General features: G+C 41.1%; 2 protein-coding genes across 3 annotated transcripts; both read right to left on the bottom strand.

Moving 5' to 3' along the window:
* Positions 1–43,110: 43,110 nt before the first annotated feature.
* Positions 43,111–93,502, bottom strand: RAP74 (transcription initiation factor IIF subunit alpha RAP74). Its single transcript, XM_087686538.1, has 9 exons — positions 93,277–93,502; positions 69,235–69,393; positions 54,689–54,834; positions 46,385–46,758; positions 46,164–46,279; positions 45,432–45,572; positions 44,718–44,951; positions 43,901–44,125; positions 43,111–43,818 (listed from the first exon to the last, which is right to left on the bottom strand). Exons 1-9 carry the CDS (start codon positions 93,460–93,462, stop codon positions 43,729–43,731), a joined length of 1,671 nt encoding a protein of 556 aa, XP_087542664.1. The 5' UTR covers positions 93,463–93,502; the 3' UTR covers positions 43,111–43,728.
* A 12,219-nt stretch (positions 93,503–105,721) lies between these two features.
* On the bottom strand, positions 105,722–114,534 carry LOC148030248 (NAD(P)-linked oxidoreductase superfamily protein). 2 transcript variants are annotated; one of them, XM_087686536.1, is made up of 3 exons: positions 113,680–114,534; positions 105,951–106,054; positions 105,722–105,864 (listed from the first exon to the last, which is right to left on the bottom strand). In XM_087686536.1, exons 1-3 carry the CDS (start codon positions 114,383–114,385, stop codon positions 105,802–105,804), a joined length of 873 nt encoding a protein of 290 aa, XP_087542662.1. In that variant the 5' UTR covers positions 114,386–114,534; the 3' UTR covers positions 105,722–105,801. The 2 variants fall into 2 exon arrangements, with proteins under 2 accessions (XP_087542662.1, XP_087542663.1); XM_087686537.1 differs by lacking the exons at positions 105,722–105,864; positions 105,951–106,054 and adding an exon at positions 113,252–113,535 and having other exon boundaries at positions 113,680–114,530.
* Between the last annotated feature and the right edge of the window lie 29,645 nt (positions 114,535–144,179).

Raw genomic sequence — 144,179 nt, 5'->3', positions numbered from 1 at the left:
ATTGGTAATGTAAAAGATGAATTTCATTTCTTTGTTCAAGATTCTTGCAGTTATCCTATCATTCTTGGACAACCATTTATTTCCGAGTCTCGTTTAGAGACAAAGGCTCTTGATGATGGTTCATCATATGCTCGGATAAGAAACAAGGATAATGATAAAGCTATTTAATTCCTAACTGTCTGTGTTAATCACCATCGGAATAGGGATCGATTGAGAGATCATCCTGTTCCTCCTAATTCCTAAGTGGAGGCTATGGCAATGCATCATGCCACAATAAATTGCCTCCACATATGAAGGAGGCAAGGTCTAAAGCTGATTTGCAGGTTTTTTCAGCCAATGGTGTGGGCTGTTATAAACAGTTTTCAGCCATGAACAGGGCTGAAAGAAAGTATTTAAGTCATATGGAGCAAGAGCTGAAGCAAATTGATGTTTTACCTAAAGATGAAGAAATTTCAAGACTATTTTATGGGCTGAATTATAATGATACAATGGTTGAAATTTATACAGCCGTTCATGCAGAAAATCAAGCTGAAAATCAGTCCATACAGGTATGTACATTGGATATGTATGACATAATTCAAGAATTTGCAAATTATGAAGCTTTTGGATAGCCAGACAAGGATGAAGCAAGAGTAGAAACAAAGTATAAAACAGTTGATAAGAAGGTCAAGCCGGTAGCTACTCCTCTTCCACTTGAAAGCGAAGGACTGCCAGAAAGGGTATCCAAACAACCAAGCCTTCGTGATCCTAAAGATATTGATCACCAATTTACAGCAGAAAGTCTACAAAAGCTGAAAATTAGTGAAGACTCTTTTCTCTTGCTGGCTGAAAAGAAAATCTTCATGCAGATGTTAAAGAACCATGGTAAAGCTTTTTCATTTCAGCCACATGAACTGTGTGGATCCAAGCATTGTGGCACCTATGGTAATTTTTACGGTCCCACATGTGCCTTGGAATCTTAAACCAATTTCGGTTCCAAGGGCTCATTTTCCTAAGTTAATGGAACTTTTAAATGAAAAGATTAAAATGCGAATATTAGAGCCATCCTCAGCTCCATATTCCAACCGTTGGTTTACCGTACCTAAGAAGAATGGATCTTTACGATTCATTCAAGATTTACAACCCATCAATAAAGTCACTATTAGAAATGTTGGATCAGGACCAATTGTGGATGAGTTTACTGAAGCTTTTGCAGGTAAGGCAATCTATTCCATGGGAGACTTATATTCAGGCTACGATCAATTTCAGCTTGCTTTGGAAAGCCGTGACATTACCACAATGAAGATGCCTCTTGGCCTAGTCCGCATGTGTACTCTACCTCAAGGGGCTACAAATTCAGTAGCTCACATGATGAATGCTATGCATAAAGTATTGAGGGATTATATTCCTCAATTGACTCTTCCTTTTCTTGATGATGTTCCAATCAAGGATGTGAAGTTCATGAGAAAAATGAAGAACTCAATGAGCTTGGATGTCGAAAGTTTGTCTCTAATCATATTAATGATTGTGCTCAAATCTTGTCTAAATTGGAAGAAGTCCATCTTACTCTTTCAGGAGCTAAATCTGTTTTTGGAGTCGAAGAAGTCCTTGTGGTCGGACATATGTGTGGTCCATATGGCCGAAAGCCTTCTCCATCCAAAATAGATGCTATCGGCAAAATGCAAGAAGAATGTACAAATGTTTCAGAGATGAGAAGATTTCTTGGTGCATGTGTCTTCTACTTTATTTGGATTCCACATTTTGCCCATGTTGCTGAAAGTCTTTATCAGTTTCTAAGAAAGGGCCAAAGGTTTCTATGGACAAAAGAACACACTCAGGCTATTCGAAAACTCAAGAAAATGCTGATTTCAGCCCCCACTTTAAAGGGGGCTAACTACTCTAATGGACAACCCATTATACTCACAGTGGACACAAGTCCTATTGGAATAGGATGGGCAGTTGGACAAGACGACCTTGAAGGCAACAGATATGTAATCCGCTTTGGAGCGAAGGTTCTTAATGAACAACAAAGAAGGTATGCTCAAATTAAAAGAGAGCTTTGGGGAATAGTAACTGCATTAAAATGTGACAGGGAGTACTTCATGGGCGCACATGTTATAGTTGAGACAGATTGCCTTCCACTCTTGGGAATGATCGCCAACTGTTCCACTCCTGACATAGCCATGCTAAGATGGATAGCCTATATTAAATCCTTAAATCCTGATTTGAAACATATTGCAGGTAGAGATAATCCAGTTGTTGCTGACATGCTTTCACGTGCCAGATATATGGATAAAGAAGAAATGATGGATGAAGAAGAATCAGAGTTTATAAATGATGCTGTTAATGCAGGTACAAATATGAAAATAGCAAGTATAGCTGAATCTAATATTGATTCAGCAGTCAAAAAGGCTGGTACAACAAAAATTACACCAAATACAACAAGTTCAGCAGCAGCAAGGAAGGATGAATCAACCAAAGAAGGACAATGGACAGCTAGTAAACAACATATTCAATGTTTTGTTATGGTTTGTTCACACTTTAAAGAAGAATATTATGTAGATGATTGGCTAAAAATTTGCCAATTTTTGAGCACTATGGCAAAGAAGGAAGAATGGACTAATGAAGAGTTCAAGAGAATTAAGAGAAAAGCCTATGGTTTTTTTCTTAAAGATGGTTACCTTTGGAGGCATGCGAAAAAGAAAGGAAGGGCACCTATTCGTGTCTTAGGAGATAAAAAGACACAAAGACAAGTCATGCAAGAATTCCATGAAAGCCTATTGGCTGGTCATAGAGGCATATGGGGCACTTTTGCTAAAATAAAAGAGAAATTTTGGTGGCAAAACATGTATAAAGACATTAGGCATTTTGTTGAGTCTTGTCATGCTTGTCAAATGTATTCTATGGTAAAGCATAGAGATGGGCTTCAGCCTACCTATCCTTTATCCATTCACTATAGATGGGTTATTGATTTAGTAACCATGCCTACAGGAATTTGGAACATGAGATATCTAGTACTTGCTAGAGAAGATCTCACAAATCAAGTGGAAGGAAAGGCCTTGACAACAAAGTCCACTCATGCTGTTTGTAGATTTCTACTTGAAGAAGTATTTTGCAGGTATGGATGTGTTGCTAAAGTAACTGCTGATAGAGGGGAATTGGATGCCGATGAGGCTCGACATTTCTTTGCTCAATTGGGAATTAAGCTATCTCTTACCTCAGCCTATAATCCTGAAGGCAATGGTAAGAGTGAAAGAGGCCATCAACCAATTCTTAAAGCTTTAGCGAAATCATGCAAAGGAAAGTTGAGGGAATGGCCTAAAATGCTACCATTCGCATTATGGGCTGATAGAACTACCCATAGTGTAGTAACAGGATATATGCCAGCTGAACTCATGTATGGACAGCCACCCGTTATGCCTATTGAGGAATCCATTGTCACATGGAGTATCTTGCCTTGGGATGAAGTCATGAATAGAGAAGAATTGCTGACTTTACGCATAAGGCTACTTGAAAGAAGGCCAGAAGATGTCAAAACAGCCATTGAAAGGCTAAAAACAACAAGACTAAAGAATAAGAAGAGGTTTGACAAGCATCATCCACTTCGTCCAAGAGCTATTCAAGAGAATGATTGGGTTCTTGTCTATGATAGCAGCCTGGACAATCAATATAGTGCTCATAGGAAGTTAGCCAAGTGATGGTTTGGACCATATGTTATAAAAGTAGTACATAATAATGCTACTTACTCTTTGGCTGAAATGGATGGGACCATGATAAAGATTCCAATAGCTGGGAAACGAATCAAATTCTTCAAACGAAGAGAATCTTCAACTTATGAACTTGATGACTTAAATATAAGCCCTCTACTTGAAGACATGCAGGAAGAAAAAGACTTAGAGAATGAAGATGAAGAAGAAGACCCTCCTTGACCTGTAATCTTATGAAATGGCACATGCCGGAGGATGTGCAGGTTAGGAGAGGGTGAATGTCAAAGAGTTTGCTATTCATAATATAAATCATGGGATTCTTATGAACACAGAAGAGCTTCACTGGAAGTTATATGAGAAATTTGCATACAAAATTCAGACATTGTTATCCAATAACCACCTTAGTTATACAAGTTCTTTTGTGTTTAGCATATAATTTTCAGTTATACCATGTATATTTATGAAAAATAAGTCTATGGGAACCTACAACTTGGTCATCTGGAAGGAATTGACAGTCTGCAGGATAAATCACATTAATTCAGGTACAAAAATATGGTCAGAACCCAAGAAAGATGCCAAAAACTGCCAAAAGTCCACTAGGTCCACATGGGACCACGAGTAACAGACTTAAGTGACCAGCAAGTGACCTAGGCTGGTCAAAAAGTGACCAGGGATTGAGCAGGGAGCAGCCCGCATTTTTCGACGCAAAATGCGGGCTGCACTGTCTGGGGCAAACTGGAGAGAGCTGTAGCTATGGTGCATGAAATGGAGCATGCAAACCGAAGATCAACAGGCCCAACTACTGAAGATGTAAACATGGTGAGAGCTCCACTTCTCTGCCTCTTTGGTCTAATGAAAATGCATGCTGAAACAGTCTATAAAAGAGGGAAATCTGAGAGAAGAGTATTTAGCCTGCTCTTATGCACGACTTCTCTCATTTTGTTTACCTTATTCTTGGTCCAATGAAGCCCGACTTGTACCCAAGTACTTGAGTGACTTTGGGGCAAGCAAAGGGTGAGGATATTGAAGACTTATGGGCTGTTATGGGCTGAAATAACCAGTCATAAACAGGACAGCCCACTGTTATGGTCCATTTTTATGAGCAAAAATGGGATTTTTATGGTTGTAATGGAAGGAAATGACCTCTTTTCTTCCGGACATTGTTCATGAATGATTAGAAGTGCTTCTTCTTGAGTTTATGCACTCATTTTGAACTTGATTATGGGCTGGAATTTTCTGTTTTAAAACAGGGCTCAAGCTAAAATTATACTTTTTCAATTCATTTCATGTATCTTAGGCCCAAAACTTGGATGCATTTGAATCTATCAACAATATATTTCATCCAAAGGGTTGAAATCCATCTATGTACATGAAATAAATGTCATTAGAACTTGCATTTGACATACATAAATGAATTGAGAATCTAAAAATATCCTTTATGATATGATGTATGTATCCAGAGGCATTTGATGTAATCCAGATAGACTTATTCCTTCTGTTCATGTATGACTAAATACATAATGAAAAGGCTTGAACTCTTCCTCCGTACCTTAATCATTTCTAAATCCCGGATCTTATTAAACCCCAATCTATTTTCCCTTCCCGAATCTTGAATCCTAAACTTTTCTTCTGCACTAAAAGCCCTGGTGGTAGACCTTCAACTCTTAATGTGACGACAACGTGCGCAAGGCTACTACGAGGGAAACACCTGGCTGTGGATCCCTAAGGCCCACACGGCCAAGGGCACCATTCATACACCGCCCTCAAGCTTGATTAAACCGCGTTCCATCAACCCTCAAAACCACAAGCCACAGTGCTCTCCTGAACCACAACCATCCGCCTCATCCACGCCTAGGCCCAAGAGAGTCCCACAAGCCTACCGGCCCAAACCGCAGGCTCCATCACAACATTCATCACCTACCGAAGTCAATCCGCCTCCCCAACTCCAACCTGAATGCAGCAGCCCGTCCGTCGTGGTTGCTCCTAATCCATTCAACATCCAAGCGGCCCAACCACAAACTCACGAACCCTCCCAACCGCCCATCTTTGTTGTCAAAAGCTCTTGTTCTATCAAACCTCAACCACCTGTCGGCCTTGCGCCCTCCTATGAACGAAAATCCTTTTTAGCGCTAGCTGCCGCTGACCTTGCTGAGGACACCGGGGATGACGTGTGGATTGTATTAAAAGACTAGATGACACTTTCGTGTCACTCTTGCTAAGCTATGACCGCTTGGACTTGGGTCTATTAGAAGAACCCTTTGCAACTGAAGTGCAATATATGCCTTGCTCTTGGGAAACCTTTGAATTCGCGTTCGCAAAAGCTTCTCGCTCTGCCTGCTGCTGAGTTGATTAACAACGAAATCTCCAAGGAGCAAGCCATCAAACAGTGCCTTATCATGTCATATGATCACGAACCACTTCTGCTATCACTGACCAAGAAATCGCGGAGTTATCACAACTCGTTGATACTGGATCACCCTTCTTGAGGCAGTGGTACGCTCTTAGGTTGCAATGGGAAGTTGACGGATGTCGCATAATGACCAACGCTGAGCAACGTCGTGCCATCAAAACAGCAGAGTATGATCCCACTTACATCGTGCCCACCTTGTATCGAGTGTTAGCCACTCTTCGGGGCCGACCCATGGAAGAACACCTCAAAAGACACCCCTACCTCGATCGCTTGTTGACCGAGGAAGAGCTACACATTGCTAGCTGTGTCGACTCTGGTGACTTCCTCACAGATGTTCTCACATACATCACGCACGTGGAAATTCGACCCTTTGATTTGGACCGCGTAGCTCAATTGAAATACAATCCAAATTTCTATACTTGGCTCCTTCACAAGTAACTCCTACCCCAACATGCCGAAAGCCCTTGACCTTTTGACCCTCAATCCTAGGAAGGATTCTTCTCAAGATGGAAGAGGAGGGGGTAAGGTGAAATGAATCAGATAAGAAATGAATCAAAGGGGGTAAATCAAAGCAAAATCAGTGAAAAACATAAACACATATTATGAAAAAATGGATGGGGTAGGAAAATGGGCATGAAAACTTTGAAGTAAAGGGCAAAAAATCCAAGTCTAAAAAGGAAAATCTACATTGCTTCTTAATGAATTCTTTCAAAAAGCATAGAGTTTTTCTTTTTCAGCGAATTAATATGTGGAAAGCACTAATGAAAGTTACGATTTATGGCAGGAACATAAAATGTCGCAACAAGACCGCACCCACCGACTCCCGTTCACAGATGAGGAAAGGGAGCAATACCGCATCCACCTAGAGAACCACGCCTTCAGTCAGCTTAAATTTCGAACCATCCACAACATAGAAGTTGTGGTGGCCAAGGAGAAAGCAGCTAGGAGGGTGGTTGAACAATGCAACCTCACAAAGTATCTTGAAAAGTTCTCACAGGAGCCGGACCACCTGCAGTGCATGGAGTTCCTCAGAACATACAACCCAGATCAAGAATGTGGCACTGTGACGATGGGCAGAGGAGAAAATGCAAAGCAGGTATAGGTCCGCTTAGACCCAGCCTTGGTGAAGAAGGCTTTGGGGTTGGTGCCAAAGATGGAGAGGAAACAGAAAAGGGATGTTTATGCCATGCTTAAAATGAAGAAGGAAGATGTGCTCACAAATGATGGCATAAGCATCCAGGATATCCCTGACGCAGAAGCCAGGATGCAAGCCAAGATGATACATGTGCTCTTCTCCAACCAGTGCTACAATTCATTGATGCATCAAATTAGCGTACTTGTGCTGGAGAATACCCTAGATGAAGTGGACTGAAATGGATATGTGCGAAAAATGATCGACCAGGCAACCAAAGCCTTGGCCCTAGGAAGTGTACCAACAGGAGGAGAATCTCCAGCTTCTAAAGCTACAGAAAGAAAAAAGGCCTCCTCCAAAGCCTCCTTCATCGAGTATGGAGGTGTCTTGACTGCGCTCATCCAGGAGGCAGTGAAGGAAGCACAGGATGCAGAAGAAGGAGAAGGAGAAACGCCAGAAAGGTCCCCTCCTCACCAGGACAAGGATAGGTCCACCGATACAACTGAGACAGAGGAAGAAGGGGAAGGACAGACAAGCAAAAAGACAACCAAGAAGCCCAAGAAGAAGACAATGCAAAGAAAGAAGAAGGATGATGAAGGCAGAAATAAGGAGAGAGAATACTTGGAAAGGGCAAAGAAAGAGTCCCTAAAAGAGGCAAAAGAGAGAGAGGAAGAAGAGACAGGAGGAAGAGAAGGAAAAAGAAGAATTACAGAAAGCAAAGAAGGCATCGAAACAGGAAGCAGAGGAGAAGAAAAGAAAGGAAAAATAAGAAAAAGAGAAAAAGAAGGAAGAGCAGAGAAGAGCGGAGGAGGAAAGGAGAAGAAAGGCGGATGAGGAAGAGGAAGAACTAAGAAGGAAGGAGGAAGAGGACCTGACTGAAGCCACACGCTGGTCCATCGAGCAACAAAGCCGAGCTGATGAATTGGGGAACTGGAGCCCACATAGAGAAGAAAGGCCAGGGTCTAGCACTCAGGTGCCAAAGATCGTGCCACCTGCAGTTTCACTGAGGGCAAGGGCAAGGCCCCAATTCATCCAATTCCTACCCTCCTGGTGCCTTCCATTGAACCCACCACCATCACCCCTAGCATCCTGCCCAGTACCGACGTGTCAAATTTCGTGGCATGGATGTAATACTTCATCAACAGAGAGATGGCCCAAGGACAAAGCACAAGAACCACGGCCACAGGACAAAAGAGGCCAGCTACTGATGCAGAATCCAGGCAAGATCCTAAAAGACAGAAGGTAGAAGCCTCAACCTCACCTATCCACACAACGATGACGCCATCGACTAACTACGATGAGTACATCGTCGAGCTACTCTCCCAATTGGAGAAAGCTAAGGAGGAATGCAAGATAGCCACGGCTCAGTTGGCAGCTGAGAAGGAATTAGTAGCCGCCTTCCAGCTAGATAAAACAAGGATGATAGCCATGCAGCAAAGGGAGATTGCATATCTCAAGCAAGAAATGAAGGCTATGGATGACAGGGAGGAGCATTGGAGACAGCAACTTGAAAACGAAACACAGGAGCTAGTGAAGATGCAAAGAGAGCACAAGCTCCTGATAGTGCAATACCAGGAGCTCGTTACGAAATCTGCTCAGAATGATGCGCTTGTGGCCGAGCTGAATGCCAGAGATGAGGAGAGAAAAGAAGACATAGAGGAGCAGCAAGAGGAGATTGAGCATCTGACAGATCAACTAAACTCTGAAAAAGAAGAGCAAGAGAGGCTGGTCAGGGAGTTGGAGGACCAAGAGTAGAAACTCATGATACTAACCCTAAAGCAAGGAGAGAGCTTGAAAGAAATGAAAAAAAGAGCAGAGGAGTGGGCTGTGCATAATGAAAAGAGAGTGAAGACACTAGCACGGCGCCTTGCTCTAGTAGAGAAGGAGAAAATCATTGCAGAGAGCAAAGCAGAAGCCATCCAAGTGGCCTTCGATTCCCAACAAAAAGCCTTCCTCGACACCAACTTGGACACCACCCACTCAGCGCAAGGAGAGGCATTGGAGGTGACGCAACGAAAGCTCAGTATCGCACGCAGAACCTTACATGCTGGATTGCAGAGGCTGAGCCTGGATGAGCAACGAAAATACCTATTGCTGCCTGACCTAACCCCCCAGGAAATCGATGCCCTCGAATTCGAAGAGGAAGCACCACAGGGAGAACGGCAGGGGGAGGAAGCAGAACTTGAAATTGACATGAACCGATTCAGGGAGGATGTAGTCCAACAACCCCCCTCGCCGCAGTCTCAAGAGCCACCATAAGAGGACCCATCTGCGGAAAGACAAGCCGCATCTAGGGAAAGACACAGAAAGCCAGTAGAGGAAGCCAAGAAACAGCTGAGAGCCAAACCATTCGTGTTGCCGTCCGCACCCCTCCCACCTTGCCCTGATGATATCCCCGCGGGATTCCACGCAGAACTGGTGCTGTGGGAGATACAAGAACTGTTGAGATATCGAGCTCCACTCGTGATATGCCAGGGTGACCGTTATGCATTTATGTCACCGACGTGTTAGTTGCAGATGCAGTTGGTACACCGCCCATGAATAATAGCTACATGATAGCTATCCTTATCTACTCTAGTTCGTGGCTCAGTTAGTATGCCACCTTAGTTAGTTGAGTTTGGTTTGAGACCCATATATAGGGTTCTTCTATTTCTTTGTATAAGAGTTCTTTTTGGCTTACACAACTAAGAAGAGAAAAACTGTTTTCAGCCTCCATCTTTGTGTGTATTCCCCCATTGTGCAAGCAAGAAAGCTACAAGTGAGACTCCTTCCTTCTCTCCCACAATCTTGACATGGTATCAGAGCCTTGTTCGTGGTAAGGAGCTCAAGAAAGCAAGCCAAGCTCGCGGTGTTCTGGTAAGAGGAGCAGTGTTGCTTTCATTTTCTGTTTTGGGAGCAGATCTCTGCAGGTAGCACAGTCGGAAATTGCAAGAGTGCATTGTCTCAGGTTGAGACGCCCTTCGCGGTGAAGCAAGAGGGCAGTATATGCTGCGGGAAAGGGCTTTGGCCCTTAGCGACCCTGTTTTTTTTATTTGAGGCCATTTCGGGGCTTGTTTTGGAGGTGGAAGTTTTCTGCATGCACTCAGGAAAAGGCCCAGTTTTATGCTGTGCGACCACTGTTCTACAGGTCGGTGAAAAGTTACTGTAGAAATTGCATCGTATGCTTGTGTGCAGAGACATTGGGAGTTACAGATTCATCCTTGTTGCCTGTTGATGCAAAATCGTCACTAAGAAGTGACTGTGTGGTCAAATACCACCTTCGCTAGTTTTGCAGATTTGCCCTTGTGAGGGTGAAGCTGTGTTTTTTGCAGTGACAGAATTTTTTTACAGTATTCTGTAATGGCATCTGATTCTCTCTCACAGATTGTCACTGAAAAGCTTGACAAGAACAACTTCCAAGCATGGAAGTTTAGAATGACGAATTTCCTTATGGGAAAAGGATATTGGGAATTTGTTGCAGGAAATGAAGAAGAACTAGTTCTTCCTGATGTTCCAAATCAATAGCAAATGCAGGCATTTAAAGCATGGCATGAGAGAGCCAGGAAAGTTATGTACTAGCTGTCTATCAGTATTTCAGACTCTATGATTGTGCATATTCAGGATGCAAGTACGCCAAAGGAGGCATGGGATACTTTGTCAAAAATGTATAGCACAAATACTCAAGCTAGGAAAATACAACTCAAGCAAGAGTTGCATAATGTGCAAAGAGAAAATATGAGCATCAATGACTACCACATGAAGGTGAAGAAGATTGCAGATGCACTTGCTTCCATTAGGTCGCCAATGGAAGATGATGATTTAGTTTCTGTGACCTTGAATGGTCTAGGAAAGGATTATGCACAGTTTCGGACATCCATCTCAATTCGTGAAAGATTTCTTGATTTTGAGGAGTTGATTGCTCTTCTAATTTCTGAGGAGCAGAGAAATGGTGGTGCATCTTCTTCAGGAGGAACTTCAAAAGAAGCTGTCTTCTACTCAAATGCTGGAAGAGGTAGAGGCAGAGGTAGAGGAGGCCACTTTGGAGGCCGTGGCAGAAATCAGAATATGTAGCAAACTCAAGAAAACCAGTCCTATGGAGGAGGACGTGGTAACTCTAGAGGCAGGGGGAGCCAAAGAGGTCGTGGTGGATGGCAAAGAGGTCAAAATGCAAACAATAATGTTGAATGCTACTACTGTGGTAAAATGGGTCATATGGCTAAAGACTGCTATAAAAAGCAGAATGACATCATGAATGGAAAACTGCAACAAGGGAATTATGCATCTTCTAGTAGACAGGGTGATGACAGAAATGAGCATTTGTTCATGGTGCAGCACATGAACAATTCTGTGACAAGTGCAGAAGAAAGCAATGATGTATGGTATGTTGACTCAGGTGCATCAAACCACATGACAGGTCATGCAGAATGGATGGAGGATGCAAGGAAAATGGAAAAACCAGGATTTGTGGAGACTGGTGATGATACTGCACATCCTATTGTGCAGATTGGAAAAATTCCCTTGTCTATGCAGGATGGGAAAAAGAAATACCTGTCCGATGTATTTCATGTCCCGAATATCACCAAGAATCTGGTTTCTGTTGGTCAAATGGTTGAGCAGGGCTTGCAGGTCAGATTTAATCCTCATGGATGCTTTGTTGAGGATATGAAAAATAAAGGTCGCTTGATAGCAAAAGGAAAGAAGAAGGGCAGAATGTTTACGTTGGATGCAGACATGTCTGAATTGAGTGCAACAATGTTTGCACATGGGACCGGTGTAGTTGCAGATATTGATATCTGGCATAAAAGCATTGGTCATGTTAATGTACAGCGACTTAAATCAATGCAGGCCCAAAATATTGTTGCAGGATTGCCAAAATTCAAGGTTGCAGAAATGCATAAGGTATGTGAAGCCTGTCAGTTTGGAAAATAGGCAAGGAAACCATTTCCTAGACATGTTCAAGAGAGTAAGAAGCCATTGGAATTAATCCACTCTGATGTGTGGACTACTAAAGCTGCATCTCTTGGAGGCTGTCATTATTTTGTCACTTTTATTTATGACTATAGCAGAAAAGTTTGGGTGTATTTTATGAAAAAGAAAAGTGAAGTTTTTGGGCATTTCAAAACTCTTAAAGCTATGGTTGAAAAAGAAATAGGCTTGCAAATAAAATGCCTAAGGTCAGATGGAGGGGGAGAGTACCTCTCAAATGAGTTTGCAAGGTTCTTACAGGAGCATGGCATAAAGCAGCAATATTCATGCAGTCTTACCCCACAGCAAAATGGAATTGCAGAAAGAAAAAATAGGCATATTGGAGAGGTATCTCATGCCATGCTCAATGAAAAAGACTTGCCAGATTTTTATTGGGCTGAAGCAGTTGCTACAGCAGTCTATATAATGAACAGGACTCCCACTGCAGCAATACATGGGATGACTCCAGAGGAGAGGTATACTGGTAGGAAACCAGATATTTCTCATTTGAAATTTTTTGGTTGCATTGCCTATGTACATGTGCCAGATGAGTTGAGATCCAAGTTAGATCCAAAAGCTGAGAAGTGCATCTTTATTGGTTACTCTCTGCAGCAAAAAGGGTATAGATGTTATAACCCTTCTACTCGTAAGTTTACAGTGAGCAGAGATGTTGTTTTTGATGAGATGAGTAGCTGGTATAAACCAATAAATGTGATTGATAATGTAGATGCACAAAATGGTAATGTTGCACAGAATTCTCAGCAGCAGTCACAAGATATTAGTGGACCTGGAGCGTCCTCTAGCAATGGTTCACATTCTTCGCCATGGACAAGCAGATTGAGATCAAGACAATCTTCTGAAGGCAGCGCAAATAGTGGTATGCAGGTATCACGAAAAGGAAAAGAGAAGGTAGATCAGCCCATGTTTGATGTGAATGCAGTGAAGAAGCAAGAAAGTACACACAGAGTGAGGGAAGCAAGGGTGAGCTCAAGTTACGTGACGGGAAAAAAGTATATCATCAAAAAGATACACCTCAATCATAAGCACACAACCCTAGATTAGGGATTTGTGCATAATAGGCACTAGTGCTAAGCACTGTGCTTGCTAAGCATAAAAAGCCTAGAACTAGCCTAATAATACTGCCCCTAGCCTCCTGATGAGGTCACATGGGCTATTATTAGCCTGGGGGAAAAAACCTCCCTTAGGGCGAGTAAAAAGCGCCCCGAGCCACCTACAACCACCAATACTCCTATAGGGATACACATATATAGTGGAGAGTGCACTAACAAACCCCCCTGGAGTGATGTGTGGTGTATGTACACATGTTACAGGGTATGTAGCTTAATCACCAGGTAATGGGATTAAGTTTAAGAGCTGTCGAAAAGCCTCAAACTTATCACGTGGTAGTGCCTTGGTGAAAATATCAGCTACATTATCGTGTGTAGACACGTGAGACAAGCATATCTCTCCTGCTGCGAGTCTCTCTCTGACATAATGGTAATGTACCTCTATGTGCTTCGTGCGAGCATGAAACACAGGGTTCTTGGCTACAGCCAAAGCACTCATACTGTTAGTGAGAATGGATGTAGAAGCATGCTGCTCCAATCCAAAATCTGCATAAAGCCTCCTGAGCCAAACACACTCAACTGTGGCTGTGAAAGCAGCCCTGTACTCTGCCTCACAACTGCTAGTGGCCACCGTAGGTTGCTTCTTACTGAGCCATGAAATGCATGCATCACCCAAAAAGAAACAATAACCGAAAGTGGACACCCTTGTGTCATAATCTCCTGCCCAGTCTGAATCACTGTAGCCCTGCAAGCATGAAGCATCCCCCCTGGGGTAAAACAATCCAAGATGCATAGTACCCTGGAGATATCTAAATATTCTCTTCACAGCCTGCCAATGTTTTGTGCTTGGACAGTGCATAAATCTGCTCAATACGGATACCCCATACTGTATGTCTGGCCGAGTGTTGCATAAATACAGTAATGATCCAACAGCCTGCTTATATACAGTGGCATCAAAAAGTTCTCCTGCATCCTCAAGACTCAACTTTACACCTGATTCCACGGGAGTGGCAACCGGTTTGCAATCCTGAAAGGAAAACTTCTGTAGCAATTTCTGAATATACATAGATTGCTACAAATATATGCCCCCTGATGTCTGCATAAACTGTATACCCAAATAGTAATACAACGGACCAAGATCTGACATTTCAAAGCGGTGCTGTAATTCAGCTTTAAAAGCTGCAATATGCACTTTCTGTGGCCCCGTGAGCAGCATGTCATCAACATATAGAACTAAAATCAGAAACATATCCTCTGCACTCTTGACATATAGAGTGCTCTCAGTTGAACTCTTCAGAAAGCCTTGGGAAGCCAAGTAAGAATCAATCTTCTCATACCATGCTCTAGGGGACTGTTTCAACCCATATAGAGCCTTCTGCAATCTGCAAACTTTGGCTTCCTGCCCCCTAACTCTAAAGCCAGTGGGCTGTTGTACATAAACTTCCTCATGGATATCACCATTCAGGAAAGCTGTAGTAATGTCCAACTGATGGATAGTCCATCCAAACTGACCAGCCAAGGCAATCATGCATCTGACTGTGGTCATGTGAGACGTGGGTGCAAATGTCTCATCATAATCTATGCCCTTCTCCTGAGCATACCCTTTTGCAACCAAACGGGCTTTGTAGCGTGACACTGTGCCATCTGCATTCCGTTTGATTTTATACACCCACTTAACCCCTATGGCCTTCTTACCTAGAGGCAAGTCTGTCAGATACCATGTCTCATTCTTCATGATGCTATCATATTCTGATTGCATGGCCTGCATCCAATTTGGGTCTTCTGCTGCCTCCTCAAAAGAGACAGGCTCATCCACCTGAGTGGGTTCATCCTCACTGTATGTGCCCTCACATGCATGATAATCAATACTCATCCCATGAGCACGGCGGGATCTTGTCCTGGTAGGCAAAGGAACATCAATGTGGCTGTCCCACAATGTATCTAGCAACCACCTAGGCACCCGTCTGGACACTTCAGGGACTGCCATGTGCTCGGATGATGGCTGTGGCAAATCAGCCTGTGACTGTACTAAATCATGAGCTGCACCAGTAGGATCAATAACATTTGTTGCTGGCTGTATACCAGCTGTACCGAGCTGATTTTGGGGCTGAATTGCATCTGCTACAGGCCCCACAATGTCAACAACCCGTGGTAAATTTGTGGCTGCACTTCTTCCCTCCTGGGGCAGGAGCAATTCGAAGACATCATGACTGTAAATTTCTGGTTGCCTACGGAGTGTAGACCAATCAAAATTCTGCTCCTCTGCAAATGTAACATCTCTGCTGGTTAGAATCTTCTGTGTACCAGGATGGTACAGCCGATAGCCCTTGCTTTCACTGCTATAACCAACAAAAATGCATCTTACAGCCTTGTCATCCAACTTACCCCTCTGATGCTGTGGCACTAAGGCATAACTCAAGCATCCAAAAACCTTGAAGCCTTTGACAGAAGGCTTCCTGCCGGTCCACATCTCAAATGGAGTCCTCTCATACTTCTGCAAAGCTTTCTTTGGGCACCTATTCAGCACATAATTGCTGCACTGCAGTGCTTCCATCCAAAATTTGTTAGGGAGGCCCTTCCCCTTAAGCATGCATCTGGCCATTTCCATCACAGTACGGTTGAACCTTTCAGCTTTACCATTCTGCTGGGGTGTGTATGGCACAGTGCACTGATGGGCAATACCCTTGCTTGCCAAGAAAGCATGAAAAGTATTAGACATGTATTCCCCCCCTCGATCGGTACGAAGGGTGGCAACCTTTTCCTGTGTTTGATTCTCCTGCAACAAAATAAAGTCTTTGAACCGTGCTTCCACCTCCGATTTATGCCTCAGTCCATAAACCCAAGAGTAGCATGTAAAATCATCAATGAATGTAACGAAGTATGCACAGCCACCTATGGACTTGGTCCTCATAGGACCGCAAACATCTGAATGAACGAGCTGCAATTTCCCGGCAGCCCCATATGTGGACAACTTAGGCACTGGGGTCCTGTGCATTTTGCCCAATATGCATCCCTCGCACACATGACGAGAGGGTAACTGTATGGGTGGCATGTCCTCCACCATAGAATGTGCCTGCAATCTCTGTAAACCCCTAAAGTGTAGGTGGCCCATCCTGGCATGCCACAGCTCAGCAATGGCCAACTGATCACTAGTAATCACAGCACAAGCATCATGTACTCCAGCCCTGTAGTGATCCAATCTATACAACCCACGACATAAAGTACCTGTTGCAACAATGCAACCCTCATCAGAAAGGTCATGCACTGTGCATTTCCTTCCAGAAAATGTCACCTCAAGTCCTCCCATGGCAATAGCAGGGACGGAAAGGAGATTCTTCTGGATTCCTGGAACATAAAGTACATCTGTGAGTGTAAAAGATCCACCTTGTGTGGCTGTAAGTACAATCTTGCCAACTCCTTGTATAGCATAAGAGGAGTTATTGGCACATGTAACTGTACCTCTCTCGGAGGTAGCATCAAAAACTGAAAATAAATTCCTCTGTGAGGTAATGTGCTTACTAGCACCTGAGTCAAAATACCAATCCTCCTGAGAGGTCACAGAGAGGCATGATTCATCTGTAGTGTGCATAGAAGGGTTGTACGAGCATGATACTGTACAAGCCCACTCATCATCAAAGTCCTCGTCTCCATGCGAGACAATGGACAGATTGGCTGTCTCCTTCTTCTCTGCACTAGATGCATCTGCCTGTGCTACATTTGCTTCCTTCTTTGTGCCCTTTTCCTTCTCTTTTGCAATTCTTTTCCGGCATTCACCAATATAGTGACCCGGTTTCCTGCAATAATGACATTTCCCCTTTTTCTTGGGCTGATTTTCATCTTTTTCCCCACTGACAGTTGGCTGCTGTTTTTGGTTTATATGCAGCCCCAGACACAGCTTTACCCTTGCCCTTTTGACTTGCCATGAAGGCCTGATCACCCTGTTGAAGTATGCTCCTATTTTCTCTTGACTGTTCCTCCTGCAATAGTATCTGCACTAGGTTGTCAAAGCGAAAGGAATCAGGATTCCCTTGCACGATTAACCTCAATGTAGAAGCAAGAGCCTGATAAGACTCAAGAATACCATTCAACATTATAGTGACCATAGACCCATCTGTCATGTCTTCCCCTAAGGAAATCAACTGCTCACGCAAGTCCTTAAGCTTGGTAATGAAGCTATCCATAGTCTCTCCTTCATGCATCACTAAATGATCAAGCTGCCTTTTAAGATAGGCTACCCTGGCTTCATTGCGTACCTAATAAAGGTTAGCCAGGGTGTCCCATGCCTCCTTAGCGGACTTACAAGACCGTATGTGAGGTATAAGCGCAACTTTGACCGACAATGCTATCATAGCATGTTCTTTAGCATCCCTCTCATCCCACTTCTGCTGTGCATCTGTGGTGGGAGCTGGGGGTGGAGCTGGAATACCTCTTCTGCCAGTGGTACTAGTGGAGTCCTCATCCATGTCTGAGGTCACACGAGAGCCAGGACGAGGTTCTGAACCCTCCACAATCTTGCTAAACCCGTGTGCCACTAGTATGTGGTTCATCATATATGACCACAGTGGGTAGTTGGAGCTCCCATCAAGCTTGTTCTCAACAGAGAGCAAATCCAACACACCATCCTTGCCCATTGCGTAGGGTGTATTGCACAAGAATCACCTGAAAGAAAAATAAAAGGAAAATCCCAAAACAAAATATCTCGTCCGAGATTTAGACACAATCACTTGCTTTACTCTGTCCCACTGCATAAGGGCAATGTCAATGCATACAAATCTGTCCCAAAACTGTAATCCCTTCTCAGTGTTCAAATTGAGAGCATAGCATCCACACACACTGTCACACAGTGTTCCTGTTCTGCTGCACCACAATAAAGCATAAAATCCCCCAATTTCTCACTCAATTCCTGAGTGGATAGGCACAATCTTGTTGTACCAAGTGTAAACAAGGCATACACACAAGAAATGTCGAAAAGCCCCTTGATTGGAAGGGTAAATCTGATCACAATTGTTGCGTACACGCTGCCCAATGCATAAAATCAGCTACAGCAACACCCTGGTGGCAAAAGCCCCAATTTTTCACACTTGTATCGGTCCTCGGGAGAACCCACAAGTCACGGGAGAGCTGGTAACAGCAAATACAGTCGTTTTCACAAACCCACAGGTTGTTAATCACTGTTGCGCTGCAAATACAAGCTCGAACAGATCAAAATTGAACTGTTTATTGCTTCTGGAAGCTGTTTTCAGCAGTGCGCTCAATCGAAAGTGATACTGGGTTGATTTAATGACTGAATCAAGTGTCGACACAGCATGTACAGGTCTGTACAGCCCTGTTAATGAGGTGCGATGTGGCGAAACAGCTCCTGGAGCTATTTTCCCTGTCGATTTGACCTGAACAGGCTGAGAATGACCTCGAAACTGTTCTAAAACTGTGCGCGCCTGAGCTTATCAGCTTGTAGGCTGTCTTGAGCATGTGTATGAGGCTGTAGAAGCTTTCAAAGACCCTCGACAGGCGGCGACTGCAGGTCTAGAACTGAGCGCGACCACACGTGTGAGAGTCTGGTGCTGATTCCCGCGACCAAATCGAAGGTACAACCTCCCATATGCTGAAAAGAGTGGCGGCGGCCTGTTTTGCAGCAGTTCCTGTCAATTCCAGAATGTCTTGAGTCAATATGAAGCTCACGATCTGAGGGTACGCGATGGGATGCTCATGGGAGTGATGGGATGGCTCTGATACCAAATGAAGAAGCAAGAAAGTACACACAGAGTGAGGGAAGCAAGGGTGAGCTCAAGTTACGTGACGGGAAAAAAGTATATCATCAAAAAGATACACCTCAATCATAAGCACACAACCCTAGATTAGGGATTTGTGCATAATAGGCACTAGTGCTAAGCACTGTGCTTGCTAAGCATAAAAAGCCTAGAACTAGCCTAATAATACTGCCCCTAGCCTCCTGATGAGGTCACATGGGCTATTATTAGCCTGGGGGAAAAAACCTCCCTTAGGGGGAGTAAAAAGTGCCCCGAGCCACCTACAACCACCAATACTCCTATAGGGATACACATATATAGTGGAGAGTGCACTAACATGCAGGTCACTCTTATGTGGATGGTGAATCCAGTGGCTCAAAACATAGCATTGATGATGAGTTGGGTATTCCTTCTATTGTTACACCTGGAGTAAGGAAGACCAGGGATGTTTTGAGAGCACCTGGGAGTGAACCTACTTTGCGCAGGTCTACGAGAGCTAGGTATCCTGTGGATAGGCTGAAATATGATGGATTTACAGCCATTCACTATGCATATATGGTCAAAGTGATACAATAACCAGAACCCACTTCTTTTGAGCAAGCCATGGGAAAAGAAAAATGGGAGAAAGCCATGGATGAAGAAATGGATGCCTTGGAAGTAAATGCTACATGGGAATTGATACCTTTGCCTAAAGGTAAGAATGCAATTGGCTGTAAGTGGGTTTATAAGGTGAAGCACAATGCAGATGGTTCTGTGAACAGATACAAGGCAAGATTAGTAGTCAAGGGGTATGCACAAACATATGGCATTGACTATGAAGAAACATTCAGTCCGGTTGCAAGGATGGCAACCGTAAGAGCAGTCATTGCTATGGCTGCATCAAAGGAATGGTATTTACATCAGATGGATGTAAAAAATGCATTCTTGCATGGTGACTTGCAAGAAGAGGTCTATATGGAGCAGCCACCAGGTTATGTGCATGATGTTCATCCTGAGTTTGTTTGCAGGTTGAAGAAACCCTTGTATGGCTTGAAGCAAGCACCTAGAGTATGGTCTGACAAGATAGGACAGTATCTTGTCACTATTGGCTTTCAGATTTCCAAGGCAGATTTCTCACTTTATGTGAGAAAAATAGAGAAAGGTATTATGCTACTTGTCATTTATGTTGATGATTTGATTATGACAGGTGACTGTGATGAAGATATCCTTCATGTGAAAATGCTATTGAAGCAGAAGTTTGAGATGAAGGATTTGGGAGAGCTGCGTTATTTCTTGGACATTGAGGTGATTAGATCACCAAGTGGGATATAGCTCTTGCAGAGGCAGTATGGATTGGACATGCTGTCCAAATATAGGATGACAGGCTGTAAGCCTATTTCAGTTCCTTTGGAGCAGAATGTGAAGCTGAGCGCAGATGCAGGTGAGCTTTTGGAAGACCCTACTATGTACAGACGCATAGTAGGAAGCTTGATTTATATAACTATTACCAGGCCAGATTTGAGCTATGTTGTTGGATTGGTAAGTCAGTTTATGCAGGCTCAAAGGAAACCACATTTGGATACGGCTAGACGCATACTCAGGTATGTGAAGTCCACATTGCAATATGGACTATTTTATGAGACTGGGGTTCAGATACAGTTATATGGATACACTGATGCTGATTGGGCTGGTAGCATTTCTGATAGACGTTCTACCAGTGGATATGTGTTCTCTTTTGGGAGTGCTGCAGTCACTTGGAGCAGCAAGAAACAGCCTACAGTTGCCTTGTCGAGCACAGAGGCTGAGTACAGGGGTGCAGCAATGGCTACATGTGAGGTAGCTTGGTTGCATAAGCTACTTAATGATATGCATCAGCCTACAGATGGGCCAGTTGTCATTTATTGTGACAACATGAGTAGTATATACTTGGCAAATAACCCAGTCTATCATGCTAGAACAAAGCACATTGAGGTGCATTATCACTATGTGCGGGAGAGGGTTTTACTAGGTCTTATTGATCTAGTTTATGTCAGCACAGAGGATCAGGTAGCTGACATATTTACGAAGGCATTGGGCGCAGAGAAGCTGCGCAAGTTCAGAGACCTGCTTGGTGTGCAGGAATTGGGATTGAGCTCGAAGGGGAGTGTTGAGATATCGAGCTCCACTCGTGATATGCCAGGGTGACCGTTGTGCATTTATGTCACCGACGTGTTAGTTGCAGATGTGGTTGGTACACCGCCCATGAATAATAGCTACATGATAGCTATCCTTATCTACTCTAGTTCGTGGCTCAGTTAGTATGCCACCTTAGTTAGTTGAGTTTGGTTTGAGACCCATATATAGGGTTCTTCTATTTCTTTGTATAAGAGTTCTTTTTGGCTTACACAACTAAGAAGAGAAAAACAATTTTCAGCCTCCACCTTTGTGTGTATTCCCCCATTGTGCAAGCAAGAAAGCTACAAGTGAGACTCCTTCCTTCTCTCCCACAATCTTGACAAGAACAAGGAAAGGATCCATTCACCTTTAGTTTTCTCCTACCCAACAGTCTGCGGAGGGTCTTGCCGCTCAAGGTGATGGATGAGGTGATCGCTATCGTGCCGATTGGGGCAAAGATGGCTAGAAGAGCGAGAAAAAACCCCGACCTCTTGGGGCACAGAAGTGGCTGATTACTAGCAGAACAAAGTTTTTGAAGGCCTGCATACTGTACAGGGCTACAAAAGCCAACCCCTGTGGAGGAGGCGAGTATATGACATCAGTATGCTCGCCTAGATGGCGTTTTGTAACACCGTGCCATTCAAGCGGAACAACCCTACCTACATGGCATACCTCGAAGGGTAGGGGTGGATTTTGATGCCACTCTCCACAGGCGGTACGACTTTCCTATTATTTATAACTCTAATGTAGTATCCTTCGAGCATGCCCTTCTCTTTACCTTCGAAAACCTAGATGATTGATTCTATGGCACGCTTTCTTGCGGATTTCTCCTCATGCCCTGAGCCCGCCTTTGTAACAACCTGTAATTATCTTAGGTTACTTAAGCTACTCCTTAGGCAGGACCCACTCCACAAGAGTGCGGCCTACCTATCCTCTTCTTTGACCCTAACGCTATTGACAGCTGCGCCATGGCTCGTCTTATGATGAGGGCTAGTCTCCTCCCCTCTTTTTGCCTGGCCCTCCTAGAATATATGAATGATAGCCAATTCACTAGGTGCAATCACCCTTTCCTCTCCACCACTTCTCTTCATGTCCGCATGAATCTGAAAGATTATATGCAAACTCACCAGTTTTTTAGCAAATCCATGGTACTCCCTTCCCCTCCTCATTCAGATGAAGACAATTAGGCATGGCTGTCACTCCACAACTGCAAAAAAAAAAATGGAGTCAAAGCAAAGAAAAGAATAACATGAAAGGAAAATCACACAAGCACTCACTTGCAGAAGCACTTAAACACCAGATAGAGCACTATCACTGCACCTAGGGGTTCTCAAGTTAGGCGTGCCCGGTGGTTTCGATCGGCCGGCTCCGCTCCTAATCCCCTAGCCCTTTTTGCTTCCCCACTTCATGCTTAGGGCATATCAAGGGCAAGACATACTTAGGGAGCTAACACTCACCTAGGGTTAGTCCTGTCACCCTAAGCCACTTGCACCACACCTCCCTTAACACAAATGGGGTCCTCAACAAGTGTGGGACATCACCCAGGCTTGCCTACGGTTAGACCCACCTCCCCATTCCACTAGCACGAGCACACTGCACTAACACAGTAAGGTAGACACTCCCCTTAGAAAGAGCACCGCACCTTCTCCTTTCAGGCTCACACAAGAGGCAAACCACCAACTTCGGAGGCCCCCGTCAACCACTCGCTATCCATCTGGCTTCCCCGACAAACATCAGCTTCCACATGCACCTGAATCTACATGTGGCCCTTCCCTTTACACCATCATTGCCCAAGTGCCTACCACCCTACAACAACACAAAAGTGCCATGGGACTGGCACCCGTCTCAGAGGGGGGTAATGTAAACCCCAAGTCGAAATGGCAGAAAATGGCAAAAAATGAAGGAAAATGTGAAAAAAGCATGGAAGAAGAGCAAAGATACACAGGCGACCTCTAAAAGCTAAGCCAAGACCAAAGGTGCAATTTTAAATGAAAGGCGCCTCAAAAACTTGGAAAACTTTTGTAAAAGAGCGCCAGGCTCCCTCCTATGCCAATTGTAAAATATTAGACGGGCATAGGCTAGAGGCGTAAGGCTAGGGGAGGGAAATGGAAAAAAGACCTTGTCACAATGGCCGGTCATGTAAAAAAGGGGATGGGTACCCATGGGATTTTAGGGTTTGTATATAAAGTTCAAAAAGTAAATGGAAGCTCATTCTTGGGTGTGTGGCTAACAAGAGCTCTCTTCTTCTTCTCTTCTTCTCTTCTTCTTGCTTGTGTGTGCTCTTGAGAGAGGGAGAGTGAGAGTGTGAGGGAGTAAGTGGGTAGGAGTGAGGGATCAAGAGGGTGAAGCTCTTCACTATCTCCTCTTCTCTTCTTCTCTTCTCTTCTCTTCTCTTTTCTTGCATGCGCGGCTATGGAGGATGGAGCTTGGAGATGGAGGAGGCTTGAGGATGCTTGAGCTAGCATCAAGAATCGTGGAGCTACCGAGGTGTGCGAGGGAGAAGGCTACTCACATCGGCATCAAGGTAAGCTCACTACACTCGTAGGATCGACGGTGCGTCGGCTAGGTGAGAGATAGCCATTAGAGCTCTCTTGAAACGCTTGAAGCAATAAGCGGTCCGTGGGTCTTGGCAGTTGAGCGTGAGCTCCCACTACAAAATGGGTTAAATGTTCATTCTTCTTCTCATTTTCACATCTTGCTTTCTTTGCTTTCTCCATTCTCACACCCCCAACCTCTATCTCTTCTCCATATTTCCCTCCTCGAGCTTGAATGGCATGCACCAAACAAGTATGTCACCATTTCAACCAACAAGAAGGCCTCATGCCAAGGCCCACCATCTAGAGCACAAGGTGGAGCCTCCTCTAGTACAGGAGCAGGTGCTCCCCATAGAGCACAACGACCACCACAAAAGAAGAGGAGATGGAAACCGAGCAATGTCGCCCTTCGGAAGATATGGAGAATCCAGTGCAGATACGAGCTTCTCATCTCAAAAAGATATTTTCATAAGGTTGTTCAAGAAGTTATGCAAGACTTGAAGCTGAAAGGGATGAAAATATTTTGGGCACGAGTGCGAGATGGCCCACCAGCAGGGAGGTGGACTACTACAGCTATGGAGGCCCTACAAAAACGGTTGCAGAGGTGGAGGCCCTACAAAAACGCTTGGAGAGGGGTTTCTCATCGACTTACTCGATGATACACAACTAGCGGCCATCCATACAAAGCGCGTCACAATCATAGAAGATAAAGACATGAACTTTATCATTCGTCGGCTTCGACACAGCAAGGGGACTCCTCCATAGGTTATGAGATTAATGATGCAAGGTTTTGTAATGCATGCTATAGCACCATAGCATCTTGGAAAGCTAAAAAAAATTGTTTACTCTACCACATTGGAATATATATATATAATATATCATGCGATGTGTACTAAATTCAAATAATTGAGTAAAGTTATTTTATTTTGTTTCTTGAAATGCACAACTCTTACTTTTGTTTAACGTATGTACACATCAAAAGTAGTAATACGTACAAATACAAGTTACGTTATTGCCTATACACAATCGCAAGTGCAATACTATGCATTGACATAATTAAATTGGATTGTGTTAATGTATACGAATGTGACATTCACGTACCACACATTATCGTCACACTAACATGAACCACACAATTATTCAATAAATATTTATTTATAGAGACAAAGTAAAATATCTTATATTCATCAAGAAAAATACATACGATGGTTGATAGTAATGGCATATATAAAAAGTTGATAGCCAATAAGAACTCTCATTCATTCCTTGGCTTTTTCATTGGTGGAGAGGAGGGGCCAGCTTTCGATGAAAATAGAAGTTCCTTCTTTGCTTCAAAAATGACATGCTTCCCTTTTAGCTTTCTCTAGAAGAAGCGGATCTGACACATTAGTAAGGTCACCTAATGTAGCAAGCACACACATTGCTCCACCACGTGTTTGGTCAAACAAGTAAAGAAGCTTTGATCGCTTAACTAGCACCACCTTCTCTAAGTTAGATGTCATAGGTATGGCTCGAAAAGGTCCAAAATTTGTCAAAGCTCAAATTTTCATGATTGTTTTCTGCTCTCGTAGTGAGCACTTCTTATGGAAGACCACCAAGTTTACAACAAGGTTGCCAATGTACTCCTTCAAAGCTGAAGCCTTCCATCGATCCACATGCCAAGCTCCTCCTTGCCTTGATGCAAACTCATCTATATACAGTATATCTTGAATGACAAAGCCCTAGACAACAAACTTCAGACGCAGACTTTGGACAGCAGGCCAGCTATGCAGGCATCATTTTTTGCCAAGATTTCACCAGTGGACTCTTGGGGACCCGATACACCCTACCATCAAGTTTAGTCGTATAAAAATATATGGTAGTTAGAAATCTCGCCTTCTCCAGATCATCTTGTATCTTCATTTTCTCGTGTATTAGTGAGGCACCTCTTTGGGCAGAGGGATCTACAAACTCCTTAGTAGGAAGCTGGGGCCTTGGTCTACCGAATAGATCATGATAAAGTGCTTTAAATTCAGCATCTAGCACAAGGTAATCTTCTTCAACCGAGGTAATCTGCTCATGTGTTACTATGATGGCACTCACTGTATCTAAGCTTGTGCCATCATATCTTCCAATCTCTACCATTGTTGGATGCACATCCATGTAATCATAAAATCGATTAGGTCTTCCATCGAATCCTTGACTAGGATGGAAAACAACTCTTCTTCCTTCATTTCCAAGTATTGCAGCACATTAGACATAAGCAAGTATTGTACACCATCTACTTCAATGGACATTAAGGAGCCAAAGTTGGGTTTGTCGACTTATGGGGCTATTCTGAAGAAGATGGCACCATGAGAGCCAACCCTTGCTTTGCCACCACCCAATGTTCCCCTTCAATCGGCTCTTCTCCCATGTACGTGTGATAGCAACAACCTATGGAGTTGTATCTTCATTGCTCTCCTCCTCTAGGGGTGTATCCAATGCAAGGAGGTAAATTGCCAATGCACAATCATACTCCATGAGATCCAAAGGTGTTGTACATGGTGCACTGCCCATGGGAACAATGCATACTCTGTGTGAAGGATCCATGTAGGCCAAACACCTATTCACCACTTTTCGGCGATTCTTCTCTACCTGAAATACCATGAGATATTTCAAAGGCACCCAAGTCATGTCGGATCCCTTGACGGAGTATGTGCAAGTAGCAATGGTGCTCACAAAGTCATCCAAAACTTGAAGGGGGGATCCAATGATGAGAGCACGCTTTCAAGGTTGAAGTTCTTAGAGAAAACCTGAAATATCTCGTCACCCTGGCTCAAAAAGATAGTTTCATGGATTCACTTGACAAAGTGTGCGCAAGCATCCATCGTAGTAGATAGGAGGGATGTGGTGGATGTAAAGAGATGAAGAGAGAAAGTGTGAAATGAAACAATGAAACAAGAACTAAATTAGTTCTACCTTAAAAACCTTAAGTTTTAAACCGTTAAGGGATGTTTGCATACGATATTTAGTTGTGGCTTTACTTAACGTCTTTGTAAAGTTCACATACATATGTAAATGTGTCGATGTGTAAAGTGTATAGCAAGTGTATGATTTTGCATAAATACCATAATTTTTAAATATTACATGTTTACAAGCGACAATATTCTATTGGCAAAAAAAATCCAAAATTTTACAAGTGTTGGATATTACAACCTGTGGTGTTGGGATTTTTAGGGAGACTCTACAATTTCTAAAATATGTGGAGCACACACTTTCCATTGCTAACAGTATCCTTAGCTCGGCTTCGAATTTTCTTACCATCTAGTTTAAAATATGTGGAGCGCACACTTTCCATTGCTAATAGTATCCTTAGCTCGGCTTTGAATTTTCTTACCATCTAGTTTAAAATAGAAGCTAGTAGGTGGATTCTACATTAACATTATAATTTCTTGGCGCATTATACTCAAGGGCCAATCATCCTCCATTTGCAACACTTGGGGCTCGTAACCCTCACAAATGACAGTAACATCCACAGTTGCACTTTCACGCATGTCTTGATCAATGCACATCCATTTATCCTTGAGCATCCTCCACCTATGATACTTGAACACTAGGCATAAAATCTGTGGTGTGACAACGTACTTGTAATTGGAAATGAAAGTTAGTTGATCCATCCCAAAGTAAGATAATAGTCAACTAAGAGATAAAAATTTTACCTGAAAGTCATGTCCCTTGTTGTGACTCGACACTCAACTATGTCAGGACTGTGAGTCATTTTTTATGTACAAGTTTTGCCTAGAATCCTTGTTACATAATCCTTCAATGCACTTTTTATGATAGACATGCTTTTGTTATGTCTCAAACCCTTACATTCCTTGAACATATGTACAAAAATTAAAATTGGTATGAACCAGCTTAGATGTACATTCTTCGAGCCAATGCTTGGCTTCATAGAGTTCAATATGTCTGCTGAAATTTTTATGCTACACATGTGCAAAATGTCGCTACTATACAATGGCCATTCTAGGCTATTGAGATTTTGTATGTGCATAGACTCTAGGGTTCCATATTCTTGACCCCCCTTGAGCAATATATACTTGGAGTCATAGAAAAAAACAAGGTCCTCTGCAAGTTGCTTAGATGTACGCCCCTCAAAGAGCAATCTACCAATTTCAAGGTGGTAACACTTTAAAAAACCTGTGAAACTATCAACATTTTGCCACTCATAGCAATCTGAAGGGTACACTTCTGTAAATACGAGACAAGTAGTTACATAGATATCATGAAATTTCTCATTCTCATTGAGTTGCAAATACTTACTATTTGCAATGTTTCATTGAAAGGGCAGAGTGGGCGTAATATGTATTTGTTATTGCATGAATACATGTTGTACCAACGCCTTTGTTACAAGGTGAGAATCAACATTTCTTTGTCTGAGAGCTAAAATTTTACCCTTGAAAGCTCCCTTCATACTTGGACGCATATGTACCTAGGATGAGCAATGATACGTATCAATTATCCAATTCCCTTTTTCATCTTTTCTATTACGTACTTCTATTGAGAGAATGCTTGTTCTTCTCTCAGTCATTATAACCTAGGCATTAAATATAAAGTATGTATTAATCCCTAAACAATAAGCATTTTAAGTATGTCAAGTAATCACCAATATGCCATACAAATCAACATGGCATTAAGAGATGTTTACACTTTTATAAACAGACACAAACATTGATATCGAAATGCATGTGGATATGTATATCGACACAAATTATAGATTCAATTTTAAGGCATCACTTTAATCATACCATTTACATGAAATATAATGAAAAGAATAGCACAAGAATACTCATAGAAATTTGCCAAAATAAATTTCATTATAATGAATAGGAGTTTGATTTGACTCAATACATTGTATGAAATGTGGATATTACAGAGTAGTTGTTACAAGGATAGCAGTCACATGGCATGCAAATCTTAATAGGTACATTGGATTGACACCTAAGATATTCTATGACTCAACACATTGTGCGTTATATGGATGATATGATATAAGAGTTTCATGGATCATCGCCAATTGGCATGGAGATCCGAATGGACACACAGGACCAATAAAGTAGAGGATTTTTGAACCATCGACTTCAGAATCTAGCAAATCCATATCATCCAGCACAAAGGAATCACTCACACCACAACAAAATAGTCGATCGAGAATTATGTGCTTCACCTAAACCTTGTACAATACCTGCATGTACCAAAAAAATACGCGCATGAATTTCTTTTAACAAAAAATATCTAGATAATTGCATGTTTAGAAGCAACACAAAATAGGGCCAATTTACCTATAAGTTGATTTGCTGAAGATAAGATTGAATCGTTATTGCTGATCAAAACCCATTGCAAAAATGGAAAAAAGAAAACATCAATCCCATCAAACATAAAAGCCACTAATCAAATGAATAAATGTTGGTACCACAAAACATGGCAGATTTACTCGTAAATTGAGCTACACAATCTCTGCTCTACCTTGTGTTAAGTGCTGCAACAATAATTGATCCTTAAGCTATAACTAGCATCAAACCCTATTGTAAAGATAGTAGAAAAGGGAAAACGTAGAGAGGAAGAAAGAGAGTGTGTGTGAGTACATGGGAGAGAGAAAGAAATGAGCACCTATCTAATATATGCAAAAGACAATAGTAAGAGTTAGTATTTACATGAACATATACTAAAAAAACAGTAGAAAAAGAGGAGACATAGAGAGAGAGAGAGAGAGAGAGAGAGAGAGATGAGCACTTATGCAATGTCACCCAAAATTATATCTGCAATAAAAGAACAACAAGGGCTAGAACTAGCATCATGATGTATGGAAAAGATAGCAGGAAAAAAAATCAAACAGAGACAGAGAGAGAGAGACAGACAGACAGAGAGAGAGAGAGAGAGAGAGAGAGAGATAGATAGAGAGAGAGAGAGAGAGAGAGATTAACACATTTACCTCTTGCTCCAAATAAACTCTACAAGAAAACAACAATTAGAACCAACATCAAATTCTATTAAAAACACAACATAAAAGAGAAACAACACATAGAGAGAGGGGGGAAGGAAGGGAGAGAGAGAGAGAGAGAGAGAGAGAGAGAGAGAGAGAGAGAGAGAGAGAGAGAGAGATGAGCACCTGTGCCTCCTGCCCAAAACAACCTCTACATTAAAACAATAATAATAGTAAGAAATGGCATCAAATCCTATTGAAAAAATAGCAAACAAGAGAAAATGCAAAGAGAGATGGGCACATGTGTTTTGCTCCAAATTTGGAGCTTCACGGAGAAGAAAGTGCAGAGATAAGCAGATCGCTCAAAACCCTAATTACTCTCACCATGGAGCTTCAATGGAGATGAAAATTCACCAATATAGAGAAGAGAGGGAAAGTGGTCTATTGCTCAACTTTTGGGTCAAACTAATTTCTTAAGAGGGGAAAAAACCAAGATTGGAAAATCTCCAAAACAAGGGGGGGAAATACGAGGTAAGAGAAACTCAAATTTTGTGTACTATTCATTCTCCCTTTTTTAAAATTTCCCACCACCCCTTTTTTAATTAAAAACCCAATATTTGGAGAGAGAATATTCACCCTCCATGGATGTCAACATCTAGCCTTCCTATTGGACAATCCAAAAGGCCCACATCTTAAACCATATTATTTTTAAGAGTCCATTTGTGAGTTCATTTTTTTCCTAATACACACATGACTTAGCTCACATTAGTGAGTAATTATGTGGGTCTGAGTCCATCATGCATGGTAGTATTAAAGGTAGTGATAGTTAGCAGCATTTAAAGCAAGGGCCACCAAACGGCACATTAATGAGTTGATAGGTGTAGTATTAGTTGAGACCATTGGCACGTCACATGGATAGAGGGAATATCATAGCAAGAAACATGCTATACAAGGGAGAGATCTGCCCAAGCAAAGGGTTCAAGAGAGGAACTAAGGGATCAAGGCTCGATTGTTAGATTTTTTTTATGTGTCCCTTTTTTACCAGTCCTTTGACTAGCATCCTAAGTGCTACAATAGTAGCAAAGTATCTCTTGTGTATGTCTTGGATCGCGACTTTTGGTAGTAGTACTTCCATTGTCCATGTATCACTTGTTATCTTGTGTCTATGAAATTCTGTTGTCCCTCCCATTGATTGTTCCCGAGCATCTTGTCAGTATCATTTCCATCTCTACTAAGACTATTGTACTAGTTTCATCTAGCAATATACATTTTAGGGATTTTCTTGATTGAGTATCTTGGTATCTATTTTCATTGTTTTAACTACGTTAAACCCTATACATTGGACATTGACTGTAGAGTAGGATGTAAGTGTCCACCTATGTTGGAAGCGTTGAGTATGACCCCCCTCTACCTTGTGGTGGTGGTTCTTGGACCTAATTATGATCCTCTTCTTCCAATGTTGTCTTCTCCTCCCCCCATCTTTCTTAGAATTGCCTTTCTTTTTGCTGCCCTTGATTGGTGGAGGTTTTTGTCTTGCCTTCTCATGTTTATCATTATGAGGGGTCTCTCTTCACTTTGTTTTCTTAACATTTTGCTTCTATGTATGAGAGGCATTTATGATTTCAACACTATTTGGCTATCTTTTCTTGGATAGTGATCCATTGGATGACAATTTGTAATGATCTTTGGATGCAAAGGGTGCAAGTCTAGAGCCATGTTTCACTGCAGTATGCTTCCTGCTAGCTCCTATTTTGAGCTCTTGTATATTTTGAATTACTTATAGAGAAGTACAACTTACATGATCTAAAACTAAACCAAAATAGCTTTCTATAGAGCTATTAAACACTTGGTTTGGTTCAATCTACCCAAAGTTATGGCATTATTTCCGCAATAGGGTGTATGTAAGGATAGCAAGGTTACCCTATCATAAAAGAGTTTATAATTGAAGAAGAATACATCAAGTTACCATTTTTATGATTCCACAATGATGTAAACATGTGATAATATGCTTGTGGCCACAAACACAAACCTTTATTTGAAGATTTTGGAGATTCCAATCCCTTTGTAATACCTACATAGAGTATCCTATCTTCTCCACAATTATGTAACTCTATATAATAAGTCCTTGATTTCTTTGTTTTTTAAGACAAAAACATCCAAGAAATGACGAATTGTAATGGAGAGGAAATAAGGGAAATAAATAAGGAGAAAATGAGAAATAAATGGAAAAAATACTAGCCACATGGAAAGATATATAAGATGTAAGGAGGCCTATTTTTCCATAATTTTTGGTCAATACTACAAACCCGTCTTCATCATCTTCCTTCTTGTTATCTGCATCATCTTCAAACAAGTCCCACAAGTCTTTCCGCATAAGATGGTACATGGTCTTCTCCTTCCAGGCATGGAAGCCTTCACCATTAAATTTTGCTATATGTTCTACTTCAGTCATCTTAGTAGGAGGTCTTACCACGAGAACTCTCGGGCAATGTCTATCCCTTTACAAGAAGATTGAGATTTACAAGTGATTTGATAATTTTAAAACCATTACATAACTTGAGAATGTTCTTCGAACTGGGCGAGCTCCTCATGAAACGGTTGCTCGATAACACCGCGGTGGAGCAAAGTGCCGCTGCGCTAGCAACCTCGCTACTTGCAGGGCTAGGGGCAACCCAGGGTTCTAAGAGCCAAGCCAAAATACCTATCGTCGCTAAGCAACTCGACAAGTACCAGCCACCGGACGACCCGTACAGCTTTGTCGAGCAGTTCGAGCAGGTCTACGAAGCCAATGGCCTCAACGACCAGGCCCAACGTGCGCAAGCATTCGGACTTTGCTCAAACATTGCCATCACTCCACAGTCCATTGTCGAGCGTAACTTGTTGATGTGCTCTACTCTGAAATGTCGTCCACGTGACCATGCTGTACTATGGACCTTATACTGGGAGAAGAACATGTATATTAGTTGCAATTTGCAATATAGATTGTAATTTCTTGGGATTGCATCCATACCTTGGGATTGCATCCACGTGAGAAGTCCCACTCTTCTTCAGTAACTGTTTCTCCATCTTGAGATGCTTTGGTTAGGGCCTCATGTAGCCATCTAGTGGACATGAGTAGAGGCATCTCCTCTAAGCCCTTCGGATATCGAATGGGTTGTTGCCGCGTACTCCATCGAAAGTCAGATCTTGCAGACTCTCGCTCATCTCGAGCATCCTCATACCATTGCAGCCACTTCTCCATCGTAGCGCTATGCAGCATATAAAATCGGTTCACCTTGGACTCCATGGATGTGTCCATCTTCTTCTCTATTCCGTTTCCCACTAGGAAATCTCCATTCAAACGATCATCCTCCTTAAGTGACCATATCAAGCCTTTGTCCCGGTCCACAGTGGACAACCACTCAGAAATGTACACCAAGGCCTCCGACACTAACCAACTTTCAGCCATGCTACCCTCAGGACGAGCCCGTTGTCACACAAATCCCTTTAAGGTCTTCATGAACCATTCAAGGAAAAAACATCCATCGACTATGGACTGGATGTGCAACCTGCAATTCATCTACAATATGCACTAGAAGATGGGTTTGTATCATGAGCATGCTAGTGGGAAGATACTTCTCCAAAAGACAAGCAGTCTCTACTGCCATGCATTTCGCAGATTCAATCGATGATGTTTGAATCTCTTTTTGGGAGACAAACTAAACCAACTCGGACAATTTGTAAATGACTGTCCGTACCTCCGATGTCAGAGACCCCGTGATTGTTGCGATCGGCAATACGAACTGTGAAAACCATGTAATTAATATTGTGTATAAACAAACGAAGATTCTGAAATCTAATATGCAGAATCATGCCATACGCAGCCTCATACCATATATACCTGACACATCTTATGCCAATCATGGGATTTGAGTCGTGTCAGTTGGTCATCCTTTGTGAATGTTGTCTTGAGAGAACATATTAGGCCAGTCGGCGTGCGAAAGGACTTGATGTTTTCCTTTACTCGTCGCACTTCATTGCCAGACAAAACCCAAGGAGCGCGCGGCAATTGCACTCGACCGTCGACGCCACTTACAAGCCAATATGGTTTCATCTTTCCCACTACTTTCAACTCCATCCTCGCTCCTAGTGTGTCTCACTGCCCAGTGAGGTGGTCCCATAGCAAGCTACCCACATTCTTAAAAATGTGCATGGGATCTAAAAGGTGGTTAATTTTTAGTTTTTTCCAATTAGTCAGCTGATAGAAAATTGAGAAGTGTCGCATTCCACTGGGAAGTGAGTCTTGGTCCACCATCCTGCGATCAAACTAGCTCAGTGCGTTCATTCTCGCAGGAGGGCGACAAAGAAATCCTTCTCTCATAACATGACCCTCTGGCAAAAAAGCCCGATGTCCCTCAAATACCATCTTCTTCATAAATTTTGACATACAAGAATCCAACCTTGGTCCACACAGAGGACATGCATGGTAACCTGACATGACTAGCCCTGCAAAACACACATGTACAATGAGACATGTCATAACACCAACATCGCTCAAAGAAAACTAGCAAAATAAGAAAACACGCTTTACCAGAGCATTCTCCATAACCTGGAAAGTCATGCATGGTCCACATAAGAATTGCCCTTATAGTTGCAGATCGCCTACCAATATGTTTGCTCATGTCCTCCACTACAATTCCCTCCCACAACTTCTTTAGCTCATCAATCAGTGGAGAGAGGTAGACATCCATATTCTTGACTTGTATCGTCCAGGCACAAGCAAGCTGAGCAACAGGTGTCCTTTCTTGGTGAAAAGCCATACACTATAGGAGATGGAACATAAACCAAAAGGATTTACCCCATCCATGGCAAGACCGAATCGTAGATTCCTCGCCTCCTTTGCAAAGTCAGGGAAAGCCTCGTCAATGTGATGCCATGCTTCTGAGTTAGCCGGTGTACGCTGTACACCATCAGTGGATCGATTTTCCGCATGCCATGTAGTCAACTTTGCAAAACTCTTGGTCCGAAAAATATGACGAACACGCGATATCAGCGGAAAGTTCCTCAAAACCTTCTGCGGAACAATCTGTCCTTGCAAGTCATTTCTATACTACATGTCCGCACCGCACTTGGGACATGTGGCCAACAATTCAAACTCTCCCCGGAAGAGAACACAATCATTGGGGCAAGCATGAATGCAATTATAATCCATGCCTAGCTTTCGCAGCACTTGTCTTGCATCATCACAAGACTCAGGCATCATGTTTTGGGTAGGCAAAATGTAAGATTTCAATGTTCTACAAATTGCAATGAAGCACGTTATTAGAGTACTACATAGCACATTTTAATGGCTTTCAATAAAGAATCATACACATCATGATATACCTGACTAGCTCTGTCACACTCGCATCACTCCATCCATACTTTGTTTGTATGCTCAACAATGCAAGAAGTGTCTTCAAACGGGATACCCGACTCCCATCATACAATGGAATGGCAGCCTCCGCAATTAAAGGATCTTGGGATTCCGAGTCCGTCGGAAGCAATGATTCGATCATGTCCTCTAACTCAGGCTCCAAAAAAGTAGGAGGATCGTCCATGTCTCCAGCATTCTCACCCATAGAAGGGGGTTGAGAGTTATCACCTTCTATGAGACAGTTAGTTATCTCGGACGGCATTTGTATAGAGCGCAGATGAACCCGTCTTACTGGACGCAAGAGATCTGTGGACTGCAATGTATCGACATGGCCCTGACCCTGTAAAGGACATTAAGGAGCTAACTTCTAAGATAACCCCAAACTGTTATACTTAAATCAATTACATGTCATATAGTAATGAGAGAGAACTTACCGTAATCTCGTAATTCAAGACTGCTTGGTCGATTATCTCAACTCGAAACTCTCCATACCGTTGCACATGCTCTATGGACAAACGACTTTTCCGACGAATGGCCAATTTGCATTACGTGCATGGACAGGGGACACATTTATTGAGCCAAGCCTCACGATCCCCACCATGTTGGTCGTGAGTGCTAGACATCTTGACTGCGATGTAATGGAATGATAATTTAATAACGATTCTATATTGTATATTGGGACCACTCCACTATATGTATTTTAGGTCCTTTTTTTTAACTTTTCGTACCTATCTCTTTGAGTTCGGCTCTAAACTTATCTATCTTTGAGGTCGGCTCTTTCCATTTCTCTTTCTTTCAACACTTCCTACCCTATATACATTGCATAGATTGGGACCACTCCACTATATATATTTTAGGCCTTTTTTTTTAACTTTTCGTACCTATCTCTTTGAGTTCGGCTCTAAACTTATCTATCTTTGAGGTCAGCTCTTTCCATTTCTCTTTCTTTCAACACTTCCTACCCTATATACATTGCAAAGATTGAAGAGAACCAACACAAGAAAAAATATAAAAACCCTCTCTTCCATTTCTCTCTTTCAACACTTCCTAACCTACATTGCAAATTAAAGCAACACAAAGATTGAAGAAAAACCAACACTTTCTAACCTACATTGCAAAGAATAAAAACCAACACGAAAATTTTTGAAAACACTCGCTTCCATTTCTCTCTCTTTCAACACTTCCTAACCTACATTGCAAAGCAACACAAAGCAACACAAAGATCGAAGAGAAACCAACACTTTCTAACCTACATTGCAAAGCAAAACAAAGATTGTAAAGAAACCAAAACAGGGCATATCGTCGTGGTCTCTTCTTCTTCCACGACCTCTTCGTGCGGGCGACGCTCCTCTCCTCGCGTGCGGCTCCCGGCTTGCTTCCTTACTCACCTCCCTTGCTCACCTCCCTCTCTTGCTCACCTCCCTTTCTCTTTCTCTCCGCCTTCGCCTTGCTTCTACAGTTCGCGTCCGTTTGAAAGAAACATTTGGGTTTCCGCAAAATGTTATCAGAGTAAGTCATCGCTATTTGCGTCGCTATCTACGTCGCTAAATAGCGACACTAATACCGACGCATTTTTTTACTTAAAATATTTCGAGGATTAGCGGCGTAAATAGCGACGCCGAAAAAAAAACGTCGCTATATGTGTGTACCCTTGTAGTGGAAGGGAGACAATTCTGAAATGGGTATCAAAAAGCAAAACACTTTGGAGCTAGTAATGAAAAAAGGGAATATGCTAAAAATCTTAGTTAGGTGCCAGTCATTGATTTGCTAAAAAATACACATTACAAGCTTAAAAGCATAGCATTGCCTTGACAAACCCCCCAAATTTTTATTTTATAAATTACACAAAATGTTTTAGAAATAAAAAATTCAATACCAAACTGATTCAATTCCTCTTGATATCCCCTAAGTACTCATATATTTAGATCACCAAAAAAAAAAAACAAAGCAAAATGCAAAATCCCTCCCAAAAATGCATTGTTTCCATTAGGTATTCTATAGTTGGCTCCTTACCCTATTGACTCTTCAACCATTTATGTACTAACTTCTATTACTCTCTTACCCAAAAGAAAAAGGCTTGTTGAGAAGCCACAACATGTCCATTAGAGCAACTTTCTGTGAGCTATTTCAATGGGGGGTTTTTGATCATTTTTTCTACACCCATTGAAGTTTTACACATCTTCACATGTTATCTAGCACGACCTTCAATCTGGACTTATGGAAAGCAATTTCCATTCTAGAGGGCAAAATTTTTGGCACTCTAGATTCATCAATGTCTACTTGACCAAACTTGGAAGAGAATATTCTTACCACTCCACCATTGTTGGCTTCTTTTTTCAATTGCAAATAGCTTTCCCCAATCAATAGGCTAAATGCTACAACAAATACGGCTGAAACATTAAATGAAAACAAAATATGTGGAATTTTTAGGCTCTGACATGTGAATTTGATATCATACTAGGTGGATGCTAATCTTTACAAGAGCCCCTACTCGAGCAAGAGCTAGGTGTCTAAGCTCATGAGAAATTACTCATAAGGCCATAGCTACTCCCTCCAAGTTTGGCCCTCTAGATTCATCAATGTCTACTTGACCAAACTTGGAAGAGAATATTCTTGCCACTCCACCATTGTTGGCTTATTTTTTCGATTGCAAATAGTTTTCCCCAATCAATAGGCTAAATGCTACAATAAATACGACTAAAACACTAAATGAAAACAAAATCTGTGGAATTTTCAGGCTCTGACATGTGAATTTGATATCATACTAGGTAGGTGCTAATCTTTACAAGAGCCCCTAGTCGAGCAAGAGCTAGGTGTCTAAGCTCATGAGAAATTACTTATAAGACCAAAGCTACTCCCTCCAAGGTGGAAGTACATTGACTAGTGGTTTGGAGGCCAATGGATTTTATCTTGGTGTATTCACATACAAAGCATTCACTTAAGGTGAATCGCCACCTTCTAGTAGGCCATTAGGAGAGAGAACATACATGGTTCAACCTTAAGGTGAGAGAGGACTGATTGACCAATGGACAAGCAACACCTAGGCTCAAGTACCCATTTAAAAGCCGCTAGGTGGAATTGCTTTGAAGGTTGACCAAAAAGACCTTGACTCCCTCATTCCCAAACACCCTACTTCAAAGACACTCTCTCCAACATCAAGGGGAGAGCATTCATTATAAGAACTGGCAAAGAATAAGAAAAATAGAAAAGATGCAGTACATGCAAGATGGCAATGCATGTATACAAAGTGAAGCATGAGAAAAGGCCTAAAAAGCCCCCATCATAAAATGTATGAATATATCATGATGACTCATGTATTTATAAATAAGTAGATCATATATGTAGCTTGCATGGTAAATAAGTTACAAGTCTTTTAAATATTGTGACATGCGTGTAGCTTGCACACCACACAATTATCAGTAGTAGAATATGAAAACATGGATAGGAAGTAGATAGTTTTGTAGCCCCATTCATCAAACAACCCTTCATTTGGAGATCTATACATGCCAAAAACCCTTAGTGATGTGAAGGGGGTAAGGGGCTTTAAACATTCATAATCACCTCACCGATAGGAACTCTGCCTCTCTCTAAACAATTCATATGAGATTACAATCAAACATCGATATGAACTTTGCCTCTCTCTAAACAATTATTATGATATTACAATCAAACTCCTCAAGTTTTTCTTGGTAGATTGTGCATCTTTGTAAGCCTAGTTTGACTTTGGTTATGTGCAACCACCCAAGTTCTAATTTGTTACAAGCTAAAGCCAAGCTATTCAGACTACATAAGCAAGCAACTTTGGCTATTTGGAAGACAACTCGAAAATTCTATGCCTTTGTTTTGAAGGCCAACAATTGCAAAGACCTTAACTTGTCTCTAAAAATGCATAGCTGTGTAAAATTTTGATATGTTTAAAGCTTCACCTTTCTTTTATATCCCAACCATGCATTTCATTGCAAAGAACTATCTATGACTACATATAAATGGAACACCATTTATGTGGTGGTGGATAGATTCATAAAATCAAGCCATTTCATTCCTAGAAAGATATCATTTTCAACCAACCAACTAGTTACGCACTTCATTGAAGGGGTCTTCAAGTTACTTGGATTAGCTCAAATAATTATTCATGATCATGATCCAAACTTTATGGCACTATTTGGCAAAGTTTTTTGGCTCAATTGCACAAATTTGGCTCCTTCAATTACCCCTTCAACTACTTATCACCCTCAATCCAATGGGCAACACAAAAGGTCAATCAATAATTGGAATCATATGTGTGACACTTTTCAATGAGGCTTGTGTAGAAGAAACACTTTGCATGCTCATTAGATATTAGAAATTCTAAATAGTATTAAAAGCCAAGATTTGGGTGAATAGAACATCAATAATTTGAGATAAGAAGAACAAGAATGAGAGATAGATAAATATCTTTCCATGTGTGTATGTAAATACATACATACGTGTGTACATGGATATGTGTGTACATACAAACACGTGTGTATACTCACATATGTAGAACATGCGATCATCCGCAAATTGTCATGGTAAGTAGATTCCCCTATGTGCAATTTTTCCTTGACCTATTGTTAGTGCACTTGAATGTGCTTTGTGTAAGCATAAAAGATTGGGTCCTTCACAACAACAACTACCACCTCTTAAACTATCAAAGGGCATCTAGCAAATTGTTATCTGGGATGAAAATTAGTTAGAAATATCTTGAGCCAAACACATTTCAATCTAGTTATAAATTCTACCATATATCTAGGCTCACACTTAGGCCTTGATTGTTGGGTATTTTTTATTGAGCTAGGAAATGCATGCCATTAGGTAGGAAACAATTCCAAAAGTGGAAACCCATCATGTGTCATACTTGTGGAGTGTCGTCAAAAAAACCATGCATGGTAAAGGATTAGCAAGGGTAAATATCCCAAAATTTTGAGTGTTGTTGAATAATAAGGCATGTTTTGCTCTAAAATAGTTCCAATTTCTTTATGCACAAAGCTACTCAATCAAGACACTGTCAACCATCCCACTGCCTATGAATAGACTAAGTAATGAAATAGAATATGCTCAACTAAAACCTACAAACATGTTTATGGAGGAGTAGAGATGGGTTAGCTATCCTTAAAGTGAAAATGGTGAAGTAATTGCCCAATTTACTTGATTGTTTCATTTGATTATTGAAATTTGAAGCCAAGATATACTGGTAAATGTTTGTTATGAAACAAGTTTAGCTAAAATTCTGCCCTAACTTCCCCAAATAGTTGCATGCTATCAACATAAAGAATCAAGATCACCAAATCATATATACCATGATTAATATATAAAGTGCTCTTAGTTGGACGATTTACAAATCCAAGAATAGCTCATGCTTTGTAATATGTGAGAATCCCAAGGAACAATTTGACTCGATTTTGTATTAGCAATGTTCATATGACTAAGATAAGTCCACCAACCTTTTCCAAAGAAGAAATTCTATGTTTCTAAGGCACCATGCTTGTTGATTTTTTGTTGAGAGTTTTTGCCAAAGGCTTGGATATGTAATAGAGTGCATTATCATGCTAACACTAGCAAAACATGCTTACATGAGTGATAAACCACAACTTTGATGGCATTTTCTTCAACTTCCAATCATTTGATGTATATCCGAAAGGAAGTGTTAAAAGGGTCAAATGTGTTCTTTGTTTTGTGAATCAATTTATAGCGCATTCCTAGCCCAAATATTGTGACCCATTTGCATTTATCCATTATATCATTATCAATCAAGATTATGTGAATTTTGCTCGTTTGATGTATATCCGAAAGGAAGTGTTAAAAGGATCAAATGTGTTCTTTCTTTTGTGAATCAATTTATAGTGCATTCCAAGCCCAAATCATGTGCCCCTGTGCATTTACCCATTATATCACTATCAATCAAGATTATGCTAATATTTGCAAGATATTTTGCATTTTCTAGCATTGACTTTCTATTGAGGGTTTTGTTGCTTCCTCCTTGAAATGTATGTGCACATTCACATCCTTTTTTTGCTTGGAACAACAATGCTCAACTCTCACATGTCTGTTTTGCTTATCTCCTTCTACCTCAATTTTTCTCAAACAATAAATTCTCTACAAACATTAACATTATCTTTGATAAACTTAGACACTAGCATTCATAATGTTGCTACTTGTGTTATATGTGGCAAGACCATCTCATTGCTCATTGATGATTTTTAATAAACATTCATACTCTAATCATCAACATTTAACATCAATCCAACCTCGGCCAAGAGAGCAAAATCGTTTTACCTTGAAACAATTGCATTCAATGTTTTACTATCTTCCTCTTCATCCTAACACAAACATGATAGCTTATGGTTCATATATCATCAATATTTTGTATGTTGAGGCTATCATGCATTTTTGTTGAGCAAGTCATCACAATTAAATTTTTTAAAAGCTTTCTAGTGGAATGTGATTTATTCAATGTCCCACTACAAATTGATTAGTTTTCAACATCATTAATACTTTAATCATCAACATTTAATATCAATCCAAAATTAGCTAATAGCACCAAACAATTTTACCTTGAAACAGTTACATCCAATGTTTTATTATCTTCCTATTCATCCTAACACAAACATGATAGCTTATGGTCCATACACTATGAATTATTTGTATGTTGAGGCTACAGTGCATGTTTGTTGACCAAATCATCTCAATTTAAAAATTTTAAGGCTTTGTAATGTAATGTGATTTATACAATGTCCCACTACACCTGGCATGTAAGCATAAATATTGGTCATTTTTACTCCAAACAAATAACAAAACAAATCACACAACCCATAAGTATCATCATGTACAAGCAGAGTAGATAGCTTGCAATGTTTCAATTTGCTTCAATTAATCACCAATAAGCTTTCTACTTTGAAATACTTCCTATGATTGGGTATGAATAGAATTTGGCTTGGCCAAAGTAATCTATGCCAATTACATGGAGCCTAAAGGAACAACTTCAATGCATAGTGTCAATTCCAAATGTGTGTAAAAAGGCACTTGCAAATGTTCCCCTCCCACTAGTTTTTGGAATGTTCAAGATTTGAAATCTATACTTACATCACTAACACTTTCTTCCTTAGTTTAATCACAACTATTCCATGCAATTAGCCACTTGATGACAACAAATATTACATTTCAAATGTATGCCTTGCACACAATGTTTCCTTGATTTTATGTTGTATTTGTTGGTTAAATTTATATGCAACTAGCACAAAACTTTTTTACCCAAAAGTCATTGGCTGTTTGATGAGATTACTATGACATCTTTCTTGAGTTCAAGCAATTGTATATAATCATGCAAAACTATTTATTTAGGTGTCTTGCAATGCATTCCAAACATGAAAACTATCAATCCGAAAGTTGTCCCATTCGGACCAATGTCAATGTCCAATGCCATCAATGCATATCTTTACTTCACTTGATCGTGCACTCTTACAACTTCAAGCATCCAATGGACTTTTCTTAAATGCGCACCTTTACTTGGCAAGGGGTGAGTTGCTCTAAACTAGAAAACGAACCTACATGCATGCATGCAATATACATATAGCATAAGTGCATACATGTAAATGTGTCCATGCGCTTGTGTGAGGGTGTGCACATGAACATACTTGTATAGATAGATTGGCACAACCATGCCTTGGTGTAAAGAGCTTCCCTTGGACAATGGGATAATCACACATTTGATGGTATTGTAGACCAAAACAATTCCAACCATGCACCACCATCTAGAGATAAGCCCCCCACCCCAGGTGGAGATGTCATGGTCCCCAATAACGTGAGGATTGACATGTAGAATGAATGGAAGATTATCTTGAGGAACCAAGGGTAACAAGAGGTCACAATAGACTTATCTTAATTAAGGAGCCAAGGGTAACAACAGAGGTTTCGAAAAACTTTTTTAATGCAAGAGTAATTTGATGATGGCAGTCCATTGCTGGAGGCTGGAAGCAAACTCACACAGTCTAATAAACTTCTTACCACACACAATCCGTTAACAATTAAGGTGTATTTCGAATGAATAAGAGAAAATCCGGCAACTAAGAAGTATTTGGAAATCGAGCATTCAACATGCCATTTTTGCCAGCCTGAGCAACTGCTATCTTGGATTACCATTAGCATCACTTACATTAAAGTTGAAACAAAAGAAACCAAGCGTTCAATTACCCTTTTTACAGCACGAGTTACTGCTATCTGTCAGCTAATATACTTGCAATCAGACGTTTAGGTCAAGACTTGACCAGCCTTCTAAGAAGGTGAGATCAAGAGAAGCTCTTGTTGCAGTGCACACAGCTCCTGTTATTACACTAGTCTGGCACTTTGCAGTACCATCTTCTATGATATCAAGAGCTCCAGCATTGCCGTAAGCAGGCCATGATTATGAAGCCTGTAGTAGGGCTATGAGGTGTGAGGGCTCATGGATAATATACAACAAATAACCCTACATGAGAGGCCATATGAATTGCTTCGACTCCCGAATCCTCAACTTGGTGGTGGCTTAGCTTTAGGTGTGCACATGGTACAGTAAAAATATTGCGACTGGACTAGCACAGTGCTGTGTTTAGCTCCAGACCAGGCTTATTGCCATCCAGCCAATCCAAAGTACCGTAACAATCAATTTCCGCAACTATCAAGGACAGCTTTTAGCTCCATATCTCACACCTCAGAACTTACTGTGCTCTGCAGAGAGAGGCTCTACTTTTCACGCAACACAATGAAGTTACCTGCATTTGTCTTGTGAATACGAGATATATTCTTCAGCACTGCCGCAAACGCAGCTTTATCCTGCATCCACAAGGTAACATAAGCATCAATTTTTGAGATCATCCAGATGGTATTTGAACCAACCCATCGCCTCTGGAATTACCTCGGGGGTTGTTAGCCGACTTTTAAACTTGCTAACTAAGTCGTGGCTCTTTGCAGGCCCCATTGAATTCAGGACTGCCTTTATTTCTTCAGCGGTGACAGGTCCACTGGGTTGAGAGGTGGGGCGACTTTGTGCTGCAGCTGCGACCTTAGGAGGTGATGTACCCGGTTTGGATGAGCCTCCAGCAGGTTCCTTCTTTACAGACGGCAATGAAGATTTTGCATCCTGCAGAATTAGATTGCCTTCATCACCATCACGACATTCAATGGTTACTCGACAAAGAAAGCCCGTGCTTGCTGAAACTGGTAAGGAGGTCCTATGGACGACTGGCGTAAACAAGTTAGGTTCCATAAACAAGTTATGTTGAAAAAGAATCAACGAGAGTTGAGATAGCCTGATTCTAATCAATCGAGTCATCAGGAGAGGAATCGGCTTTCGGGATTAGAATCTGTAGAGATATAAAAGCTCGATTCTCTGAGCTCTTCTCTGTAAGGTTGAAGTATCCCACCAGCAAATTCACTAGGGCAGGAGAAAATGCATCAGAAAATGGTGACAGTTTAATACAGGCTGGTGTCTATATATGGCTTCGCTCAAGTTGTACGGACGGGAGGGAGGTTCCTACACGGAAAGGACGAACAAACGAACCTTCCTAATTTCCACCGGAGTCCTCACCAAAAGAGGCAAGAAACAGGCAAATTTTGTTGATTTTGCAAAAAATGGAGGACTTTCCAGGGAGACTGAAGGACGTGAATGGAAATTATCTCCCCTATTTTTGCACCATAATAATACCAGTTTCTAATTAGGTTCAGATACGTGCCTCTTGAGTTGGTTCTGCCTTGGCCTTTTTAGCAGTCGCTGGAGTAACAGACTTTGTTTCATCAGCACTTGCCTTGCGCTTCCCCTTGGAAGCCCCTGTAGCAGCTGGAGTAGATCTTCCAGGTGCTACTCCTGCAGGTTTTGCAGGTGTTGTCTCTGCAGATTCTTCTTTCACGGGCTCTTTCCGCTTAGGAGCAAGAACTGGAGAGGATATGTCTTCCTTGTCCATATCACCCTGCCGTCAACAAACACAGCAACTCTCCAGTTTACCAAAAACTGATTTATTAGGAGCTCTATGCTTGAAACTGAAACAAGAAGGCATCATTGCACACAGAATGTGTGTTGCATTGGCTTCATATTTAGATTAGAGTAAGAAGCCCAGAGATCACGATCTACTCGGGAGCACCAGCTTCAAATACCACAGAAATCAGAAATCCAAGGTAAATTAGTAGAAATCGGAAGGCCAAGAAGGACAATTTGGAGGAGTTAAAATATCACAACAGTGCACGAGAAATTTTAATTGAAGACCCAGTAAATCCAGCATGGGTGTCTGCCTCAGGATATTGGAAAGGTAAGCTACGAGCTATGGCAAATACTTGAAATAATAAAGAAAATGCATGTATTAGATAGAAACTTTGATATTAAATTTCAAGCATTGCTATGTTACTCAAAAACAAACATTGTCACAAAGCAACAGTAAGGACGCGTGGCTTACATCCTCGTCCGAGGATTCATCGTCCGACTCATCTAAACCAGCAGATTTTCCAAGAAGCTTTTTTAATTCCAATCCTGATTCACTTAAACCACCCTTCTCCTGCTGCCCACTCTCCTGTTCTCCTTCCTCGTCCTCTTCCTCCTGCAGCACAAGCCTTGATGTGAGTGGGCGACACTAAGCAGCACAAGTATCTTACAAAAGCTCCACGACTTTGTTTCCAAATTTTACCCACCCTAATGTCTCAATAAGGAATAGGCAATCAAATAATGATAAAATAATCAGTGCATAATTAGTCGGCTGCAAAGTTACCACAAAATACCAGCATTTTACAGGACTTAGAGCATGAGGTCACGGCATGACAACACAGAATTGACAGAAGTCCTCATTCAACCCAACAGAAACCTGAATCTAGTGGCCAGCAGATTGAGGCTTCAACCACCGCATTGCATCACACTGGCTACAACACGGCCTATTTCACCTTATTAGTACATTCAAATATTTGTTGGTTCTGTAAATGCAGTGACATAACGACATTGGTTCTGAAAAATGAAAGAAATCTAGGTTAATAAAATGGTTTGCCTGCAAGCATACAATATTATAATATGTCTAGGTTAATAAAATGATTTGCCTGCAAGCATACAATATTATAATATGTCTAGCCCTTGACATTCCAAATATAATTAACATGTTTTCCCTTAAATCCATGTTTGATAGATTGCGTAATTCGCTCACCTGTTTAATTTCGGGTGGAGCCGGCAGTTCTGGACCCTGGTCTTCTCTTTCCTCGGGATCATTACCAACAGTTTCATCATCATCCGTAAAGGTCTCTTCATGTTCCCAATCATCACCTAATGGTTTAAGAGCCTCTCACTTTAATATTAACAGCAAAGAACATGATCTTCACCGTAGTTAAAGCCAGTAGAATGAAAACCATACATTCTCTACAGTTTTACCTTTCTCTGCTTCATCATCTTCCAAATCAATATCATCACCTTTGGCCGGCTCCTCACCATCATCCTCCTCACCTCCTTTCTTGTTCATACCAAGCCGATTCTTTCTATCTTCCTCATCATCCATATCCTCCTCTCCTTTGTCTGAGAAAGCAGGATCGTCCTCATCATCTGCCCGTCGCCGAAAACCACCACCGCCACCACCACCGCCACCTCCACTGACTTTTTCAACTTCACCAAAGGCAGCTGCACCTGTGTTTGCAGCTTTCATCATCCATCTTTGATAACCATCAGCTGTCTTCCGCCGGTTTTTCATTTGCTCTTCTGCTTCTTCCAAAGTAAGTTGCTTATACTGAGGAACCTTGTGAAAATTATACCTAATGACTTTTTATCAGCCATCTCTCTCTCTCTCTCTCTCTCTCTCTCTCTCTCTCTCATACAGTTCATCAGTTGGCACGTCCTGTACAGCCCACCTTACTCTCTCCAGTTGAGCAACTTCCACCCTGCAGCATAGCCTGCTCTGCTAAGCATCACAGTTTGGGACACAGTCAGCAGCTCATTTCTCGGGACCCTATCTCTCAGATAAGAGTTTGTTCATACACTAAATTCTTGGTTATGCCATTCAGACTGGCAAATGCTCTAGCAACATTAACCAACTGATATGAGATATCATTCACCATACCTAGATGACTTTGTACAACTGTTCTTCGATGACATGCAAGTATATTCAAAACCCCTGGTTCATCTAAAGATTTCATTCCAAACCCTTCTCAAGAGCCGGCTCTATGCCAAGAAGATCAAGTGCATATTTTGCATGGACAGGGGGTTGTGCAAACTAGCCCCATACTTCATCCTTAGAAGCAGTTTTGGGTATGTGAATATCTACTATTGTAAAAGAATGCTTTCATATGTGAACTTCCTTTGCAAGGACTATTCTAGCCAATGTGACACCTATGAGTACACTTGGCATTTGTATTTGTGACACACAGCAACGTATGGTAAGCAGCACACTTTTCACTAATGTAAAGGGAAGTTCCCCTTTAAAAGGACCATTTTCTATTAGAAGTGCGTGTGTGCACGCACCTACAATCTCATGCCTAATCTTGTACAATCCCTTTTGTTCTCTCTCTTTTCTCCCTCTGCACCAACAATCGGTATCAAAGCTGAATATCTTCGTCCTTCCTTCCATTATCTTTCCTTCAAAGAGTAAGGATAAGAGAATCAAAAGTTAGTGAGTGAGTGGTCTAACTATCCTTATGCTTGTGAAGGCTATTATACGGAATCTGACCACAAGTGGAAATGTTTAAAGAACCAAAAAGCGTATGAATCTACACTACTAGATACAAAATCAATGTGCGAGGTGTGGAGCACCTATACAGTCAAGAGAACAAGTATAGAAATGAGCCAAAAGGTCCATCTAAATTGTGAATTCGGCTCTTTTGTTAGTTGAGCCTCAAATTCTACCCAAAAGTTCAGATCTTACTATGCTTTTTTTCTCCACATTGTTGGCTTCTATGCAAAGGCTTTTACTTGACCAGTTATACTTCACATGACTCTTTACAAGGTGCCCTGCAGCTAGCACAAAGTTTAAAGATAAGTGATAGCTCTCTTGCAAGAATTGTTGCTGCGACAACTCTAGCCAAGCACTGAGCAGCATTAGCTCTTGGGGAATCCATGTTTGGGCCTTCTATTGCAAGAAAGCTCAGGCACATTGATTGTGAAGCTAGCTGTGAAGCTAAGGGGCAATTTTTGGCATTCCAGCCACGTCTTCAGCTACAATCAACATGTCAACTGTTGAGGTGGAAAACTACTTTCACAAATGCTTCATTTACTACAACAGAATAGTCTCCTCTCTTTCCATACATTTCATCTAGTTGACCACAGCCAAAGATCCACTAAGTTGCCCACCAATAAATTTGTATTAAAGCTGCATTCACACGTGATTATCGTCATAGTGTCTCGATGCTTATTCTTTTGGGGATTTTAAGTTAGACTCTAACTAAAAGATTGTCTTGTTACCACACACATCTTCAAGCCATTGTTAACCTCATTCAAGTGTATATCTTGTTCTTGATACACTTTGGTGATAACACCTTACATCTGTCTTATCTTAGTGTCTTGTGTACACACTAGTCAATCTTGTACTTTCACCAGTCTAGTAGTGCACCTAGTTGTTGTTAAAGAGAAGACTATTTGTATTTGGATTTGCACTTGTTTGTATGGTGAAATCGAGTGCATGAGAATGGCATAACCCTTTGCTACATCTAGAGGAGATATCTTTGGCTGCGCCACCTTTGAGAACCAACTTGATGGTTCTAACTATTCTCTTTGAAGCTTAATACTAAAGAATATGTTACTCGTAAGAGGCCTCCAGAATGTGGTTACATGGCGAGAGCCTCATACAGGAACCACAACTATATCCACCTCTTCTACATTGGCATCATCATCCTTATCAGGTGGACATACGACTGCCCAAGTAGTAGCAGGAGCTTCAGCATCAGCATCCCAACCATCACCTCGAAGTGAAGAGCAACAGTGATGGGATTCCCATAATGCCGCCCAAGCCAGTCAATGATTGCTTTGACCATAAAGCAATCTATTATTCCCCATATCTGCCCATGTTGCACTTTCAAATTGCATTGGAAACTCTTGAGTCAATCTACCAAACTCAAAATAAAGCTTGCATCATGTATTTGAGCATGAGCTTCATAATCTTAGCATGAATGAAGGAGATGACATTGCCAAGCATCTCACGAGGATCAAAAATCTCAAGAAGCAACTTCTTCAAAATTGTTAATGAAAATAAGTTGATTTCTACAACCCTCAATTCCTTGCCTCCTTACCAAAATTTTTGCACACCACCTTAAATCTTTCCATGCACAGCAGGAGCAAACAAGGAAGGATTCCACGAAAGGGGAAAGCAGCATAATGCATTGAAGGATTGGCCTTCCTTATAGAAGGTGAAGTGGGCTCGTCACAAAATGGTACTAAGAAGAAAAAAGGAAAGTGTTACTATTGCCAGAAACCTAGGCATTACATTGCGGAGTGTTGAAAAGATTTGCAAAAGTAAACACTAGAGAAAGAGTGCTCAACAAAGGAGAGGTCAACACTGCTACCAATGAATCCACTTCCAAGGATTAAGAGGAGCAAAAAGTAAATTTAGTCCATGATGATTGGGTATTCTGAAAGTTCCATTAATTACCAACAAAGGGGGGATTATTACACAAGTGGTGATAATTTGTGAAATTATTACTAAATAAACTATGTCAGGGGGTTGTGCAAACTAGCCCCATACTTCATCCTTAGAATAAAGCGGTTTTGGGTATGTGAATATCTACTATTGTAAAAGAATGCTTTCATATGTGAACTTCCTTTGCAAGGACTATTCTAGCCAATGTGACACCTATGAGTACACTTGGCATTTGTATTTGTGACACATAATAAGGTGTGGTGGTAGCATACTTTTCACTCATGTCAAGGGAGGTATTCCTTTAAAAGGACCACTATCTAATAGAAGAGTGTGTGTGCGCCTACAATCTCCAGCCTAATCATGTATATTCACTTATTTTGTTCTCTTTTTTCTCCATTTGCACCAACAAGAAGGTGTAGGATGGTCGTGCATAGCCGAAGAAGGAGACTCGTCTCACAAACAAAAGGGCACCTCATCTTGCAAAGAAGAAAGAACAAAGTGCCCAAAGACATCCTCCTCTACAAAGTGCATGTGCAAAAGCACATCCCAATTGGTGTTGGCAACTGGCCAAGAAGCCTCTAAAAGAGGCAAATGTTGTTAAGGCCTAGGAGGATGAGATTGTTAAGCTAAAAGAAATTGGGCCTCAAAACTTGACCTGATTTCTCTAACTCTCACACATCCCCAAAACACAAAACACAAACCTTGAATGCAAATCCTAAAGACACAATGCTAAAAGGATGTATACAAAAATTGGCTCAAATGTTTTTGTAAAAAAGGATCATGGGCATGCCAATTCCTCATCCTGAATTGATCCTATTTGCCATACTTCTGTCATCAACTTGCCATCAACATTTGCTGCCCCTTCATTCAGCCCACATCAGCACTCTGTCGCCAGCCATCACTCTCATTGCTTGTAAGTACCAAAGACAAGGATGACTGCTGTCGCTACTGATTGCCATCATCTACTCCTGGTCATCACGATTATGAGGCCACCTTGCTGTTGGTCATCATCCTCCACACCTATGTTTTGCAATCCAATCTTGGCATTCTGCATCTACATCCCCCAAGAGTCATCAAACATTTGTCTTTTGCACGATCCTGCCACCATGCTGCTGGTGTGATGCATACACTCTCATGGTACAAAGTCCTCTTGTTTGATGGCCTGGCTTGTTCTACATACGGTACAGACAAGAACAACAGCCAATATAGAATGTTGCCCAAATACTCACAAAGATTTTTTATTCAGGCCACATACTTCCTGAATCAGAAAATAGCCAACAGCAAATAAACTCCAGGAGAATGGTACAGAAATTCAGAATACAGCATAAACAACAGGCCAAAAGTGCAGGCCTGAATATTTTCTCATTGTCTTCCCAAAAGAATCAAAGATACACTATCATGCTGTCATAAATGAACAAGACAAGCATAGAATAGACAAGAACTCTTCTCTCTCCTCAACTTCCTCTTTCCCAAGAATCCCAAGACTCTAACTTCCCTCAAAATGCATGCAATAATGTGACCCTTCACACATTAGGCTAGTATGAAGATAACTTGAAGCCTCCCGAGGGTACATGCATATGCCAAATCCAAAGCAGTAAAGTATATAGTGCATTCCAAGCACTAACAAGGGCTACGTCCAACAAGAAGGCATTGATTACATAAAAACATTTGTAAGGAAATGCTATAGCAAACAAAGAAAAACCCAAAATGCTATAACAATATGACGAATGCTCTGTGACATGAAGATGTATATAAATGGTGAGTGATACAAAGGGGCCTCAAATCCCCTGTGTCTCAAGGACCGGGGCACAAGTAAGGTGCCAAAGACACCGATAACAGCTCGAAGAGTCTCTTGTACTCTAGACGAATCCCAAAATGCAGCTGCAGCAGTCCTCTAAGAATGATGATGATGTAGACAGCAGACGTAGGAGCAAAACACAACCCTCCAGACAATAGGATGTCAAAGAAGACTCCAATGCAAATGCAGCAGCAAGCGGTAAACACAGCCCACACAACAGATAATGATGAATCAGCTGCCAGCTGGCTGCAGATCGCAAGGCAGGACAGCAGCAAAATGCAGCTGCTCTACCTCCACATCATGACGATGATCAAGTAACAGCTGTAGGGCAGGCTGATCAGGCAGGCAGCAATTGGGTGGAAAATGATCAAGCAAGCAGTAGCGCTTCCAAGCAGGCGGCAAACTACACAGCAAGTGACAGCCTTTGGAGCAGAGCAATACCAGGTAGCTCCTAGACAGCAAGGCTATAGCCTCCCAATGACTTAGCAAACTCTGCAGCAGGTTGCAACCGCAAGAAGGATGTTGGTGGCTGATGGCTTGGAGCAAGGAGATGATAATGATGAGGGATGAAGAGGATTTCCACAACATATCCTTTTACAATAGATTTTTGGGCATTTGTCCTGCTGTCAATTGAAATCCTTTTTCACTAATAATTCTTTTTGGGGCTGTTATTTGGAGTTAAATTAGGCTAGAATGCATGGCAATTTTCTAGCCTTCAGTTTTACTTGCTCAACAACCCCTTAGGCCCAGAAAACTACCCAAGAGAAGAGAGTATAACTCCACCATCAATGTACCCAAAAGGCCCCCGATTCAAAGAGACCAATACCTCGAAGCACAAGTGTCACCATGGACTGCAAGGGACTATCAAGATCACAAAGGAGACAAATATCTCTACAGGATATATAGTTTCCAAAAACCCCTATTTCTAGGCTCCCGAAACTGAATTGACATTTTTTGCCCTTCCTGTTTCAAGGAAATGTGTTTTGGGCCCAAAATTTTTGGGGCAAAAGATTTTCCCTTTTGGTCGCAACAGGAACCTTGTAAGCGATTTTAATAAATTCTACATCTTGCAAGTTACAAGACTCTGTAAATTTGTTAATCATGTATCCTGTTTGAAATAGTCATGCCCATTGTCTTAAGATTGTTGAGAGACTTGTGTACGCTTAGCACTAGTTCTCTCATCTATATTCTATCTATGTGTATGTGAGTAATACACCCACACAGAAATACATGTGTACACATTATCTATGTATAGTATGTATAAATTCTAAAAGCCCTTTTTCACAAAAATATCAAATGGCCAGAACTCCAAAATTCTGTTTCTTCCTATTCCAAAACTCATGGAAACTATGTTTGGGTAGCCTAAGTGAATGGGTCTTCAATTCATTTTTCAAAAAAATGGGATTGATAGTAGGATCCTCTATGAAGGATTGTCATGCAACAAGGGTGTCAATAACAAAGATGATAGATCTAACAAGATATAGAGGAGAGAAAGCTGCCATTGATATGAACAAGACTGTTGCACATGGAAAACCAAGCTGACCACTCTTTGAAGAGGTAAAAGGGAGAAAGGTTTACACACAATGCAAGGGTTCTCATTTTGGAGGGATGCCTACTGCTGTAGGTTCTCATCCATTCCAAATGCCCTGTTTCACAAAAACACAATGTAATGCAAAGGGTAATGTAATGCAAGGTGTAAGGCCAACTGGGAAGCATGAATGCACCTTGTGTCACTTGAGCGATGTCCTTGTAGAGGAATTATTCACATACTCGACCTCCCTTTTACAATGATCATCATCCTAATGAAGGCATAACATGATACAAAGAGATGATGAAACAGAAACAATGATCACATCCCTATAAGTACCAAGAGCAGAAACCGCTCCTTCTCACTGCCAAAAGGCGGAAGGAGAAGCTAAAAGGCCCCTTCTCCCCATCATGAGAATGCCGAAGGGAGGGAGGACTGAAACCAATCTATCAGCAAGATTAGTTGACCTTCTTCATAGGCAGATCAGCACAAAAGCAAGGTGGATGGTGCCCTGGTCTCCTTGTCACAATAGAGCAATGTAGGAGCCTCACAAAGAAGATACAGCTCTACTATGAAACTCCTCAAGTAGATAGCCTACATGGCACCATCATACAAAGCTTGATATTTAGCCTCAACTGCAGATGTAGCAACAATCTCATGCTTTCAACTGGACCGTAAAATGAGAACCAAGCTAAGAGAGAACATGTACCCACCATGAGAATACCACGTATCCAAGTCTCCATCCCAACTGGATCATATGTATCCCTACACTGTTAGTCCCTGAATCAAATGCAAGCCATGAGAAAAAGTACCATGAACATACCTCAAAACACACATATAACTATTCCAAGGTGATTGTTTTGATACATTGAAGTATCAGCTAAGATGGAGACTGAATAAGTGAGAATAACATGGGTGTGAATTAATCAAAGTTCCCTGACTACCCAACGGTAGTTATGCTCATCAAAGGGTGGAGCATCCACATCCTTCATTTGTTTAACAATCCAATTCAGTGGGATAGCCGCTGGCTGAATACCATTAGAAAAGAATTAATCCACTAACTGAAAGGCATATTTCTATCATGACACCAAAATACCATTTACTGTTGCATGGTCTCCATGCCCAAAAAATAAGGAAGGTGACCAAGCTCAGTCATCTCAAATGTGGAGCTCAACTGTAGCTTAATGAAAGCAATGGTACAAGAATCTGAGTCAGTAATAAGAAGACCATCCACATGCAAAAGCACATAGCGAACCCACTTTGAAGAGTGACAAATGTAAAGATTTGCATCAAGGGGGGAGGGATAGAAAGAGTGTTCTTTGAGAAATCGATCCATCCGGCAATACCATGAATGTGGAGCTCTCCTTGAACCCATAAAGGGCCCACGAAACTCTAGCATCCTGCTTGATTATTTTACATTTTCATAGGTAAGTATGCCAATAGTTTGTTTAGATGATGAGAAAACTTTGGGCATGTCAAAAAAAGAAATATATTTATGAGCCCCCTGAAAGCTTGACAGCTGATTGGCTAAACTATGTTACTAAGGCTTGAGGAGATTTATATGCATGTGACAACCTCTTCGGGCATCAACTAATAGTGAAGAAACAATGGGTCAAGTAAAGGCATAGACATTATACTTTTCTTTGATGCATTGAACTTTGACAGCTCAAGGTCAACACTCGATCTAGCAGCTGTTTTGTCAAAGTTCTCTGAATAAGGAAGTTTCCAGGTTACAGGTCAAATTTTGATCTAGTAGTATTGTTTACAAAGTTGTTTGAATAAGGAACATACCAAGCACCTACTGATGTTGCAAGAAAGTCCTTTCCATGCAACATCAACAGATAGTAAGCAGCTTGCTGTCCACCTTCCAGCATCCCTTGAAATGATTGCTGTCCTTGATCATCCTCCAAAAGCCATGGCTTTCCTTTGTATTTCTCCTGAATGCACACGTTGAACCAACAAAGATTCATTTTACAAAGGCAGTTTCACCATAGAATTCACATGCAGAACTCCAACATACATTATCACAGAATATATTTCTTCATGCCATGACATGCACTGTTTACACAACCCATCTGTGTACTCTCCTAAAGGTCACATAATATAGATGCATCAAGCAACAGAGCTCAGATAAGTGTATCTGCAGACAGACAGTAAAAGGTTACACGCTAAGCTTTCAGCCTGTTCTGCAAAATGTCCTCAAAAAGCAATACTTCACTTCGGAGACTCAATCCCAAGCATCTCTTGCTCAACATCAAAATGCGAGTTTCAGTTCCAGCTATTACAGGCCAAAGGTTTGGCTCTTGAAAGATGATTTGCATTACTTTCAAGTTTAGTTCAAACAAAAGATAACTGGAAATCATACATGGAAAGATAGGGAATTGTTAAACAGACTGCAAATGTGACCAAAGATTATCAAAGCTGCTTATGTGCAATACAATCCTGAATAAATATTCTTGCCACCCTTCCTCCCTTCTGTAATTGCACACCTACTTAGCAGTGCAAACTGTTGGATGTCATGTACACAAACAGAAATAGGAGAACATGAGGAGAGAAGGATGTGCACGATTTGCTAATGTTATGTTATGTATTGTTATTCAACAGCATAAATGGTTATTTAGGGCATTTGTAATTTTGTCAAAGGGGCATTACAATTGCTTGGATTTGATGCGAATAAGCATATTATCTTATATTTTCTTCTCTGTGTGTGTGTGATGTATTTTTATTGCTTAGCTTTGGCATAAATTAGTTGTGGACATGTGAGGTGCACACATGAAGTGCAAGTTAATTTTGGCAAGGGTGACATGTCCAAAACATAAGTTATGCAATGGGGGACATTGGCAAAAGTTGTGACGAGTTATACTACACAAGTACATGTGGGTGTGAGATGGGATATGACAGCTCACAGCTGGAAGCACATAGTAGAGAGAGAGAGAGAGAGAGAGAGAGAGAGAGAGTGTGTGTGTGTGTGTGAGTATTACGAAGAAAAAAAAAGAGAGAGTGTGTGAGTGAAGACATAGCACAGTTCCCAATGCTATTCCCAAGTGTGTGATGAAAGTACAAAGTACAACCCTTAGACCTTACGGTTGTTAATGTGCGTTCACACCCGAAAGGTGTAAAACACGATAAGTGACCAAACTATGTAACATAAATACATAAAATAGAAAATAATGTAACTGGGGGAAAAAACCTCTTGTAAGGAGAGCAAAAGTGCCCCAATGTCCTACTACGGATCACCGACACTCCTCTGTGAGTGTAGGTGTGAGTCAAACCCAACAATCCCCCCTGGAGTAAAAAGTGATCGGCATACAAGGATCATCCACCAAAGGAGATCAAATTTAAAGCATTGCAAAATGCTTCAAATTTTTCGCAAGAAAGAGCTTTGATGAAGATGTCTACCACATTGCTGGAGATAGGACAATACAAGGCCGATATCTCCTACATGTAGCCTCTCTTTGACAAAGTGATAATGGATCTCTATGTGCTTCATGCGTGCATGAAACACTGGGTTCTATGCCACTGCAATGGCACTCTGACTGTCAATAAACAAAGGAGTAGGCTCCATGACAGATACATCAAGATCAGCCATTAAGTGTCTTAGCCATACACATTTAACTATGATAGTGAAAGCTACCTTGTATAGCTTCACAAAACGATGTGGCAACAGTGGATTGTTTCTTGCTAGGCCAAGAGATACAAGATGAGCCAAGAAAGAAACAGTTTCCACTCATAGAGTGACACAAATCAAAATCACCAATCCAATCTAAATCACTGTAAGCATGTAATTGCAGTGTCTCCCCTTGGCATAAAGCAATCCAAGAGTCCTAGTACCCTACAAGTAACGAAAGACACGCTTCATAACTTGTCGATGTGATATGCCTAGGTTGTGCATATATCTGCTCAGGGCTGAAACTGCAAATTGAATATCTCACCATGTATTGCATAAATAAATGAGACATCCAACTGCTGGAGCATATATATGAATGTCAAACAGATCACTGCTATCATGCAAAGACAGCTTGAGTCCAGTCTCCATTGGTATACTAACTGACTTGTAATTTTGAAAGCCAAATCTCTCAAGGAGTTTACCACTATATCTGGACTATGACAATCCAATACCTCTAGCATCATGAATAAACTAAATGCCCAAATAGTAATGCAAAGGCCCCAAATCTGACATTTCAAAAGTTTGCTGCAAATTTTTCTTGAATGTTGAAATCTAATCAACATGTGTCCTTGTGAGCAAAAGATCATCTACATAAAGACAAATGACCAGTAAGGATCCCCCCTCTTTACATACATAAAGGGTAGTGTGTACCAGATCGTGACAGTACAAAAAGAATAAAAGAATGTATTTATATGTGAGGGTACAATAAGGGTATGTTTACACCCGTAAGACTATTTACGTGAAGACGAAGGGACTTTACACCCAATAACCTCCCACTTAAAGACCCGAAGTGGTATCTTTAAGCTAACCAACTCCCACTAAACGAATGCAATGCTCATACTGAGCCTTTGCAAGACACTTAGTAAAAACATCTGCAGGGTTATCTTAGGTTTTGACCTTAGTTGGTGTAACAAGACCATCATCCAAGACCTGTCGAATGAAGTGATACTGAACATCTATGTGTTTGGTACGTGCATGAAACATGGCACTCTTAGCCAGACATACTGCACGCTGGCTATCACAACCAAGTACTGAAGTACATGAAGAAAAACCAAAATCCTTGACCAAACGGCCAAGCCAAATAGCTTCTTTAGAAGCTTCAGTGGATGAAATATATTCAGCTTTTGTAGTACTCAGTGCCACAATTTTCTGCAATCTTGAACACCAAGAGATAGCCCCACCAAACAAAGTAAAAACATACCCACTGGTAGATTTCCTAGTGTCAAGATCTCCTGCCATGTCCGAATCACAAAATCCCTGCAACTCTAGTGTACCCTTTCCATAGCATATACACTTTTCTTATGTACCTTTCAAGTATCTAAAGATACATTTCACTGCTTCCCAATGTGGCTTGCCAGGGTTAGACATGAATCTGCTAACAACTCCCACTGCATGAGCAATGTCAGGGCGAGTTGCAACCATGGCATGCATCAAAGATCCACAAGCTGATGCATAAGGTATACCCTTCATGGCACTAGCAGCTGCATCATCCTTAGGGCAATCAACTTTGCTAAGCTTTGTATGTGGCGGTAAAGGCACACCAAGAGGCTTAGCATCAGCCATATTAAACCTGTCAAGTACTTTGCTGATGTACTTGTCTTGTGAGAGAAACAACAAACGCTGCCCTTTGTCTCTCTTAATACACATGCCCAAAATGTGTTCAGTTGCCCCCCAATCTTTCATGGAGAAGGCTGAACTCGGCTGCCTTTTAAGAGCATTCAAAGTACTCTTGTGTTGTCTTGCAATCAACATGTCATCCACATATAAAACCAGCACAAAAAGGCTTTCATCATCAGCCTTTTTAGTGTATAAGCAGTGATCTACATGACTGCATTTAAATCCATGGCTGAGCATAAAGGTATCAATTTTTTTATACCATTGTCTAGGGGCTTGTTTCAGCCCATATCAGCTGCATTTCAGCTTACAAACCAAATGCTCTTTTCCTAGAATAACAAATCCTTCTCGCTGCTTTGTGTACAGCTCTTCATCCAAGTCACCATGAAGAAAACCAGTCTTCACATCCATCTAATCCAATTCTAAATCCAAGGATGCAATGAGAGCAAACAAAACACGGAGCGTAGTCATCTTCACGACTGGTGAAAAGGCCTCCTAGAAGTCTATGCCTTCCTTCTGTGTATAGGCCTTAGCAACCAGCCATGCCTTGTACTTGAGCTTCCCATCAATACATTTCACTTTGTAAACTCATTTATTAGGAATAGCTTTCCTATCCTTGGGCAAAGGTTCAAACTCCCATGTATTATTTGCATATAGAGACTTTATCTCTTCCTCCATAGCAAGCTCCAACTTTCTCTTGTTTTCACATGATTGTGCCTCTTTAAATGTTAGAGGCTCACCCTCATCAATCAACAAAATGCAATCCAAAGATGGTTGAAACCTCTGTGGCTGCCTTCTGACACGTGTAGACCTTCTTACACAATGATATGTATTATCATGTAGTGGGCCTACATCCTAAGGAATGTGCACGCCATCACCACGTGGCTGATTTTCAACGTTATCTTGCTGCTGTAATCTGTTTTCAGCATGTTCTTCTTGCTGTCCTATTTCATCCTGTGCATCTATTTGCTGTCCATGATCTTCTAGCTGTAGCACAATAGGTTGCTACTCATTTTAAGCATCGAAAGGGACAGAACTTTCAGCTAATGGCTGCTGAATGGCTGGCTATTCATACTGAAATTTGACCTTCTTTTTGTCAAGATCACCATGTGTAGCATTTTTCAGCAACTTTGTCTCATTAAATACTACGTCTCGGCTACGTACTATCTTCCTGCCCTGAGGAAGCCAAACTCTATAGCCCATCTCTCCCTCATCTCCATATCCCATGAAGATGCCCTTGATGGATTTCATGTCTAGTTTGGTCCTCTGTTCTATAGGTACATGCACAAAAGCATCACAACCAAAGACACGCAAATGGTCATATGAAGCAGGTTTGCCAGACCAAACCTCTTCAGGAATACCATTTTCCAATGCACGATTGGGAGAGCGATTGCATACATGAACTGCAGTTTTAAAAGTCTCTCCCCAAAACTGTTGCAAGAGATAGGCTGTGAACAGCATGCATCTGACCCTCTCACAAAGAGTGCAATCAAATCTTTCACTCACACCATTTGATACAGGATTATAAGGGGTTGTCAACTCCCTCTTAATGCCATGCATCTCACAAAACTTGTTAAATTCATTTGAGACATACTCATCCCCATTATCTGTTCTTATGGCTTTCAACTTAAGCCCTTTCTATGTGGTAACAAAAGCATGAAACTTTTTAAAAGCATCCAACACTTCCTTTTTGCTCTTAAGTACATACACCCATGACTTTCTACTAAAATCATCAATGAAAGTAACAAAGTAGCGTGCACCCCCATATGAATTAACAAGCATAGTGCACACATCAGAGTGTACTAAGTCAAGAGCATTAGACTTCTTAACGACACCAGAGTTATAAGGAGACTTCACTTGTTTTCCATATAAGCAATCATTACAAAATTCGAGACCAGAGCCTTTTACATCAAATCTCCCTAAAGAGGCGAGAACCTGAAGGCCTTTCTGGCTCATATAACTAAGTCTTTTGTGCTAAAGCTCCATCTATGAATGGACTTCAATCACAGCCAAGAACTTGCCAGGCAATGCTTTGCAATGCAAGTAAGATAAAGTCCCTCTTTTGCTGCCTTTAACAATTAGCATAGAGTTCTTATGGACCTTCCAAGATCCACCACCAAAGGTAGTAAAATACCCTTTAACATCAACCTGCCCAACTAATAGTGGAGTTTTCTTTATGTTAGATACAAATCTGACATCCTACAAAATCAACTCTTGGCCATTTTCAAGAGCCAAGTGAATGGTGCCAACACCCTCTATCTCACATGCATAGTTAGTATCCCCAAGTAAACCTTGCCTAGGCAACCTACAGTGTATTCAAAAAATGACTCCAAAGAGGGGGTAACATAAAAAGAGGCACCGTTGTCCACTATCCATGATTGTGGCAACCCATCATGAGCTGAAAGTAAGGCATCAATTACCTCCTTTTTGGTGATGTGCATATCACCTGCTGCTGCCATAATATCTGCATCATTACATAAGGCTACAACAAGTATCTCTTCAACGTCAGAAAGCTCTTCAATGACCACACTAGATGAAACATTTGCCTTTGCAACTTTTTTTGAGGAAGAGCTATCATCATCTTTCTTATCATCCTTCTTTTTCTTACCCTGTTGTTTCTTTCTTTCTTGCTCTTTCTTGAAGTACCGACAATCGGGCTTTTTATGCTCTTTACGCCCACACTGATAGCATGTGACATCCTATTATTTGCCCTAACTTTTACTTCTACTTTTCCCTTTATTGGCTATATTACCCCTCTTTTCAAACCTGCCTCTTACATGGTAAGCTAAGCCACTACTTTCACCTCTAGACTTTCTTTTGATTTCTTCATTAAGGATTGACCCTCTAACACCATCAAAAGTCAAAGCACGCTTGTTGCTAAGTGACATCAGAGATTCCCAGCTATCAAGCAAAGTCATCAATAAGAAAATAGCTTTCAATTTATCATCGAAAGCCGCCAAACCAAAGTCTTGTAACTGACTCAAAACCCCTATGAAAGCACTCAAATGCTCAAATATTGGCTTAGACTCATCCAACTCCATGTTCACAAGTTTACACATAAGATGCAATTGATTCATAGGAGTTGTATTTTCATAAGTGTCCTTAATCTTTTTCCATATAGCATAACCTGTATCAAGACGCTTGATGTCTGTGAGAACATCATCAAACACTGTCATCTTAATGTATGCAATGGCTTTCTTGTTAAGTCTAGCCCAATCCACATCTGTCATAGTTGTAAGCTTAGTCTCCAAGAGAGTATCTTCACAATCCTTGAGAAACAAAATGCCTTACATCCTATCCTTCCACAAGTCAAAGCCAGTGCCATCAAACCTCTTGATTTCAAAGAGGGATTGAGTGTCACTGTTGCTAGAAGCATTTGCAGCCATTTTTCAGCAATACACCAGAAATCCAATGCTGCAATCTATGACAACAAAAATGAGCTGAATATTCAGCTGATTTCAACCCAATTTTTCAGCAAATAATAGCAAGTTCCAGTCCAAGTACATGTACAGCAGTAGAACGAATGACTTTCAGCAGTATGACTGCACTTTCAGCATACATTAAATGCAGACATCATTGCCACGTAACTCCCACTTCAGCAATATCAACAAAAAAAACATTTGCAACAATCCCAAATCTGCAAATGATCACTAAGACTGTTGCAACATGAATAATCAGCAATAGATCAACTCAATGGGAGCTGTCCAACATGTGTATTGCATACATATGTGCTTGTATCAACTTTTGATACACAAAACACCAAGAAATCTCTCCAATTTCTCCAAAATCGCACAAGCGGGAGATAAAAATGCTCAAATCACTCTACTTATGGCAACAAGATTGCTTCAGTAATATTCCCAAAGTACATTTCATGCATCAACTTTACCAAAATCCACAGATTTCAGCAAAAGCCCCAAAATTTCACTATCTAACTACCAAAGTATCATGAGAACTCTTCTCATATATGTCCAACAAAAATAGGCCCTTATACAAGGTACCTGACAAGCAAAGAGCTAGTCCATCTCTTTGTCTCTAACAATACACTTGTCATCCTCCTCAAAGATAATGACCTGAAATCCATGCTTATTGAAAGTTGAAATGGACAATAAATTCTTTGTGATACCAAGCATAAATGAAACATCAATAAGCATGAAATCTAAACCATCCACAGTAGTGATCAGTACTAAACCAATGCTACAAACATCACAACCGTTGTTATTAGCACATGTAACACGCTTCCCTGCAAAGGCTAAACGCAAAGATGTGAAAACACACTTCCGTGAAGTGATGTGTTTGGATGCCCCATTGTCAAATACCACGTATGTTGCATTTAAGCAACATTGAATGCACTATCAACCATGGACATGTCATAAATGCATGTCAAGAAAGCATAGTCCTCTACAAAGTTTGTTGTTGTTAGCAGTCATGTTTGTCATGCCTTGTCATCTCCTGCTTGTGAGCCTCAGTCGGAGTCAGACGAGGACATTAGGAGCTCTGGCATGTCTGTCATGTGTTATGATGGGGGAGGCTAGTCACTCTCAAGTGGCTGTCTTAGGATGTGCATTTCTTTTTGGCCTCTTTTAGTGGGCAGCCACTGGCTGCCCGGCCACTTTTTTGGTCACTGATGTGGGGCGCCCATTTTAGGGCATTTTTAGGGTTTGTTCTTTTACCTATTTATAGGCAGCCCGCCTCCCCACCTGATCACTTGTCTTCTTGCAGATTCCGACACTCCTTCTCCCCCGTGGTGGTGCTGCCATCATCATCAGCCTGATCTGGTGCCCACACTGACGCTTCGGGCTGCGTGCAGGGACTGATCAGTCCATTTCAGTGTATTCAGCATTCATTTCAGTCAATGCAGATTTTCTTCCTTCATTTTCTGCTTTCTCTCTCTCTCTCCCTCCGTGTTCGTATTCCTTCTTCCGCAGCGCACTCTCACATGGTATCAGAGCCAAGGAGAGTACACGGAGCTGAGATTTACGCGGGAGAACACCCACAACCTTGCGTTTGCTGGTCAAGACGTCTCCAACAGCTGAGGCGTCACCTTCTGCACCATCTCCTTGATCAAGGCGGCCTGTTTTGGTGTCAATCTATTTGCGTTTGCTGCTGGCGTCACCCCCACATTTGTGTTTACAGCCTGGGCGGCCCTCCTCTAACTGGGCGACACTCCACCAAGCTGCGTTTTCAGCTTCTGTGGCTGCGTTCAACCTCTGGCGGCACTCTTCCAAGCTGGCGACCTCATTCCTACTTGCATTTTGAGGCAGGAGGCTGTTTTTCTGTGGTGATTGCATCGTTACCACTTGCGTTTGACATCATCCTTGCGTTCTATGCAAGGCGGCCAGCTCAGGAGCTTCTGGTGTTTGTGTTTCGGCACCGGCAACCTTCCCTTGTTGTACTTTGGTGTTTGCAGATATCGAAGATGTCTTCTCATCAGTTTATAGGCTTTGATGACTCAAATGACGAGCTTTTTTCTGGACACTCATTTGAACGGAGGCATGATTTCTATCAAGAGGACCGTCGTCCGAAGTCTATTCTTCTTTCCCGTCCCCCTTCTATTCATGTATCCTAGCGAGCCCCTCCCAGTGGGCCGAAGATGCAGCCTTTGGTACCCCCTGTACACGTACCCATACTTCCTCAGCTGCCCAAAGAGGACCGGTTGGATGGCTCCAACTTTTCTCTATGGTCCTGCAAGGTGGAGTGTATCTTGGACTCCTTCGATCTTTGGGAGCTTGTTTCTATTCCTATTCCCCAGCCTCAGGTGGATCCCGCAGATGGGACATCTATGGATCGTGCAGCATTATGGGATCGGCTCAATTCTAGAGCCAGATCTTTCCTCTTTCTGAGTTTGCAGGATTCTGTCCTTGTTCATGTTCACAGGTTGAAGACTGCAGCAGACATATGGAGAAAACTCGCACCTCTCTATCAACAGAAGACGTTTACCCACCGGATATCTCTCGAAAAAAAGTTACGGATACTCGCTATTGATGATAGTCCTTCCATGAATGACCACATCAACAAATTACAGGATATGAGGGATAAGCTTGCATCCCTTGGTCGAACGATATCTTCTGAAGACATGGCTATGATTCTCTTGACTCAGCTACCATCGCCTCGGTTTTATGTCTTCTACACCAGCCTTCTTACTTCGAGGACCCGTGCCAAGCTTCTATGGGAGGAGCTATCCCCGCTTGTATTGGAGCATGACGAGCGACTTAGAGAGGTCAGTGCTAGTGGATCCGACTCCACTAAAGCCTTTGTTGCCGGTTCGGGAGGACAGAAGAAGAAGAAGAAGTCAAAGGCTAAGAAGAAGGACAATTCTTCAGGCTCTGACTCAGATTCAGAGAGACCGAAGTGCCCACACTGTGGAAAAGTGACACATCTCGAGGAGAAATGCTGGAAGAAGTACCCTCACCTTCGTCCAGGAGCGAAGGGTGGACCTACATCGGAGCCTTCTTCTACCTCTACACCAGCTATTACCCATGAGTCAATGTTCCTTCATATCCATGCTTTGAAGGAGGATCCTTCTTCCGTGGCTGTAGTGTCTTCTGTGCAACCTTGGTTAGTGGACAATGGTGCTTCGAGTCATATGACTCACCGAGGTGATTTGTTACAGGATCTCCATCCATTAGAGGGTTCAATCACTGTTGGTGACATTTTATCGGTGCCTATTAGTGGTGTTGGCACATTCCCTTTGTTTACCGACCGGCCTTCGAGCTCCTTTTCACAGGCCCTACATGTTCCGGATTTGGGCCTTCCCCTCCTTTCAGTTTATGGCCTTACGAGGCTTGACACAAGAGTGATCTTCACCGAGCATGCCGTTGTTATTGAGGATTCCTTTACAAGAGCTGTCTTATCTACAGGTTGACAGGAGAGCGGGCTTTACAAGCTCCATTCCCCTTCTTTGATGCAGGGTCCTCCGAGGTAGTCTATTGCTACACCCGTTCCCGCTTGTGCACCTTCTATTCCACAGGTTCCTTCCCATCCCCCACCTTCTCCTCTGGTGGTTCCCTCGTACCCCCCATCCCTTTTAGCAGGGGACGATCTCGATGATGCGGTTGTGGATTCCCTGGCCCCTAGTGTTTTAGAGGGGGATTCCCAAGATCGTAAGGAGCTCCTTCAACGGCGGCAGTCTACATTGACGAACTTCATCGACATTGGCATTCCTCTTGCCACCCCAGGATCTATTTCTTCTTCAGCCTTCAGCCACATCCAGGATCTGAGAAGGGGTGTTAGCAGTCATGTCTGTCATGCCTTGTCATCTCCTGCCTGTGAGCCTCAATTTGAGTCAGACGAGGACATTAGGAGCTCTGACATGTCTGTCATGTGTTATGATGGGGGAGGCTAGTCACTCTCGACTGGCTGTCTTAGAATGTGCATTTCTTTTTGGCCTCTTTTAGTGGGCAGCCCACTGGCTACCCGACCACTTTTTTAGTCATTGATGTGGGGCGCCCATTTTAGGGCATTTTTAGGGTTTGTTCTTTTGCCTATTTATAGGCAGCCCCCCTCCCCACTTGATCACTTGTCTTCTTGCAGATTCCGACACTCCTCCCCCGTGGTGGTGCTGCCGTCATCATCAGCCTGATCTGGTGCCCGCACTGACGCTTCGGGCTGCGTGCAGAGACTGATCAGTCCATTTCAGTGTATTCAGCATTCATTTCAGTCAGTGCAGATTTTCTTCCTTCATTTTCTGCTCTCTCTCTCTCTCTCTCTCTCCGTGTTCGTATTCCTTCTTCCGCAGCGCACTCTCACAGTTGTAGCATCCCAATCCGAAGATTGAGTGGTAGATGTCTCCTGAATAGTCAAACCAAAGTCCTTTTTCTTCCACACTTTGGACTAGCATGGAGTCTTCTCCTCCGAAGGCCGAGTTCTTGCCTTCCTTGAGGCGACCTTGAAGGCCCTTGAATACATTTCACTCATCTTCTTTGGGCACTTCTCCTTTTCCCCCCCATCAACATCGACATCTTGGAAAGAGAGGAGGTGCTTACCTCTCCTTCGGCCATCCGTCGATAGTGAGGGGGGGGTGGTATTTTTCTTTTGGTGCTTATAGAATCTTTGACATTTGTACCTTTGTATAATCATCAGCTTGCATCTTGATGATCACAATTACAAAAGGATGCTTGGGCAAGTGGACAATTCCCTTGCAAGGGCATTGTCCAAGTGGCATCGTTGCATCACATTTGCTTGAGCATGACACTCTACATTGCCCTTTGCATTACCCCATGCATTGGTACTCTTTGTCCGATGCCTTGGCTACTTTGAGGATGCATTGGGGTGATTATGGGCTAAGCTATGCTTTGCACGCCCTTCTTAGTTCTAGTTTTGGGCTTGAGAGGGGATGGTACTCTTTGTCCAATGCTCTCGCTGCTTTGGGGATGCCTTGGGGTGATTATGGGCTAAGCTATGCTTCTTAGTTCTAGTTTTGGGCTTGAGAGGGGGTACTGAGCTAACAAATTCATTATACACTGATTACCTCTTTATTACAACCCCAAAACTTAGTTATTACTAAACTTTCCTAGAGAATGTGTCACATTGGCCAAAACCTAATTTGGGAGGATCCACTCATCTATAAATAGGAGGCAGCCTGTGTCTACTCAGCCCATCTCATCATTGCAGGTTTATTGTCAGCTAGCACCCAGTCTACACTGCTGTGTATAACCCTCCTTGGAGGATACCTCAGTTTGTGTTGCTGCCAGCTCTTTTCCAACATGTGTTCCCCCCTGGCAGCTGTCTCATCACTCCTACTGCATCCACAAGCTGTCCCAGATCTGTGTTTTTTTCTGCATACTGTTGCAGTGATCAGCTTGGAGGATTTTATCGTGAACAACCACCAAATTTCACAGCCAGAAGGCTGGGTTTGCAGCAGTCTGCTGCCATCCAGCATTTTCTCTCTCCTCAGGAGTAATCACGAGTGCAGGCTGGTAGACGTTTTTCAGTCAGACCTGCGTTTTAGGCTGTTGCTATGCCTCAGGAGCAATCGCGAGTGCAGGCTGATAGACGTTTTTCAGCCAGCCCTGCATTTTAGGCTGTTGCTATGCCCAACTTCACTCTATTCAGGCCACTCTGTTTCTGCAGCCATTGATCAGCCTGATAGGTACAACACCCTGATCTGCATTCACTGCTGCTGATCACTTCCAGAGACTCTTTGCTCCATTTTTGGATCCATACAGAGTTTGATGCTCTCTCCAAAGTCCAGCTCATACTCTCTACCCCGATCCTTCAAAGCCACAAGAGTTCAAGGTTCTGTATTCACTCTCAATAGTGTGTTTACTACATTGAACATTGCATCTATTCATTCATTATTATTTATCTTCTGCATTCATTGTCTATGAGTTACCCTAACCCTACTGAGCTCTCTTATCAGTCTGTGCTTTGTCGGACAATTGTATTTGTATTTTATGTTTGAGTATTTCTTTATAGGGTGTGTCCTTTTGCTTTCCACCTTTTATCTAGGGTTAGGAGGTTAGACAAGAATAGGTATAAGTGCAAAGTTGTGACAACATATTTTGGTTTTTTGAATCAAAATTTGGGCCATATATGATTCAGCTCCAGGGTCTAAATCATATGGAAACCTAGGTAGAATCCATGCTGCCAGCAAATGACAAAGCAATGCTGGGTAAGAAAAAAGCCAGGGCTCCAAGAAGAATTATCTGCCATGTGTGATACTCTGGCCGTGGTATCACTTTTTCTAGGAATTTCTGAATGTTTGGCCATGCCTTCCTACCTGAATGGCTCAAGACCCCAGTCCCTAAGCTGGCAAGTAACATTACTGCCTAAATGGATGAGATTCAAAGAGGGGAAAGTTGAAAGAAGAAAGCTTGTTTGCAATATGGAGACTTAAAGAAAATATTATGGGGTAGAATCCATGCTGCAAGAAAATGACAGAGCGATGCTGGGTAGGAAAAGAGCCAGGGCTCCAAGAAGAATTATCAGCCATATATGATACTCTGGCTATGGTATCACTTTTTCTAGGAATTTCTGAAAGTTTGGCTATGTATTACTACCCGAATGGATAAGATGCTCAAGATCCCAGTCCGTAAGGTGGCAAGTAACATTACTGCCTGAATGGATGAGATTCAAAAAGAGGGAAAGGGAAAGAAGAAGCTTGTTCCCTGCAGATGTCAGAGACATGCTGGATCAGGGTTCACAAGACAGCTTAACAAAAATATATCAACTGTTCTGACTTCTCCAGATAATCCTGATTATTTGGCCAATAACATTCCTAGCTAGCAGGATATGCAACAGTCCAGATGCATAAGAGCCTGCACACGAGCCCCATGTTGAACCCCTGTTCTTTTGCTTGAGATCATTTATTTACCAATGAGTCCGCAGGACTATGATCTATGATATCACTGCCAATTTTTGTTTGTATTGTCTAGTGAGGTAATAAAAAGCAGCATCTTCACACAAAAACATGTGCATGGAAGAAAAAGAGTATAAACAGACACCCTGATTTCCAATTGAAGCCTTTGAATAGAAAAAGCATTGAGCATAGTTTCCAAAGCAGCAAAATAAAATGGATTTTAGAAGATTCAACTGCTTGAAACAGCAGAGATAATAAGCTCCTTCATCTAGTGAAAGCTAATAACCTTGTCAGCTTAATGTAAGTATGCAGTAATCATTTAATGTCAAACCTCCACTTATAGAAAAAGAAACCATCTTAAGTCATCACTAAAATTCTGTAACCTCAGGTAAAATGTAAGGTGTCTAAACTGCAAGCAATTCATAAAGCAGTAATACTGTACTAATAAACCTACCATTTACAGTGCTTTTAATTATCAGAATACTAAATTCCATTCCAGTTATTAATATTTTCAGAAAAGAATGCTATGTCACAGTACTACACTCTCAGCCGTAAACCTGCAATATACAATTTGAGACATTAAGCAAGACCATGACTATAGAGTTAACTATCAGCAACACTTCAGTTTGGAAGCTTAAAGCATTGTAACTCGTTAGCAAACATATGTCTACGAACAAACAACTTTGAGGAGATGTTTACAATCACAAAAACTGGCTAAAATAGATGTAACAAATAAAACTTGGGATGAAATGGCCATACTCTCTGTGCATCAGTCAATTGACGACCTTGAAGGCCTTCACGTTGCATGCTCCATTTTGAGTCACTGCCCTTTTTCTTAGAGAACATTGGTAAACCTTGCAAAAACCTACCAACAAATAGCTGCTTGTTGTTTTGAGGATGAGCCCTAACATTGTACTCCTGCCAAGTGTACAAAATCATGTCAAATGGTAGAGAAGTGCATGCAAGCAAAAATTGTCAGAATTTATAAAAGCTGACAGGATGAGGGCAGAACAATGTTCCTATCCACTGCTGTTACTTAAATCGAGCATCATGGACTGCAAACTTTATACATGATATCAGATGAAAGAAGAAGCTGAAAACACAAGAAAAAGAAGATTTTTTTTGCTTGTAAGCTTGTTCAAATCAAAGAAACCATCAATTAGAGTACAATGCAACCAGCATACCTCCAGACCGAGGACAGCCATGACAATGGAGATCTTGAAGAATCTGAAGGTTTGAGCCTCGTGTATTTTCAATGGCCTAAGACATGTGGGCTGCATTTGTGCCCATTATGGCTAGAAATGTGATTGTGATTGTGACCAGTAGCTTCCTCCAAAGGAAAATCTTCTACCAAAGAATCTTCTCGCTAAATAGGAATACACATCTGTCCTGAGGCAAAGATTAGAGAGAGCTAGACATGTTCATGATCCACCTCTCACATCACCTTCCACATGAATCACTGACTGGGTCTACAACCTAGAGGAGAATGCACATCAATCGAAGATCTATGTTTGTGCAGATCCAAACCCCTTGACTAAAAGAGGGCACACCCATTTTCAAATGATGAGCTGTTCAATGTCACCCTTTTCATCAAATATGGTGCAAGGTATGTATGATACAAATTTTGCTAGTCGTCCTTGTTTTTCATGAAATGCAGGTAATAGGTCTAAGTAAACATGAAGACTCAAACCCATACCAATATGTGAATACAAGAAGAGGAGATTATAGAAGTAAAATGTTAGATAATACACATATGTCACATGCTACCACCCATTTCACAAGGTTAATCTTCTTCCACTGCATGCACACACCCATCTATTCCACAACTCACCACATCAAAGGATACCGTTACATTAGGCACATATCCCATGGTTTAAATCCTCTCCCTCAATCAGGTGGTGGTAGTGCAATGGTGGTAGGAGTTCCACTCCTAAATCAAGCACCGATGGGGACCTACCTGCAAGAGTATACAACCCATGCATATCAAGCCCTTCCTATCACTCATTTGAGCACAGATTGCTCATATATAAATGCCTAGTAGGCCATCCTACACATTTTGGAACCTCCACCTTGCCATGGCACTAATCTATTCAACAACTCACACATTTTTCCATTCATCCACTATGAACAAGGATGCCTTTACTACTAGACTCATTTCAACAAGTCAAAACTTCACAACTTGGGTTAAATTTAATGTGACATGTTTTGGATTCCTCAAACTTGTGGGACCCTATTCAAGGGTTGGAACCCCAACTTAATCCCTGTTGATCCTCATATGAGGTAGTCCACTCTTAGAAGAGCAGAAATGCCATAGCTATTGTCGAGCTCATGCAAGGTCTCATGCCTAAGTTTCACTCACAATCACAACATTTCGACCTTGCATCTAGGCATTGGGCACATTTAGTCAACTGCTATGCTGCTTGTGATCATACCCTACATATCAATCTCAACTATGAGCCCCAAGAGTTCAAAGTCACTAAAAAGGACAACTTGACAATCAAGTTGATAGAGTATCGACAATTACTCACCAAATTTACCACCACTTGTCAACCAAATTCTGATGACCATCAAGTCACTTTGTTCATGAATAAGTTTCCTCCCAAATATTTCAATTTTATGAAGCAAATCATCTCACAGCCATACTTGCCTGTCTTTTACGTAACTTTTGCATTTCAAAGTTATGGGATCACATTCATAAGAAATCTCCTTTTACCACATTCACCAATCAGCTAGTGAGGAACAAAGTGTCTCGCGCCCCGAACACTTCGATGATCGATGTTATTCGAAGGCCAAGGGCTGTCCACCCAAATTCTGACCCTTTACTTCATCTAGGAACTCCAGCATATCAAGGGAGGCAATATTGCCCCTCCTCCACAACCGAGAGGGAGTCGTGCTCCAACACATGCACAATATCATTTGTCTAACAAGTCCGCCAAGCCCCCCATAGACTTTGCCTCCAATGCTCCTTGTCTCCCTTGAGGATAGACAAGACGTGTTATTGCCCTCTCCTTCTAAGTTGCCATCTACGTCTAGTATGCAGCTAGAAGTAGTTGAGCCCACTTACCCATGAGACCCTCCAATCCAACATCATGAAGCCAAGCACATACCTTGGTTCAAATGTCTATAGCATTGATCAAGCCCCTCCCCTCTTCCCACTTGCATACCTTTAGATTCTAGGCACGCTCAAGCTTGTATTCACTTTTCCATTGCAAATTCATACAATCCAACATCTTTTATCTTGATATCCTTTGGTAGTGCCAACCCTAAATCTAACACTCAAGCACCTAAAAAAGGATCTCACTGAAGTAGAGGTTTGTGTTTCCTATAGTCTCATGTATTCATGGCATTTGATATGATAGTCTACTATGCTAAAGTATTATGGCAGCACGCAGCACATACTTCTACCATTACCTCATCATTACTCTTACCCACACCCATTCCCCACACCATTTTCTTCATCATACTTCATCACCCCTACCTTGCCTTGCTTGATCTCTATTTATGGAGGATGTTTTAACTTTCCCCCTATTATCATTAAAAGTCATCAAAAAAACCAAATCATTAAGACCCTTTAAATAGGGCTATCTAAAAGAAGATATCCATCACCTCATAGTCTTGGTAGGTTCACGGGCAACCAATGTGCACCCTTGGACTGATGACCTTATTGCTTTTGAAGTGGGACCTTTCAAGTATTGAAAGAGGGTAAAACCCACATTTCAGTATCTTTAAAGCAACCCCAAAAACACAAAATGCTGAATTAATTAAACTAAATGGCTTGATTTTGGCAGTAGATCGGATGCACCCTCAATCCTCCATAAATAGAAGCTGTATAAGTGCAACCCTCTATCCTGATCATTCCTATATCAGTTATCAATTGGTGCCCACTTTCCCACTATTGTTTACACCCCTACTAGCAGATAACTCAGTTCTTAGAGCGCTACCATAGTTGCTCCCAAGATAATCACAAATGACGGTCGGTTTTGGACTTGAGGATTGCGAGGACAAAAGCTTCTTTCCATTCCACGTCCCATTCCATGTGACCATATAGTCACGAGTGACCACAATTCCTTCCCATCCCCCATCCCATTTTGCATCAAATGTGACTATGGTTCTCAGCAATCTACGGCTGAGGCGACCTGTCTACAGCTATCACCCACTTGTTCTAGCTTCATCCAAGTCTACTATTTACCATCTGCACCTGTGTTTATATTTTCCAGCCATTAGATGCCTGTTCGGGTGTTGCAAACTACTTGTCTGGACCCACAGCAGTTATGCTTTCAGCTGCCAGCTGCCACCCAGCCATCACATGACCTCCAAGAGCTGTCGCCGTACTTGCCAGGTTTTCTTTTTTTGCTGCCTAGCTGTGTTTTGGACAGCTGTACACTCCATATTGCAGCCAACAGGCCACCCTGCTGCTGCCCTCTATCATCAGCCTGATCCATAGAGATTTCTCACAGTAATCTGTGTTTTCAGCAGCTGATCACCTTTAGAGACTGCCGGCCATAGTCACAAGTGATATTCGTTTTTTGGACTTCAGGACTGAGGACAGTAGCATCCTTCCATCCCACATCCCATTCCATGTGACTATGCAATCAAAAGTGGCAATGATTCCTCCCTGTTCCTTATACCTCATCCCCATCCCATTTTGTCAGTTGTGACTATGCTGCCTGCAGCATTTCAGGACCCATTTCAGGTAGGACACTCTCATAGAGCTGTCATTGGTGTCTCCAGCTACTCTTCCAACTCACCTCATCCCCAATTCACCTGAGACATGGAGGTTTAAGGCTCATTATTGTCAGATGGGAGAGGATCGAGGTGCAGCTGAAGTGCAGTAGACAGTGTGAGAGTGAGAGACAGAGTTGAGCACGACACCCAATGCAATAGTACTGAATAGAGTGTAACATGAAAGTACAAATGATAACCCTTATACCTTAGGGTTATAAGGGGCTGTTCACACCCGAACACAGTAAGTGCCCGTAAGTGTGCACCACAAGCACATACAAAATAGTACACATAATCTGGGGGAAAAAACCTCTCCTACCGAGAGTAAAAAGTGCCCCAGTGTCCTAGTGATCACCCGCACACTCCCATATGAGCGTAGGCGTAAGTAAGGCGTGTGAGATACCCAACAAACCCCCCTGGAGTGAAGAGTGATCAAGTGTACAAGGATCATCCGCCACCAAAGGGCGTCAAATTCAAAGCATCGCGAAATGCTTCAAATTTGTCTCGTGGAAGAGCTTTGGTGAAGATGTCTGCCACATTGCTGGTGGTAGGACAGTAGACAAGGCTGATATCACCTGCATGTAGCCTCTCTCTGACAAAGTGGTAGTGAATCTCTATGTGTTTCGTGCGAGCATGAAACACAGGGTTCCGTGCCACTGCAATGGCACTCTGACTGTCAGTATATAAAGGAGTAGGCTCCGTAACAGATACATCCAAATCAGCAAGTAAGCGTCTAAGCCATACGCACTCAACTGCAGTAGTGAAGGCTGCCTTGTACTCAGCTTCACATGACGACGTGGCAACAGTGGATTGTTTCTTGCTAAGCCAAGAAATGCATGACGAGCCAAGAAAGAAACAATTGCCACTAGTGGAGTGACGAGTATCAAAATCACCAGCCCAATCAGAGTCACTGTAAGCATGTAACTGCAGTGGTTTCCCCTTGGCATAAAGCAATCCAAGAGCTCTAGTACCCTGCAAGTAACGAAACACACGCTTCACAGCTTGCCAATGCGACATACGAGGCTGATGCATGTACCTGCTCAAAACTGAAACGGCAAACTGTATGTCTGGCCGAGTGTGGCATAGATAGATGAGACATCCCACTGCTGGAGCATAAGTATGGATATCAAACAAATCACTGTCATCATGTAATGACAGTTTGAGCCCAGGTTCCATGGGTGTACAAACTGGCTTGCAATCCTGTAAGCCAAACTTCTCAAGAAGTTGCCCAATGTACCTTGACTGACATAATCCAATGCCTCTAGCATCATGTACAAACTGGATGCCCAAGTAATAGTGCAAAATACCCAAGTCAGACATGTCAAAAGTTTGCTGTAAATTATTTTTGAATGCTGAAATCTGATCAGCACGTGTTCCAGTGAGCAAAAGGTCGTCTACATATAGACACAAAATCAGCATGGATCCCCCTTCTTTATGTACATAAAGGGTAGACTCAGATGGGCTGTTTACAAACCCCTGACTAAGCAAGAAGGCATCTATCTTTGCGTACCAAGCTCGTGGAGCTTGTTTCAAACCATATAGAGCTTTTTTCAGCTTGCATACTAAATTTTCTGAGCCTTCAACTGCAAAACCAATGGGCTGCTGTACATACACTTCTTCCTGAAGTTCCCCATGTAAGAATGCAGTCTTTATATCCAGCTGATGCACTTTCCAACCAAAATGTGCAGCCAAGGCAATCATAGACCGAATGGTCGTCATACGGGAGGTAGGAGCAAAGGTCTCCTCATAGTCAATGCCCTTTTTCTGTGCGTAGCCTTTAGCTACCAGCCGTGCCTTGTACTTATCTATGGATCCATCTGCATTCCTTTTCAATTTGTAGACCCATTTCGTACCAATGGCACGCTTGCCAACTGGCAAAGACACCAAATCCCAAGTATGATTCTTATGAATAGAATCCAATTCAGCTTGCATGGCTGCCATCCAATGCACACTATGTCGTGCATCCTCAAAACATTCAGGCTCCTCATTATCATGAGTACATGCTGCCATAACCAACTCCATGGAATGTGCTGAATCATGCAGTTGAGTTTGCCTTCGAGTACGACCAGCCAAGGGTGTTTCCAAATGACTATCTCTCATAGTCTGCGTGTACCATCTAGGCACCTGTCTTGCTTCCTGACTGTGTACAAGTTCCTGCTGAATTTCAGTTTCAGCAATGTGCTGATTTACTGCATGTTCCATAGGAGCAGCTGGCTGAACATTAGGTTCATTTGCTGAAGTACCAGCTGAATCACCAAATGTGATGGGCAGCAGCCCTTCAAAGACATCACGGGCAGCCTGATATGTATCAAAACCAGCCAAGGATAATTCTGATTTTTCATCAAATACAACATCCCTGCTGACAAAAACCTTCTTGGTCACGGGATCATAGAGTCTGTAGCCTTTGCTTTCGCTGCTATATCCCATAAAGATGCATTTTACAGCCTTGTTGTCCAACTTCTTTCGAAGTACCTGTGGAATATGGGCATATGCAAGACACCCAAAAGTACGGAAGTGGCCAACAGAAGGTTTGCGGCTGTGCCAAGCCTCAAAAGGTGTGACGGTTTTCAAGGCCTTGGTAGGGCATCTGTTCAAAATGTGGCAAGCGCTCATGACGGCTTCCATCCAAAAACTATGAGGCAAACTCTTTGCCTTCAGCATACATCTGGCCATCTCCATGAGTGACCGATTTTTCCTCTCTGCTACCCCATTCTGCTGTGGAGTATATGCAGTAGTGTACTGATGGATAATGCCCTTCTGCTGCAAATAAGAATTCAGCATAGAGGACATGTATTCCCCCCCTCGGTCCGAACGGAGAGTCTTAATCTTGCAACCAGACTGAGTTTCCACAAGTGCACTGAAAGCCAAAAATGCATCATACACTTCTGACTTCTTTTTCAAGCAGTAGACCCAGCACAAACGTGTAAAGTCATCAATAAATGTTACAAAATAGTAACAACCACCCAATGACTGTGTCTGCATGGGCCCACAAACATCCGAATGCACAAGCTGCAATCTGGCTGTTGCTCTAAAAGCAACATCACGGGGAAAAGAGAAACGATGCATTTTCCCCAAAATGCAACCCTCGCATAAATGCTCAGGAGGTCTCTCCAAGAGAGGTAATCCATCCAACATCTGAGTACGCTGTAATAGCATCAAGCTGCCATAGTTTACATGCCCCAAACAAGCATGCCATAACTCTGCCTCTAACATAGCAGGAGTAAGAGTGGATGTCAAATATGCAGACTGATCTACCGAAAGAGCATCCAACTCATATAACCCATGACACAGAGAACCTGTCAAGACCAATGTCACGTGTTCCTTTTCACGGACCATGCAACGGTCATCATCAAAGGTGACCTGCAAACCACAACGTGCCATAGAAGAAATGGAAAGCAGATTCTTCTTAATGCCAGGCACATACAAAGCATCCTGTAGGCGGAGAATAGAGCCATCAATGGCTGTAAGCTGAATCTCCCCAATACCACGAACAGGGTATGATGCATTATTAGCACACTGAACAGACTTCCCAACGGGAGGTGCACCAAGAGAAGCAAACAAATCTCTACGAGATGTGATATGCCGTGAAGCACCACTGTCAAAGAACCAAGTGTCAGCATCTTCTGTAGAGCTAAATGCTCTATCAGCCCAAGAGACATCATAACTGCAAGTGTAAAAACAATAGTCCCTGTCTGCAACAAAGGACGCGGACTCACTAGCAGTGGAAGGAGCTGCAGAAACAGACATCCCTGACTCCTTCTTCTTCTCTTTGGCGATGCGCTTCCTGCACTCAGTGATGTAGTGGCCAGGCTTCTTGCAGTAATGGCATTTTCCTTTCTTGGCTTGCGTGCCCCCCTGTTTCTGACTTGTCTGTGAAGTGTTACTACTACCAGAACTCTGCGAAGCATTTTTCCCTTGGCTGTTTTTACCCTTCTGCCTTGACATAAAAGCCTGCTCATAGGCTATACCATCCACACCACTGTTCCGTCTAGTTTGTTCCTCCTCTAGAAGCAAACTGACAAGCTGAATGAAAGTGATGGGCTCTTTCGAAATCCTCATAGTGAGGTTCAAGGCAGTATGAAAAGCCAAGTAAGAGGGAGGCAGTGAATTCAATGTCGTAGAAATCAGCTGCGCATCTGAGTAGTACTCATCCACATTCATGAGTTGCTCCCGCAAGTCCTGAATTTTGTTGAGATGATCCTGCATAGAATCACCCTCATTCATCTTTAGAGTCTCTAGCTCTTTCTTCAAGAAAGAGATGCGAGTCTCATTCTTTCCTGCAAACATCTGCTCCAATATCAACCAAGCTTCTTGTGAAGAAGCTGCTGAACGAATATGAGGAATGATAGAACGCTGAACTGCCAATGCAATCAGCGACATAGCCTGTGCATCCCGTGTATCCCAAGTTTTCTGAGCTGCAGTTCTTGGGGGAAGTGGCTGAGCGGGGTGAGGTGGAGGGGGCTGAGGTTGCCCTCTTGCACGTCCTCCTGGAGGAGGAGTAGCGGGAGCCACAACTCCCGGTCGTGCTTCCTCTCCACTGACATAATCCCACAAATTTTTTGCCACTAATACATTCTTCATCATGAAAGACCAAAGGGAATAATTGTTCCCATCCAATCGGTCTTCCTTGGACACATAGGTGAATACATCTCCTCCCTGATTTGCCATTATTTCCCAAAAGGCAATAGAGCAATGTCAATGCAGTACGGGCTGGAAATCTGCAAATTTCCAGAAATTGCAGCAAACACAAGTCTGCAATTAATGTGCAAAGGGTACTCTGTCAAAAAACTGTCACTGATGCACGCTTCCCAAGGTGCAATTAGTGCTCAGCAGCACTAAAACATCAAAAACCCCAAAATTTTGCCAAAATCTCTATCAAAAACAGTCGTTCTGTGACTGTATCAGCAGTTTAAATGCATCTGTCCTCCAAATACACAAAAGCCCCAAAATTTTCTGCCCAAAATTTCTGTCACAAATGTCTGTTACAAAAAGCCCCAAAATGTGCATTCAATGTGTCACAGACAGACACAGCACGTTTCCCAATGCTGAAAACTGAACCTGCTGCTGCTGCACGAATCCCTGTGTGGAAATAAAAAATGCAGAAATGTTACCTCTGCAGAATGATTGCAGCTGACTAACGACGTGCACGGATCCCGAGGCAACGTCTGCGCACAGGAACAGACTGTCGAACTTGGTGGTGGACAGCTGCCGGTTCAGGAAGCAGCACCTTCGGACAGAAGTCTAGTGCATGCCAGTGGCGCCCTGGGCAGGACTGGTACGTGCTGGGCAGATGGCGCGCTGTGCAGAACTGGCGGCACGTTGTGCAGGACAGGTGGCACACTGGGCAGGGCGCGCTGTGCAGGACAGGTGGCACGCTGGGACAGGTGGCGCTGGGGGCGTCTGCAACCAGCGCGCTGGGCGGAGAAGGCTGCGCCTGGACTGAAGACGTCTGCAGATGGCGCGCTGCAACTGGCGGGTGGAGCTGTGCGCTGGCGGCTGGAGCTGACGCTGGCGGGTGGAGCTGCGCTGGCGGCTGGAGCTAACCTCGCAGGTGGAGCTGCAAGTGACGTGGCTGCTGACGAAGGTACAGGCTGCACGTGCTGTACCAGACAGGTACTGACGAGCTGTCAGTGCTAACGCAAGTCCTCGGGAACCGAACAGAGCTGCTGACCAGCTCTGATACCAAATGTCAGATGGGAGAGGATCGAGGTGCAGCTGAAGTGCAGTAGACAGTGTGAGAGTGAGAGACAGAGTTGAGCACGACACCCAATGCAATAGTACTGAATAGAGTGTAACATGAAAGTACAAATGATAACCCTTATACCTTAGGGTTATAAGGGGCTGTTCACACCCGAACACAGTAAGTGCCCGTAAGTGTGCACCACAAGCACATACAAAATAGTACACATAATCTGGGGGAAAAAACCTCTCCTACCGAGAGTAAAAAGTGCCCCAGTGTCCTAGTGATCACCCGCACACTCCCATATGAGCGTAGGCGTAAGTAAGGCGTGTGAGATACCCAACAATTATATAATACCAACATAGTCCTAGTCCAATTCTTTCTTTCTTTTTTTCCCTAGTGTAATCAAGTGGCTACTAAAACCAGCCTTCCTTGGGTGGATGGGTGATAATTCCCTGATTACAACTTAGTTACAACAGCAACATTAATTACAAAACTGAGAAATGCAAATTAACTCACAATCTTGGACAATGGATATCCTATTGACCCCAAAACTAGCGCCTCTTTCGGTATTTTTTTCCCTTAATTGAAGAAGAAGTTGATATACAATGGGATTCTCCCAATCCCTTTCCGTATTCTAACTCCCCTTGCCGTCCAAAATAACCAGCAAGTCTTCAATCTGATTTATCCCTTAATTCAGGCAATCAATTCGCCTTCACCCACTTTAATGGAGATAGAAAATGCCCCAAATTCATTGATTTGCTGGTCCCTCCACTTGAATTTGACTGAAAACAGCTTCAGACTTGTTGAATCCAAGTCTTGTAGTTTCCAATTTTTGGCACGCTTCCTGAAGCTACTACTAAACCCTAATTTCTGCATGCAAAATAGGATTCACAACAAAGAAACCTAAAATTTCTCAGCCTCTAGTGATCTCAATGCTACAATCTTTGGAGCAAGGCTATAGAAAGGCTAGGAGATAAGAGAGAATACTGAGGACAAAGACAATTTAGACTTTCTTCGCGAAGAACTGAAGAAAATCAGTCATTTACTGTTGCTGCCCTGTCTCAATAGCCTGTAGATGTTGTCGCCTACTGTTGGGAACCCTCTCCCTCATGTCGCTTGCAATAAATGCTGCCACTAGCAACCAAAATGCTGTCACATACAGTTGAGGCTCCCACCAACCTTCATGGGCAAGTTTTCCAAATGGCAGCCTTCGCAAATGGTTTTTCCAATATTATCTATAATTAAATATTAATTTTCAGTCTTTAAATACTGAAAATTAACCTTACAATTATTTCGGTGCTCAAAAAAATAATATGACTGGCCAAATAATTAAATTGGCTAGGCAACTTCCAATCCCGAGTATCTCTGCGCCATCTTTGACCATCAATGTGATATTACGTATCATTAAACGCCACTTCTCTAATATCACCAACTAACACTTATGGCTAAATGAATAACCTAGACCAATACTTGGCACCAGATACCACCAAGTACCTATGCAGCATAACTTATAACACCTTTTGCCTTTCATATCCCGTGATTACCTTGGGTCATAAGCTCATAAATTTACTCTAACCCCAATTACACCTCACATGTGCAACATTTACTTAACCATGTGATTAAAAATTGATCCACGTGTTAAGTGAGGTTTCAAAAATACATGTCCTCATGACAGCTACCCTAGTGGTAAGCCACTTGTTTTATCAACATATTGATCCAAGTTCAATTCTTCCTTTTTTATCTCTATACTACATGACCATGCAGATGTAGGAATTGAACTCATGAGTGGAAGCAGTTTCTAAGGATGATTATCTGAAATGGACATTTTCTCAATAGACATGCACCCTTGTCATACACTTTGAATTCTCAGTCTTTGTTCAAGAATTTCTTTACAAATAATTTATCTTGATCTATACATGCATTAGGTCTCCTACTCGTAGTACTAAGAGATTCTCATATACTAGTAAGGTGACACCCTCTACATGAATAGCCTAAGTGAAGCTTTTAGGTGCAAAATAGCATATGGCCGTATAGATATTACATGGGCAAGCTTATATGTATGTGGGTCCGCATAAAGTGAGCCTCCTCATCTCTCATCATCATGACATCCACTCTCCCTGTAAAGGTCACGAACGACTCCAAATCCTCTAATACCCCCCAATGATCGAGCTTGAGAGCAAGTAGACTCCCATCCATGGAGCCCACATCTACCTTCATCACTCAATTGTAGTTTCACATTGCTAATCACACACACCTCATAGGCCACACACAATCGTGTCTCTATGATGATCATATGACCATCTCATAAACTACCCATCTATCCCATAACAATTGTGGTAGTATGCAGCTTGGGCTAGTATGAGATCCTCGTTTAGGTAGATCGGCTCTCCCTAGAAAGCCTCTCTTAGAGAAAGGAAGCTCTCCATGTCTCTATTGGGTGTAAAGGCCCTTTACGCTCTTCTATGTATATATCACTTCACACACGTGAACTCACCCTAGCAGGTGTAAGTGTACCATACCCTAAGTATAAATGTATTCTTTTATTCTTTGTGTGTACCACACTGGTACACATCTATCCATCGACTCACTCTCACTCTCTCTCACTGTTCAACACTATTGAGCACCTCGATTAAAGTGCTTGCCCTCTCTCTTTACTTCCGCTACTTCTCAACAAACTGGTATCAGAGCATGGTTCATGCAAGCGGCCGCAACACTGATACTGATAGACAATAGTCATGAGCTATAGTTAACAATCACAGTCGGTGTACAAGCACTAGCTGTGATCAAAAACAGTCATCACGCTAGGTAGTAGGTCATAACGCCAAGTAGCAGAGGCAACAGTACTATTGACCAAAGTGTGGCAACGACAATGTTGATAATGCTTGTTGCTAGCGTAATAGACAAGCGGGCTGCGGGGAGTAAGACGGATGGCATGATAGAACCAGCATGCAATGGGATCTACACGAAGTTAGATGGGAAACACGTCATGGGCCGACGGGGCCAGGCAATAGTTGGAACGGACAATCAACGCTCTTTTTTTTCTCTTTAAAACCTAAAATTTTTTTTAGTTTCCTTTCCCTTCTCTACTGGTTAGTTTCCTTTCCCTTCTCTACTGGGTGTTCACGCATACAAGCACAGAATAAAAATCTGTACAAATCTACTTCCCGAAATTTGGGGGTTTTCCCAAATTTAGTACCAGACACATGTTTCAGTGATTTCTAATCCATAAATTGCAAACATTGAGTCCACGAGTCTAAAAATTTTCAGAGATTTTCAAATGCAAGTGAAATTTTTTGCTTGGTTGAGCCAATTCCTTCGAAATTTGTGCACTCTTGGACCCCGAAATTCGGGGCTTTTGCAGAATTCGTGAAATTTCTGCAATATTCGCCCGTACTTGATGCTCGGGAAGATGTGGCTTTTTACATTGATGATATATTTTGAGTCGATTTGAGACACAATGAAATTTGCAGCACAATCACTGCTGAGTGGGAGGCTTTTGAGCTTTGGATGCTTCAAATGTTTAAAAAGGGCAGCTTCTCTTGGTATATGTATTGCTGAATACTCACTATGCACTGAAACAGTGGTAAATACAGCATTTGGGTCATTGCATTTGGGTATTATGGTGATGTATTACTGAATTGGGAGCTGTCTTTAATGCAAATGTATCATATTTGATTCATGTGCATGTTGTAATCAGTACTTGAGACTGAAATTGCAGCTACACATCTGCTTCTTGGAAACCTTGGAAGTACAAGAGTGTGTACATGCTGTTACAATTCAGCAACCTTACTATTCGCTGAAAGCATTCAACCCTTTATTGCAATTGTGTAATGTTGAAGATGGTTGGCAATGCATCTACATCTGACACAAAGAATCTCTTTGAGATTCGTAAATTCAATGGCAATGGTTTTGATCTTTGGAAAGATCATATGCAAGGTATACTCTTTCTAAAGGATTGTGACGATGCTTTAGAAGAACATAAGAATGTTGCTTTGTCAGATGAGGACTGGGCTAAAATGAATAAAAAGGCCATTACTTACATTAAGATGGCCGTCACAGATGATATCTTGGTTGATATAAAGGGGCTTGATACTGCACTGCCTATGTAGTTTGGAAGAAACTCGAGTCTACTTATGAAAATACAACTCCTGTCAATCAGGTACATCTCATGTGGAAGTTGATCAACTTGAAGCTTGATGAGTCTGAGCTTGCCTCAGAGCATTTAAATGCTTTCACTGGTATTTTGACTCAATTACAAGATGCAAGTTTGCCAACTTTTGATCCTAAACTCAGGGCTATCTTCTTACTCATGACCTTGCCCGACTCATGGGAAGCATTGGTTGTGTCATCGACTGGTATTTTGACTCAATTACAAGATGCAAGTTTGCCAACTTTTAATCCTAAACTCAGGGCTATCTTCTTACCCATGACCTTGCCCGACTCATGGGAAGCATTGGTTGTGTCATTGAGCAATAACCTCAACTTGACATTTGATGGTGTGCATAGTTCTATTCTCAATGAAGAGATCAGATGCAAGGCAAGTGAGGAAAACAGTGGATAAGCCTACAATGTAAGAGGAAGAACTGAAAAAAGATTTAATGCTGCAAATAAAAACAAAAATCACAGCAAAAGCAAGGAAAAACAGCAAGATGTAATTTGTTATCAATGTGGTCACAAAGGGCATAAAAAGCCCGATTGCAGATACTTTCAAAGCGAACGAGAACGCAAGAAGCAAGCTAATGCAAAAGGCAAAGGAATGACAAGGATGGCAGCTCTACCCCTAAAGAGACAGAAAAAGTAAATGCGGTATCTAGTGTTGTTATTGAGAAAATAGAAGACGATAAAGATGTTGATTTGCTGGTTGCATTTTCAAATCCACTTGCTATGACAGTAGAGGACATGTATATCACTAAAATGGATGTGATAGATTCTTTGTTGTCGGCTCATGATGGTTTGTCACAATCGTTGATTGTTGACAACGGTGCTTCATTTCATGTAACTCCATCTTTGGAATGTTTTTCTTCTTATGCAAAAGGTAATCTTGGAAAAGTCTACCTTGGCAACAATCATGCTTGTGATATTGAAGGAATGGGCACCATACACCTGGCTCTAGAAAATGGTCAAGAATTGATTCTTCATGATGTTAGGTATGTACCTCGCATCAAGAAGAGCTTGTTTTCTGTTAGGCAGCTAGACAGCAAAGGTTACTTCACTACTTTTGGTGGTGGAATGTGGAAAATATAGAAAGGGTCTATACTAGTCACTAGAGGTGGTAAAAAGGAGACTCTATATTATCTCTACTGCAAGGCACTTCCTGAAAATTTTGCTAGCACAAGCGTCTTGGACACATGAGCCAAAAGGCTTTGTAAGCACTTTCTTCACTTGGAAGAGTTGATGTGAAAAACTCAAAGCTTGACTTTTGTGATGATTGTTTTCTTAGTAAACATGTAAAGAGTCCATACTCTCATGGAGCCTCTAAGAAGGCATGTATCTTGGAGTTAGTTCATTCTGATGTATGCACCATGCCAATAAAAACTCATAGTGGTTTCCGTTCTTTTATCTTTTATTGATGACCATTCTAGGAAGCTATGGGTTTACTTGCTTAAGCAGAAAAGTGAAGCATTGGATGCTTTTAAAATGTTTTATGCATTGGTTAGTACTCAAAAGGACTTAAAGTTGAAATGCATAAGAACAGATAACGAAAATGCATCTAAAGAATTCAATAAGTTTTGCGATGTCAATGGGATTAAACGAGAGCTTATAGCTCCTTACAATCCACCATCTAATGGTATGGCTAAGCGAATGAATCCCACGTTATGAGAGAAGATTTGGTGCATGCTGTCCACAGCTAATCTCTCGCAATTATTTTGGGGAGAGGCACTTAAAACCGCGGTGCATATTTACAACCGATCTCCACATTGTGCACTTGAAAGTGGTATCCCTGAAGAGGTTTGGTCTAGCAAACCTGCTTCGTATGACCACTTAAGGGTCTTTGGCTACGAATGCTATGTACATGTACCTCTTGATAACAAAACCAAACTTGACATGAAATTTCATAAAGACATCTTTATGGGTTATGGAGATGAAGGTGGGCTATAGAGTTTGGGTTCCAAGCATGAAAAAGGTGCTATGCAACCGGAATGTCGTATTTAATGAGTCAAAGCTGCTGAAAAATGCCACATCTAATGACTCAAACAAAAAGAAAGTTAAATTTCAGCATGACTAGTTACTTGAGCAATCATCAGCCACTGAAAATTCAGCTCCTTTTGATACCGATTATGACAATCAACGTATCATTATTAAGCCAGATGAAAATGGGCGGCAAGGGAATGCTGAACATCAGCTTGAGCACCAAAATCAGTATGCCCACACTTAAGGGTCTTTTGTTGCGAATGCTATGTACATGTACTTTTTGATAATAGAACCAAACTTGACATGAAATCTCATAAAGGCATCTTCATGGATTATGGAGATGAAGGTGAAATGGGCTATAAAGTTTGGGTTCCAAGCATAAAAAGGTGCTACGCAACTGGGATGTGGTATTTAATGAGTCAAAGCTGCTGAAAAATGCCACATCTAATGCCTCAGACAAAAATAAAGTTAAATTTCAGCATGATCAATTACTTGAGCAGCCATCAGCCACTGAAAATTCAGCTCCTTTTGATGTTGATTATGACAATCAATGTATCATTATTGAGCCAGATGAAAATGGGTAGCAAAGGGATGTTAAACATCAGCTTGAGCACCAAAATCAGCATGCTGAAAATGAATTACAGCAGCCTGAAATTGTATTGCAGCAACCTGAACATGCAATTCAGCAGCCAAACAATGAGGTCATTGACATTCCCTTGGATGTGAATCCATTACCTGATAACACAAATCATTGGGTAAGAAGGTCTACGCCTGTCAAAAGACCTATACAAAGATTTGATCCCTCTTTGGATTGCATTTTTCTCACAAATGAATATGAGTCTCTTACATATAAAGAGGCCTTATCATGTGAATTAAAGAAAAAGTGGGAGCTAGCTATGCAAGAAGAAATAAAGTCATTGTATCAGAATGATACTTGGGATTTGGTTACATTGCCCAAGGATAGGAAAAGCATTCCTAACAAATGGGTCAATAAAATCAAATGTGTGGATGGCAAACCCAAATACAAAGCTAAACTTGTGGCTAAGGGCTATACACAAAAGGAGGGCATTGATTTTCAAGAAGTGTTTTCTTCATGTTGTAAAAATGACTACTCTTTGAGTATTATTTGCCATTGTAGCATTGATGGATCTTGAACTTGATCAGATAGATATTAGAACTGCATTCCTGCATAGTAATCTAGAAAAAGAGTTGTATATGATATAGCCCCAAGGTTTTGTTATACAAGGAAAGGAGCATTTGGTATGTAAGCTTAAGAGAAGCTTATATGGTTTAAAACAGGCTCCTAGACAATGGTATAAAAAGTTTGATGCCTTCATGCTCTCATATGGATTTAAAAGTAGTGCAAATCATTGCTTATATATGAAGAAGGCTGATGATGGAAGCCTTATTATACTTGTGCTTCATGAGGATGATATGCTTATTTTTGGTAAGCATAAAAGCCAAATTAAATCATTGAAAAGACAATTGAATTCAGCCTTTTCCATGAAGGATTTGGGTGTAGCTGAACATATTTTGGGCATGCAGGTGACACGAGATAGAGAGCAGCAACTCTTATTTCTCTCACAAGAAAAGTACATCAACAAAGTACTTGATCGTGTTTCTATGGCTGATGCTAAGCATCTTGGTATACCTTTTCCACCTTATCTTAAGCTTAGCAAGGCAAATTGCCCAAAAGATGATAAGGCAGCCAGCTCTATGAAGGGTGTTCCTTATGCTTCAACTTGTGGTTCACTTATGTATGCTATGGTTGCCACTAGACTTGACATTCCTAATGCAATGGGAGTTGTAAGCAGGTTTATGTCAAATCCTAGCAAAGCACATTGGAAAGCAGTGAAATGTATCTTAAAATACCTTAAGGGCACACAAAGAAAATGTATATGCCATGGCAAGGGTACGTTAAATCTGCAGGGATATTGATGCAGACATGGCAGGTGACTTGGATACTCACAAGTCTACTAGCGGGTACATCTTTACCTTGACTGGGTGGGTGGTTTCTTGGTGCTCTAGATTGCAAAAGATAGTAGCACTCTCTATCACTGAGGCTGAATACATTTCAGCCACTGAAGCTTTAAAAGAAACAGTTTGGCTTAGTCATTTGGTCAAGGATCCAAAACACTTGTACTTGGATGTGATAGCCAGAGTGCTATATGCCTGGCAAAGAATGCCATGTTTCACGCATTTATCAAATAGGTTCTAGATGATGGTCTAGTCACCCTGACTAAGATCAAATCACAGGATAGTCCTACAAATGTACTTACTAAAAGTCTTGCAAAGGCTCAACATGAGCATTGCGTTAGAGAGTTGGTTACGCTTAGAACCTTTAAGTGGGAGGTTGTTGGATGTAAAGGCCCTTTACACTCTTCCATGTATATATTGCTTCACACACGTGAACTCACCCTAGCGGGTGTAAGTGTGCCATACCCTAAGTATGAAAACATTCTTTTATTCTTTGTGTGTACCACACTCGTACACATCTATTCGTCAACTCACTCTCACTCTCTCTCACTATTCAGCACTATCGAGCACCTCGATTAACATGCCTATCCTCTCACTCTGCTTCCGCTACTTCTCAACAATTTGTGTTTTACTACCCAACTCCTTGATATCAGAGGACTACACTTCGCTCCCTCTAGAGTTGGTGATCATCTTCCACATCGCTGACGGAATCAAAGGACTGCGATCCGCTCCCTCAACAACTGTCCTTCACCTTCTAGCAACTACTTCAATAGCCCATTTGCCCAGAGGACTGCATTTTGCTCACTTCATTGTGTAGATTTCCCACAAGTGCTGTCGCTTGATTCAAACAAGATAGTGCAATTATTTTTTGAGCTTCTATTCCACTATATTAGCTTTTCTTCTCATAGCATGATTCAGTGCATTATCACCGTGTTCTTGTTTCTGAGTTTCTCTTCTCTCTGTGTTTGCCGTACGCACTATCTTTCTCCCCACAAATCCTATTGTCTCTCTACACTATTGCTTATTTTGACATGGTATCAAAGCATACCTATCACTTTTGACATGGTATCAGAAGGCAGAAGCTCAAACAGCTAAAGACCCTATTCATCAAAGAAGGCAAAGACACGTTGTGGGTTCGGCATCATCTATTGATATCCCCCTTCATTTCTGTTGCATCACCAAGAGACAGAGATACCCTTATCTTCCCCTCCCACCCACCCACCCTTTTACAGGTTGACACCCCGAGCAAATGGGCAAACCACTAGGTGCTCCTCTTCTAACATCACCCTCCCCCCCCCAACTGATGCTTGCCACCATTGACCTTTGCTCCCTACCCCACCGGAGTATATGTATCTAAGGCCCAATACTCGTTTCATCACCTCTCCCTTTTAGGTCACAAAGTTTATTTTGCACCATCTTTCAAATTTTTATGTTCAAGGCAATAAGATACATCCGATGCACGCTAAGTCCTTTTGAGCCACAGGAGGATCGACTCGTAGTATAGCCTCCTTGTGATCGCCGCAATGCACTACGAAGGTCACTTCTACTTCTTCTAGGGTTTCAAGAATACCACCTCGACAACCCACGGTTCTATAGTCCGCTCCCCCCGCAAGACAGTAATTGTTGGCTACTGTCCCCTGGACAGTCTGCTCCTTTGAGAGACCATGATTGTTCGACACCTTCTATTACTTCGGCTCCACAGTCCACTCCTCTGAGAAAGAATGATTATTGCCTCAACTTGAGCCTCCCTTTTCCCAACCCTCAAACACTCAAGTTCAAGAGGCCAACTCTGGGAGTTCTTTGATACTCCAAATACCTTCCTCAGCACGACCGGCAGCACTTCCTTCATCATCAAATGATTCAAAGCCCATGATCCATGAGTTTTTAAATTCCCTCTCGTAGAGGGGGATTCAGAGGGGGCTATACTCTCTTTACCCTCAAAGAGAGCTTTTACTTGTTTAGCTTCAGAGGGGGCCCCTCCCCTAACACCCTCAATGGGGGCACCTACTCATCATGAAGTTTGTCACTCTCCATTTACTCTTTAGGGATGGCTATCTTCAAGCAATCATTTCTCCTATTAATACCCAGGATCTTCAGAGCCTGCCTAGATCGAGGCTTTGGAGGTTCAGTCGCGACTTGGTAATGAGACCTTTGAATTACTTCCAACATGGAGTTATGGAGCTACTGGCTTCTCTCCCAACGTGAAGTCAAGTTCTACAGTTCATCCCGTCTATAAATCCTTACTACAGGTTACCTTTCAAGTGGACATCTTGGATCTTCACGATCCTCTTCTTCTTCATCGTATCTCTCTTTGCTCCTCTTTCTTCATCCCTTTTTGGGCCTATCAAATAAATAGGCACTCACTTCATTCATTCTTCACCACCCCAACCCTCTCTTCACTCACTCTTCACCATCTTTTTAAGTCACCACCACTTCCCTTCTCTAAACAACCTCTTCCACTGCCCTCACACCCCTTCAAGAGGACATTCTAGTTGTGGCTCATAGCTGCCTTCACCCTTCTTCTGCTGCTTCAAGCGCCCTATTCCAGCATCATCAGGCCTTGAATTTGGAGCATCTTCCACCTCGCATCACCATCATCTGCTTGGCATCAACACTTTCCTCCATTAGGCTCCACCTTACCAACTCTCGTCAAAGCAAGGATCCCGAGTATAGCCTGATCCTCAAGGGGGAGGTAGCACTTCCACCCCTCCAATTGTGGACAACTCTCGTATGTAGTAGACCTCAGATGTATTCAACATGCATCCAAGGTACTATGCTAATAGTAAATCTGCTATGGGGTCACTATTCAGTGTACTAATCACTATGAATTATATGCAGATGAGTATGGTTGTTACTACCACTCTAAGACTATACTTTTACATCAATTTGGAATCGGTTAATGATCAATTGGACACGAGTATTTGCCTAAATTTTGAGATCAAATTCTCATTAGTTTCACCTCAATTTTTATCAGTTTGAGAACTGTTTATGGTCATTTTTGGGATCAATTTTACATTAGTTACTAATCAGTTTTTGCAATCACTTTGTGATCAATTTGGGGTCACATTTGCAGCGGTTTGTGATCAGTTCTTAGATCAAAAAGTGATCACTTTATAATCAGTTGATACTTAGTTTTCAATGGTTTACAGCTGGTTCAATGGACAACAGCATGTTAGTAAATGCGATTGATAGTTTTAGCCATGTTGTAGACTCAATTAATGCTTTTCTATGGTTGATAATTAAAACAGTTGAGAAACATGAGTTATGGATGCATCCAATGAGTTTTTAGCAATAGTTTTAGACTGATTTTTATTTTTATGTTATATATATCCTGGCTGAAAATTTTCTACAGGTTTGGGGCATGTAGCATGGTTAGACAACAATAGCCAATATTGTGACTACAATGCCTTATGAAAATTCCAGTGCATTATGCTTTTCCTTTGGCACAATGCAATGTAATCGAGAACAATTGCAGAGCTTTCAAGGGAAAGGTTTGTCAAATTTCACGAGGACGTGAAATTTTGAGATACTTTAATCTTGTTGATAACATTTGATTAAGTTATTAATCTACTGTGCAAGGTTGTTTAGCACATGTGATACACATGGCAATTATTTCATGATAACAAGCCAAGGACCCTAAGGATGTAGGGGGTGTCAAAGGCAAAAGTTGTAATAAGTTATGCTTGACAGATACTAGATGGTACTCGGTATTAGATTTTAGCCAAGGACCCTGAGGCTACTAGAGAGCAAGGAGAGGTTGCTGATGTGATTTGCAGCCACCAAAAATCAATCCTACAGCATGTGGCAGCAATTTGGAGCCCTTCAAGAGTAGGTGACAACCACCCAAGTTCTTCTAATACAGATGACAGCGTAAAGAGAGAGTAGCAGTCTTTATGGTGGTCTTAAGCTGTAGGTGACAACTTCCATGGCAGTTTGAATAGGGCAACAACAGTCTTTCATTGTTTCTCGCAATAAAACTCTAAAAATTCTCTCTCTACAGTATTCTCTCTCATCCCCCAACCATCTCTCAAGTTATCTCAGCATTTTTCAATAGTTTGAGCCATTAAAGGAAGAGATTTCAATCAATCTCTCCCATAAATCCTAATTTACAACAAAAATTAAGATTTTGATAACCATCTCAAGATGCATGCTCAGAGTTGAGGACCTTCCAACAGCTGAAATTGCGAAATTTTAGGGAGATTCAAGAGGCCACCTAGCCAATATCAAATTTGGGGCTGAATTTGTCTTTAAGAAGTAAAGTGAAGGCCAATCCCTAAGCAAACCAAGGGGCAAATTGGTTTGGAGGCTTGTTGGTCAGTTTTGATAGCAAGAGACACTTGGATTAGCTGAGGAGATCAAAAGATCTCAGTTGTGCTCCTTCCATTTGCAGTATAAGATAAAGAAATACCCCAATGGGAGCCAATTTTGGGGCCAACAAGATGTCCAATGTCCAAGATTAAAGTGATAAAGTGTGCATTTTCAGTTTATGTGAATTTTATGCTTGTTGTAATTAGTGCTAAATTGAGTTATTTACCACCCTATCCAAAGAGGAAGACTGGTTTCATTATGCATATTTATATCTACCTATCTGTGCACACTCAATCACTTCAAATCGCAGATTTCCAAGCTGAGATCATGGAGAATGCAGTAGACTTCGAGATGTACAACAAGGTGACATGATCAAGGTGGAGATACGCAAACATACGCACTGCGTCCATCTACATATCTACATTCCTTATTCAGTATTCTTCATATTGCAAATCTTCTATGTTCTTTTGTCTCTTTCTCTCTCTCTCTTCTCTCCATGTTCACTCTCTATCTCTATCTTGGTCGTACGTTTCCGCACCACTGCACTCTAACACCTACATCGCCTACTCAATCAGCTGCTTGCCTTCATCCTTCTTCACAATAGCCCCTAGAATGAAGGTGAGCATTGTGACTTGCATAGCATGTGCAGCCTTTCCACTACCTCGAATGCTGCACTTGGCTGTTATGACACATCACCCAATTATTAAAACACACATGGCTGCTCATCAGATTGATTCTAATGTAAAAGTCACACCTTATTGCATCCATTGTGGCTGTTCCGGAGGTGCTACTACTAGTCATCATCACAATGCAGCTAACCAAGTTCAAGCATTGGCTGACCACTTGCCTCAAGATCCGTCAAATTATGTCAAGCTCCTCCAACATGTTACATTCCTCAATCCATTCTCTTTAGAGACAGAGATCTAAGTGCACATTTCTCCATTCCATGAGCATTTGTTGTATCTCATCTCCCTCGTACCTCCCTTGTTATTGAGTTTATCTTCATTCTCTGCATTCATCTATTAGTCACGTTGTTTACATGCTCCATGTTTTCTCTACCAAACCTAGTGTAATTTGAGTTCTCACAACACTCGGTCATCATGATGTGGGTACATTTGGAAGGCATATTGTTAGATTACTTTCGGCAACAAGAGCACCTTGGTATATGCAACCTCAAAGTTTTGGACATCCATTATTTACTCACTCCATGGTTGTTGAGATCAACCACAAGGCAAGTCCCAAGCCCATCAGGAGCTTCAATGTCAATTCATACTCAAGCGTGGCCACAACTTGTTTTTCACAATGCAACCGGGCAGCCCTAGCTGCTGATACATCCCTCTTCTAGCTGCTGATACATCCCTCTTCTACGGCTTCTCTCCCCCATCCCCCTAGACTATCCTAAGAGGCTTGTATATGTGATTGTTTTTAATTTTCAGACAACTCCACTTAAATTATTGGGCACATACTCTTCATTGTAAAATTCTTCAAAGTAATATAATTAGCCACACTTTTTTTCTCGTCCCCAAAAAAAAATCATGGTGTGAGCACTTTTACCTCTAGGAGTTTTTCCTCCGTCAGGTTACGACTATTGGAAATATCTCACCTAAGAAACAAAAGAAGTCAAGCGCAACCTCCTTTCTATATATAACTGTAAAGGTTACTTTGCCATGTCTGTATTTTGGACAAAACAACGTTGCCCTCAGAATGTTACGGACTGTAAGATCAGCTGTTCCCGACAAAAGGGAAAGATCCCAAAACGCAAATCACTGACCTACTTAGTTACTTTCTCTACTTCCGCTTAAATTTCTTCAATTATGCTGTGCGTCTTTATGTCACGCATAGCAAATATTATTTCAAATGGAAAAGGTTAGAGGACATAGAACGTTGCTTGCGCACAAGCACAGAGAAAAAAATCAGGAAAAACCTACTAAACGCAAATTGAGGCATAAATTTCACGACTGCAAAGAAGGTTAAGGTACCCTGATCAGTCGAGTCACCGGAATGCCGCAATCTGGGCAAGGTGTGGCGGTCTCGGCCATGGTCTTGCCACACGATGGACAGAGGGTCATGTGGCGGCAGTTGCTACCATACAAGTCTGAGCTTGTCCCACATGAGCTACAGCAAGGTTTGAGAATAAGCTCCGGGGTCGTCATCCCTGCAGACATGGCAGTTTCCCTCTGTTTTGGTTTTCCTTTTGCCTCGGACAGTTTGATACGGGCTATTTATACGCGTCTCAGTCCTCTTCGCTATTCTTTTTACACGTGCAGCTGACCAGGGTTTTTTTTAATCTTTTTTCTCGTTTACTAATGACGGGTTTTTTTTTCTTGTTTTTAACACTTCTAACGAATGAGGGTTTTCTTTCTAATCTTTTTTCTCATTTTTGAATTTGAAATATTTTAAAACTTATTTAAATTAAGTTAATGCTATTTTGACAAGGGAAACAAAAAGTATGCTATGATGAAAAAAAATTGGTTTGCTTTGTCCTTGCTTTTTTTTTCTAAAGGAGAAATCGGAGTTTGCCACCACTATAGTATATATACACAGTCAAGATGATCAACTAACTCGAATAGGTGGAATGAAAATGCTAGGTCATTCTACAATGATTGACTAGTCGATGCGACTAACTGTTATTTTCATCCACATTGTCTCTGCAACAATGTCAAATCCTCTTCCTTATTAAGCATGGACATGGGACAACATCTCATCATAGTATTAGGGTTTCTCTACGGCCCTCATCCCTCCCCATGCTGAGTAGACTGCTTCGACTCGGCCAATCGCCCCATTGCTCCCTATCACATGTATGTGCCTCTCGTGTATCAATACATGCACTTTATTCACACCATCTCCATGAATGACACAAAAGATCTTCAAGGAGAGGACAACCTATACACCTAGCTCTGTGTGGCATCATGTAGAAGTCCAACTACAAACAACTGAAGAAGGCCATGGGCAAATTCGACAATAAGAATAAGTGGGTGAGGGTGGGTTCAACATTGCCTATAGGACTCTAGCAATGACAATGGCTGTGAAGAAACTCCTAATTACCTTGTAGAATATGAAAGCAAAGTTTTGTATAGAGATTGGCATCATCAATAAAGTCCAAGACACGCACTTGGTAGATCTACCTAAATGGTGCTATGATTGAGAAGACACATTCACAATGTAGGAGTACATGGGGAATGGCAGCTTGGACAAGCATCTCTTTAATTTCGATGGTGAGTATAATAGTTTGGATGAAGAGAGTCAAACTTAAATTGGTGGAAAGTCCTATGTGTCTTGTGTAATTCTGCAATGATTGACTAGTCAATGCTACTAGTTGTTATTTCCATCTCCCTCGTCTCTATGGACGACATTCGTCCTCTTCCTTATTAGGCATGGATATGGGACAACATCTCATAAGAGCATTAAGGTTCTCTAGGGCCCCCATCCCTCCCCATGTTGAGGAGCCTACTTCGGTTTGGCATGTCACCCCATTGCTCCTTATCCCATTTGGCATGCCTCATAGCTTTTAGTTTTTTTCTTTTTTTAAAAAAATTATATTATGTAACAAGTTCAACCAGCATTTCTTACATGCAAAGGCCACTTAGCTTGCGAATGGTTGTTGTGGGGGAAGCAAAGTTTACGTGCTATCTTCTCTCCCCCTCTCTATGACCCACTAAACGTGAAGGTTGGGATGGTGAACTTATTCAGGATAACTACAATCTCTACAATAGATGACAAGGATTCTTTTTTATCACACCTATGAGTATCTTATTAAGTAGCAGTTGACAAAGTGAACATGTAGGTGGCTACAATGCCACCCAAGAGCAGGTCAATGTGTTTTTTGCTAGACAACAATTCGTGTCATTGGTGCTACTGTGTATAGCATCAAGTTTGAGGCAAAAGTCATTCATCAAGTGGGGAGCAATACAAAGAGTAGCCCTCTCTTCATCGAGTGGAGAGAGAGAGAGAGAGAGAGAGAGAGAGAGAGAGAGAGAGAGAGAGAGAGAGAGAGAGAGAGAGAGAGAGAGTATAGACAATTCCCAAAGTGGTCCGTGCAATGTTAGCCCATCTGCTCAAGATGTATGACATACTCTACCCACCAATCTTGATTGGGTGGAACTAGATATACAGATATCATACTACCTCATCTTCCCATTGTATCCCTATATGAGCACAATTTTATCTTGTACACCACCTTGGCTTCTTCTTATAGTATATCATTTATCTTTTAGCATGTCACACATTATACATGGTTTAGTATCATAGGCTGATATTGGCCTCATAAGACATTAACTCTCTCTCTCTCTCTCTCTCTCTCTCTCTCTCTCTCTCTCTCTCTCTCTCTCTCTCTCTCTCTCTCTCTCTCTCTCTCTCTCTCTCTCTCTCTCTCTCTCTCTCTCTCTCTCTCTCTCTCTCTCTCTCTCTCTCTCTCTCTCTCTCTCTCTCTCTCTCTCTCTCTCTCTCATAGCAATTTTTTAGTATGTTATAATACTCTTGTAAAAATGTACCAGCTCAATTAAAAAAGAATGTATATCGCTTTATGACATGCAAGTATTAGATATCTACCATGTAAAGTATTTTGGCCTTTGTAGACTCGCATTCATTTGTTTAAGATATTGAAAGCACGCATTAAATACATTGATACAAAGAAAAGTTAAAAGGAAACAAAAACAAATTACGAATTTTGTAATATGGAAGGCTAGATATGCATTTGCATATTGGTATATATAGGCTTGCATATACATGCAATCTCTTTTATATGTCAAACTTATAAACTTTCACGTACACATGTTATTTGTTTGCATCCTTAAATGAAATCACATGTTTGCTTTACATGATATTTAGAAGTGGCCCTATATGCACTCTATCAATTTAGTATAGTTAGAAACAACATTGTTATGTTGAAATGGACTCATAAAGTCCAAGTGTATCCAAGTGTTACAAAAATGTCATTGATGGCAACAAAAAATAAGACTTAACCAAAACGGAGCTTTCTCTTTTCTTAAAGGAATCATTTTCATCTTCAAGTATAACATAGACAAATGAAGTAGAGCATGATGAATTTGTTTTGAACATTGTGCTAGGAACTCATGCCTATTTCTAAAGTTAATGCACCATGAGGTTAGATATAAGGCATTCACTTTTTGTGTATGCCTATCCAACTATATCCAAATGTTAGAAAATGGGCTTCAATGTGAGCAAAACATAAGAATTTCTCCAAGAGACCTAACCAAAATGAAGCTTTCTCTTCTTCGCCGAGAAAAAACTAGGAAAATTTTCATCCTCAAGTAAAGCATGCACAAATGAAGCAAGCCTTGAGGCTATAGTTTCTCTTAATGATGGCATGGAGGAGTAAGAGACTTTTCTTCTTTTTCTTGCACCTACAATTGAAGAAAGCCACAATGTAAAGATAGATACATATAAATATTTTGTTAATAATTAAGAAAGATCATTTCATTCCAAAATCCCTGGCCTAACATTAATGAACCGCTCAGTAGGTATTGTTAGAGCTTGATGTAGCATTACATAGCAACCCAAGTCCTTAAATTCACACTTGAACCAGACCCTTGGTATTTTATCAATGTGAGATCTTTTAAACTTTTTCTTCTAGTTAACCTCACCCATGTGTAGAGTATGCCCATAATGTATGACCTTAATAAAAACTAGACACAATCACTCTTGCAAGTATACTTCATATAATATCATGTGTTATTTAGATGTAACATGCATTGTAGTTCCTCTTGATATTTGAAAGTTGGATAATAGCCCCAGCTTGGAGTAGGTATTTACAAAATTCGAGCAAATACTAAAATCTATACAAAATAATAGCCCTAGCTTGGAGTAGGTATTTACAAAAGTCGAGTAAATACTAAAATCTATACAAAATCGTCCACAAATAGCAATTCACATATGTACCAATATAGAGACCTTATGGGGCCATCAACAAATGCATCTTTGCAAAAAAGCAACATAATGTTACTATATCTTTCAAAGTACATCCTTGTATGCAATGTTTATGGTGACATTCAAATCCTCTTCATTTTCATGCAACAAGACATTTACACCACATGAGGATTTTACCCTTGAGAATCTTCCATGTGTAAATACTAGTGCTTTTAAATAAAGCCCAACAATGGACAAAGTATGCCTCATGAGTTGTTGATGATCATAGCAAATGCTAGGCAAATAGGAAATTGTCTCCACTTCATAGTAAATGGAAATCGTAAAGTCCAAGGAATACCTACACACCGTTCCCATGGAGCAAAAATATGTTGTTGCAGGAGCTATCAAAGGGTTGCCTCTCCTTGCTAGCACCCACATGGCAGCACAGTTTTTTGCAGATGATAATGCAAGTGTAGTTTAGGCTGAGAAGAGTCCGATGGATAACCTAATGTATTTATATCAGGAGTTTATAGCACTGTCAGCGTCTAAAATCAGCACTACCAAAACAGAGCTCTTACCATTGTCACATAATGAGCCATGCTCATGTTTAGCTGCTGGAGTATGGCTTTAGGCTGGTCAAATGTGGTGAAATTATCAGGTACCTAGGATGTCATGTTGGTTTTGGGATATCTTCTAAGCAACGTTTCCAATGGTTCAGGGAAAGGATCCAAAGTAAATTTGAGAAATGGCAAAAACAATTGCTCTCTCTAACTGGGAGGCTAGTTGTAGCAAAGATTATTATGGCCTCTCTGATGGTATTTATGGCCACCATGCTCCTCTTCCACCGAACCTCTTGGGAGCATATCCTCAGCACTATGTGCCACTGGGTGGGGGGAGTTGGGATCCACAGTTGAGGGGGTCGTGGACCGTGGGGAGGATTTGGGCCGGTGCTTTTTGGCCCAAAGTAAACCTAGCCACAAAAGTAAATCCAGTCCGACATGTAAACCCAACCCGTTGGAAAGGTGGGTTGTCGAAAAAGGTGGCAGGTCATGTGGCACGTGATGGGGCCCATGATTTTCACCAAGGCACATTGCATGGGGTAGGGTAATCATGACAACAGAAGGGGATACAACAAATTAATGGATATGGTGGGACTCAGGTTATTATATAGTTGCTGAGGGGTGATTGGTGGATTAAAAACAAGACATTTGCGCATCTGAGCTCAATAGAACGGCGTGGGGAGTCCCTTCTTCGTATGACTTCCAAAGTAGACCAAAAGTAAACCTAGCCCAAATAGTAAACCCGGCCACTTTTTCGCGAGCAGAGCGGGAAACTGTTGACGTGAAAAACACTCTCGATATTACCCACAGAATATCTCTACACGCAATGCATATTGAAAGAATCTTTGTGCAAGAGCTCTGAGGTCCACGTGGCAACCATACATGGGCATCACAAGTTGAAATCTTCGCGACTCGTCAGTCATGGCTTCCCCATCAAGGTACACATAGTTCTCTCTCTTTCTCTTATGTTTGCAATGGTTGCATTGCAACGTTGTGATGATGTTTTCGTGTATATGGGTGATATGTGCTTGTATAGTCAATGGCTATGGATTATGGAGAGTGATCCTGAGATTGAGGAAGTCGATACTGATGAAGAAACATCGGATAAATCATCAAGCGATGAGGTTGAGATAATTAACTTCTTTGCTAAAGGCAATGATTCAACAATACAAGAAAGCAACATCATTGCACTAAGCACGCTTAATTTCACCTCATCAAAGTACTTCTCATTCGACAAGGAGAGCTATGGATTGATGGTAAGTGACTTGAACGGAGAAAAAGCCATCACATTGGGGGTGCTCAAGCAATACGACAAAAGGGAGCTATTAGACCTGAAGAAGTGGAGAAGGATCAAAGAAAGTCTTTGCATGGGAAGAAACAATGATAGACAAGTAGTGTTAGCCTTTAAATCGAAGCCATCATTGCACATTGCATGTATAGAGGACTGGGAGAGTATTTTCCTTGCAAATCACATAAATAGGGTTATAGGTGCTCACGCAGGCATTAATGCCACAATTGACTCCATCAAATCCAATTGGTGTACGGATATGAGAAAGCATGGCATCCCTCTCGCTTATATGAAAGAGCTCATCAGTGCTTGTACTTGAAAGGCATCCACAAAGCCCCATGGGTTTGACGGAAAAGTACCTATCTTGGAGCTTACCTTAGACATATCTCTTAGGAAGTGCCAACTTCAAGAGATCATGGTTCAACACAAAGCTAGGTTAGTCAAGGTTCACTCAACCAAAACCCATGGTTTAGGAAAGACAATAGTGGAATATGCATGTCATCGTGGTGGCAGTGCAACTTGCAAAGGCTCCCCAATTCACAGATTGAGAACCTCGAAGAAATGTGGTTGCCCATTCAAGGTGCAAATCAAGTATAAGGATGGTCTCTGCAAGGTTACTCTATGGGTACATGCTCTACACGAGGGCCATACACCTGGTTCTCGCAGTGATTTGTATCACTTGCCAGTGCATCCATGTGTGGTTGATTGCTACAAGGACGATTTGTTTGACGTGGAGACACGCCGCCACATCGCCAAGATGAGCTTGATGAAAGAGCAATTTCATTTCAAAAATGCCTCTCCATTAGATCGTGTAACGTATATGTTCTTCATGATTCCAAGAGAGGTGCAAACACTATCTTGCCAAATGTGAAATGAAGGTATGTTCTCATCTTTTAAGCTATTGTTTGATGGTCTTGGGCTGCCTTGAGCATCAACACTATTGGTATCTTGTAGGCAAACTTTCTAAGGATGATTGGACCACAATGTACTTGGAGGTGATTCATCTACGAGACCAAAACAAGGTACTTGTCATATTTCTCTCGATGTTTATATGTTATAGTGATTAGTACATCTATTTGATAAAGTAATCTTGGGTCCTTTAGGTACTATGTTGCCAACCATATAATCTACATGCGAAAGAGGACAAGGATAGACCATTCATATTGGTTGTCCAAGATGAATGGATGCTAGAAATGAGCAAGAGGTTCTCAAAGAACAGTGCCTGGGCGATTGATAGCACGTTTAAGACCAATGTGTTTGGCCTTCCTCTCTATGCAGAGGTTCTACCAAACCAACATGGAATAGGCATTTCTGTTTGGTTTATGTTGTGCACATGTGACAATGGGTCGAACCAAGAGGTCGTCGCTTTGCAGATCACAATGAAAATAGTTCTCTCTAGAATGGGTGACATTCGCCCTTCTACACTTGTCATCGATAAGTCTCAACAAGAGTTGGAGGCGCTCTCAAAGGTTGTCTTCGATGATCCTCATTGTTGGACTGCCAACTATCTCGATGGCACTAGACACCAAGTTGCATGCCATATTATTCTCTGCTGGTTCCATACAAAGAAGGCTTGGTTTGAGAATCTTCTCCCATAGGTACACATTGCTATGATTGTTTTGGTTTTAAGAACTACTTTCGTGTCTTTCAATGAGCTTGGTAGTGATTAATGTCCCATGTGCTTGTGGATCAAGGTTCCATCGGATGAGCATGATCATGTATACACATCATTGTCCAATCTCATGCAATGTCCAACAGAATTGCAATTTGACAAGTTGTTTCAGTAGCTACTGCACCGCTACTCCTCTCATCCAAACATGGTACGATACATTACCAATGGATGGTGTGGAAAAGATTGTATCTGGCGTACAAGATGGCCCAAGTTTGGTCACATGTTTCCGCATGGTAATGTTGACACCATCAATCTAATTGAGAGACTATGCCAGTACATCAAGTACACTCTACTTGATGCCAATATCAATAGGTCTATATTGGATCTATTGCACGCCCTTGTTGGCAACTCGTCATCAGGATTGAGAATGGGTGGAACCACACTTGAGTTCTTCAAACAGAAGTAGGAGATAGGTAATGTGCTTGATTTTGAGTTGGAATGTTATTTATCGTTTTGTTGTGATACATTATGTTCTTGAAAGCAACTATTTTCTGGCAGCTGACTCTAAGGGCTTCAAAGTCTATGGGTCGAGCAAGAGCCATAGGCAGGGGTGAGGATACTCCAGCGGTATGAGGTCGATCCCTTGTCTCTTCAAGTCATTCATGAGGGAACCATGCTCTTCAAAATGGCAAGTGCAACACAACAAGACAAATGGTATAATGTAAGTGTGCAAGCAAACCATTGTGATTGTGCTGATTGGGTTGCAGATTGTAAACATCTCTATGGTTTGCAACTCATCTTGAGGAGCTATTTTCCTCACCTTCATGAGGTTCTACCCATCATCGATAGTGCACGGGCCTTTGATGACACACCACGTAGTTCTTGTGGTGATGAAAATCCAATCTTGGAGAGGCCATGCCCCGATGGAGGTGTGCAGATAGAGGATCTTGTGTTCTCTATTGAGGACTTCAAAGGGCTCCTCAAACACATTGAGGTTGAGGTTTCGTCCTACACCTCAACACAGAGGGAAGTTTGTATGTGCCAATTGCAAAGTGCGAGGGAGTCTATTGTTTGCATGTTTGCCCCACATGAGATTGATATGCCTACGAATGGTGAGATCTATCAAGTCTAGACAAATGTCACACAGACACGCTTGGGACATGGCAAGAGTGACCATCCTCATCCAAACGAGGAATGTGGATCCTCCTCGCTACCCAAGCGTCCCCACACCACAGGTGTATTGAGACGCAAGTATCAACGTTGAGGATGGGGCCGCGTGAGGTTCAATGCAAAACCATGCATATACTATCCTCATTGCTGCACCAAAACATTCTCGATGGACCCTTTGGCTATTTTTTCATGTTACACTTGCCATGCATTGCTTCCCCTTACCTTACGGTATGTACCACATACAGTGACATCTATCCTGATTAGGATGGTGCAACTCTATGACGAGAGTTACAGGGGCATTTGGACTATTTCCGATTGTGCATATAGCGGTGAGAATGAGGAGTGCCAATTCACTCTCTCATTTCCCAACGGGTCAGTGGTGACAAATGTGTTGGCTTCTAGACTCAGGATGTTGGTATTGTACTCATGAGCAATGCACCCTTGAGCATGATGTAGTGCGAGACTATCTTTGGAATTTGGATAGTCCTCGATACACATGTCGTTTGGTGTTTGAGTAAACCTTGCTATGTGGATCATTCTCTTACATTGCAAATTCATCGCATATTTTGTTTTTATGACTCGTGTATAATGAATAGGACAACACATAATTTTTGGCATGACACATGTGTTTCATCTAGGGTGGGCGAGGCACTCTAGCCAACATGCATGCTAATCTTGTTGCCTACTTGTAGTTACCAAGCATGTAAACGACTAGTAAGAGTAAATATGATGTCATGGGTGTTGAATGTTTACAAGCTTGAAAGTGCTTCAAAGCAAGGGGGTGGCCAAGTTTAGGATGCATGGTTAACCCTTGTGTAAGGATTTCGGGTGGGTTCTTAGTTCTTGATTGGTACCCCTTAATGGGCCTCAAAAGGAAGGCCTATAACTTCATCCTAGATTAGGTTTTCAAATTTCTAAAATTTTTAATAGTGTTGTGTACCTAAGAACAAACATCAACGCCTAAGATTTAAAAGCATTCCTCAATGGAAGTTAAGTTTGGGGGACAATTCTCTCAACTATTGTATGAACCCTTGTATTAGGGCTACATAACCTTATTTGTAGTGTAAATATTTGAGTTGAAAAGAGAAAATGCTAGCTACTATTAGACATCCTCTTTAGTTAGCAAATTGAGATTTGAGTTGTTTGTATGTGTACATACTAGTTACCTAGTTGAATCACCCCAAAAATTGAAATGCAATTATAGTTTTTATTAGCATTGTTTACTTGCATATAGGAATGTTAGAGTAGTTCCAAATGAGGATGCAAACTCTATCATCCCCATTAGTAGAAATAATTAAGGAATCTAAATTGGTTATTTCATGTTAGCTTCACATATTGCCATGGAAGGTGCAAAAGTAGTGGATAAGGAAGTCATTTAGGAGTTTTATCCTTTAACTATGATGGAAATAACCCATTTATAGCATACACAATATAAAATACAATACCTACTATAGATTGTGGTAAAGTTTCAACAACCAAGGAGCCAATTGATACATCTGAAAATGGAACCTAGAGTGAAACTATTCTTAGCAATAGTGAGAAGTGTCACATCAATCCAATCCTCAATTTTGAAGGTTGTAACATCCTTAAAGGGGTCTTTAGACATCCCAACAAGAGAAAACTAATACTTACTTTCAAAAAGAAAATCCATTTGCAATTTGTTAAAGTTGGATAGAGAAATTACGTGAAAATAATCAAGAATATGTACAATATTCTAAAAAGGATAAAGCTTTTACTAGAATTCTTTCATAGAACCCCTCTAAAAAGTATAGTTTATAGTTGAAAATGTTGCACATTGCACTCTTCAAAATGAAGTTGTAAGCTACCTTCACATGTGTAAGCTGGCCTAAGTAAGTTTTAGGAAAATACATGTTTGCTCCATCCAAAGTTGGCTCAAAATATTGTTAAAGCAATAGAGGAGGGAAATTATTCTCTTATGAGAATATATGCATTTGGCAAAATTTTATAGGAGCAACAATATAACCAGTTAACATTTTCAAGTTCCTCCTTGGTAGCTACATGAATATTTCATGTATAGTTCAAAAAAAATCAAGGGGAGTGGGGCCACAAAAAAACCTAAGGTTTAGCATCAAGTGAATTGTTAAATTCAAAAATAAAACCTTGAATTTTTTCAATAACGTTTTCAAGTATAAATTCTGGTGTGATTTATTTGTAATATGATAAAAATGGCTACAAAACTAGGAAAAAGGCCTTCAAATCATCCAAGTTGAAGTTCTTATATAAGCTTCTAGAGATGTTTTTGGAAAATACATGATTGAAGGGAGGAAGAGATTTAGTAATATAAGCTATGGGGGTTAAGTCCTACAATTTGATTGAAGTCTTTCCTATCAAGTTCACTTTTTGTCAAACAATGATGTAGGATAATCCATTAAAAGAGAGAGATTTTACATGTTGTAAGGAGAGGATCTCTTTATTATTTTTGTGCACAATTATTTACTAGTATTTTTAAGTACCTTCTACTACATACATAAGTGGTGTTCCCACTTCAAAAATAAATTAAAAAAGTCTATGTACAGTAATATTCAAATAGGCAGCTATTAGTGCTCTTCAAATTGCATTAAAATGTTGGTCAATGCCCCTTTCTTACTACCAGTAAGAATTATTATTATTTTTTCTCTTGTCCTCTTGAATCAACATGACTTCCCTTTTTTCTTTCACATGTGTGAGCATTAAGAATTGAGAGAAGATCTACAATACACCTTTCAATCTAGAGAGCTCCTCAACTTTCTTACTATCAAAAACCAAATAATTCATTTTTATCTAGATTTTCCACAAATACACATTTCTACTACAAGTCCAAGCCACAAGGGGGAGGCAATGGGAAATGGTCTAATCACTCAAAGTAAATTCCATCAATCTCACTAAGTTGATTTTGTGTGCTCCAAGTGAATGGGAAATGGCAAAACAATTTTCTTGCTATGTGATGGACAATCATGTTATGTGGATTATGAGTTTCAATATCACATGCAAAATATCTAGTACTATGTGTCTACAAAAACATGGGTCTATATTAGTAAAGGTGCATAAGAGCGATGTAACAATGCTTGAACTTCTGCCTCTTCTCGAAGAGACAAGCCATGTTCATTTCTAACTAACCACTCCACCCTTCTACTTGTATACATAAAGGTGCAAAGTGTTACATAATAGGGCCCCATTATGAGTTTCATAATATTGGCCCCTATTACGTGACTAGGCCCTATACCTAGCAATTTAGTTGCACAAATGAGTGTGGACCCATCAAAGAGGAGCTAAGATTGGAGTTCACGAAGGCTAGTGAAGGCAATTTTGCATATCCCATTAAAAAACCATTTGCATGTCAAATGACATATTTAGTTGATTTATACACTTGTTATTGAAATATAAATATGTAGAAATGTTAATCTATAGAAATAGTTAAGGTTATAGGACTACGAAAAATTTACAAAATGCCCATCTAGTTTGTGGAAATTCCCAAACAACCCTCAACTTTCATAAATGATTAAAATACACTTGTATTTGCATTTTTCCAAGCAAATTTGGACTTTTTCAAGGTCCTTCTTTTTCATATATTGACAATCTACCTTTGAGTGTCTTAAACAATAATCAACATTGAATGAGCTTAAGAGTAGTGACATTTGTCTCCACAGATCATTAGCTCTTATATCTCATTTATGCAATTAGCTTTGAATGAGCTCAAGAGTAGTGAGATTTGTCTCAATAAATCATTAGCTTTTATACCTCATTTTTCTAGGAATATAATTACAAAAACTTGTAAAATATAATATAACTTGTAAAGACAATCCATACGAGCATAAGATAATGCCTTATCTTGAAGCTCTTTATACACCTTGAGAGGAAAATGTCACAAAAAGTCACACCCTGCCAAACTTCTCAAGATACCATGAGAGCAAAAACCTAGAACAATACTCACCAAGTACATGGCACAATGTGAAAGGAACCTAAAATAATTTTCCATCACCACATCCTCACTTTGCTAGCACATCAAGAGCTACTTGTGAATGTCCTCTCTGATCTTGGCCACATATGTACTATCAAACCATGTCCTCCTTAGCTGCAATGAGCAAAGACTAATGTGACTAAGCAAGGCAAGCTACAAATCCAAACAAAAACATCTACTAAAAAACAACTTATGCATACCCAGTTCCTCGTTGGCTTCCCCACCACACCACTGTCAATAAAGGCCTTCATGTGTGCCATCATGTAAAACCCAAAATCAACCGCATTTGTTTGCTGGGGGGGACCTACGAATGAAACCATAAGATGATGGGTTAGCAAAAAGTAAAGCAACAGACAATGTTAGTGAGCTTTATGCAAATGAGCTTTATGCCATGCTCTAGTTGCAAGACCTTTATATGGATCAACTTCATCTCATCAATGGCAGATAATGTCTTGAAACACTCTAGGTCTAGACAACGCTTTGACAAGGTAGTGATGGCCCTGGCATGCAGACATATTAGAGAAAATATTCATCCATGACAATAACACATGCTATGTGGATGTGAATAGGGTTGAAGGTACCTCTTCACAGTCCACTGACACTCCATGACATCCCTGCATCCCAAGGAGTCAAGGTACATGATCGCACCTCGATAACTGGGTAGTCGGTCCACTCTTTTGATGTGTGGATTATGAACCACATATAGGCTCTAATGCCCTTTGCAAGTGAGACATATATTAACATTGCAAACCCTGAATACTTATGAAACCAATCGAGCCATGCGCAAGTAAGTGCAAGATACAAGCCTTAAAGCTCATACGTAGCCAATTGAGTCATGTGAATGTAAAAGCACATTGCAACCCTTAAGAAAAATGAAAGTATTTCAATCACATGAGCCAGGGGTGCAATTAGACCACGTAAAAGTAGAATGCAATTGAGCCATGTGTACCTCAAGACCACTGGCAAGAAGATAATATTGCTCGCATAGGGTCACCGCCATCAAAGTAGTTCTGTAATGCCACATCCTCGTCCTTTTCCTCGATCATGTTTAGATATTGATACCAAAGAGAATCAATGAAGCAAACATCGAAAATGTGCTCTCTTGGAAGTATGTACTCCATCCAACTATGAAAGGAAACATCATTTAGTAACATAAACTTTCGAAGCCTAAAGCCAAAAACATTGCACTATGCCTAAACCCTTACTTACGTGGCAAATAAATTCATGGTCTTAGTACTCGCCTCTTAGGCACTCATCAATGCAACTATCAAGTGATTGTCAATGTCCACGTGAAGCTTCGACACACAAGCTACGAACTCAATGTGCACACCACGATCTAACTTGAAATGCAAAAAAAACCAAAATTGATTACAAAACGGAACTTATGCCATCGTAAACAACATACCTACTAGGTACACATCTTGAAGTAGCACTCTTTTGCCCCCTTGTCTTTGTGGGGGATCCATCCTTAATCATATCAATGGTGCTACCCCCAATCGTGAACACATAATGGGAGGGGGGGGACTTGTCGACTTGAGAGGGGAAGAGACAGTTGATAAGGGAGGGTCGCAGTGACAAGAGGCGTGATGTGTACCACTTCCCCTCACCCTGCAAATAGGCAAGTTTATCCATGCAAAAAAGGAGATGCATAAAAAATCAGTAGTTTACAAACCTAGCTTCCAATGATGTTTGCCTTATTAACCCAAAGTGTGATGATCCATGTTGTTCCATTTGCATTTATCACATTTCAATGTGTTCTTGACTACAAACACATTTTGCCATATGCTTTTTGGCTTCACTGTATATGGTTTGGTGCCTTGGATTGGATTTGTCTCATAAGCTAACGTGTAGACCTTGGGAAGCTATGCATCTATGGCTTTAGTTATACTTTGCATCACATAGTGGATTGCCATATTGAAATCAACATACTTGATTTCTTAAATCATCCCAATCCATACTTTGCATCATATAGTGGATCATTGTCCTAAAACCAACACATTCGATCCCAATCCATACCATTCTTTGCTTATGCTTTCCTTTGCAACAAATTCTAAAGTCTTCAAACTTTATAAATGCACCGTAAAAGCATACGCATTACTAAATCCTTGGACTTAAGGATTGAGAATTTTGTTTAGAGAATTTGTTACATCTTAATAAAGGCTTCAGAGTTTAGATATTCTAACATTAGTAGCAGGAAGTCTACTGATCACGAGACTCTTTCTTTGCTAAATCAATTTTAGACATTTTAACATTAGCAACAATGGAATTGATGATGAGACTATTCATAGCTAAACCATATGAAAGCCATGGTAGTGAGATAGAAGCCCATCATCATAGAGCCACCAAAACTCTCCTCTCTAAACTTACTAAGTCAAATAAGATACCCTAGATTGTCTAAATAAAATTCTCAATCCTAAAAGCTCAAGGATTTAACAATGTATACACTAATCGAGTACATTTACATTGTTTGAGAGACTTCAATGTCCTTTTTGAAAAGAGATAGAAGTAAAAATGGTTACAAAACTCTACTATCTATCGTAATAAATTAAAAAATCTAATGAACAATTCAACTATTAGACATGAAGATAACTCTATGAAGTTTGTATCGTCAACTTAAAGTATTTAGGATGTTAGTAATAGACATAAAAAACCTATTCACATTTTTAAATATGACCTCTATATCGATTCCACATTATCCTTACATGAGAAGCCCATGGAATTAGCATTAGTATATGTGTAAACCACTACAAGGAAGAATAGTTGTAGACAAGCCAACATGTTTATTCTTGTGATTATTGTTGTGTTTGTACTGTTGATTTTGAAGTTTATGACATTGGCTATTGTCATGCTTATGATTATGCATGCTATTGCATTTATACTATAGATTTTGAAGTTTATGACCATGGCTATAGGCATGATAATATTGTAGATTAGACTCTACAATGGATTATGCTATTGGCCTAGAAGAAAGAGAAAAGATGGAGCTCTTCATAGTTTGACGTTAGAGAAGCTCAATTTGAATGTCTATCATTGTTCAATTTTCAAGATAAACAATTGTCAAAGTAGAAAGCTCTATTGAAAGTTAAGAAATAATCTTATTAGGCAAAGAAGAGTTTATTGGGCTTTCTCCACCTTACACAAGATAGTCTACTTGTAATACATCAAGGTTTGGACTTTCAATGGATAATGGCTACAATAGTGATTGTAGGATTGTGATAGGGCATTTTATGGTTACAACAACCATAATTGATAAAATTTGAAATAAATTGTGTTACATATGTAAAGTTTTTATCTATGGCAAGGCTAGTGTGTTTGTGATCATGACTATTGTCATATTTAAAATGTAGAAACTTGTGTTTATGGCCATGCTTACAAGTACTTTTCTACCATCTAAACAACAATAAATAGAAAATTAGAAAAAAAAAAGAATAAGAATCTTAGTCTAAATCACAAGCTCTAAGTACAGAAGATAAAATTATATAAACCTTGGATTCTTAAAACATAGGAAATGAAGCATACCTTGGGTTCTCTTGGTGTTAGGATGGCTACTACACCTTGGATCTAAGGTCATGTACCTTGCACACACACACACACATTCTCTCTCTCTCTCTCTCTCTCTCTCTCTCTCTCTCTCTCTATGAAGCTTAGATGATGAACCAAATAAATGATAGATAAAGAGCTTAAGGCTAGCTAGAAGAACTCTAATTGGGTGAAAGATAAATTGATGATGGCTTAGGAGGAGTCTTCCTTTTACAACTTGGGAAGGTAATTTGGTTAGTCTATCTAACACCAAATTAAAGCAAGATCCATAAATAAAGCCATATTATAAACATTCCCTAATTAGCCAGGGAATATTCTAGGAAAATTTTTCTTTATGGTCGAGTAGGGGGCATTGCCCTTGGACCCCCATTAGAGAAGCTGCTCGCCCCCTTGAGACCCCCTAGCCACAAGTTGTTTGTGTGGCTCGTGGATCCCAAAATAGGGACCCCTGATAACTCCTAAATCCCACAACTCGACACATTGTGTCTCAAGTTGCTACCAATATGACTATTCTATCTAATCCAAAGGCTAGATCCATAAAGGTCACCTTTTTGCCAATTGGTCCTATAGATATGATGTAATAGACAAGTCAAGATCCAACCAATGTCCAGGTTTGCACATGGCTTTCCCTCATAATTGGATCCTTACAACTTAGAGCATTATGGATCATTGGTGACACCTTACAGGGGGGGGGGGGGGGGGGGGGAGGGGCATTGATCATATCTAACACAAAGAAGCTATATGGCGTGTGTTCAATTTTTTGAACAAAAGATATCAATTTGGTATTAGATACGAGATAGGATTAGCTTTAGCATCACCTTAGCCACAGTCAAAATTATATGTAGTATACACATAGATATACATTTAGAAATGAAGAAATATATTTTTCTTATCATTGTTTATCTATACTTGACATGTAACTTCTTTGTTTCATACGAGTACAAATTAAAATATCTACACTTAGAAAAACCTAGATGGCCTATAGATGATTGATTACATGGTTAATTAAGTCTTCACTTTGCAATCTCTATGAAGCCAATATACTTCAGTGTCTAGAGCTTATAGTGTCTCTTTGGGACTATTATACAATCATTGTAATTTCTTGTATCTTGAGAATGTTGGTTCTAGGAGGGCATTATCTTTTCTTCAATACGATTCAATGAAACTAAAATTTTTAACTTGTGCTTCTCTCTCTCTCTCTCTCTCTCTCTCTCTCTCTCTCTCTCTCATATGCTTATATTCACATCATGAGTAAGAAGGTACCATCTTTTCTTTAGGCAACTCCCTCTTCTTTTCACTCTTCTCTAAGTTCTCAACTCCTTGTTTGATTTCGCGTTTTGTATTGACTCCTTAGTACGTTCCAAGTCTTTGATGTCTTGGATGTATGTTGAATCAAAGTCAAAACACTATCAAAATAGCTTGTAACTAAGACACATAATGCATATGCATTTATTCGCTTCCAAGCATGTAGAAGATATGCATTTAGAGAAATCATAATACTCGAATTTAATGGATCAAGGGTGCGCTACGGTTTTGGGTCAGTCCCCAACATCATCTCTAGAAGCTCATAGGAATAAGTGATATTTGCAATTTTAGACTTCCATAGAGTGTAGTTTGTATCATCTAACTTGTTTTCACTAAAGGTTGGTGGATGAATCCTCAGTATTCAACTGATAGTACAACAACACCGCTACTTGATGCAATAACACCCTATTGATACACAATTAATATGAATCCTCAATACTGAATTGATAGTACAACACTGCTACTTGATGCAATAGCACCCTATTAATACACAATAAATATAATAATAAAAATTACTTTAATTTCAAACAAATTGATATATAAATGGCTTTGTTCACTTGTGCACTTCCACGGTAAAGCTTACATGGTGATCCGGATAGATGATAGACTAAGAGCTAAAGACTAGCTAGAAAAACTCTGATTGGATGAAAGATAAATTAATGATGGCTTGGGAGAAGTCTTCCTTTTATAGCCCAAAAAGATAGTTTGGTCGGCTTATTCGACTGTATCGTGAACCTTGTCTAGTCAATCAAGGAATAATCCCTTTATTGTCTGGCTAAAGGCACTACCTCTCGACCCCTATCAAGGGGGATACCAGCCCCCTTGGAACCCCCTAGCCAAGGGCCACTTTTGCAACCTTAGATACCAAAATAGGAATCTCTAATAACTTTCAAATTGCGCAACTCGATGTCGTATGTCTCAAGTTGCTATCAACATAACTACTCTATCTAGCCCAAAGACTAAATCCATAAGTGTCACATTTTTGCCATATGATTACATAGACCTCATCTGACATCTAAGTTAAGGTCCAAGCTCCCATATGGCTTCTCCTCATAATAGGGACCTTATAACTTAGAGTACCATGGATCATTGGTGGCACCTTTCAAGAGTGGGGCATTGAGGCTATCTAACATTAAGGAGTTGTATGTGTGTGCTCAATTATATGAATAATTTGATACTAGACATGAGATACGATTTGTGCTTTGGTATTAACTTGGCCACAATCAAAATTATACATGATATAGCTATAAATATACATTTATATATTAAGAGAGATTTTTCTTATCATTTATTTATCTACACTTGAGAGAACTCCTTTATCTCATACAAGCATCAGTTGAAATATTCTAAACATCTTTACTTAGACACCCTGATGACCTATGGATGATCAATTGTATGGTGAATCAAGGCTTTACTTCACAATCTTTATGAAGGCAACATACTTTGGTATCTAGAGCTCGCATAATCTCTTTGGGGCCATTGTACAATCATTATAATGTCTTTTGTCTCGAAAATGTTGATTCAAGTAGGGTGCCATCTCCTTTTCTCCAATCCAATTTAATGAAACAAAAATTTTTGACAAGTGCTCCTCTCCCTCACACACACACACACACATTTACATCATGAGCAAGAAGGCACCATTTACCACCATAGATAAGGGCAACTCCCCTTTCTCTCACTCTTCTCAACTCCACTCCATCCCTCCTTCCAATCTCTTCTCATCACACTATATATCATGGAGGCCATGGCTTTGCCAAGTGACAACTAGCCAACATGGCAAACAATAAATGAAAATCTTCTAACAAGTTTATTCACTTTAAGAAACCTTTGGAGCCATTAGGCTTTAATGACCATTCACATGTGGTTGTATAAAAAGACCCTACACATTACAACTCTTCAGTGCAACAAAGGGAAAGACGACATTTGAGAGAAATTATGAAACTATCCCATTTACATGTCATTGTAAATTGGTGGAGTACATGGATGCATAGACCCTTGTGCCAATCTTGTATACATCAAGTAATAGTTGATACTAATGTATTGTCAACTAGTGCAAGTTAAATTAGCCTACACATGTTGTGTCCCTAACAATTTGAGATGTCTCGATTGGAGGAGCACAGTCGAGCAAAGTGTCTTTCCTTGCCACCATGAGACTCGACTATCTTTTCTTCTAGCCAATATCGCTTGCCTTGAAGAGAGGTAAATCTTTAGGCTCTAAGGAGCACACCATGATTTGAGGTGGTTGCAATTGTCAGTTTAAAATAACGGAAGGATTATTGGACATAGGTTTAAGTGTGCCACGTTGTGGAAACAATGAAAGAGTATTCATTAGAGCAACAATGTAGGAACTAGGAGGCAACCCAATGAGCTTTCAATTTTGGCATGTGGTAAGGGCATGCTATGAAGGAGGATATCTCATATTGCATTTATAGCAAAAGAGTGTTATAAGCTAAGTGCACTTAATGAGAAACAAGTAGGTTAAAAAAGAAAATTGCAATCACCACATTTCGAACGAACAATGTGAAGTTCATTCCAACCACACTATGTGAACTCCATTGGCACGTGATCAACCTTAAAAAAGCATAAGGACTCACCACGATAACCTTAGAATTGCATAGAGGACTCACCACATAGTATAATACAAGGTAGCCCGACAGAAATAAGGATGCACCCACATTGAAAGATACAAGGTGGCAGAAGACTCGACTGAGGATATGCCACATTGTAGGGTACAAGGTCACACTACAGCACATGAGAATGGAGGAAGCACCATGTACGGTACAAGGTGGCATGGTAAACAACGAAATTGATTGAGGGTGAGGGTGACAAAGGATGGATTGCAGATGAGAGGGAGACAAAAGGAGGGAAGGGTTGGTGCTCATGACCAAAAGGCATTCTTTGTTGACCATCAATGAGACAAGATCATAAGCGAAAAACATCCTGTGCGACCATCAATGACACAAGATCATAAGCAAAACATTCTCTGTGACCATGACTGAGATAAGATCAGAAGAAGCCAAGCATTCTTTGAGAGGATCAATGAGGCAAGAATTGCTAAGAGGTATTGTGCTTAAGGCTTCTTACCAGAGATGCCTTTGGGCTTGGAAGAAGGAGGGGAAGGGGAAGAGGGCTGTTGGGATCGCATCTGCTGTGCACGCTGGAGGCAGTACTGGGAGATCTCTTTGAACTTGGGGACGGACTTGAGCTCGACCTGCGTGCCGTCGGAGAGGGTGATGACGACGTCGCCCCACTCGCCGACGAAGCGGGGGACGTACTTGACGTCGGAGACGGCGGCGTACGAGAAGTCCTTGCGGTCGGAGCCGGTGAGGCCCGACAGCACGCTCACGCGGACGTTGGTGAAGCGGTAGCGCAGGAACAGCGACCGCAGGACGGCAGCCAGCGTCAGGGGCAGCCATAGCAGTGACAGGCCGAAGACCAGGTTCGCCAGAAGGTCCCCGATGTGAGGGCCCCCATCGAAGAACACCTCCTCTTTCCTCTCTGTCGTGATCCCTCCCCCCCCTCCCCCTCTTCCTGCCCCTGCTTCTGCATTTGCCCTCCCTGACCTCGCCCTCGCAGACGACGACCCACTGCTCCACAGTAGGGTTAGCCTGCTCCTCCTCATCAGACCTTTACCATTATTAGGGTTTACCCCCCCCACAGTGCCCCATGACCTCCACGCCTGCATCTCCCTCCTGCTCGCTGCCGCCAGTACCACCCTCGCATCCCCGCTCCCAACTAGCGATGAAGATGCTGTGCATGTTGCTGACGATGTGTGTACGCTCATCGCCATAGCCTCGGAGGACGAAAGAGGAGGACCAGGAGGAGATGAGGCGGGGGAAAACCAAAACCTTATCCTCTTTCCTGTTATTTCTCCATTTGTTTTTCACGCTTTCATCCTACGCCATTCACGCAAACTTTACACCCAAATTGTCAAACAATCCTTTGCTCAATTAGCCTGGGCACATGAAAGGCAGGTTAAGAGGTCTCCACGGCTGTACGCTTACGTGGACTTATGTGGCTGGAATTTTGCTGATCAGCATCGGTGCTATGCAATCCAACATCAATCCTTCCGCCATGTGTAAAGTAAGTTGTCACTCAATTCACATGTGTAACATGTTAGTTGCAGCTGTCCGGCAGCACTATGCAAGTTCTGCGATGATTGAAGTGTCCCACTAGCGTGCTGTCGACTATCACATGCTTCGGCTATCTATGGATGGATTCCTCTCAAGTGCTACACATCACTCAACTCACATGTGTAAAGTGTCGGTTGTGCAGCTCGTTGAAATGTGATGTATGTGCTCAGGACTCCGCAAGACACTCTAGCAGCACTATGCAAGTTCCACAACGATTGAAGTGTCCCATTAGCTTGCTGTCGACTATCATGTTGTCAGAGGGGTTTTTGTCGAAAGGTCGTATCCACCAGGGATCAGAGATGGAAGGAAGTAGAGATAGGAGATGGAAGAGAAAAAAAAAAGACAATAGGTAAACACGATAAAGACAAAGCACAATGAATTAAATCAATATGTATTGACAGAACCCGGAATCCTTTGTTTGGCACTACTAAAAAACAATCTCTAGGCATTAGATCTCTTGGAGCTTCTTCGTAGAACAAAAACGTGCATCAAAATAATAGCTTCTTTTTTACTGCTCGAAATCTAAATTTGATGGCTTCGTTGGCTTCGAAAGGGGGTAAAACCTCAAGACGCTTGCTCAGGGATCTCTTAGTTCACTCCTTCTTCTTCTTCTTCCAATTCAAAAAAGTATAGTTTTCAGCTTATCAACAGCAATCGCAATGCGCGCGATTTCACCCCTCTCTCTTTTTTATGAAAAATCCAATAACTGGCTGAAAAATCAAGTTGCTTTTTGCATGCCATCCTAATCTAGAAGCTTTTATAATATTTTTGATTTTTTACAATAAATAATATAAAAAATGCTAAAATTATCTAAAAATCTAGTATTTTTGGATAATCCATGCCGACACACTAGCACTAATGACTCAGGTCACATTGACTCTCTATATTAATAAGAAAGTCGGATGATGATGTACTTTAGAGTTTTTCACACTGTATCCGCGTAGTGGCACGACATCCACCCCCTCTGAATTTGCACATCCTCCGATATGTGCCAAAATCCTAGTTGTTACACGATTCTGAGTCCTCCTCATCCTCTACAACCATATCCTTCGCTACTTTATCTTCCATATCTTCCTGGCTAGCCCTTGTATCACGGCCACTATTTTCTTCCAATTTTGGCAACTCATAGGCATGAGATTCCCGCCTTTTGAATAATTTGATTATTTTTCCTGCTATCGAAAGTTTTATGGCAGTCCCATCTAGCTCATTTAATGCATAAGTAGCATTATCAAACAGATGTCTTACCACATAGGGTCCAAACTATCTTTTGGAAACTTTACGCTTGGCAATATGCTGGTTGTCTAAACTACTATAATAAACTAATACCCAATCCCCATCTTGTATGGTTCTTGGTCTTAGTCTATGTCTTTTGCTAAACTGTTTCTTGTTCTGTATCCTTGTTGCTCTTAATTTTGCAATTACTGCCTCTATACTTCTGACTTTCTTTCCAACTGTCTAATGCGTAAGGCCAACAACTCCTCTCGACTCAACTCCTCCTCTCAAGATAGTGTTGAGATATCGAGCTCCACTCGTGATATGCTAGGGTGACCGTTGTGCATTTATGTCACCGACTTGTTAGTTGCAGATGCGGTTGGTACACCGCCCAAGAATAATAGCTAGATGACAGCTATCCTTATCTACTCTAGTTCGTGGTTCAATTAGTATGCCACCTTAGTTAGTTGAGTTTGGTTTGAGACCCATATATAGGGTTCTTCCATTTCTTTGTATGAGAGTTCTTTTTAGCCTACACAACTAAGAAGAGAAAAAACTGTTTTTAGCCTCCACCTATGTGTGTATTCCCCCATTGTGCAAGCAAGAAAGCTACAAGTGAGACTCATTCCTTCTCTCCCACAATCTTGACATGGTATCAGAGCCTTGTTCGTGGTAAGGAGCTCAAGAAAGCAAACCAAGTTCGCGGTGTTCTGGTAAGAGGACCAGTGTTGCTTTCATTTTTCTGTTTTGGGAGCAAGTCTCTGCAGGTAGCACAGTCGGAAAGTGCAAGAGTGCATTGTCTCAGATTGAGATGCCCTTCGCGGTGTAGCAAGAGGGCAGTATATGCTACGGGATAGGGCTTTAGCCCTGGGTTGCTCTGTTTTTTTTTATTTGAGGCCATTTCGGGGCCTGCTTTGGAGGCGGAAGTTTTCCGCACGCACTCAAGAAAAGGCCCTGTTTTATGCTGTGCGACCACTGTTCTACAGGTTGGTGAAAAGATACTATAGAAATTGCATCGTATGCTTGTGCGCAGAGATATTGGGAGTTACAGAATCATCCTTGTTGCCTGTTGATGCAAAATCGTCACTAGGAAGTGACTGTGTGGTCAAACACCACTTTCGTCAGTTTTGTAGATTTGCCCTTGTGAGGCTGAAGCTGTGTTCTTTGCAGTGACAGAATTTTTTGCAATGTTCTGTAATGGCGTCTGATTCTCTTTCACAGATTGTCACTAAAAAGCTTGACAATAACAACTTCCAAGCATGGAAGTTTAGAATGATGAATTTCCTTATGGGAAAAGGATATTGGGAATTCGTTGCAGGAAATGAAGAAGAACTAGTTCTTCCTAATGTTCCCAATCAACAGCAAATGCAAGCATTTAAAGCATGGCATGAGAGAGCCAGGAAAGTTATGTACTGGCTGTCTATCAGCATTTCAGACTCTATGATTGTGCATATTCAGGATGCAAGTACGCCAAAGGAGGCATGGGATACTTTGTAAAAAATGTATAGCACAAATACGCAAGCCAGGAAAATGCAGCTCAAGCAAGAGTTGTGTTAGAAATGCGGGATCTAGAGCATGACATAACTGGAAGCTATGGAGGATGGAAGGAGAAGTGTAGACTCATGATGGAATGGACACTGTTTGTTACACAAGTGAATTAGGTTCCAAGATTGAGACTTGGACTCATAAACACAATCTTGTGTATGTGGACAATGACATTGACGCTTTACTGAAATGAAAAGAGTACTATCATTGCATTAAGAAAGGAAGCAAGTACAATGCTTTATAGGAAAGTAGGAAACTGCAGTAGGCACCATTGTGCATATGGGATAAGTTAGCCTGCATGTCCTTGACCCTGAGACTCCATACAAAGAGGCTGTTTGAGTGTGATTGCTGATTCTCAACACCCCTCCTCAATCACAACTAGGAAAGGTATAAAGTGTGTAGAGGCTGTAATGAGAACCACCTGCAAAGTGTGGGCATACCACAGACATGGCAAAAACACCAGAGGCTGTCGCAGAAAAAGCTAAGTGTGGGTACCATAAACATGGTGGACATCCAGAGGCTGTAACAGGGGCCTCACAAAGTGTACAGGGACTGTAATGCCAAGTTACATAAGGAGTTTACAAAGCTTATGGCAGGAAGCATTAGGGCAAGGAAAATACAAGGCTATTAAAACAGTCTATCAGAATTATGAGAGTACAAGGACTGATGAGTCTTGTCCTTCCGATCCTGGTGATCTTCATCTTCTTCTTCCTTTGCTTCACTTTCTTCTTCTTTGACTGCGACTAGATAGGCCTTTTGGGATCTCTTTCTTGCGTGGCAGAACTTCTCGGTGTGTCCGGTCCTTTTGCAGAAGTCACAAAAGAGTTGATCTTTCTTGCCTTTGTACCTGTTGCCAATATATAATGCATGCTCATCTCTAGAGGTACTTGGTTCTTCTTTAGTTTTTAGCTTCTTTTCTTCTTCTAACAGTGATGCCTGGATATCAACAAGTTCAGGATTTGGCATGTTGATTAAAGTTGTTGATACGTTATTATATTCAGGAGGCAAGCTCTTAAGTAGAACACCGATGCAAACATCTTCATCCATTTTAATGTTTATTCCTGCAAGTTGGGTTAGGAGTCCTTCCATGTAATTGAGATGTGTGGCAAGTGATGTGCTGGACTTCATTTCAAGCCTGAAGAATTCAATCAGGAGACCATACTTTGATGATTTAGATTGTGCACCGAACAGGGTGTCAAGTCTTTTCCATGTATCCTATGAGGTCTCACAGTTATCCACATGATGGATATAACTGTCGTCTAGCTCCAATTTGATAATGGCCTGGGCTCTGTCATCATTCTTTTGCCAAGTAGTTGCAAGGTCCGCGTCCCTCGGTTTCTTCTCTTTGCCATTTGTGATGGCCCAGAGACCCTTCTTCATCAGGATGAGCTTGATGCGGGTTTGCCAAGTGTGGAATCCGATTCCTTTGAATCGAGCATTTGGCGAGTCTTTGCCCATGTTAGATTTACGGGAACAGTAGCAAATCAACTTCAGACTTTATTAGATTTGAGCAACAGAAGAATTGATTGAGAGACACAAGTGCTAAAAAGCACTAACTTAGTGTCAATGAATACCAAATCTGCAAAAGTCTTTTACTCCAAGTGATCTTCCCCTTCTTGATTTGATGCTGATGCCTTCAGATCTGAGTTAAATCAGTAAGAGTGTTGTACTCAAGTGTATCAAAGGATACAAGAAAAATAGTGTCAAATAACACTTGATAAGTATCAATAGATACTGTTCTTGATGAGCCTGATGTTGATGCTGGATCTTCTTGAACCTTCTTCTTGTTGATTTTGATGTTTTGATTTCTTGCTGAAGACTGAGTTTTGGAGTAGATCAGAGTATCAAAACCTTCAGTTGATTGAAAAGCTACTGTCACTCAAGTCTATGAGAGGTGCATTAAGAAAGGAAGCAAGTACAATGCTTTATAGGAAAGTAGGAAACTGCAGTAGGCACCATTGTGCATATGGGATAAGTTAGCCTGCATGTCCTTGACCCTGAGACTCCATACAAAGAGGCTGTTTGAGTGTGATTGCTGATTCTCAACAAGTTGCACAATGTGCAAAGAGAAAGTATGAGCATCAATGATTACCACATGAAGGTGAAGAAGATTCCAGATGCACTTGCTTCCATTGGGTCGCCAGTGGAAGATGATGATTTAGTTTCTGTGACCTTGAATGGTCTAGGAAAGGATTATGCACAGTTCCGAACATCCATTTCCGTCCGTGAAAGATTTCCTAATTTTGAGGAGTTGATTGCTCTTCTAATTTCTGAGGAGCAAAGAAATGGTGGTGCATCTTCTTCAGGAGGAACTTCAAAAGAAGCTGTCTTCTACTCAAATGTTGGAAGAGGTAGAGGCAGAGGTAGAGGAGGCCGATCTGGAGGCCGTGGTAGAAATCAGAATATGCAGCAAACTCAAGAAAACCAGTCCTATGGAGGAGAACGTGGTAACTCTAGAGGCAGGGGGAGCCAAAGAGGTCGTGGTGGATGGCAAAGAGGCCAAAATGCAAACAGCAATGTTAAATGCTACTACTGTGGTAAAATGGGTCATATGGCTAAAGACTGCTATAAAAAGCAGAATGACATCATGAATGGAAAATTGCAACAAGGGAATTATGCATCTTCTAATAGACAGGGTGATGACAGAAATGAGCATTTGTTTATGGTGCAGCACATGACCAATTCTGTGACAAGTGTAGAAGAAAGAAACGATATGTGGTATATTGACTCAGGTGCATCAAACCACATGACAGGTCATGCAGAATGGATGCAGGATACAAGGAAAATGGAAAAACCAGGATTTGTGGAGACTGGTGATGATACTGTACATCCTATTGTGCAGATTGGAAAAATTCATTTGTCTATGCAGGATGGGAAAAAGAAATACCTGTCGAATGTATTTCATGTCTCGAATATCACCAAGAATCTGGTTTCTGTTGGTCAAATGGTTGAGCAGGGCTTGCAAGTCAGATTTAATTCTCATGGATGCTTTGTTGAGGATATGAAAAATAAAGGTCGCTTGATAGCAAAAGGAAAGAAGAAGGGCATAATGTTTATGTTGGATGCAGACATGCCTGAATTGAGTGCAGCAATGTTTGCACATGGGACGGTGTAGTTGCAGATATTGATATCTGGCATAAACGCATTGGTCATATTAATGTACAGCGACTTAAATCAATGCAAGCGCAAAATATTGTTGCAGGTTTGCCTAAATTCAAGGTTGCAGAAATGCATAAGGTATGTGAAGCCTGTCAATTTAGAAAACAGGCAAGGAAACCATTTCCTAGACATGTTCAAGAGAGTAAGAAGCCATTGGAATTAATCCACTCTGATGTGTGGACTACTAAAGCTGCATCTCTTGGAGGCTGTCATTATTTTGTCACTTTTATTGATGACTATAGCAGAAAAGTTTGGGTGTATTTTATGAAAAAGAAAAGTGAAGTTTTTAGGTATTTCAAAACTCTTAAAGCTATGGTTGAAAAAGAAACAGGCCTACAAATAAAATGCCTAAGGTCAGATGGAGGGGGAGAGTACCTCTCAAATGAGTTTGCAAGGTTCTTGCAGGAGCATGGCATAAAGCGGCAATATTCATGTAGTCATACTCCACAACAAAATGGAATTGTAGAAAGAAAAAACAGGCATATTGGAGAGGTATCTCATGCCATGCTCAATGAAAAGGACCTGCCAGATTTTTACTGGTGGGCTGAGGCAGTTGCTACAGCAGTCTACATAATGAACAGGACTCCCACTGCAGGTGTAGGTACTACAGGGTGCCCATAGGACCTATTCAGCCTCCTACATGGTTTGTTAGCCATTTGGAACCACCATTTTACCCTTACAAGTGGAAACATGGTATTTACAAGTTGAAATAGGGTGCATGCCTAAACAGTTTAGACTAAGAGATTGAATTACAAAATTTTCTCTCCTAAACCGATTATGATGTGCTATAGCTCATCTTAAATAAGGCATCATTGGCTTTGATTTGTATAAATATTTTGGGAATAGGAGCTTCCTAGCTCAAGTTATAGCCAATTTTCTTATAGGGGGTAATGCAGGACTGCACTAGTATGGCAAGGCATAAAGGCAAAAATAAGGCCCAAGATGAGTATACATAGCAAATTAAAGATTCTATGATGGATAATATACCCCAAGAGAGCCTTGAAAATCCTCAAATGCATGGATAAATCAATTTACTTAAGAATACCATGTGTGAATATGAGAATATGCATGCCCAATATCATAATATGGAGCTATTATGAAGAATGGAGCAGATGGTCTTGTCTACTAGTCAAACGAAGTCTTCCATTGAGAAGTTAGTAGATTCCACTATCCAAACAAAGTTTTTGTTGCCTAGTAGAATCTAATGCTCAAATAATGGCTCAATTCTCTGAATGGATTCAAAATCAAATGGGATCTAGAGAAGCTAAGGAGAAAGCTCATTCTTCAAACAATCAACCCTCAGTCCCACTTCAACCACCTAACCAAAATGGTAAAGGTCATGGAATCATTGGATGAAGGGGTATCCCAAATAGCCAATATGAAGTAGGTGAGACTTTACAAAGACATGATGACTATTTGGGCAGTTTGAATGGTGCCCCGAGGAGAGGTATACTGGTAGGAAACCAGATATTTCTCATTTGAAAATTTTTTGTTGCATTGCCTATGTTCATGTGCCAGATGAGTTGAGATCCAAGGATCCAAAAGCTGCAGATAGTGGTATGCAGGTTTCACGAAAAGGAAAAGAGAAGGTAGATCAGCCCATGTTTGATGTGAATGCATGCCACTCTTATGTGGATGGTGAATCCAGTGGCTCAGAACAGAGCATTGATAATGAGTTGGGTATTCCTTCTATTGTTACACTTGGAGTAAGGAAGATCAGGGATATTTTGAGAGCACCTGGGAGTGAACCTACTTTGCGCAGGTGTACTAGAGCTAGGTATCCTGTGGACAGGCTGAAATATGATGGATTTACAACCATCCACTATGCCTATATGGTCAAAGTGATACAGGAACCAGAACCCACTTCTTTTGAGCAAGCCATGGGAAAAGAAAAATGGGAGAAAGCCATGGATGAAGAAATGGATGCCTTGGAAGCAAATGCTACATGGGAATTGGTACCTTTGCCTAAAGGTAAGAATGCAATTGGTTGTAAGTGGGTTTATAAGGTGAAGCACAATGCAGATGGTTCTGTGAACAGATACAAGGCAAGATTAGTAGTCAAGGGGTATGCACAAACATATGGCATTGATTATGAAGAAACATTCAGTCCAGTTGCAAGGATGGCAACCGTAAGAGTAGTCATTGCTATGGCTATATCAAAGAAATGGTCTTTACATCAGATGGATGTAAAGAATGCCTTCTTGCATGGTGATTTGCAAGAAGTGGTATATATGGAGCAGCCACCAGGTTATGTGCATGCTGTTCATCCTGAGTTTATTTGCAGGTTGAAGAAAGCCTTGTATGGCTTGAAGCAAGCACCTAGAGCATGGTCTGACAAGATAGGACAGTATCTTATCACTTTTGGCTTTCAGATTTTCAAGGCAAATTTCTCACTTTATGTGAGAAAAACAGAGAAAGGTATTATGCTACTTGTCATTTATGTTGATGATTTGATTATGACAGGTGACAGTGATGAAGATATCCTTCATGTGAAAATGCTATTGAAGCAGAAGTTTGAGATGAAGGATTTGGGAGAGCTGCGTTATTTCTTGGGCATTGAGGTGATTAGATCACCAAGTGGGATACGGCTCTTGCAGAGGCAGTATGGATTGGACATGCTGTCCAAATATGGGATGACAGGTTGTAAGCCTATTTCAGTTCCTTTGGAGCAGAATGTGAAGCTGAGTGCAGATGCAGGTGAGCTTCTGGAAGCCCTACTATGTACAGACGCATAGTAGGAAGTTTGATTTATATGACTATTACCAGGCCAGATTTGAGCTATGCTGTTGGATTGGTAAGTCAGTTTATGCAGGCTCCAAGGAAACCGCATTTGGATGCGGCTAGACGCATACTCAGGTATGTGAAGTCCACATTGCAGTATGGACTACTTTATGAGACTGGGGTTCAGATACAGTTGCATGGATACACTGATGTTGATTGGGCTGGTAGTATTTCTGATAGACGATCTACCAATGGTGGATATGTGTTCTCTTTTGGGAGTGCTGCAGTCACTTGGAGCAGCAAGAAATAGCCTACAGTTGCCTTGTCGAGCACAGAGGCTGAGTACAGGGGCGCAGCAATGGCTGCATGTGAGGTAGCTTGGTTGCATAAGCTACTTTATGATATGCACCAGCCTACAGATGGGCCAGTTGTCATTTATTGTGACAACATGAGCAGTATACACTTGGCAAATAACCCAGTCTATCATACTAGAACAAAGCACATTGAGGTGCATTATCACTATGTGCGGGAGAGGGTTTTACTAGGTCTTATTGATCTAGTTTATGTCAGCACAGAGGATCATGTAGCTGACATATTCACGAAGGCATTGGGCGCAGAGAAGCTGCGCAAGTTCAGAGACCTGCTTGGTGTGCAGGAATTGGGATTGAGCTCGAGGGGGAGTGTTGAGATATCGAGCTCCACTCGTAATATGCCAGGGTGACCGTTGTGCATTTATGTCACCGACTTGTTAGTTGCAAATGCGGTTGGTACACCATCCAAGAATAATAGCTAGATGACAGCTATCCTTATCTACTCTAGTTCTTGGTTCAGTTAGTATGCCACCTTAGTTAGTTGAGTTTGGTTTGAGACCCATATATAGGGTTCTTCTATTTCTTTGTATGAGAGTTCTTTTTGGCTTACACAACTAAGAAGAGAAAAAACTATTTTCAGCCTCCACCTGTGTGTGTATTCCCTCATTGTGCAAGCAAGAAAGCTACAAGTGAGAGTCCTTCCTTCTCTCCCACAATCTTGACAGATAGCACACTTCATATGACTGTCATCTCTTCTATCGGTATGATAGGTTTTTGACCATACATCAATTCTGCATGCATATATCTTGTAACAGCACTGTGAGTGGTTCTGTCAACCCACAAAGCATAAGGGAGCAATCATGGCCACCCTTTTACCTTCTCTCCATATGCTTTTGCCAATGCCTTCACAATAGGTAGATGACCTCTTTCACTTTTGCTATTTCCTTTAGGGTTATAGGCTGAAGTTAAAGCAAGCTTTATCCCCAACCGTGCAAAGAAATCATGAGCTTTATCTACATCCAGCTCACCCCTATCTGCAGTAATTTTTCCCACACAACCATACCGACAAAAGATCTCTTTTATGAGAAAAGTACACACAACATTTGTTGTCTTAGTACGTAGAGCTCTCCCTTCCACTTGATTAGTCAAGACTTCACGGGCAAGCACAAGATATCTCATTTGCCAAAGACTTGTACGCATCGTGACTAAATCCATCACCCACTTAAAATGAAAAGACAATGGATATATGGGTTGCAATCCATTCCGATGTCTCACAGATGAATACATTTGACATGTACATGTTTCCACAAAGTGAGCAACATCCTTATACATACCTTGCCACCAATATCTTTCTTTGATCTTTTCAAAAGTACCCAAAACACCTCTATGACCAGCCCATAAGCTTTCATGAAATTCTTGCATAACATTTACTTGTGAAGCTCTGTCACCCAAAACTCGCAATGGCATACCCTATTTCTTTTTAGTATGTTTCCATAAGTATCCATCTTTTAAGAAAAACCCATAGGCTTTCCTCCTGATCTTCTTAAATTCCTCATATGACCATTCATCTCTCTTTGTTAATGTACTGAGGTATTAACCAATTCTCAGCTATTCTCCTACATATTTGTCTTCCAGAAACACTTCTATACAAGATACAAAACATCTAAGGTGTCTTCTCTTTGTCATCCAAGCTTTTGTTAATACTGTAACAATACCTTGCATTGCTAAATTCACTCTTACAACATCATTTTCAGCCACAAGAAAGTCATCTTCTTCCTCCTCATCCATCATCCCATCTTCATTCTCATAGCGTGCTCGAGATAACATGTTTGCCACTAGGTTATCTCATCCTGCAATATGCTGAAATTCAGGGTTCAAAGCTTTGATGTATGCGATCCACCAGAGCATAGTAATGTCCCGGATAGCACAACTAGTAATCATATCCAATACTGTCAAACAATCGGTTTCAATGACTACACAAGCACCCATAAAATACTCCTTATCACATTTAAGGGCTATCACAAATTTCCATAATTCTCTTTTTACCTATGGATACCTTCTCTGTCATTCAGTCAATATTTTAGCACCAAACATATTGCATATCTTTGCCCTTCCTCATCATCTTGCCCAATTGCCCATCCAATCCCAATTGGGCTTGTATCAACAATAATAATGATAGGCTTTCCATGTGAATAGTCAGCCTTTCTCAATGTAGGAGCAAATTTTAAGAGTTGCTTCAATTTCTTCATTACTTTTTGATGTTTCCTTTCCCAATGAAATCTCTGATCTTTCCTCAAAAGCTGATATAGAGCATCAGCTACATGTGCAAAGTGAGGAATCCATATCAAATAGAACACACATGCACCCAAGAATCTACGCACCTAAGATATATTCGTGCATACATCTTGCATTCTATCAATCCCATCTATTTTTGCTAGTGATGGTCTTCGCCCATAGGGCCCACACATATGCCCAACAAAATCAAAACCTCTTTAACTCCAAAGGCAGACTTTTGTCCAGAAAGAGTTAAATGCACCTCTTCTAGATGCGCCAAAATCCTTTCACAATCCGCAATATGGTCTACAACAAACTATCTGCATCCATTTTCTTGTGTAGTGACTTCGAGGAATAAATCCTAGAGTCTCTTCCCCATGTTGTTGCATCTGTCTTACTCCACCATGCATATTACTATAAGACAATGCATTTTCAATCACTTTCTTCTCTTTTCCACACGTTGTCCACTGATTAGTAGCATCCTGCATAGATAATCCCGTACTTACTTCATGCTCATATTCAGCCCGAATACTCAACAAACCAGTTTCCTCTTCAAATTGCAGCAATGCACCAGTGGTATCACTAAGAAACTGATGCTTTCTCCTAATTATGTCAATGATCTCATCATGAAATTCTCGCTTGGTGATACCAAGCACCTCTCCCAAGGTGAAATCCACCCGACTGTTTAAGATCCGTTCTTCAAGAACCTTCTTAAGATCTGTGGCTATCTCAATGTCAGATTGCAACTTATATCCTGGCTGCTTACCCTTCTTTTTGCCCTCTTGTTTGCTATCCTGTTTTTGTTCCTGACTGACCTCTTCCATAACATGCTCGGGAGGTGGCTGATTTGTAGCTTTAGGCTGATCCTCACTTCTTCTTGTCACTCTTTTAGATGTCCTTGCATTATTTTCATCTCTCTTTCGTTTCTCTTCCACAAGTATATCTGTGTTTTGTACCTTTGCTAAATATGCATACACTGAATATGTATCTACCAGTGATTTCCAACTAGTTATGTCACGAATGTCTTGCCCTACATGAGACATTTCACTATCAGTAACCTTTCTCTTTTCAGTTGCATGCAAAGCATGTGTCCATATTTCAGCCTTTGGACCACCAACCATTACTTGGCCATGCATTCTATCTAATTGTAGACCAAAAGTAGAAGCATGTACTACTGCATAAGCATTTCGGATAGCCAAGTCTTCCAACAACTTCTGCATACCTCCCTTTCCAAAATTCAAAGCAAGAGGCAATCCTGTTTCTTGTGCATGGATCTTGCCATCTTTCCAAAAGATGAGCTGTCGTGCCAAGGCCTCCTGATAGGCAGCACAATCCTTTCTCTCATGCTACAAACTATCACACCACATACATCTTTTTCCTGGCTTAGGGGCTGCTGCCCTTCCCCTTTCCTCTTGTTCTTTTTCATCAAATTTTGCAACCTTCAATTGAAGATCACGCATGCCTTTGACCAATTTATCCAAGACATCTTCCCTAACATAGAGAACAATAGCAGGCACAGTCATAGGATTAGCCACCACAGAAGTAGGTGGCTTACTTGATACTTCAACTGTTTTGCCCATAACAGTGGGCAGGCTAGAGACATGCAATCTTTCTCTTCTTCTATGCTTTTTCACAAGTGTAGTAACAACTTCCTTGACATGTCTCCACTCTGTTTTCAAACCTATCTCTGTAGTCTGATCCTCCAACAAATCATCAAGCTTCTCTTGAAGCTTAGGATCTACTGCTTGTAGAAACAATTCAATTTTCTGACTTGCAAGAGCTTGCTGTTCTGCAAGATCCAATTGCTGAAATCGACTTTCAAATTCTCTTAACAATTATGTAGCCACAAGACCTTTATTGGGTTGTAAAACCCACTCCTGAAAAGTCTTGCATGTAATCAAACTGGTATCCTCAATGTAAAATTCTTCACTTAGTGTCTTCTTGAAAGCTACCCAATTAGCATCCTGCATGTATAATTCAGTAATTTGCGCTTTTAGTTCATGTACATTAACACATAAAAAATACTGGCTCCATGAAAGTTGAGCCACCCCAAAGAATTCCATCTTTTGAGCATAGGTATGTACGTATGCAGATACATTCTTGCCATTGAATAACTTCATCTCATTCTCAACTGCTTGTAGAGCATTCATCACAATACTTTTTGTTTGAGCAGAAGCCTGCATCACTTGTTGTTGTTGTTATACCTGCATAAGCATATTCATTTTTTGCACAAACTGTTGCAAAACATCACTCGAGATTGTGTTCGAAGGTTCTTCCATCTCGTATTTCCTTCTTCTGACGACCTTTCACGTCAGCGTCACTAATGTTGGAGGGGTTTTTGTCGAAAGGTCGCATCCACCGGGTATTACAGATGGAAGGAAGTAGAGATAGGAGATGGAAGAGAAGAAAAAAAATAGACAAGAGGTAAACATGATAAATATAAAGCACAATGAATTGAATCAATATGTATTGATAGAACATGGAATCCTTTGTCTGGCACTACTCAGAAACAATCTCCAGGCATTAGATCTCCTGGAGCTTCTTCATAGAACAAAAACATGCATCAAAATAACAATTCCTTCTCTGTTGCTCGGAACCCAAATCTGATGGCTCCATTGGAATCGGAAGGGGGGTAAAACCCTAAGACACCTGCTCACGGATCTCGTAGTTCACTCCTTCTTCTTCTTCCAATTTAAAGTACAGTTTTCAGTCTTTCAACAGCGATCACGATACGCGGGATTTTGCCCCTCTCTCTTTTTTATGAAAAATCCAATAACTGGCTTTAAAAAAACTTGCTTTTTACATGTCATCCTAATTTAGAAGCTTTTCTAACTTTTTTAACTTTTTACAATAAATAATGTAAAAATAGGCTAAAATTATCCAAAAATCTAGTATTTTTGGATAATCCATCCTACGGACACTAGCACTAATGACTCAGATCACATTGACTCTCTACATTAATAAGAAAGTTGGATGATGATGCACTCTAGAGTTTTTCACACCATGTCTGCGTAGTGACATGACAACGTGCTTCAACTATCTATGGATTGATTCCTCTCAAGTGCTACACACAGCTTTGCTACATTTGTCATTCTTCAAGATAGTGGCCCCCTTGAGTTTTCGAGCAATATCCCAAATAAATGCCACATGGCAATACTCTACACCCAAACCTTTACACAATGAAGCACTTTCTAACTAAACTTTGGAGTTGTTTCCATAATGTTTTTTTGGTGGGTTTTCCAAAAATTGAAAACTTCCCAATGCCATGTGGGGGGGTTTCTTGTTTTGATGGAAAACCCCCAATGCCCTAAAAAAACCACCTAAACCACCTATGGTTTCTCTACTAGTAACAATGAGTCACATCTTGTGGTTTCTCTACTAGAAACCATGGGCCTTTTTAGACATGCCAAAATTGTCCCACCATCCCTCAAATTTGGGGTCCTTCAAAACTTGGAGATCAATGCCCTTCATTTTGCACCTCCCCTGTTGGTTGAACTATGCACATTGAAGCCATGGTTACAAATATAATAGGAGCCATGAGACTAGCCCTAGCACAAATCAACACCTTCTACATAGGTGATTTACAATTTTTCTTCTTCGTATTATGTCCAATGAAATCTCTCTCTCTCTCTCTCTCTCTCTCTCTCTCTCTCTCTCTCTCTCTCTCTCTCTCTCTCTCTCTCTCTCTCTCTCTCTCTCTCTCCCCTCTCTCTCTCTTTGTGGTTTAGAGAAGCACCAGAAATTCTCTTTCATAGGGTCTCCCCCTATATCATCCACTATAGTAGTTGTATGTGCATGCCAGCCCTTTCCACCAAGGGACCTCACATGTAGAGATGCTCCTGGATACATACACTCAATACATATTATGTAGACGTCATCATCTACATATGAGATTAGACAATCTTTCACGATTGCATGCTAGGAATGGTTAAACTCCATTCATTCACTATAGATTTTCGACTTCCCTTTCCTTGTCTTTAGTCTGCTCTATCAAATGAAGTGATGGTCTACATGCAACTCATTTTGTAATTTGCATTGCATGACCATGAGTAATTACAATTACTTGCTTGCACTACATGATTATGAAAGTGGGACTATGTATAGGTCAATTAAAGTGCATCACAATAGGCATAATGAAAAGCATGGGTCAATTCTATATTCTCTACCTCATTGAAAGTTTGTGCGGATAAACCAGATAGGAATACTATGCGATTGATGGTTGTAGTTTATTTTTTCATCTCATTATATACAAGTATGCTTGGCCATTAGGAGGTAGCCAAGTGTGGTTGCATGTTGGACTAGGATGCTAAGCCAAACTTTGTTGCATTAGCTTCTCTATTTCTTACACGTAGCCTCATATTCACCCAAAGAACCTATCAACCTATTCCAAAATTTAGCTTAAAAAAAAAGTGACCTATCAAGTACTTCTTGTCCTTTGGTCACATTGCCACACTGCCCACACATATCCATTAGCATGTCACCAACAAATGGATGTCTTTCCTATTGTCAAGTCCTGATTTTAGTTTGTTCATCTCAACCTATGCCTCTACTATGTCAAAAATTTTCAATTACACTATACATGTGATAGTATCATGTGAGGTAGAACCAACCTACATGTAGTGTAGACAATTCAAGACCCATTCATGAATCTTATGCTCACTATGTCCTGTGACCAGTGCAAGCCATGATAGTGCATCTTGAGTATGGACTTCATGAAAGAGTGGTTGTGCTTATTGAAGTGAGGGATGCTTTGCATACATATATACTCTTATATTGGCCACAGTCATCTCGATTTTGGTTCCCCTTAAATTGATTGCATCATGCATAATGTAGCTCCATTCTATAGATGTAGTGGTTTTGTCGACATGCAGGTAGTGCATCATACAGCCATTAAACATAGTTTTAATATCTTTAGACGTACTCTCATTAACTTCCGATTAATGGTTTTGGGTGGCATGCAAACATATACATGACATCTTCTCAAAATTAGCCCCAGAGTGATAACTTTGATGGCTTGGATGATAGTTTCATACATCTTCTCAACTCCAGCATGACATGAATACATTCTTATATGGAAGTGCTCAATGTCTTGAAATATTTAGCAACAACTAGTACATGTACAACATGGTACCATTCCTTTTTTGGTTGTCCAACCATTTGGACTTGGACATTCTCCTCCTCGATTTTGTGTGGAACCTCCACCTTCAATCCCCCACAAATGTGGAGAGGATTTGGAATATCCGCATCCCCTAACAAACCAAACTTTCAACTCCAAAACGAGTCTTGCAACAAGTGCCTTGCAACAACAATCATTTTCAGGGATAATGTAGTTTCCTTTTCCATCTCCACCATGGACCATCAAAGCCTCGGCAGGATCTACTAGATAATGCACTTTCTCATGATAGCACATTAGCATCACCATAGGTGCGTGCAAATCCAACAAGACCTTTTGCCATAGTTCATAGACCTATTGCAAGATGACTTGGATGTTAGTTGTTGCAGGGCTTTGAAGGTATTGCAAGGATAGTCATAGTCTCACCACATAGAAGTTGGTCTAGAACCAAATGATTCCACACCTCTGGCATAGAATGTGGAGTGGCATCTAGACACTTATAATACCACGATTCACCACCGTGGCATTAATGAAACCCTTCCATCTAGCAAGCCTAACATGGAGAACTGCTCTCCAATAGATGACTCTCAAGATTCCAACAACATTCCTTAGGACGAGTGAGGGACTATGGTCCTTATTGTAGCTAGATTGGACTTAGATGAAAAGATCAAGAGTGGTTGTCTTCTCGTGTACATCAGAACCACTAGCCATAGATGGGAACACATCATAGAGCAATGTGCAATATCCATAGGACAACAAGGCAATGCAAAACACACTAGAATTTGATAAATCGAGAGTGGAAAATAATTCATGTGATTGTGAGAGATAGTTCCCATCCAATCATTTACCTTATTAGCACATGGCACTGAGAGAAGAAGATAAGGAATCTAGCTATTTCATTTGGCTTGGGCATCTATGAGGCCATAGTAGGCTGTACTAGTGGTTAGCATGTAGTAGATCCAGGCAATGATGTTGTTGACACTTCTACTGCCACTCCAGGGTGGCAATGCTAATTATAAGCATTTTAGATTTGTTTCTTGTGTTTACAATTTTTATTTTCATTTTTTGCAAGTGCTTGTCTTAGTAAATTCTACAACCCAAGAAAATACAAACACGATTGAGAGTGATGGGTTCAACCATGAAGGAGTGGATAATGTTGCATAAGAGCAAGTTCCACCAGAAAACTCTCCTATTGGTGGCCACAAGTGTCACAAATCCCATTGCATAGCCTTTGGGTGCGATTTTGAGGAGATCATGAAGTTGTTGATGTATTGCTTCTCAGAGATAGAGGAGAGGCAATCAACATTTGAGTGGGAGTCTCATGAAACAAGCCTTGCATTGCAACATGATAGTCTCAATCATTAGATGGAGAATGATTGTGCATGTAGGAAAAATGAGAAGGAGGAAAATGATGTAATGAGGGAACTGGTTGCCTCCATTATTTCATATATAAGGTTGCCACTTTCTCTTGCAAAAGTACCTCTCCAATACAATTGTGCAGTCAAAGTTTTTTTGTGGTCAAGAAATCGTCTTCCAATGTGAACATAGCAACTAGTGATTGATAATGTCATTTGCATTATAATTGTTAATGGAAATGGCCCAATATTTGTACATGCTCTTAGATATTTCCATGTCCCAAGCACTATGATCTTTTGAGGGTTCTTGAGAGCTATGATTGTTTGGTAATCCAATTAATAAAGAAAGGTGCACATGCATTTTAATATTTCTTATTGCTTGCTTATGAACAAATAATTAAGCTAGTTTAACACACATTAACCATGTGCTTTAAGTTTTGGAAATGTTGAACAAGAGAACAATGACAACATGCAAAATAGTTGTGTCAAACAAGTGAATGCAAAACATAATGTGCCAAGATATTCCTTTGGGCTTTAGCTTTATGACATGTTGATGGTCCATGACATAGAAACACATGATCTATAGATCTTCCACATCCGTGGCTATGCAAATATTGTGCATTGCATAAAAAACCACAATGCACTTTGCAAGAAACCTCGAGGAGGGGTATGATATTTTACTGCTCAAATATCGCCAACATTGTTTCTACTGGCCAAAAGCTCTCTTAACAACACTTCTATTGGAGGAAATTTTGTAGTTGTACGAGTCTTTTGAGATTTGTTTGCAACAATTGGTATGGAGACTTAAGCCAATCATGAAGATTGTATTGGAATTAAGACCTTTATCCATGCTCATGAGAATAAACCTTTGCTTAGAGGAGAATAAAAGTTGAAGTCATGTATGATATTAGTGGTCACTTACCCATCAACTTGCCTTGGCCTAATAAAGAGGTAAGTGATCCTTCATGTGTAATCAATTTGAGTGTGTCAATCTCAACACACTCATGAGGATGTGAGAGTCCCACATAATTTTGTATCTACTTCTACCTAATGAAATCTTCATGTAGTCCATTTCATTTTTCAATTATTTCACATTAGTATCCTCCCTAGCTTAGTTAGGATTAATGTGTCAATGTCCATGTTACCAACATGGTATTGGAGTAGGTCTAATCCATCAGGAAACTCTTCTAATTAAGTCTCATTGCATCCAATCAATCCCATAGTTAGTGGTGGAGAGAATCTAAATAAGTTAATATTGTAGGTCTAACTAGTTGGTAAACACTGAAAAAAAAGTATCTAGTAGTGAAATGTGCTCACTCTTATGTGCCCACTAGTCTCAAGTGCTCACAGATAACTATTTTTTTGATATCATCCCCTAGCATTTCTCAACCTTTTGGAAGTTTTGCCCACCTCTTTGTGTTGTCAACATCAATTTCAAGTCCTCTAATATTGCTTTTGATATTGCTATATCACTCTCTTGTGGCATTGAACCACTTGATAGTAGTATTGCAACAACCTTTAGTGGTGCCTCCTTACTTTTTATGTTGTGCTAGTTTACAAGTAAAACACTTCTAATGATTGAAGCTCTTAGAGGTGTTGAATTCTTTTAGTTCGTGATCCAAAATTGACTATTGTTGAATTTATTGCTAATAATAATGTACTTCTATATTGCAATTGAACTCTATATTAGATTCAATGCAAAGTATACAAATATCCAAAATTTTCAATGTTGTTTTGAGTATTTGAGACTATTCTTTATCTAGAAATCGAGGTAATGCTACATGTGTTATTGTAGTGTGTATGTACCAATGATTTTCCTTAAAGAGATTGTATTTGAGACTATTCTTTATCTAGAAATTGAGGTAATGCTACATGTGTTATTGTAGTGTGTATGTACCAATGATTTTCCTTAAAGAGATTGTAATTCACGTGTGAACTCAAAGTTTTGATCTTCATTACTATTTGGGAGTCTATCCTTTTCCCTATTCCTTATGATCATAGTTTCCATTGCCCCACAAATGTTTAATGAAAATATGTAATGCACGTGGTGTAAGTAAAATTCAATTCTTTCCAAGAGAAGATCTCAAATAGAGTAAGTAAGTACTTGTCAAGGTCCTTGAAAATATAGTGTGAGTACTAGTGGATCAAAAAATGAAGGTAGGAAGAGCATTGTGAAAGACATTGTCTTGAAGAAAATGTTGCATGTAGAACTTTTGCAAGGGTAATGAGACCACTTGAAGAAGTATGCCAGCCACAATTCGTATTCAGATGGCAAGCACAATAGTTCAAGGATTATATTTCTTTGTTTCTAAATGAGTTCATTATCTCTGTAATGGAATTTGCAAAGAATTACTCCTTCAATGAGCAAAATGAGATCTAATAAATGCAATACTAAGTAGGTGTTTACCGTGTTTACCGCAACACAGAGGAGCGGAAAAATGGAGCAGAGGAGCGAGAAAATGGAAAAAAGGAAATAGCAAAAAAGGCGCAGGATAAAAGAAGGAAAAGGCGCCTTGACCGGTAACCAGACCTTGAAAAATTTAAATGTCCGGGCACGACCCCCAGAAAGTCTCAGTGTCGCCCCGAGAAAGCAAAATAGTAAAAAGCGCACCATTAAATGTGGAAGCGCTCCCGAATCCTTGTAAAAGAGTGCCAGGCTCGCTCCTGTGCAAATTATATGCATTAGTTGGGAATAGGATAAATTAGAATGGTGGGAAATGAGAAATGGGCTTAGGCCAATGGCCGGCCATGTAAAAAAGGGGATGACCGCCCAAAGAAGGGAGGGCATGTATATAAAGTTCAGAAGTGAATGACAAGCTCATTCTTGTGTGTGGCTAAAGCTTCTTCTTCTTCTTCTCTTGTTTCTTGCCTTCTTGCTTGTGCTTGAGAAAGGGAGTGAGGGAGTGTGAGAGGGTGAGGGAGTGAGTGTGTGAGAGTGAGGGATCATAGAGAAGAAGCTCTCCATCTCCTCTCTCCATCTTCTTCTCTTCTCTTCTCTTACCTTGTCTCGTGCGTAGCTATGGAGGATGGAGCTCATGGGAGAGGGATTGAGGTTGCTTGAGCTTGCCACAAGGATCGTGGAGCTACTGGTGTACAAGAGAGAGGAGGGTACTCGATCAAGCATCAAGGTAAGCTCACTACACTCGTAAGGTAGGCATGGCACGTCGGCTATGTGAGAGGTAGCCATGGCCGCTCGGCTTGAAATGCTTGATCAATAAGCGGTCAATAGGTCTCGGGGTAGAGCTTGTAGCTCCCCTTCATTTTGGTTCTGTTGCCGAGACCGACGGAATCGAGCCTTGAGCGCCGCGTGCATCAAATCGAGCATAGGAGTAGGACCTTTGCCCGAAACGATGCTTGAGATAGATAGGAGATTTAGGAGGTTTAATCATTGGAACAAGTAAGTATTTTGAGTTTTTTGATGAGTGCTTGAGTAGGTAAATACAACCCATGCTTGGTTTTGCGATTTTTTGTTAGCATTAGAGGTAGGATAGGATTAAGATTCGAAACTGAAATGGTAGGGTTTTTGCTGCTGTAAATCTGGTTGCAATAAGAAAAAGAAGGCAAAAATCGTGTTTCTTAAGGGGGAAATCGCAACGGGGAAAGGCTCTAAGGTTAGAGAGTGGTTGGGCAATGCTGTGTAAGGTTGGGGTAAGGGGAGAAGAGCTCGTTTGCATTCTGACTTAGTTGAGAGAGAGCAAGAGAGAGTGAGAGAGCTACAGGCACAGGAGAGGAGCAGACGCCCTTCGATCACACTTCCGGGGTGCTACAGGTATACAAATCTCTTCCCCGGCATGCCCTTGTGTGTATTTAACTACCTAGAATAGCTAATCATCAACATAACACTAGATTTGTCACCATTTTCATTGTCGGAAGTGCGTCAACCCCGACGCGTTCGGACGTCCGAACCCCAAAATCGGGCAGTTGGCTGTCCCGAACCTAGGGTTCGGCATTCAGCCTTCCGGCATTCGGCCACGTGCCGTTCGTGCTTCGGGCTTTGGCCGCCCGAACGAAGGCCTTCAGGCTTCGGAGTTCAGCCTTCGGGCCATCTAGCCATTCAGACCTTATCATTCGAGCTTCGGCGGTTCGGGCCCTCCGAATTCGAGATTCGGCCATTCGGTGTTCGGGACGGTCTAATCGGCCCGCTCGAACCCGGCCATTCGGGCTTCGGCCCTCAGACTCGACCCTTCGGGCTTCGGCGCTCGGACTCGGCAACTCGAGTTCGGCCCTCGGACTTGGCCATTCGGGCTTTGGCCCTCGGACTCGGCCATTCGGCCTTCGGCCCGCCCGAATAAGACATTCAGACTTCGGTGGTTCAGACGCCGATTCTGGGATTCGGACCCTGCCATTCAGGCCAATTTTGGCCGAATGCATTTTTTGATATTATTTTAATAATTTAAGCCTAGACCGGCATTGCCGACACTAGTGCGACCCTGTAGGTGCGAGAAAATCATAGAAAACTTGGCCGTGTGGCTAGGAAACCTAGCAGAGTGTGTTGTCACAGCCTAGTCGCAACAGCAGACCAGACATCAGACCCTTGTTGAGAAATAGACAAATGATGTAGGCTCCAAGAAGAGCTATCCTGAATCCCATATGCACAGTGAGGACAGTGGAGAAGTTGGAAAGCTATAAAAGCATGTACTTGGTTCACCTTTTTTTTGAATGAATGCTATTGTACTTTGTACTTAGAATCTGTAACTCTATCCACTCAAGATTGTGTTTATGAGTCCAAGCTAATCTATCTTGGAACCTAATTCACTTGAGTAAAAGTTTGTATCTAATCATCAGTCTTCTTCATGTCTCTTGCTTACGAGTTCAAGCCTCCATAGCTAGTAGGTGCAACTGTTCGGTGAGGGCCAAGTGGCTTTGTTGAGATTGACTCAACGAAGAAGTGGACTAATTTGAGTGATACATTTGTTTTGCCAAATCATTGTGAGTAGGTAAGAGTCCCTAATACTTGATGCGCTTTAGCAATCTCAAAGTGGACTTTTATACTAATCGTAATATGGATCAGGTCGTCTTTTTCCCTAATCCGCAACAACCTCAATGGTGGTATGTCATTCCCATGACATCTAGGAGTATCCCCGTGTTTGCCAGAACCCCCGTACCGATCGTAGAAGAGACACCTTTAATAGTGGCAATGACAGAAGGCATACAAGAAACTAGGATGAACCGCCTAGAGGACCAAGACATCTCACCTATGGAGATAGAGGAGATAGAGGATGGGTTTTTTGAAAATGAAGCAGAGTCCTCATTTTGTGGAGAATTTTGTATAGATCTCTTGGTGTATACTAAGCTATGTCAAGATGAGATTGTGGAACCCTAAACAAAAGTGACTCGATCAAAACGTTCCTCCCACTACAGCAATGCCACTTTTTGCAAATCGGTTAGGACAATTTGTATGTTTTTGGAGTATGGTGTTTTGTATTATCAATTTTTTATTATTATTTTAAAATGAAGTCTTGCAAATTAAGTCTTAGTTTTATTATGTCTTGCAATTCATTATCTAATATTATTATTTTTTCTTGTATGTGCAGGTTTAGGATTTGGGTACGGACGGCAGGATGAATCGCGATTTTACAGATGACGACATTGACGCGATGCTAGCGCGTTTCTCATCGGATCAGTTAGCACGGGTCAGAGATAGAGCCGGTGCACAGCTTTCCCGTTCCACCTCAGCATGATCGGCAGACTCTAGACAGTCTGATGCTTCAGTCTCCAGTAGACGCAGTCGCAGGTCTCGCTTTGCTTCAGAGTCACGTAGTCGAGGAGGAGGCAGCTCCTATTGTGGGGATACAGATGCAGTCTCTCCCACTCGCATTGCCACCAGGGAGTCGACACTATCTTTCACTGGCAGTGGCGGGCAGACGTCTATTGCTCCCACTCCTTCACGCACCCCACCGATCACTCCTAGGGCCGACAAGAAGTACACGAAACCCACTTCTCCAGGTATGTATTTTCGCATCCTTTTTCACAGTAGCACTTATCAATTCAAGTTGTTTTTGACACATTTGTATTAATGTCATGAAAGTACCCATTTGCAAAATCTTTCAGGCTACTCATATCTCATAGATAAGGCCACTGGCCATTTATACATGAATGACGAGGGAAAAGCTGTCATCTCTAGGATGCATGAGTTGTGCCAACAAGTATTTCGGCACAACATTACAGACAAGTGGAAGGAGATCCCATATGCCAGCAAGGAGTACATAATCGATACATTGTATCGAGAGTTTCCTCATCCCTCTAGCAATGATAGATTTTCGAGAGGGTGGATGATGATGTGTATGTGTGACTATCAGTCGCATAGGCGGTCTGATGCACGCGAAGCAGTCAAGTAGGGAAAATCGAAGCCGGAGTGGTTGGATACAGAGGATTGGAGTAATCTCTAGGATGAGGTGACATCCACTCCAGACAAGTGGAAGCAGCAGAAGGACGCATCAAAGGCGCGCTTGGACGCAGGATCGGTGCATCACCTTGGTAGCAGCGGCCACGCCACATTCCTGGCAGATTTCATAAGTATTAATAGGGTAGAGTGCTCTAATTTAATGACATCCATGTTGATGTATGTATTTCGAACATAAATCTCAAGTACGTTGTTTTTCAATGTTTGTGTGCCATAGCAAGGTTTTACAAATCGCGACCCGACTGCACTAGAGGTGACATACGAGGAGAAGCATGGCTTGAGTGCCCTGATCGAGAAGCTCTATGCTCGCGGAGGACCCATAAGTAGTAATAAATAGCATTCCTAATTTGAGAAATCTGTCATTATATGTCAGTTTGTATTTGGTACTCACAATTATATATGTATTTGCTGTTGCAGGCTCCCTTCGGTATGCCACTATAGCGAGAGGAGTTTTCTGATGCGGATGATTCGTAGAGAGCAGATTAGGCTACATAGGATTACTCCCCATCTTGTATTACGTAAGGCCTTATGGCTTCTATCCTCCATATGTAATAGCTAAGTGTATATGATTCGGACTTCTATGTTGTAGCATGACTCCATATACACATCTCCATGTTATTCACCACATATTGATGTACAGGTGTATACATATTTGCTTTGTCGTAGTAGCACTTCTCAATTTAAGTTCTGTTATTTTCTTTATCAATGCATTGCACATTTGTGTTAATTAATGTCATGAAAGTACTTGTTTGCAAAGTCTTGTCATTATTTGGGATCGATTGTCTAACTTCTTTGATAGCAGGAATTGTCTCTTAGCCTTGTGTGGCTCTAACTGTGGCAGGGCTGCATCTGCAGCGCTGCCACAAATTTTTTTTTTCTGCAACCGTCGGTATTAGCATCGCAAAATAATTCTGCAATCGTCGGTATTAGCGTCGGAAATTCCTCTGTAACCGTCGCTAATTTCGTCGGTATTAACGAAATTAGCGACGAAATAGCGAGGCAAAATAGCAACGGTTTTGTAGCGACGCTAATAGCAACAACGGGGATATTTTTCATATATAAAGAAAATGTCGTTATAGCATGTATATGTTGTAGTGTTCCCTTACATCATGGAGATTTTCAGATGAGGATCTTTGATCTCAAGAAGAAAGGATCAAAAGCTACGAAAGTTTCACAATTCGACATAAAGAAGATAATAGTCTCACTAAATAATAAGGTCTAGCAAATGGGCCTTTGTATTGTTAAAGCATTTGATTGTCACATGTGTCGAGTTATGCGATTTCATCAATATTGAAGAATTGTTTTGATCCCTTCTTGCTTGGTCTCAAGTATTCCTTTGCCTTAAGATATCATTCTTTCAAATGCCCAATCAGATTCAATGAGATGTTCTCTAGACAACCATATTTTCTTTCATTGATAGCATTTAGCTTGATTCACAATTAGTGGTTTAAATGAAGTTTTTGCAAAGAGAATTTGGAATCATTGGTGATCCATGAAGTTTCAATAGAAAGAATCAAATGCATCAATGTGGGATTTGGTTGGTTTGCAACAACTGATAAAGTATGCCAAGGAGAGTGCAAAGAACTCACTAATGGCAAGAGCCTTCCTTGCTATGGAACCTTGAAATCCATTGCATCTTTCAATTTATATCTTATCCTTGTCTGTTACCCATCTTTGTTGAGATATTGAGCTCTACATGAGCTGGCATCCACTATATGCATGGGTGATATGGCACGATATTATTCACTAGCATGTTAGGTGATTGATATGAGGATATGTGAATGATTCTACAGCTGGACTATAGTCCATCCTTGGTTATGGCACATTCATTGTGCCACCTCTTCTTTCTTAGTAAGTTCACACTTAGTGACCACATGTACATACATTGTGGTACTTTCATATTAGTCTTTTATCATGTTGTAGACTTAGTTCTTTGGTGTGGAAGAAGAACAAGGAAGAAGAAGATTTCAGCCCTATCCCTTTGTGTGCCCAAGTGTCCATTGCTTTTGTGTGTGTGCTCTTAGTCTCTCCACCTCTCTTCCCTCTTGTTTATTTTCATGGTATTAGATCCGTCCCACAATTGCGCAGAGCTCAATTGGAGGTTGAAGTGAAGGCATTGGAGGACAAAAGTAAGCAAGTAAGCAATGGGTAAGAAGCTCTTCCACCTTGGTTATACCTGTAGGAGACTTCTAAGGCTAGTAGGGTTGTAGTCTTTGATTGGAGTGAGACTTGATAAATAGGAAGAACAATGAATATACTATAAATAGCAAAACTAAGTACTTGGTTGATATGTTGTGTACGAAATATTACAAAATTTTTTGTTTCTATTGGTCAAATGGTAGAACAAGGATTGCATGCCCAATTCACATTCAATGGTTGTATGTAGAAGATCTCAAAAATGATTGCAAGTTGATAACAAAAGGAAAATGTGCTTGTAGATGGTTTATTATTGATGTAACTTTGCTTGAAATAGATGCTGCTATGTTTGCACAGGGCTTAGGTGTTGTGGTTGATATTTAAATTTAGCATAAGAGAATTGGTCATGTGAATGTGTAACGATTGAAAGACAAGCAATCAAATAGATTGTGGATGCTTGCCCAAGTTTAGGGTTGATGGGAGGCATAAAGTATGTGAAGCATGTCAATTTGGAAAGCAAACAAGATATGCTTTTCCACATGAAAAGCATGCATGCAAGAAGCCACTTGAATTGATACATTCTGATGTGTGGGGTCCTACAATGACTGCAACTTTGAGTGGTTGCAGGTATTATATTTCCTTCATTGATGATCATACTCACAAAGTATGGTTTTACTTTATGCATGAGAAAAGTGAGGTGTACACTCACTTTAAAAGCTCTAAGACTTTGGTTGAGAAGGAGACGAGGTTGCATATTAAATACCTAAGGTCAGGTGGAGAGGGAGAATATCTGTCCAATGAGTTTTTTGATTTTTTACAAATAAATTGTATAGAGAGGCAGTATACATGTAGACATACTCTATATCAAAATGGAGTTGCTGAGTCGAAAAAAAGGCATATTATAGAGGTGGCTCATGCATTAACGTTCGAAAGAAACTTGCCTCGTTATTATTGGGATGAAGCAGTTACTAATGTTGCTGTATACATTATGAACAGGAAACCCACTACTACTATACATGGCATGACACTCGAAGAGAAGTTTAAGGGTAGAAAGCCAAATCTGTCCCATTTGAAATTATTGGATGTATTGCTTATGTGCATATTCCTAATGAGCTGTGTAGTAAATTGGATCTCAAACCAGAAAAATGTGTATTTGTTAGATATTCTCTGAAGAAGAAGGGATATAGATGCTATAATCTTAGTTAACAAGGATGCTAATTTTTATGAAATGAGTAGATGATATAGGAATGTGTAGAATACAATTGGGATCAGTGAGCATGAGAGTGTGGTTGTGTAGAAAACAAGTTAGTAGTCATAGACATCTAATGGACCACAAGAGTCTCTTAGTCATGGTTTTGTTGATAGACCTTGGAGTGGCAGATTGAGGTCACATGTTACTCCACTAAGTACATCATAGATGTCAAGAAACGTAAAGAGAAAGTTGGTGACTCACCTATTGTGACAAGTGTATCATCACGTTTCTCTCATATCTAAGTTGATTCAATGGATGTGAGGAGAGCTTGGATGAGGAGTTTGGGATTTCGCCTATTAAAACACCTTGCTATATATTGGAAGATTATGGGTAGCCTTATCTATTTGACGATCACTAGGTCAAACCTGAATTATACAATTGGTTTGGAGAGCAAGCTTTTACGAAAGCCATATTTGGATGTAGTGCAATGCACATTGCACTATGCTAAGTCTACATGGGCTATGCCTTATTCTATGGTGGAACTGTACCATTGGACTTTCATGGTTACATAAATGTAGATTGGGTTGGTAGCATTTCAGACAGGAGATCTACTACTGGTCTTATGTTTTCCTTTAGCAATGTTGCTGTTACTTGGAGCAACAATAAACAATTGACAATTGCCTTGTCTAGTACAAGAGAGGTAGAGTACGCATGTGATATAATTGCAGTATGTGAGGTAGCTTAGTTATGCAAGTTACTTGGTGATTTGGGGATGTAAGTGGACAAGAAGGTTATCATCCACTGTGATAACTTTAGTAGCATTCTATTAGCTAGGAATCTAGTGTAGCATTCATGCTAGAACAAACACAGAGAGGTCCATTACCATTTCATTTGGGAGCGGGGTTCTAGCACGTGATATTGACTTGGTTAATGTTGGCATAGTGGATCAAGTTGCTAACATTTTTACCAAGGCCTTGGGAGTCGAGAAGCTTCAACGCTTTAAGACTATGCTTGGAGTTCACAAGCTCATGCTGAGCTTGAGGAGTGTTGAGAAGTCGAGCTCTACATTAGCTGGCATCCACCACTGAGTGCCTTGGTGATGTGACATGATATTATTCACAAGTGTGTTAGGTGACCAACATGCGGATATACTAATGATTCTGCAATTGGAATACACCCACGTAGTCCATCCTTGGTTATGGCACATTCATTGTGCCACCTCTTCTTTCCTAGCGGATTCACACTTTTAGTGACCGCATGTACATATGCTGTGGTACTTTCATATTAGTCTTTCATTATGTTATACACTTAGTTCTTTGGTGTGGAAGATGAAGGAAGAAGAAGAAGAAGAAATCGGCCCTATCTCTCTGTGTGCTCAAGTCTCCATTGCTTTTGTATGTGTGCTCTTGGTTTCTTTACCTCTCTTCCCTCTTGTCTGTTTTCAATCTCCATGTTTGAGCACTTATGAGTTAAATTCTATTAGCATCCCAAATGTTTCAAAAACCTATCTTTTCTAAAATTGTTTCACATCCTTTCTTTGTGAGAAACCTTGGGAGTGAATTTAAGTAGAGTTTAATTCTAGTTATGATTGACCACATTATGTGAAGCTTTGAAAAAAATTGAATTCCCTTAAGGAAATGCAAAGATTATTCATAGAGATACCAAAATTCACATAAATATATAGTCTTTATGTGGTCTTATTTTAAAGTGATTGAAGTTAAATGGGATGTATAATAGAATTATGGATAAAGAATAAATAACATGAGGACAACTTATAGGATATCCATAGACATACTTATATTACATTCTTCAAAAGCAAAATTGAAGTGAATATAGCTTTACGATGTGGTCACATATAAAATTTAATAAGCATCCATTAAGTCTAGAAAAGGCTATGGGTGAATTCTATAACATACAATATAGTAGAAATCACTAATTTGTTTACTGTGTCATGTTTTACTTATGTCTCACAATTTCCTTGGCTTGTTGAGATACAACAATACGTTGTATACAATAAGTTGTGCTCTTTT

This window comes from Lygodium microphyllum, chromosome 10, assembly GCF_053477565.2.
Source record: "Lygodium microphyllum isolate KBCC chromosome 10, Lygodium_microphyllum_v1.1.10, whole genome shotgun sequence".
Taxonomy (NCBI): Eukaryota; Viridiplantae; Streptophyta; class Polypodiopsida; order Schizaeales; family Lygodiaceae; genus Lygodium; species Lygodium microphyllum.
This window is presented reverse-complemented; position numbering and strand designations above follow the sequence as displayed.

Excerpts from the sequence above, each read along its gene's own strand:
- RAP74 (XM_087686538.1), bottom strand. The coding sequence starts at position 93,462 with ATGTCTGCAGGGATGACGACCCCGGAGCTTATTCTCAAACCTTGCTGT. Across the intron at positions 69,394-93,276 it reads CGGTGACTCGACTGATCAGG|GAGTACAATGTTAGGGCTCA; the intron begins GTACCTTAACCT and ends TACACTTGGCAG. Across the intron at positions 44,952-45,431 it reads ATGAATCCTCGGACGAGGAT|GGTGATATGGACAAGGAAGA; the intron begins GTAAGCCACGCG and ends TGTTGACGGCAG.
- LOC148030248 (XM_087686536.1), bottom strand. The coding sequence starts at position 114,385 with ATGGCGATGAGCGTACACACATCGTCAGCAACATGCACAGCATCTTCA. Across the intron at positions 106,055-113,679 it reads CAAGCCCAAAGGCATCTCTG|GTCCCCCCCAGCAAACAAAT; the intron begins GTAAGAAGCCTT and ends TTTCATTCGTAG. Across the intron at positions 105,865-105,950 it reads GGAAGCCAACGAGGAACTGG|CTAAGGAGGACATGGTTTGA; the intron begins GTATGCATAAGT and ends TGCTCATTGCAG.